The sequence below is a fragment of the Aplidium turbinatum genome, chromosome 3 (assembly GCF_918807975.1).
Source record: "Aplidium turbinatum chromosome 3, kaAplTurb1.1, whole genome shotgun sequence".
Classification (NCBI taxonomy): domain Eukaryota; kingdom Metazoa; phylum Chordata; class Ascidiacea; order Aplousobranchia; family Polyclinidae; genus Aplidium; species Aplidium turbinatum.
This window is the reverse complement of record NC_137474.1, coordinates 43,401,777-43,545,955: the sequence shown is the minus strand read 5'-3', so window position 1 is coordinate 43,545,955 and position 144,179 is coordinate 43,401,777. Positions and strand designations below refer to the sequence as shown.

Genomic DNA, 144,179 nt, shown 5'->3' with positions numbered 1-144,179 from the left:
CCGAGTTTAATTAGACTTGCAAACAGTTGTAGGATTAAACCACACAGTAGTGAAGCCCAATGCAACCGAGTTAGCACACGCACATTTCCAACAATAACGACTCAATAATTGATCACAATAAAACTCTTTTCTTGAACGAATTGGTTGAACGTATCAATCGGGTAATTGTATCAAAATATCTGCCAAATGGCTGATATGATTAACCGATTTCGTCTGTATTAGTGTTATTTGCATACCGGTAGCAGAATTTCATTAGGGATTAGCATTAAAGTAGCAACCAAATGTAAAGGATTTGTTGTATAAATATGCACTTTAGTAATAAACTTGCAATAAACATTTTCATGTTTGTTTCCAAGGTTTTCATTTCTTGTTATCTGATATAGTAAATAGAAAGTGGAATTAAATGAATTTTATACTTAAGTTATTATAGTGCTAATGAAAATTGAGAAACACTATTACTATAATAGATTTTAAATAGCAGTAATTGTTTATTAAGGTGTTGCGTCCGTGCCATATTTTAAATTGCTTGTTCTGCTTTGGTATCACGTTATAACGTCCGCGTTTTATCGCTTCTACCTTTTCTTATACCTCTGATATGTTTGGCATATATTGTCTTTTGTTGTTGTGATGGTCAGAAATAAAAACAAAACGGAAACTGTTTTTTTTTTTAATTAATTGTAATCTATATTTGTCATAACCGAATTAACATATTTTCAGCCAGATTTGAAGGAAGGAAAAGTAATCAATAATGAGCCCAAAGTTTACAAGGATTCAAGCACATTTCTCAAAGGAACACAAAGTTTGAACCCACATAATGATTACTGCCAGAACTATGTTGATACTGGGCAAAGACCTCAGAATTTTATACGGGACGTGGGTGAGCAACTATAAACAGTATAAAAATATATTTTACACTCGACAACTCAGTGTTGTATACTTATGCCACAAGTTTGAGTTAGTATATATATGCACAGTTTTCCGTCCTTTGTTTCTCTCACTGTGAGGGTTAGCCAAGTGTAATTAATGTATCGACCCCAATAGGGTGTTTTGAAATCCAGAAAGAAAATAAGTTTATCACAGTTCAATCCACCCACCCTGGTTGTGCAACATATAATATCAATTTTGATGAATAAACGTTTATCGTTCAATGTTGTACGTTTTATTTTCATGTTTGTGCTGTGCAGGTTTAGCAGAACGCTTTGGTGAGTATCCGAAACTTAAAGATTTGATTCGATTAAAAGATGAGTTAATTAGGAAAACTAATACACCGCCTACCTATTTGAAATGCGACTTGAAGAAATTTGACTTAAGAGAACTTGGGTGAGTTGCTGATTTATTCATCACTAAAACACAAGTTTGATTGATCAAACATAATCATGACAAATACAAGAAAGTAAACAGTTGATCGTCAATTTGAGACTTCACGAAACAATTTAGTTAACAAGTTAATATTTACAGGTTAATAACAGGTTAACCATTGGTTTCAAAAAATCTTGATTGTTTCTGTTGAAATCAGCAACATGTCGAGCACCAAATGTATTTTCCATCCCAATATGACAATTGCTTTGTTTCTCATATTAGATGTAAATTCGATGTATTATTGATCGATCCTCCGCTCGTCGAATACAAAAAGCAAGCTGGCTTGCCTCTAAATGGAAGTGAAAGCACCTGGGAGGATGTGAGTCGTTTGCGTTCTAGTGTCTGCTTTTTAAAATTATGTCATATCATATTCAAAAACAAACTTGAGGAAACATTGAGGAGTGTGAGAGAGAGAGAAACCTAAATCTATTTTGTATGTTTCGAGAATAGTATACGGTACTAATATAAACAATGCGAATAGAAAAGCACCACAACAATCAAGATTCCACAACAGACAGGAAGCAGCGAAAGACTATATTAGTCACCTAGTCAGCTGCTTCTCGAGTGAAGATGTGTACAGAAAAACGTCGAACTTTTTTGCTACTTTGGTACCGTTCTAACTCCTAAGGTCAAAAAGCTACAGTAGAAACCGCCTAACTCGACACCATGAATGGAGAATTGAAAAAGCCGCCGAGTTAAGCATCACGTAAATTTTCCGCCCAAATAAGGCAATCCCTGTGTGTTTTTGCTTATTAGCAGACGCTATCCATCTGCGCAAGATAGAACGAGTTTGGGATGAGAATAAGTTGCTACCATAACAAGAACAGGCATTGCAGAACATCGAGTCTGGAAAGCCGAAAATGATTGCGTAAGGCTTCATTAATGAGCGAATTATCTCCTGTTGTAACAGCTGTTTGGAAGCCGCAAATCTATTCACAGCTTGACGTTCAGTTGGAAACTTCAATTCAATTGCCAGCCTGACGTTCAGTTTGACATCAAATTAGGCGACTTGAACGAAGCTCGTTTTGTGGGGAGCGTAAAAAGGTCTCGAATTTGACGGAAGGTTGAGACATTCGGTGTCGAATTAGCCGGTTTGGCTGTGCACGAAACCAACGGCATTATGCCGGGACGGGGAAAAAAGCGTCGAGTTAGCCGCTGTCGACTTAAGCGTTTGCTACTGTATTTAAGTAACTCGTTTGCTACTGTATTTAAGCGTTTGCTACTTTATTTAAGTAAACTCTACTCGTGTTGCTTAATTTTGTTTGCGCTTGTAATTGTGTCCGTTTTATTTCTTGACGGGTCTACTTGATTTTCAGGAGTTAGTTTTATTCTCTGCTGAAGGTCATAGACTAGCGAAAGTGATCTTTTATGTTTTACGAAGGTGATGTCTTTGGAGATCGATGAAGTCGCAGGGTCACGGTCGTTTGTTTTCTTGTGGTGCGGGTCCTCTGACGGCCTCGACAACGGACGTATGTGCTTGAGTAAATGGGGCTTCCGTCGCTGTGAGGACATTTGCTGGATCAAAACTAATTTCAAGAAAAAGCCTCCTGCTCTTGTAGATGAATCCCTGTTCGTCCGGACGAAGGTGCTTGTCAGCAACATTTTCTAGTGTTTCTAACCATACATAACTGAGCAACACTACAACATTTAACATGATGCAAACACGCACAAAATAGCAAACGTTTTCGGCTATGCATATAGCCCTTTTCAAGTCAAAACAACAACAAAATTATTTGGTAAAAACTCTCTACTCAAGTTGTATTGTCTACTTGCCCATTAACACCAACAATATTCATTCGTGAAAAATTGAACAAAGGTGTTCAGTCTGTTCACCAGCCATTTATTCACATGACACGTTCTTCCGGTGAAAATTAAGTTAAACCATCACAAGATGTTCCTGATGATACTGTGCATTCATTCCGATAGTTTGTTTAAACGACTGACTTCTTTAGGGAACTACATCAGTTAATTACTACCTGTCTAGTAACTCTAGTATGGCAAAACACAGTTCCTTCGTGTACCCACATTCTAGGTCGTATCGGTCGTCATCACCCAACCGGTAAATGTCGTTTTTACATTCTCTCAACGTCGCTTGACGTCAAAACGATAAAAAAATAGTTTGGCATGTTGGATTTCAATTCTTTTCATTTCTGAGACTTTTTTTAATTAAATTGTTTACACTTCAGGAGCACTGCCTTATGGGAATCAAGGGAACGGTCCGCAGAAGTACCGATGGTGATTTCATCCATGCCAATGTTGACATAGGCACGTAAGCCTTCTTGTTTTGTTACCCATACCCAATGAGAAGTGATATATTGTTATTTATATATTTAAGGATCCGCAACTGCTGATGTGGCGTAGCCTGGGTATCTCGAAGTGGATACTCAACTACACACAACTGCATCCACTGGAGTGCTGTCAGTTGTTTCCACATATCTCAATTTTCCGCTTTTTTGGCTTCTCTAATCCTGGAGGAATAGTTCCATTGATTTATGTCGTCATTCAAATCTTATTTATTCTCCCATACCTTCAATGGACATCTCAGTCAAAAAATCAGATCTTTTCTTAACATTTATTTAACGTTTGCAAACATCGTAAAAAAGGCCTGATTTGCTGACTGAGTAGGCTTTCCTGTCGATAAACTTGCTACTTTTAATATTCAGTATACCGTAATACGTCTTTTTTGTATAGACTTAATAATTGATGAAGAAGTGGAGCCAGGCAGTGGTGAAAAGCCAGAGGAGATCTTCCATCTTATTGAACATTTCTGCCTTGGCAGGCGTAGGCTGCATTTGTATGGAAGGTGAGCCAACATACTTACAACCTCTTATAAGTACCGTGGAAATAAAAGGCACAGTCTGTTTTGTAATGGTAATCCCCGATCTTTTTCAACTAAACCTGAATTCTTCACTTTTAACCAGCCTATAACAAAAGCTTCTGTTGCTCAAAACCTTTTATTGTGAAAGTTCCTGTATAATGATTAAAATGTGAGGTTGTAAAGATGTTAAGGTTTTCTGCATATTTAAAATGTTTTTTTTTGTTACTTTTTTGGATGTTTACCGAATATTTGATAGGTTTTTCAAGAATTTAATGCATGTGACATTTCAACGGGAGTGATTGACAATCTTTCTTTCCTAGAGACACGTCCATTCGGCCTGGGTGGCTCACCGTGGGTCCTCAGCTTACCAACAGCAATTTCGATCGGGAAACTTACAGCAACCACTTTAAAGTTACCGACGATAGTCACCTCGGAGTTGTGACAGGTACCTGATTTGAAAACTGTTGTCTAAGAGTTGTTTTCACCAACAGTGGATTATTCACGGATTAAGAAAATCGATCGATTGAGAGGTTTAAGTTGTGGACCTTTTTTTCAATATGCATCAACCGTGATCCGTTGATTAAAATTGCCGATTTACTGATCCGCTGATAAACTTAGCAAAATCTGGTTTTCGATCTACTCATCAAACGATTATCTTAATCGGTTGCTTAAAAGTTCCACTGTTGGCACGTCAATCCGAGAGCCGGCTGCATGGCTGTGCGGGCGAGAGTTTTTACCTTTTCATCTCCAAGATCCGCCACTGCGTTGTCTGTTGTTGTAGCCATGGGCGCTAACAAACGGTAGGCACTTTTACATACCATACTGTCCGAATTCATAACGCAATCATGCGTGACGTATATGACATCACTGATATTTCAGTCACAATTTTCCATATTAACTCCATTGACTGCGGTCATTAAGATTCTTCTTGCACTCAGTTCAGTTGCAGAAGAAAAAATAGTATTAGCAAAAGGTGGGAATCGAACCCACGCAATCGAAATTACTACTCCTTTGCCCTAACCCATTCGGCCACGCAGGTTGTGGGGATGCATTCAGTTAAATTTCTTTGTATCAAAATCTTTCGATAAAGACGACCAGATAATCCCGTGTTGAGTCACATGAATGAAGTCAGTTGATTTGCGTGTACGTTTTTCGAAGAGTGTACTACGTTAAAGTGCCTACCCCAACAAACTTCATTTGGCTATTCAATTATTATCACTGCATGCAACGACAAATATTTGTCTTTGAGAAACAATGAACTGACCTTGTTAGAGTATTTGTCCACATGTTCAGTTTCTTAATAACAAATTATGTAATGATTGAAGGGACTCGATCGAAAATAAACTGATTTGTATTGTAATGTATACTGTAATCTAATTCTCTATTTGATTTGTCACCTGTTTCCATAAAAAACGTTTTAATCGATATTTTACATTCTTGAATGGCTATTGTTTGTGGCCAATACAACCACGTCCATTAGGGAAAATCCTTTTCGAAAGTTCTTTTCTGGAAACAGAATGATATTTTGCTCTGGCATTGTTTTCTTCATAATAATAATAATAACTAGAGCCATTTTTATTTTGACCTAAAAAAAATTTTTTGACTCTATTTTTATCAAATTTGACTTTATTTTGACCTAACGAAATTGCTTATTTGTAGAGGGCACAGTTCTTCCTTGAATTGATACCAGTTACTCAAATATAATATTTTGTCGATTTCAGACCCAAACAAAATATTTTGTTGAAAAGTCGAGATGTTTTATGGATTATAAAAAGTGCGTCGTATTTTTTGACGATAGGAAGATCTCGACAAATCTTTCTAACTTTTGCTGAAGACGATTTAGCTTGCTTAGGCATTTTTGTATTACAAAATGTCATTAGGCTGTTCCTAAAATCCAAACTGTTGATCTTCGAAAAGACCACGTTTGAGAAGAGGAAGTGTTTTATAAAAATTATTTAAATATGTAACAATGAATAAACAAAGGGCAATTTGCGATAAAAGTTACTGCTGATCTAAGTGGGCATTGTGACATATTTCCTTCTTTTATGGGTTAATATGGTTTAATTGTGTCGCAGTTCCTGATTTACAATGCTTCTACGAGGATTTTGACAAAAATTACTCTCAAGAAACACAAAAAGTTTGTCAAAAGCTATAATTTGACGAATTCGACTTTATTGAAAATTTTGACTTTATTTTGACCTATAAACTTCTTAGAAACAGTCCCCCCTAGGGCCTAGGTACTGAAAACAACTTTATTCTTTGATTCGTGGATAAACGAGGTCCTTAAATTTTTTTGACTTTATTGGCTTTTGCGGGCCCTAAATTAATGATTTAGTTGAAGTAAAAGAATTCTGAGAGCAAGGGTTCTAAACTGGGGGTAAACCACTAACCCCCATTGGGGTTAAGGGGTAAACCACGTTTATTTAAGGTACAAATTTACTCATAGTGCGTGAGCATCACCTAACTTCTGTTCTAAAAATATTCAGTGAAGAAAATCTACTTTTGAATATTTTGCAAAGTGGAAACGACAGCGAAAGTTGAGCATTAAACAACCTCTTGTATTAAAACATCGTTCATTCTACGTCACATAAAGCATTGAGACTTAGGTTGTGTGAACCGATAACGAATTTATTTATTCCAGTGTATTTGTAATTGTATTGAGATTGTATTGTGATTCTATTGTAATTTGTAATTGTAATTTATTCTAGGTTGCACTGAGGAGATTGAACGGTTACGACCCAAGACGCCACCTCCAAGAGATAAGAAGCCAGAGCGAGTGGGGAACAGTGGGGCCCCCATTCGAGGAGGGAGAGGAAGGGGTGTTAGTGGCCCCCGCAGAGGAGACCATCAAGCGATTAGGTCTGATAGAAATGCTTCTTCAGGGTCACCAGCACCCGGTCCCACTGTGCGACCAGGAGGGAGAGATAGTGGGACTCTCGGGTCTTCACTGGCGCCCCCTTTTTCACAACTACTTGACGTAAGGAGCAATGAACACTCGTCGCCATCATACAGAAATGACTCCCGCGGCCGCCCTTCCCATAATAGGGACCCGGCTCATGAGTGGCCAAACTGGCGGGAAGGGGGAAGAAGTACCCATCGGCCATCCAGAAACAGCGACCATTCAACCCACACGCCTCGATGATGCTGATGATCAGTGTTGGAGCAACATTATCCACAGTTGGGCACAAATTTTGTTCTCAAGTCCACCTGAGTAGCCCAGTTGTCCAGCTACAAGTCCAACTGAGTAGGCTAATATTTTTTTCTATTATCACTATCTTCAGGTTATACCGTATAGCCTAAGTTATGTTACAATTATTAAAAAAAATATTCATTGGGTACCGTACACTGCATTGACGAGAAGGGACGTAAGACCACTTGGCATGCAACAACTCAGCAAGTAGTCTACATTTCAGCTCCTGTCGAGTGAGAAAATGAGATTTACTTGCTCAGTTCGGACTTGCTTGGTTATCGCTTGCTAAACTGAGTTTGCTGACTTGTGACAAGCCAAGTTTCGGCTGGCTGGCAGTGCAACCAGTGCTGTATTCGTAAAAAAGCACAGGGTGTACTGTCTCAGGTTTAATAAAATGATAAATACACAACTTGATGGATGGAATAATTCCCCAGCAACAACATTTCAACAATCAGAAAACTTCACTGTCAACCTCGGTAACCGGCCCTGCGTCAAAAGGCTCTAGGCTGCAAGTAGCCTATGCTGAACTACCAGAAGTAACTGATCAAAGGCTTTTCAGTCCGAAGACAAAGATCCCAAACCAAGATCAGCCACTGCTGAAATGTCGCTTGCTCAACTGTCATGTTACAATTGCTGACTTGATTTTATGTGTATCTGTGTAAGATAATATTTTTAAACATAAAGTTCATTAATTTTTTTAAATAGGCCTATGCAAACGCGTGGTCAAAAATTGGTAAAATGCAGTGGCTTGTCCTGGTGGGTTAGCCTAAACCGTTGAGGAAGGTGCAGGGGTTCTAAGTTTTATGTTGAATGCAGGGGTTCTAGGTTTTATTTATATTAAATGTTTATAACCCCTTGATGACAGCAGAACCGCTGCTGGCGTAACAAAGCTTCGATGGCGTAGAGATAACACAATGAGTCTCAAGTTCTTTTATTCGTGAGTTCGAGTTCTCTGTTAATTTTCAGTAATATTATGAGTCTCTGTTAAGATTGTGAGTCTCTGTCTGAGTTAAAAATTTTGTTTTGTGCAGAGGTATATATATATATACACCACTTTCAGAAAAAGGGAAAAACAAACAGTTACGTAATTTAAAAATTGGCAAATTTCAACAATGTTTACAAACTGAAGTGAACTCCTGGTGAGATTCCGTCGCAGGGGTGAACTGCGGATACAACGTTTTGTTAAAGCAGAGACGATTGAAAGCGATGACTTGCCATTAAACAGAATCACTTAAGGAAAGCTGCTGGTAAAAGGTTAATTGAGTAAAAAATGATCCATCAATATTATCTCGGTGCACAACAAGTGAGTTTTCTTAAGAAACGCAACTAGCCTAGATTTATTCTCACTTTTGGGTTCAGTGAGTTTTTAAGAAACGTAAATGTTATGTGAGAATTACGTTTTGTAGAGAGCTAAAAACAATGGAAATTCATTCGGGTCCCTACAATCACTCCCTGCAAATTTTAAGACCGTGGGATCGAAGATCACGCGTCTTAAAATTAACAAAAAGGTGAAAGTAAAACTAAAAAATAAACACGATAATTGATGCAATAATGTGGTTTTGCAGGTCATAAAAATCGGATTGAAAAATCCTTTCAAAAAGCATGAAGAAATGGCGTTAAATGATGAGCAAACAAAGGCACAAAAATATAGAAGCGTGTTAAAAATGATCGCAAGTTTCATCGGATGAAAGTCTGGCGCAAGCAAGCCTTGACTTGCTATGTTTTTTTATGTACAGTATATATTTTTTTGTTTTAAAGAGAAATCATGCGAGCATGGCGTGTGTTCGTCTTTTAGTCTCTGGCTTGATTCGGATAATGTCTTTATACTTCAGAGTTCGATATGATTAGGCTTCTCGTTTCTCACTTCATCAGAGTGTTTTGTTGCGTTTCGAGCTTTCCGAATCGAACCAGGCTTTGTGCGTCACTGCCAGTAAATATGCTCTGTTGATTTCTCCTGAAAGTAATAAAAATACAAGGTGCAGAAATAATGTGTTGTAGCTAAAACAGTATATAAAAAACGACATCAAAACAATGCAAAGCGAATTAGTTCACGCAAGAGCAATTAACATAAAAGCAGCACTCACTACAGGACTTCTTATTCCGAAAAAAAAGCAAACAGTCTAATTATTGGTAGAGAATTAGAGATAATTTAGAAATACCGTCTGGGATGTAGAAAAAGGTAAAGAAACATATAAAAGGTCGCAAAATAACGTTGAAAGAATGTAGAGGTAGAGTATTGAAACGAAGAGAGAAAAAAAACACACGCATTTGGCTAACGCGATTGATTGACGAGAACCAAAATATCTGACCAGTGACCACAACTGAACGATGGCACTGTGCTGAAGTTGAACTTCGTTTATGAAGTTGCAAAAAGCTTCGGCAAAAAATACAGCCAGCGATTTAGCTGGAGCTGTAAAAAAACCTGCTATAGTTGCAGTGTATCGCCGTGCGATTGTAAAATGTATTTGAGGGCCTAAACAATGTTGTTTTATAAATGAGAATAGACTGTGCTATTTCTCAGGCTATGTCAAAACATGCCAGGTTGACCTCGATAAAAGTAAAAAATAGCTATGTGGGGACCACATTTAGGTACCATTAGCCACATGCTTTGAAAGGGTACGTGGGGGCCAAGTTTGGGCTCCATTAGCCACGTTGCTCAGACAAGATTGCGTGGGGGCTTAGTTTGCTCCATTAGCCACGCTGCTCAGACAATAAACAAAAAATGTTCAAGCATAGTAGCTTGTAAAAATCAGTGCTATCAAAAAAGCGTTATTACTTCAGAAATTTTGTCTCACGTCAACAAAATGCGCCAACGCAATTTTGTATATATTTAGAAAAAATAGAGATTTATTTATAGTAAGAACTATGCCGAAATTTTGTAGAACAGGGAATAAAGATAAATGAGAGAAAATACGAGAGAATTTAACGCGTACCAATTTGCAATTAATAATGCTTTCGAAAAGGCTGGCGACAAAAAATACTACGCGTTCATTCATTCCAACAAGCCATTTTGCTAGTGCATTGTGATTCGAAAGCTAAGGTCGTCAACAAAAATTATGCGTTCCTTTTGAATTACAGGCATTTGTCTCTCTCGACGATCGACGCGGAATGATGTTGTTTTAGTGAAAGACGCAAATGTGCTTTTTGCTCTACGGTTAAAATACAATATGAAGGAAAGTATGAAAAACATGCGTAAAAGTTAATTATTATCAATATAGTCTCTACGATGGCCAAAGGCATTGTAAATGCGAAAATATTTTGCAACAACAGATAAAACATTAACGCTTCCATATTTTGAAAAGTGGGCGGTTGATAAAAGGCAATAGCTAGATTAAAAAACAAAATGAAAACAAGCACTCGCCGTTAGTTGATTTCTTCAGTTCGGTAGCAGAAAGTCTTCGATTTTCGATCTTTTTCGGCTTGAAGTTGACTATAAACTAATGCTCCTTTTTGGTTGAATTTTCCTGTTCTCTTCTTACTTCTTTCTTGCCAAGGAAACACTCGGAAGGCACCAATGCAGGGGTTTGAAGGTTTATTGTTGATTTATATGAATGTTTCCCTGATGACAGCAGAACCGCTGCTGGCGTAACAAAGCTTCGATGGCGTAGAGATAACACAATGAGTCTCAAGTTCTTTTATTCGTGAGTTCGAGTTCTCTGTCAATTTTCAGTAATATTATGAGTCTCTGTAATATTATGAGTCTCTGTCTGAGTCTGAGTTAAAAATTTTGTTTTGTGCAGAGGTATATATATAAACCACTTTCAGAAAAAGGGAAAAGCAAACAGTTACGTAATTTAAAAATTGGCAAATTTCAACAATGTTTAAGAACCGGAGTGAACTCCTGGTGAGATTCCGTCGCAGGGATGAACTGCGGATACAACGTTTTGTTAAAGCAGAGACGATTGAAAGCGATGACTTGCCATTAAACAGAATCACTTGAGGAAAGCTGCCGGTAAAAGGTTATTTGAGTAAAAATGATCCATCAAAATTATCCCGGTGCACAACAACTGAGTTTTCTTAAGAAACGCAACTAGCCTAGATTTATTCTCACTTTTGGGTTCAGTGAGTTTTTAAGAAACGTAAATGTTATGTGAGAATTACGTTTTGTAGAGAGCTAAAAACAATGGAAATTCATTCAGGTCCCTACAAAGGCAAGCAATAAAACTCGTGTTTTTTTTGCAAAATTACACTCAAATAATCAGGGCCAGATTTAGCTGATGGGGGGCCCTGGGCACTTTTAGATCGGGGGGCCCCCGTGCAAAAAATTTTTTTAAGCCTACGGCGCGAAAAACCATCTCTACGTCTACAGTAGCATCAGTCCAGTACTGCACAGCATTTTGCAGAAACTTTAAAGGCCAAAAGGAAAAAAATAACACAAAATCACATTTTTTTTCACATATGGGGCCCGGGGCAACTGCCCCCCCCCTAAATCCGGGCCTGCAATTAATGCACTATACCGTAGTGCTTTGTGGAAACACTTTTAGGGTACGGTAGCCTAATATTTGTATGAAATTTATTAGCACATAAACAGGTATTAGGCTAACTTATTGAAGGTAGCTAACACACGGACAGGTAAAATTAGAGAACACCAAAAACTCGGCTATAGCCTGTGTTCATTTCAGTCATGTTTACTGTTTAGCCTAGACCTCACATACCCTGTCTTATGCCAAAGTCTATCTAGCCAGGATAACAGTGTAAAACAGCGCATTAGATTTTCTCATTACGGTACGTACCGTTACAATACCCAACAGAAAGCAATTCAGAAATTGCTTCCACAGATTAAAACGTAAATCGCGTAGGCTAACCTTTGCGCTGCTTTTTTCCCTTGTTTCTTCGTAGGCCTATAGCAAAAACGCGAGCAAGGGATGCGGTACGAATCTCTACTTTCGTAAGCTTCCAACTTTTTTAAAATTAAAACCAAGCTGAAATCATACGAGGACATGAGTTAGAAGCTGTTTATTTAGTATTCAGATAAAGAAATTACAAAATCGTTTTACTGAAAAATATCATCTTCTCTTTTTTCAATTTTGTCAGGGGAAGCAATGCTTCTATTGAGCATAACCTACGCCCCAGGCTAAAATGATTTTGTTGTTTTTGCTATAGAAAATGATGTCCGCAACTTGCTTGCAACCTCTCTCTCATTTGACTGCGGACGTTTTTTATGGATAGCTCCTAACTCATTGTTCATATCTGTTTAGCTTTTTCTTTCTTTTTAATTGATTTTCAAATTTTCTGGCCCCTCCCGAAAAAAACTCTTAGATTCGCGCTTGCATGCGGCCCACGAGATATTCCGTGATTTTGCTCATTTTTGCTGAAAAATTTTACAACAACAATCCAACCTTTGTTGCTTGTTTCTGCACAAAGTGCATGGATAAATATTTTCAAAACGTAGTGTCTGGTACCGTAAGTGTCAGAGTAGCCTACATCAGAATTTTACTGTTGGTTGAGTTGTCAGCATTTTGTGAAATAGGCTATACAGTACCCCGTAATCGCGCTATGACTGAAAACAAGAGAAGGAAGATTGAAAATGAGGGCAGAATCTTTAACCCAGAATGGACAAGTAAATATTTATTTACAGTAACAAACTTGAAAATAGGGGAGACCGGGGAGGGTTGTTACAATTTTCAGTAAATCTAAGATTTCTCTTTCAATATTTGCACAAAGTTGCTGAAAATTTTATGTAATCTTGCCACATCACCAGTTGTTATAAATACAAGTTCAAAATTTAAAAAAGTTGTGTTTACAGGAAAATATTGGCATTAATATATCAATGAGTCAATTGTAACAAGTCACCCCAGTATCGGGGTGACTTGTTGCACAGATGGGGTAAAATGTTACAATTTCAAATAGGCTGTTCTATTAACTAATTTTTCTTACTAAAATACTTAAAACTGATGAAATACGTTGACACAGCATTTTTGAATTTATTTAACATCCAAATTTAATAGAAAAAGTCATGAACAAACAAATAACATCATTATTGACAATGCATTGTCACTAGGATTGCAAACACATGATCTCCATTCAACCATTTATGGTATTTGGCCTCAATAAGGCACCCTTTATTAGTTTTTGGCATGTTTAGGTACAGACACAGCAACAACAGATATTAGTAGAACCTAAAAATGTAATCAACTATTCTAAATAATACAAAATTTGTTATTTGAGTACCAAAGTAAGTACTTTTTCCAGTTGGGATGAGCAAGCATTACACTGTGTAACAACTCACCCCAATAGTAGTTGGCTGAATAAGATCAACATATGTCAAACATGTTGTTCTTTCTTTTTGATAACCGCTATGTATGAGCTGCTATCCAACCTGTCTTCTTCCTAACTTTCGACTCAAGTTCCACATGTGTTGTTGAGTGAAGATTGATGGTATATTGTTAACAAGAGACGGGTTCAATTGTGATGTGGAATAGTCACTTCACACTCTTATTACGTCCGTCCGTTAGATTCACACATCGTAAAAGAAAGACGCAACACGTTTGGAAAACACAAGTTAGAAAAATAGAGAAAGAATGACGAGAGATTGTCGCTCAAGCGTGACAGTGCATCGCAATGATGACGTCACGATTGCGCGACAATCTGTCACAATACGGAGACAGATAACTTGGCCATAATTTCGTGAACACATGTGACACTCAGCTTTGAAATATTTATAATGAATCAAAGGTATTGCACTTCAAGTCTGATTTAACTTTGAAGCCAGTTAAATATCACTCATAGTTTTGTAGCAGTAACATTTTCTTTGAAAAAGCAAAAATTTACTTTTCATACCCTTGTTACAGACGGTTGTTCGCCTGGTCAAACGTCATGTAGAAACCGTTCGGGTCTACTGAATATTACGTCATGGAAATTCCTAAAACATGAGCCAAAATTGCACCATCGTCCGTAAGACTCGTGTCAGACCGGTTTAAACCTGTTTGGACATGTTGTTGCGTCGCGCTACTGCTGGCGTGCCTTTGAGTTATCACAAATTTTTCTGATTCATTCTTGAAGTTGTTTGTTGGAAGTCGGTCGCACATTTAACTGGTTTATTTGGTGCTTGCTAGCTGGACAAACTCTCCGTCTTTTATCCAAGTAATCTGTATCGTAGTGACAGTTTTAGAGGTGTAGGCATTGCACCAGTCATTTCGATAGCCGCGGGCTAATTTTACTGGAATACACTTTGAATAGACGTTTCGAAGGTGTGTTTATTTTTCGGTCATTACGTACAGACAAACGGATCCGGGAACTTTATGTTACAATTTTCCCACGAAGAATTATGGTTTACCGCTGTGACCATAAAAAATAAAAGACGAGTTCTTGTCAGTTGGTAGGTCAAGAAGAAATTAAAGCAAGAAAAATAAAAAACGAATTTGTTGGTTGGTAGTCTACACTCTTACAGAAGCAAAGAAAAGTAAAGACATTTCTTCTCAGTTTGGTACTGAAGAAAAATAACTTTGACAATCATTGGCAAGAAAGAAGATTAAAAGACAATCCATCTGTGCTTGTAGATTCAAGTGGAAGAATCCAAGCAAGTTTGTGGACTTTAGGACTTCATACTCGTACAGCTACGGTATCGTGCATTTAAATTCTTTTTTGTATTTTTACTGTCTTTGCAGTTAAGTTTTTTATAACTACTGTAGCCTAATAATTTGTGTGTTTGTGTAACTTAATTTTTTTTTTAATTGTTAAATTTAGCCCCAACATTTAATATGTCTACACTCGGTGGCGACAAGGACTCGACCGCGGTAGACTCGACTGAGTTTAAGCCTGATGATGTTCTTTGCGGTCGGGCAGGCCATTCTGGGGAGGGGCCCATTAACGATGAGGCTAAGTCAGTTCGAGAGGCCCGGCATCTTAGACGGGATATTTTGACTCAAATTGGGAAACTTTCTGTAGCCCTAGGTTCTTTGAGTGATAAGCAGGAACTGTTAATTTTTAGATCTAACTTATCTACTTTAGAAGAGGAATTACGGCATTTCCATGCTCTTTTGACTAAAATCTTTAACTCTGCAATCTTGGCAGAACTTCGTGATAGGGTAGATCCCGAATTTAACTCGTTAAAAAATAACTTTGAACAAAAAGAAAGTGAGTTCTCAGATATGTTGGATGCTGACATACATCCTGAGGATAGCGCCTCAAATGTAAGCACTAGGATGTCTAAGAGTTCGTCTCGGATAGTGGCACAAATTAACCTGCAGCTAAGACGAGAGGAGCTCCAGATACAAGCTGAGGCCGAAGCGAGAGCAGCTGAGGCCGCTGCGAGAGCCGAAGCGAGAGCTGCTGAGTTCGCACTCAAAGACGCTCAGTTGAGGGCTGAACAACGTAAAGAGGTAGTTTTAGCTGAATATCGATCAGAGGCGGGCTCCCGGCGTAGCTCTAAGAAGAGCTCTTCTAGGCATTCCAGAAATGAACATCAATCGCAGTTTAATTTACATAACCTTTTCCAAACGCCCGTTCAACCTGTGAGTAGACCAGGGCAATCCACACGTTTTCCAGCTGTTTCAGGAGGTCTCGGGGCCGCGGCTAAGGGTCTTCCGAATGCTGTAGAGCCAAGGTCTGTGAATTACAACCGAACTTCTCCCCCAGAGCGTACAGGTCACGGGGCCGCCATTAGTAGTAATGCTTTGCCCCCTTCACAGTTCTCTGCGCCGCTAGGTTTTGATCGCCCAGCTACACGTAATTTGGGTGGTTGTGAGAGGCGTATCGCGTCTGATCGGGCTGTGCATGTGACTGAGCCCACTCAGCCCCTTAAGGGATATAGCTTGTCTTCTCCCGCTAAATCGAGTTCTCAACAGCAGGATTGCTTTTTTGAATACCAAAATAGTAGGACGTTTTTCGATAAGGCGGCCTTGATTGGTTACGATGGTAATAATATGCCATTTATCTTCTTTAAAAATCGTGTTACGGCCTTAATGGCAGCTTCGCCCTTTAAGGGGACTTGTTTGACTTTGTTACAAGCAGCTTGTGTTAGAACAGCTGCGCAAACGATTGCTAATTTGGTTTCTGACACCCCTGGCTTGTCAGAGGAAGACAGGATAGAAATGTCGTTAGCTCGCTTGTCCCAGCGTTTTGGGGTTCGTGGAGGTCTTTTTGCAGAACCGGAAATTAGAAAGTATCGCTATGGTAGCAAATTGACTTCGACCTCTTCCAGTGATCTGAAAGAGTTTAAAGATGAATTATCGCAGTGTTTGCTTTACGCGCAAGCTTATGGTCAGCGTGACAAATTGGAAGGACGTTTTGTTTTGGATTTGGCTAAGCGACTCCCGTTTGACGCTAAGCAGCGTTATCTTGACTTTTTAGGTGATCAGTATGGTGGCACTGATGAGCCTCCTTTTCAGAGTTTGTTTGAATTTGTAGTACGGGAGGAAACGCGTAAGTCGAGTGATTTTAGCATTATGCTAATGGGCGATTCTGGTGAGTCGCAGCAATTTAAAAAGTTTGGCAAAGGAAAATTGCCTTCATGTCCGGTTAGGCAGACGTCCGTAAAACCCCATGATGATGTGATGTCAGGGAGTTCGCAGTACTCGACTGTTGTTGGCGCACCGCGCGGTGGTGAAGCCAGACGTAAAAACCTACCGGCATGCATTTGTTGTTCGTCACGTGGTCAAGTTGAATATCATTTTTTGTCTAATTGTAAAGAATTTTTGCGCTTGACACCTAAAGATCGGAGAGATGTCATTGTGAAAGCTGGCAAATGCTTGAATTGTTTGCGCCAGCATATGGTTAGGGATTGCGTTCATGCAAATAACTGTCGTAAGTGTGGGCCTAACAACGATAGGAAACACTATTTTCTTCTGCATGATTTTTATGTGACGTCACGTGATTCTCTGGATTCGGTTGGGAAAGATGATGCTCGTGCCAGAGTTCCTGTGCGTAATGTTAAGATTGGAAATGTTAAAGCAGCCTTTAACCGCGTTACTGCTGCTCGTGTTTTGAATCCAATGACTGGCAAATCGAAGTTGGTGTATTGTCAGCATGATCCTGGTTCGCAGTTGACGTTTGTTTCGAGTGATTTGGTGTGTGAACTTGATCTTAAACCGTACGATAAAGCGTCGTTTAAAATGGATACCCTGGCTGGTCAGAAAGCTACTTGTGCTGACCTTGTCAAACTCAACATCCAGTCGTTAGAGACAGATGAACTGTTTTGTGATATAACTTCGGTGGTTAACCCAGCTTGGGCTGATGATGTTAAAACTTTACCGCATAAACAAGATTTAAATGGTTTCCGTCATTTTCATGACGTGAATATGTTTCATTTGAATGATTGTAGTACTGTAGATGTACTGATTGGCAACGACAACGCTTATTTGATGTGGGCAAAAGAAGAACGTGTTGGTGAAAATCGTAGTGAACCGCATGCTTTACTCACTCCTCTCGGTTGGTTGGCTTGTGGTGGTAAGTCACCCTTAGATGAAAGCGTTGCTAAAGTGTGCAGAGTGCAGACGTCTTCAGAGTCGGATGTCATCTCTGGATTTCAGCGTAAAATTGAGTCTCGTGATATGGAAATAGCAGACCTGAATAAAGTCATTCAGGATTTGACGTTGCAAAATGAAACCTGTGAATTGTCTCGCAATGATAAGTTGGCTAGAGAACTTGTTGAACCGAATATTGAGTTGAAAGATGGTCGATTTGAGATACCTGTTCCGTTGAAGGAAGATATTGATCTACCTAACAATTTTGTGTTGGCGTCAGATAGAGTTGCTGCTTTAAGGAAGAAAGCTTTAAAACAACCTGAACTTCGTGATTTCCTTACTGACACCATGAAAGATCTTAAATCAAATGGCTATATTGAGCGTACTGGTGAAGCAGGAAATGTCAAGGGATTTGAATGGTATTTACCATACTTTGTTACGTCACAATTAAAAAAGCGCATTGTTTACGATGGCAAGTCTGAATTTCGAGGAACTTGTGTTAATGATGTAATGTTTTCGGGTCCTGACTTGTTAAACCCTCTGGTAGATGTCTTGGCTAGATTTCGGCTTGGTAGATTTGGTCTCATGGCTGATGTGACTAAATGCTTCTTTCAAATAAAGTTACCTGAGTCGCAAAGGGATTTGTTTCGTATATTGTGGTTTGAAGATGATGACCTTGAAAATGGTAGGATGGTACCATTTCGTTTTTGTGTACACCCTTGGGGAATAAAGAGTAGCCCGTATATCGCTTGCTTGGCTATAAAGAAAATGATCGAGCAGAATCCCAGCAGTGCTGGTGAATTGACTCTCTGCAATATTGCAAATAATATGTACATGGATGATTTTATATTTTCGGCTGATAGCTTAGAGGAAGCTCAGCAAATCACTCATGAATCAATTGCGTTGTTTGATAGCCGTGGGTTTAAACTTGGTAAGTGGAGTGCTAACAAGGAGGCTATGATTGTCTTGTCAAATTTGGATAATGAGATGCTTTCACCTTTGATTCGTGACATTGACTTTCAGACTGAAAATATGACTTTGCCATCAGCGAAGACATTGGGTTGTGTGTGGCAAACCGAGTCTGACGAGATGCGTACCGCATGTTCCTTAAAGCCCTTAGCTAAACACACGCGCCGAAGTATGCTCAGTCAGCTTGGACAAAATTTTGATCCGCTAGGCTTTGGAGCGCCATTTTTTCTAAAAGCACGCCTTATACTTCAGCAATTGGCGATAGACAAGTTTGATTGGGACACCGAGGTCCCTGATAGCTTTGTTAAAGAGTGGGAGTCGTGGCTTCGCTCTTTGGACCTGCTTAAGGATTTTTCGTTACCGAGATGGTATTTTGCAAACTCTGGTGTGTGCAGTCCGGATGATATTGTTTCATATCAATTGCATGGGTTTAGTGATGCTTCGAATCAAGCTTTCTCTTCTGTTGTTTACTTACGTAGACTGGTTAACGGAGTTCCGAGTGTGTCTTTCGTTCTGGGTAAATCTACCATTGTTGTAAAAAATCAGTTTTCTTGGCCGATAGCTAGGAAAGAGCTTGTTGCCGCTTTGAATACAGCAAGACTCGTGAAGCAGGCCTACGAGGCATTGAAGATGCCCGACTGCCTTAAGTATTTTTGGTGTGATTCTCGTACTGTGTTGCAGTGGGTTAAAAACCCTGATTTACGTTTGAATAAGTTTATTACGCGTCGAGTTGAGCATATTTTATTGTTGTCTGGAGCCCAGGATTGGCGTTTTTGCCCTACCGATATGAACCCAGCTGATGTTGGCACAAGGCCAAATCTTATTACAAAGAAAGAATTTCGTGAGTTGTGGTTAAATGGTTCTAGTCTTCTCTACCAGTGTGAGGAAATTCCATCTGTAGAAAATGCCACTCCAGTACCTGTCCATAGCCTATATCTTCGTGACGAAGAGGAGTCGCTTGACGTTGGACAGGGTGGTCTTCACAGATTGATCGAGGCCGCACCTTCTTTGTATGTTATGAAAAAGAGAATCGCTTATTTGGTTGCTTTTGTTGAATTTTTGTGCTGTAAAACGAGAAAGCGTAGCTTTGTGAAGCCAAAACTGGATGCATCTTATCTTAACAGTGCTTCAGAGTTGGCTGTGAAGTTTGTTCAGAAGAGCGTGTATGGCGATGTGGTACATTTAATGACCAAACGATCGCCGGATGCCCTTGAGGAAGTGATAAAGCGAGGTAGTGTTGGCGCTTCGCAACGTGAGAAGGAACGGTTGAAAGAATTACGTTCACTTAAAAAGTACAGACCTTGTGTAGATGACGCTGGTGTAATCCGCATTGAAGGGCGCTTAAGTAATTCTCCCGAGATCTCTCTTGAAGCAAAGCATCCGATTGTTTTGCCTTCGAAGCACCCCTTCACTAGGCTTGTTGTACTGTCGCATCATAATGGAAATGCGCACTGTGGAGTACAGCACACTTTGTTGTCTACGCGACAGAAGTTTTGGATCGCTAATGGTAATGCCTCCGTGAAGAGGTATCTTAATGACTGTGGTGTATGCGCGATTGAGAAAGCTCGACCTATAAGGCAGCTCATGTCTGATTTACCTTTGTCTCGCACAACTGCGCATAGGAAACCCTTTTTTGATTGCGGCTTAGACTATCTTGGACCTTTAACTTTCGTTGAAGGTAGAAGTCACAAAAAAGCTTGGGGACTCTTGTTCACATGTATGGCATCTCGCGCTATTCATGTTGAGCTGGTTACGTCATTGTCGCTGAGTGATTTTTTACTTGCCTTTACAAGGTTTACAGATTTACGTGGGCAGGTTAATGCTATCTATTCCGACAATGGAAGTACCTTTCAGGCAGCATCTAAGAAGTTACCCGAGTTGATAGAATCAGCTGAATTTCACAACGCCCTGAGACAGAGAGAGATAAACTGGGAATTTATACCTCCGTATGCTCCGGCGCAAGGTGGCGCCTGGGAGGCAATGGTTAAACAATTTAAAATTGCATTTTTTCACATTTTGGACTCTTCAAGTCGTAAGCCCAATTTTATTGAACTGCTTACGTACACAGGCAGTGCCGTTCGGATCGTGAACGAACGCCCTTTGGTACCTTTGAGTGACGACCCTAGGGATTTTACTGTCATCACCCCTGCCTCACTTTTGACCCCATACTTAGACCCATACTGTGCTGTTGGGCAACCACATGATCGTGACCAGTTAAGAAGGGATTATCGGTTCAATTTGTCACTTTCTCATCAGTTTTGGAGTAAATGGATCGATTTTTACTTGCCAGGTCTTCAGGGCCGGAAAAAATGGCAAAAAATGGCCGAGAATTTGGAGCCTGGTCAACTTGTAGTGGTAGGTTCTCTCCAGGACATTGGTAAACGTGGGAAGTATCAACTTGGGAGGGTGCATGAGGTAGTTCCACAAATTAGGAAAGGGAAGCCTGTGGTTCGTAGAGCTAAAGTTGCCGTCTGCAACTATGATGAGAGTACGGGGAAAGTGAAAGTAGACTACGTGTTGAGGGATATTTCGTGCCTCGCCCCCGTAAAGAACACCTAAGTGTTAGGGTTTGAGCCTGGTTTTGTCTGCGGTGGCCGACACTTGTCTGAGCCCAGAACAGTCGGTTATTATCGCAATCATTGTATATAGCGTCATTTTTTGCGTGTACCTACTACCTATGGTACCAATTTCATGTATCGTCGTGTTTATTCTTATTGCTGTTCATTCTTTGCATGCCCTTTGTATTTGCGTATTAACTTAAACGTGAGTGAGTCAAACAATTTGTGTATCATGTGTTTTTATTCATTGGCTCACAATTGTCGTCAATTCTTTTTTAGTTATGCCATGTCAGACTGTCATAACTAGGGGCCGCTATGTTACAGACGGTTGTTCGCCTGGTCAAACGTCATGTAGAAACCGTTCGGGTCTACTGAATATTACGTCATGGAAATTCCTAAAACATGAGCCAAAATTGCACCATCGTCCGTAAGACTCGTGTCAGACCGGTTTAAACCTGTTTGGACATGTTGTTGCGTCGCGCTACTGCTGGCGTGCCTTTGAGTTATCACAAATTTTTCTGATTCATTCTTGAAGTTGTTTGTTGGAAGTCGGTCGCACATTTAACTGGTTTATTTGGTGCTTGCTAGCTGGACAAACTCTCCGTCTTTTATCCAAGTAATCTGTATCGTAGTGACAGTTTTAGAGGTGTAGGCATTGCACCAGTCATTTCGATAGCCGCGGGCTAATTTTACTGGAATACACTTTGAATAGACGTTTCGAAGGTGTGTTTATTTTTCGGTCATTACGTACAGACAAACGGATCCGGGAACTTTATGTTACAATTTTCCCACGAAGAATTATGGTTTACCGCTGTGACCAACCCTAAAACAGTTTTTCATCAATAATTTTTTACTGCAGCCTTCAAAAGGGCTGAAGCTTCGTTTGCACAAGGAAACTAAAAACCTGAAAAAACAAACTTAATTCCAGCGGTTGATGTGAACTAATTTAAAAGTTAAAAGGACTGTAGCAACCCTCCCTTGTAACAAATCTCCCCGGTCTCCCTACTGTGTCTTGTTTGCCGAAATGTGGTTGCAGTCCCAAAAGGAGTATAATCTGAGACGCCATTTTGAATCGAATCACCCGAACCTAGCTAAATTAGCTCTTATGAGAGATAAATAGAACAAAATAGTAATAAACTTTTCTCCACGGTTACAGTTACATAATCAACGAATCCGATGCTTTACCACCGATAAGCGTTAAAAACAACTAGATACTGTAGTGCGAAAGGCAACCGTCTCTTGACAGTAACCATCTTTTCAACGATATCTCTTATTCGACGGTTAATTGGTCACATTAATATATAAAATAGGCTGCACGACGCTAGTTACAACAACGTTAGCACGCGGCCGCGAAAAATATTTTTTTCCTAAAACGGCCCGTGTACTGTTTTGAGTTGTGCATGCCTGCTCTATAGGCAGGGATGGAGGAACTATTTCATAAGTAGGTGGGCCTAGCAACAGGCAAAGTCAATCCAACCAATAAAAATGTTGCATTTCTAAGACATAAAATCGTTTATAAATTGTGTTTTCATGATTGCCTTTCGTGCTAACAAGCAACAATTTTCGAATTTTGGCCCTATTTGGCCAAAATATTTACAAAATTGCTCTGTAGCGCTGTACAAAATATGGCGATGTACACACAAATAAAAGGCAACAATACACACACAGTTATAATACCACATCGAAGTAATAATCTGCAGCATTATACTGTACGTGCATATGTTACGTAATGATATCATTGTTTTAACCATAGAGACCATAAAGAATAATTATAGGCCTATTGATTGATAAATTGCTCCACCAATCGCACGCAACCATACCCACACGTGTTGTCCATCAATACTGGGCTCAACAGAAAAGTTTAAAGATTGGATTTCATCATTGAGCTATCAAAGATAATCAAACTAGTGTGTATCAAATGAGTGAAGACCTTTTTTGGAACTCCCTCTCTGATTTTCCGTTTACGCTACCTTTTCAAAGAAATTTGGCTTTCAAGAAAATAAAGTAGGTGGGCCCATAGGCCCACGTGGTTCCTCCATGCCTGTCTATAGACCTAGGTCAAATTTAAACAACAAAAATTCAAATACCAAAGACAGGCAAGACACAACAATAACACAGGGTTGAGCATTACAACAGTATATTAGCCTACATATTTACAAATAGTTCAACATTCAAACGTTTTCGGCTTAACTTAAGCCTTCATCAGGAATCTGCAAATACAGTAGCCTATTTATAAAATACAATAAATTTCAACTTCTTAAAAGTAACTACCGTAACTAATTAACTAAACAACTAACTAAAAGCATCGAGAAACACGCAACGATTAAAAGCAATAGTGTGGAAAACATACAGACAGACGGAAAACAAATTACATTAGGAAAAGACATGCATTGAATTTGCACCACGGGGTACGTGATACAAATATAGTAAATGTTGAGGAGAATGGAGGCGCCTCCCGCAAATAATTGTTTGTTTAAGTTTGGGTTGTAGCGTTTGTAGTTGTATCACGTACCCCGTGGTGCAAATTCATTTGTAACTTAGTCAATGCATGCCTTTTCCTAATGTAATTTGTTTTCCGTCTGTCTGTATGTTTTCCACGCTATTGCTTTTAATCGTTGCGCGTTTCTCGATGCTTTTAGTTAGCTGTTTAGTTAGTTAGTTACGGTAGTTACTTTCAAGTTGAAATTTATTGTATTTTATAAATATTTGCAGATTCCTGACGAGGGCTTAAGTTAAGCCGAAAACGTTTGAAAGTTGAACTATTAGTAAATATGTAATATAGCCTACTGTTGTAATGCTCAACCCTGTGTTCAGGGGCATAGCCAGAAAAAAAATTGGGGGGGGGGGCAAATATTTGATGAAATGATGAGAACGACAAAGGGTTTGATTAAGCCATGGCCACCTGATGTGCAGTGGCGTATCCTCTTGGGTTGAGCAAGAAAGGCAATAAAAGTGGTGGGGGTTAGAGCGTGCCGAAGGCGTGCGCATTCTAGGGGGGTCCGGGGGCATGCTCCCTCGGAAAATTTTGGCAAATTTACTCTCAAAGAATGGATTATAGTGCTTTCTGGAAACACTTTTAGGGTATATTTGTATGATATTTATTAGCAGATAAACAGCTATTAACTTATGAAAGGTAGCTCTTATACACACAAACGGGCAAAAACTGCGGCTAAAATAGGAGAACACCAAAAACTCAGCTACACAAAAACTCAATAACTACACAAAAACCCAACAGAGTAGGCTAAGCCATTCTGAAATTGCTTTCACAAATTAGTTAAAAGAAACGTAAATCGCATAAATTTTGCGCGATTTACGATTTTCAAAATTTATTGGAGTCTTTCTGTGTGTCTAAAACAAGTCCTTGGGGGTGTTAATAGCCAGATGTCTTGGAAAACATTAATGCTTCCAAAGCATTCGACCGTGTAAATCATTCTGTAGGCTATTGTTCTGTAAACTAATTGCTAGGAATGTGCCTGCAATATTTGTTCGTCTAATAGCGTTTTGGTATAGCCAGCAATCAATGATTGTGAGGTGGGGTTGTGCTTTTTTTGACTCACTTACTGTAGGCTATGTAACGGAGTGAGACAAGGAGGTGTACTCAGTCCATACCTCTTCACTGTGTATATGGATGAACTGAGCAGTAATCTAAACAAATTCGAAATAGGTTGCTATGTTGGCAGTTCATGTCTAAATCATTTAATGTTTGCTGATGACCTGTGCTGCTTTGCACCTAGTTTGAATGGGTTGCAAACATTGGTTAATGAGTGTTATTCATATGCAGATTCACATGATATTTTATTTAATTCTGATAAAACTGTTGGCATGATGTTTGATACTACTTACCTAAAGCTAAACCTGCAGCCCAAAGTCAAATTGGGAACCTCTTATATCAAATTTGTTGACACTGTCAAGTTTAATAATAATATTTTATTTGCTTCAGACAAAGCTGTCCATATCCAAAACAACGAAATAATACACAAACTGCAGATGCACAAATAACGAACAACAACAACGAAATAACAATGTAAAACAACGAAATAATACACAAACTGCAAATGCACGAAATCTCACTAAATAGGCTATCTACTGTTACAAGTTTACAGACAATGGTAGGGTAGTGTTACAAGTTAGAAGAACTGAAAGTATATCAGAACGATAAAAACAATCAGATGACATGGCAGCCATCAAAACTAGATAACAGCATACATAGAATTATTATAATGAATACGGTAATTTGATATACGATGACAATCAGACCTCATCAGGGAGGCAACTATAGAGTTAGACGATACTTCGCATCTTCCAACAAAAGAAAAAACATATTTACGAAGTAATGCATCAAATGTTATGATGTTGCACAAGACTTGATGTTCACGTACGCTATAGTGTTTAGGCAAATTGTTGAAAACAAGTATCTAGGCATTGTTGTAAACAAGTTTTTGTCTGATGACGATGACATTAAGCGCCAAGTTAGAGCTATATGTTGTACAGCGAACATGCTACGTTCACGCTTTTCTAACTGCTCTTCCGCTGTAATGAATGTACTATTTTGCACGTATTGTTTACCTATTGCCTATGTACTCCAGTCAACTGTGGGCCAGATACTTATCCTCAAGTATGAATAAATTGCGTGTGACTTACAATAATGCATTTCGAACATTGCATAAATTACCGAGGCGTGTTAGCATTAAAAGTATTCAGACGTACCATCATATTCCTACGTTTCATGCCCTATTCCGAAATCGTATATTTAATTTTGTCAACCGCTGTCAGGTCTCATCTAACAAGTGGTTAGTTGCAGTTTTTACCTCAGAGTGTTATGCTTTTTCTGACTATGCGTCTCACTATAACGTGACTATGTACGCATAAGTTTTGCTTGTATATGTAACCGTGTGTGTTTTGTGACTTGTGTTGTGTTTATGAATATGGGCCTGTCTCTTTAGTGCCTGATGCAAATAAATAAATAAAATAAAAACTATATTTTCAACAAAGGGCTCAACTTCGGAAACCAAACCTTGAAAATTTTGGGGAGGGGCATGGCCCCTTTCGCCCCCCCCCCCCCCCCCTGGCTACGCCTATGCCTGTGTTATTGTTGTGTCTTGCCTGTCTTTGGTATAAAAAAGCAAACTCTCTCCCGAAACTAAAAATTCAAATATTTCAATAACCTAATGTGCTGAAAATAACACGTGGTTCTCTAATACCCTTTGGCGCGAACCATGCTGCCAGTTTTATTGTTTGCTTGGTGACTTGGAAAAGGTTCGTTATGGCATTGCGAACATGATAAAAAGAAGATTGTGATGCAAGACAATAAGCTGTAATAAAAGTTAAGTTGAAAATCAAGTCACTTGTCATTTTAGTCCATGATAATTAACTGAGGTTTTTACGTAGAGTAGCCTATTAAATTGTCCACTGGCCCTTCTTGTAACAGCATGTTCAAATTTTGCAAAAAAATTACAGGAGAAACGTTAAATTGCATTGTTTGATCATTAAGCACCTTAATGAGTTTAAAATTTCTTCTTGCATAAAAACAGATCTAGGACTGACAAAACAAGATTATGGTTTAAATTGTATTTGTTTTACGATCACTGCAACCACACACAATAGGCTATGTCAGCCCAGGAGAGTGAAAGAAGTCAATTTTAGGAGTTATCCAAATGAATGGAGTCAGTAGGCTACTCCTCTTGTAAAAATGTTAAAACAAGACAATATAAATTTCTTGGTCACGTTGTAAGGTCACCTTTTCTCGGTCAAGTTTGAATAAATAACAAATGCAGGAGCGGTTATTCGCCACTAGTATACAATAGGCTACTTGAGAAAAGGAAACTTCATGTATGTATGAGGACGTCAATGCTTGATTCAGGCGAGGCAATTTAAATACAAGGCATTAAAGGTATGTGCACTTTTTGATGCTTGTATACGTTTTGCCCTGATGTTTTGTAGGTCTTATTGCATAAAAATTTTTTTTTTTAAATAATGCAAATCATGTCGGCGGCAGTGGCCGAGTGGTTAGCGCGTTGGGCTTGCAGTCGAGAGTCTGCATGTTCGACTCCAGCCACCCGCACTTGCTGTTGTTTCTCTGGGCAAGAAACTTTACGATAATTGCCTCTACCCACTAATCGATTTCGAGTAATGGGTAGTACCAAATTAAAGTTATAAGTAGAGTAGACAACCGGAAACAGACATTGCCGTCGGCTGCAGCGTGGGTCAGGTGTACGTCGGAAGGCGTACACTGATGCATAGCGCTCAAGTCCGCTTTCCCGCAATGCAGGATAAAGATAATAAAACAACAACAACAACATAGATTTGAAACTTATTTTGGATTGAAAATATGCAAATATCTGGCAACACTAGGGCGTGGATGGAAATCTTCAATTTTCGATCTTTTATCCTTTTCCTCGTGTCTCATCTTTGCTATTAGAGCTTTGATTTTGTTTTGGATAAATCTTATTCTTCCAGCCTTTGTTTTACTTCCAGTTCAAGCAAACATCATGAGTAAAGTAAAGGTATTTTTTGACATCACTGCAGATGGGAAAGAGTTGGGAAGAATTGAAATGGAAGTAAGTTATTTTTTTATAGTAATTCTATGTATGCTGTTATCTAGTTTTGATGGCTGCCATGTCATCTGATTGTTTTTATCGTTCTGAATACTTTCAGTTTTTCTAACTTGTAACACTACCGTACCATTGTCTGTAAGCTTGTAACAGTAGATAACCTATTTAGTGAGATTTGCAGTTTGTGTATTATTTCGTCATTTTTCATTGTTATTTCGTTGGTGTTGTTCGTTATTTGTGCATTTGCAGTTTGTGTATTATTTCGTTGTTTTGGATATGGACAGCTTTATCTGATGCAAATAAATATTATTATTATTATTATTGCAGTATGATCAGGTGTTTTCCTGCTTGGTTTGGTGTAAGTCCACACACAGCTTTTTTATATTTTTTAAACTTGAATTTTTATCAAAAAAAATCAGTTAAAAACTTCAAGAGGTTTACTGCTGTTCATGTTTAAAAAGTTGCTACAAGATCAAGTCTGAATTGAAATTTAAACTGAAATTAAAAGATAAAAGTTTTTCTGAAAAAAAAAAGGCAGTGGCTATTTGACCGGCTCCGGTCTTTAAATCTGAAACACTATTTGACCGGTCATGACGTCACTATACGTCACTATTTTTTCTTTTTCTCTTAAAGAGCAAAAAGACGAGAAGCGCCTATATAAGTTTTAAATTTGACAGTTTTATAAAACACGTTCTCTGGCGCGTGCGATACGTCTTCTGCTCCCACTCTAGAGGGAATGAGTTCGATACTACGCGGAAGCGTTCTTTTTCTTTTTTTTTTTCTATTAACTAAATTTTGACCCAAAGTGCATTTTTTTAGTCAATTTTTAATTTGAGTTGCCTACAGCGCAATTTTTTATGTCTTTTCAAATGTGAGTAGGCCTAATAAAGTTAGAGTTTTTTTAATTTGAGAATTTCTCTGGGTAATTTTCCGTTCATAAGAGGATGTGACTGTGTTTGCCGAACGACGCATTACATTCACATACCATTACCATTATTAACATCCTCTTATGACGAAAGGAAAATTACCCAGAGAAATTCTCAAATTCAAGAAAATTAAAAAAAGATATGTATTTTAAACCTTTGGGTTTGTCATGTTTCCATTTTGGTGTCAAATTTTTATATTTACTTTTTTGTTTTCTAAATTTTGCGCCAGCAGGCAAAGTAAAATTGAATTGAAGTCGGCCAAAACATAATATTCAAGATAGTGTGAGTGCTTGTACTGATAAAATCTTTCACAGTGAGGTCCACTATCAACATAAATTGTTTGTTAGGCTAGTTTACAAGTGCTATCGTTAAAATATAGTTTAGTTTGCATAATTATTCATCTGAACAATATCTTGTAAAAAATCTACTTTATGATATAATTTGTAATTGCAGCTTAGAGGAGATGTTGTTCCCAAAACTGCCGAAAACTTTAGAGTTCTTTGCACTGGTGATAAAGGATTTGGCTTCAAAGGTTCAAGTTTTCACCGAGTGATTCCAGGTTTCATGTGCCAGGTATAAGAATGTTTTGCATTTGATAATTTTTTTTACGATGTTGTAACTTCTGTTTTGATCAAGTTGTGTAATGTAGTTTTTTTGTTAAGCTTAAACATAAATTGGGTTGCTACCAAGTGTATCTTTCAAATATTAAGACAGTTCTAGTGAAACAGATTGGATTTTTCTTGATTAGAATTCAGGCCTCGAAATTCACGGCGGACATGTCCGCCGTCACAGCATGCGATGTCCGCGGGAAGTACCATCTACATCGGTCGAGAAATAACATAGGAACTGGCAATACAAATCGTCATTGCATAGCACAATTGTTGCAAGAATATAGTTTCCCGCGCATCTAGAAAATGTGAATACTGTATCTCTTAGCTTCCATTAAAGTAGGAAAACTTTCGATTTTTACGTTGTTTCAACGATTGGTGACATTGAATCAGCGTAACAAAGGTGAATTGTTCACTAAAAATCGGTGGGAGTACGATACTTCTACAATCTACACTAATCACGCGCAACTTAGTTCAAGTCTTACGTCACAATATCTGGCTTTGATCTCCGAGTAATAATGATAAGGCAAGGTTGGTTACAAAATTAGATTATGCGAGTAGGCTATTACAGCAAGATGTAGCAAAATTTGTTAAGTTGTGGTAGGCTATTACAGTAAGAAAGAAAAGGCCCAGAGAAATTCATTTTCGGTCACATGACACTCAAAAATACACCTAAAGAAAAAAGCCTAGTGAAACTTTGCACAGCAGAAAATAGTAACGTTAGTGTAGAAGTTTTCCGACTCCTGCCCAGAGCATTGTGACGCAAGAAAGCCACACGACCTCGTTTGGTGGAAGTTAATCACTTATGCGGCGTATTAAGCAACATCACGGCGCTTAGACTCTTCAAGCGCACGTCGTTGGTATAGTGAAAGCGTTTCAGAGAGACTGAAATTTTAAAAAGCCTTCTAAACCCTTTGTATAGCTCTCAAATGGTGAAGAATTAATAAAATAAAGTGATTAAGCATCACGATAGACGCTAAAACTGGTGTGTCCGCCGTGAGACTTAATTTGTCCGCCGTCAACTAAAACGAATTTCGAGGCCTGAGAATTAGTGCTTTTTTTTAGTAGCACTGTATCTGTATGAAAATTCCAATCGGTAACTTTTTACGGGTGCCTAACCAAAGGGGTACAGGTGAAGGTTTTTAGGATCCTGATTCAATCCAACTTTTGCTCTTTGAGTGTACCCCGACGTGCCCGACTCAAGGTTTGGCTCTTAGGGTGTGCACTTGAGCAACCTGTTTCAAGACTGCTCTCCAGCAGAAGCTCGTGGATGGAATAATTTCCTGGCAATAACACTTCAACAATTGGAAGACTTCACTCTGCCAATCTCAGTAAGTGGCCCACTGGTCCTGCATCCAACCCCTCTGCAAGCACTGGTATGTAAAATTATCAGAAATATCCTATCAAGGTTTTGTCAGTCCAAGGATAAAAATCCAAACCGGATCCAACAATTTCTAGATATCTCAAATTTGGATCCGAAACAATTCGGAATTAATTTTACAACTAAAAGTTTATCAAAAAAATACTTCACTATATAACAAATTAATTAAAGAATGTTTCGTATCCAAATGTGGCGTCACAACCCCCAGTTTGGGAATTCCTTATGCATACAACCACAATAGTTTAAGACTTTCTCTGAATTTTGGCATGTTGCCAGTAAGATTTATATTTTTTGTTCAAAAATTTGAAAAAGTCATGCAAATTTTGGATTTCATGCAGATCTGGTTTCCATCAAAATTTCTAGATTCTGGTTTGCTTTCCTTTACATCAGAGGTGACAAACCTGCGCCCCGTCAAAGAATTTTGTGCGGCCCGCAAAACAATTTGACAATCGCTCATGCATTAAAGACAAAAAACATCTCAAAGCTGTTGTATAAGCCTTTGGGGAAATCAGTTGAAAGATAACAATTGCACGCATTTTCCCACATTGAAAAAACACAATCCAACTTCATGTAGGCCTACTCAATACGCTTTGGAATGTTCGAGTCTTTTGGAAAGTTTTAATGTTAGATTTCAGGATATCAAAAGCAAAAAACTGGAGCTTGATGGCTTTTCTATCCCCTTCAATGTTACAACTGCTCCATCTGCACCCTATGAGCTCCAACTTGAACTCATAAAACTACAGACTGATGACATGCTAAAAGCGATGTATGTGAACAAGCCGTTGCTTGAATTTTATCATGTATGTTTAATGTTTATCAAAGAAAGAGTTTTCAAACTTGAGAGCTCACGCTCTCAAATGGTCATTGGTCATCTGTTTTTGGCATCACGTACCTATGCCGCTATGCGAACAGTTCTTTTCCAAAATGCACGTTACAAAAAGTCATTTCAGGTCGAGGCTAACAGATGAAAATCTTAGTATGCAGCTGAGAGTTGCCACATCGTCTGTTTGACCTAATATTGAACGCTTGTCGCTTAGTCCAGCAAAAAACTTTCCTAAAATCCCACTAAGCAAAAAAATTCAATGCATCATTGTTATTTTTTAATATTTTATGCTTCAATGCTGCATTAGATAGCTTCAGCTGTATGATTCGCATGGGCTTTTGTTTGCTGTTTAAAAAAGAAATTTCATTAAGTGATTTGTTGTTTCGGAGCATTATGGTCGAAACATTTAGTCAACTTGAGCAAAAAGGATAGAGCCAAAAAAAGAAGAAATCATACTCATATGTAGGCAAACGCTTCGAAAATTAAACTGTCTTCATTATAAGTGCAAGTACTGTTGCTCTATCCTTTTTGCTCAAGTTGATTTGTTTTTATTTTTTGCGGTTGTATGTTTCGATTCTGCATAAGATAATTTCAACTGTGTGGGTTTTATTACTTTCATCTGCCGTTTGTTACTTTTCATGAATAATATCTTGAGTCGCTTCTAAAAGATTTCATAGTAGGTTACGATTAAAAAGTTGTGTGGCCCGATAACTCATGTGCAATTGACAAAGTGGCCCGCGACCGCAAAAAGGTTCGTCACCCCTGCTTTACATCCAAATTCATTGTAACAATATAGAAAAAAAAAATGCAAAAACTTGAGTCAGCGACATAAGCATTAAGCACTGTTCTGTTTTTTATCTTAGCTTATATCAGGGGACAAAAGAGCACTCATGCACCCTTGACAGACAGGAAAGTTCATTATTTTAAAATTGATTTAACATCTGCAAACGTTGAATTAATGTAAAAATGACGGATTTTTTTGCTGTCTGGGACTGACTGTTCTATGTTGTGCCCCAATAGCTCAGTTGGTTAAGCACCTGTCTGTGTGCATGAAGTAACCTCAAGATCAAGCAGCGCTGGTTTGGTTCTCAGGCTAGGTTTTTTTTTTTCGCTGAGATTTCTCAGTAAATTTTCCGAAATGACTTGAAAAAATTCGGTCACTTTTTCTATTTATTTTGGTCATTTTTTCTAGGGAGAATATTTCCTTTCAAGTAGCTGCTACAAACCAAAATTTGCACTTCCTGACCAGCTACAACATTAAGTTTCGCTGAGAAACGTTTTTTTTTCGGACATTTTGACCAAATTGAATATATATTTTTTCGGACATTTTGATCGAATTGACTACATTTTTTTCAGACATTTTGCTAAAAAAATTGGTCGTTGACCAAAAAAAAAAAAAACAATTCTCAGGGTGTGCTTTAAAGACTTCTTTCCATTCAGTGGCACCTAATAGATGAGATAAGCTCAAACATTTTCCCATTGCATGTTGATCTAATGATATATTTTTGACAATTCTATCTGCAGTTAATAAAATCTTTATTTTGTGCCCTAGGGTGGTGACTTCACCAGAGGCAATGGAACTGGAGGCAAAAGCATTTATGGTGAAAAATTTGCTGATGAGAACTTTACATTGAAGCACACTGGACCAGGTAAAGTCACTTCACATGTTGATGTTGTTCATTGCTTTGTCCCACTGATTCTTAAGATCTGTGACTGCATTGCATCAGCAAATCAATCTAATTTTTAAAGTCGTAAACAATTCCGAGCCGAATGGTTAAAGTTTTTTCAGATGTTGTTGAAATTGAGATGCACAATTGCACAGTTTGAAAACCAATGCAGGTTAATCAAAAATGCATTTGGAAACACATATTCGATGGGTTCTCATCGAGATGAAATAGTCTTTTGATATGCGATTTTGATAATTATAATTTAGGAAATATGAACAAGAAAAATTTGCTGTGGTAGATATTCGTCGGCTCAGGTCTTAGTACACTATGTAGTTTTTTTTTTATTATGATCAAAAAAGTTCTTATGCTTTTCAATAATTTGATTATGTTTCCTAAGGTATTCTTTCCATGGCTAATGCTGGTCCAAACACAAACGGCTCCCAATTCTTTTTGTGCACTGCCAAGACTCAATGGTGAGTGTAAACTAACTTGTAAAAGCAGGCTGTAGATTTGTAGAAGTAATGTCTTGTCTGCTTGGCTTGTAAAATGGGATTTGGTGAAGAGTTCACTTTTCAGTTTCAGTAATCTGCTGCATTTGAGACGAAAGATCGTTGCAATGGCCCAATGGGGTGCCGCAAATACTTTTTCTTAAGTTGGCTGCCGTAAATCTAAAAAAGTTGGGGACCACTGGTCTAAACTGTAGACTAGGTAGCGCTTTGTTCAAAAACTCTAGTCTTCCAACTCATGCGATTATAAACGATCACATGTGTTAGCAAGCAGAGAAACAGTTGGAAATAGCAAGTAGAAGGTGGCACATACCTCAAAGCTGCAGGTTTTCGTCTGACTCTACAGGAGCTATCGTCAGAATAAAATAAGCCTAAATGTGGTAAAGTATTTACAGTAGAAGACGTTTCAACACCTGGAGGAACGAATCAAACAACATGGCCGGAAATAATTAGAGAAGAAAACAATGCAACCAGATCCCAACCAATTCGCGCATGCAAAACTGTAAATGAAAAAATATTTTTAGTGACTCTGTAATTGGACAACAGCTGCTGGATCACGAAGAACGTGCTTTCAACTTTAGACTCAAAATGTCTTCAATTCTTGCTAAAGGCCGTTCCACCTCGCAGCACTATAGGCAGTCTATAAAAACTCTCGATCCAGTCTTAAACCGCTAGAAGGAATTCGTTTATGCTTCAAAGCTTCTTCCTTAATTTGAATTCTTCTGATTAGCCCAATTTACATTAAGTTTTTCTTGTATTATAAATACTTCACCACAATTAGGTTTATTTTTTTCTGACGTTAGCTCCTGAAGAGAGTCAGGCGAAAACCTGCAACTTACAGCGGTATGCAACCTTCTACTAGTGAGTTTCAAGTTTTGTTCTACCAAGCAACACTTAATATAACAATTCTAACTATAATGTCAACTTGGTTTTGTTTGCAGGCTTGATGGCAAACATGTTGTGTTTGGAAGTGTGACAGAAGGGATGGAAATCATTAAGAAGATAGAAAGTTATGGAAGTCAATCTGGCAAGACAAGCAAAAAAATTGTAGTCGCTGATTGCGGCCAATTGTGATCTGTGAAGCGTCGAAATTGTTATCCTTTACGTCGAGATTAACGAGATTTCGTTCAAGAAATCGTTTAGTTGGACACTGACTGGCATCATTTGTGATTGAACTTAGTTGCTACTAGAAACTGCTACTTTTCATAAAAGGAATAAATACACAGTCAATCATAGACCATTCACGTATAGTTTGCTTTCCTTCGTGAGGCAGTGAATACAGGACCCAACCTATTACACCATTGAGTGAGGCAGGCCCGGATTTAGGGAGGGGCAGAGGGGGCAGTTGCCCCGGGCCCCCCGACTTTTGAAGGGCCCCCCTTTGTGGTTAAAATGTGATTTTGTGTTATTTTTTTTCCTTTTGGCCTTTAAAGTTTCTGCAAAATGCTGTGCAGTACTGGACTGATGCTACTGTAGACGTAGAGATGGTTTTTCGCGCCGTAGGCTTGAAAATTTTTTTTGCATGGGGGCCCCCCGATCTAAAAGTGCCCCTGGCCCCCCATCAGCTAAATCCGGCCCTGGAGTGAGGGAATCTTTACTCTCGGACTTGAATAGTCCCTTTGGAACATTAATCCTGGCCGTTTCGCAAACTTATGGCTTTGGAACACCGCCACAGGCCATGTACTTCTAGACTACTTAGTAGACTACTTCTAGACTACATGCGCAGGCCCAGTTACCGAGTTTGACAGGGCGAAGTTATCGTTTGTTAAAATCTCATATGGTAATTTGATTTTTTTACGTAAACGTTGCTTGGAGTCAAATTTAATCCCCACTGTGTTCTTCACTCAAATGACTAGATTTGGCAAAGCGTTATCAATCATGATTTGTGTGAATATTACAGCGAGACTAAATTTGTACAACTTAAAACGGTGGGAAGGCGCTCGCTTTCCAATCATGCAATCCTGGTTCGCGGTGCCGGATTAAAGGTCTGCTGGCCTGTAGGCACATTTTATAAGTGGCCCGAAAATCAGGGTTGCCAACTAAAAAATTATAATTATAAGTGTTGCCAAATCATTGTCACAAAGATCGTTGTTGCAACTATAACAGAGTACCGTACAAAAACTTGGTCATAATGCCTAACTAAATAACACCTTTGCGCGTTTTTGCGATTGAAAACGCGTTGACTAGTTTTTGGAGGTCAATCTTACATAGTAGATCGCTTTCAATACACAAAAGTGCCAGTGTATTAAGACGTTGTTGGCACATTGTTGATCATTTAACGTCTTTAATTCGTTTCAGTTGTAAAAACGAGCGTTCCCCGAACAATTCGTAGCCATTGGAGACAAGTACATTGCAAGTGCAACTTCAGTGTTCGGAAATGCATTATAAACACCAGTGGTGTGCAGCATTTTAAACATCTTCTGGGCACTTCCTGTTGCTGCTGTTTCATCGAGTCTTTACTCTTTATAGTCTATAATCTATATACTTATAAATACTTATTAGTTTAGAAAATAATCATTTTAAAAACAGACTAAATTTTTACTGATTTCTGGCTGGCCTGTAGGCACGTGCCTAATGGCTAATCCGGCACTGCTGGTTCGACTCCCGGCTTAAGCTGGTTGTTGAAAAACACCGCTCACCTCTATCCAGGGTGTAATAAATTGGGTGGGCGTAGTTGCGGAAGGAAAGGCGGCGGAGAACCTTATCTTTTCATTCCCGACACTTGAATCTGGGACTTACCTTTACAACTTAAAAACAACAAAAAGTCCATAGTGATGTTCGGTAACGTTTAGTCATGCATTCAAAGCAATAAACTACTCGAAAATTATAAAGGACAAGGTTGAAACTTCTTACCAACAGAATTAAAGAACTAAAACCTTCATAATACAAGTATTTACCAACTTTCCATAGTGGAGTCAAATTTGACTCTAATTGCAATTTTAGGTTTATTTTTTCTAACTTGTAAAAAAACGTTAAATTAAAAATGTTTCTTATTTTTCTTGAAATTTATTTTCCTTTAATTAAACAATTTCTAAAGCTGCTCAAAATTTTTTAGAATCCGAGGAGTTTTTGATATTCTTGCATCTTTGGTCAATTTGACCCCCAATAAACGCTTGAGAGTTACAGGATTGTCGATAAATAAACTATTTCATCCCCTAACTACCGCAGAATGGAGAGCAGTCTTTATAGCGGGTTGTCTCAGCGCTGCTTGATCATGGCGTTTCTTCGAGCATAACCTGCTGACTAAAACGCGTTTATCAGCAGCCCAGTTGGAAAAAGTAGTTTTACAGATTATCTCTTGCATTGGGCTAATCACATGAATTTATTGATATCAAAGAAATGTTGCTGAACAATTTCTTTAAAAATTAGTGAAAATAAAAGCGGCTGATGTTATGCAGAGATAGGAAAAGAAAAAATAATTATGTCATATGTATCCGCTGTGAGTAGGTAATGCGCCATAACCAGTAGGCTACCGTAGTTGCATTTTTGATTTTTAAATATTGATTTGATAGACTTCAATAAAACAAAGAAATATATCATAATCGACTGGTTTCAAGCGGAATATAGAATGGAAGACGTTTTTTCATCTGCAAACTTCATAAAGGGGTCGACTTCTTGTTCTTATACGAAGGTAGCCGCTTGGTCACAGCGGTAAACCATAATCTCTTCGTGGGAAAATTGTAGCATAAGGTTCCCGGATCCTTTCGTCTGTATGCAATGACCGAAAGAAACACTCTTTTAAAACGTCTATTCAGAAAGTGTATTTCTGTAAAATTAGCCCGCGGCTATCGAAAATGGGGTGCAACGCGATTCACCACTAAAAACTTGTCACTACAATCCAAACTACTTAGGTGAAAGACGGAAATTTTGTCCAGCTGGCAAGCAATAAGCAAAACAGTTAAATATGCGACCAACTTCCAAGTAACAATTTTAAGAATGATCAGAATACATTGCAATATCTCAAACGCACGTAAGCAGTTAATGTGACGCAATAATGAAAGGCATTGTCAAGCAATTCAAACAGGTGTTCAAAGGTGATGATGCAATGTTTCATCAGGTCTTACGAACGATGGTGCAATATTGGCTCATTTTTTAGGAAAAATTCCATGACGTAATACGCTAAGATTCAGTAGACCTGAACGGTTTTATATGACGTTTGATTTTGGTGAACAATTGTCGGGAACACCGCTTTAACACAACAAGTTTTGCAAGAGCCAGTAAAGCTTCGAAGCAATCAGCCAATCGAAAGTAGGCTACAGGTAGGATAGCGTTTAAACCATGGCGATTTATACTACTGGCCATCCCAACGTGGCAACAGCCAAATAATGTGGGGGTCTATACGAAACTTCAATTTACCGACTGAGATAAGTGTTACAACATCAAATCAGCAATTTTTATTGCTCAAGTAATGTTTTTTAGCCTAAAAATTGTAAATACAGTGCCAAAATGTAATTAAGATGCAATATTATTAAATAAGTGGCAAGAAAGCAGGACAATAGCCACATGTTAAGAATACCATGAGAATCAAGATATCAACAGAATCAAGGTACACGAAATCAAGAGTGACCCAACTTTCAAAATACTCAGTATGTTAAAAAATTTGTTTTCTAATCCAGAAGTATTTGTTTTTAGTAATAATTCATGCAAAGACACCCTTTTTACGCCTAATACCTGTTAGTTGCCAAAACTTAATAGGCCCCCACATTGTTTGGCTGTTGCCACGTTGGGAAGGCCAGTAGTATAGATCGCCATGGTTTAAACGCTATCCTACCTGTAGCCTACTTTCGATTGGCTGATTGCTTCGAAGCTTTACTGGCTCTTGCAAAACTTGTTGTGTTAAAGAGGTGTTCCCGACAATGTTTAAACAATGGTTTAAACCAATCAGAAGTTAAAGGTAGAACAGAAAAGAAAACGCAAACAAATCTGATAGAAAGTAAATTAAGTTAACGTTCCGCCGTGGCCAAGAGGGTTAGGGTTGGAAATACATTTCGATGACCTGGTTTTGATTTTCACCCTTGTCATAACTCTTTTTTGTTCTGGAATTCCCAAACAAAGCATGGATCAACTACCTGGCTGAGTGCGAGAAGGGTTACAATTGTTTGTTTTTTTGTTTTTCATGTCTTTATCCTGCCTTGCGGGAAAGCGGACTTGAGCGCTATGCATCAGTGTACGCCTTCCGACGTAAGCTACACCTGACCCACGCTGCAGCCGACGGCAATGTCTGTTTCCGGTTGTCTACTCTACTTATGACTTAAATTTGGTACTACCCATTGCTCGAAATCGATCACTGGGTAGAGGCAATTATCGTAAAGTTTCTTGCCCAGAGAAACAGCAGCAAGTGCGGGTGGCTGGAGTCGAACATGCAGGCTCTCGACTGCGAGCCCAAAGCGCTAACCACTTGGCCACTGCTTGGACGGTACTATAGCCACTTGAACAGGTTGGTTGGTTTTGAATCTTTATCCTCGGACTGACAAAGCCTTGATTGGTTATTCCTGGTATTTCCGCATACTTGTAGAGGCTCATGACACAGGGCTGGTTACCGAGATTGGCAGAGTGAAGTTTTCCGATTGTTGAAGTCTTGTTGCCGGGGAATTATTCCATTCACTAAAGAGGAAGGGGGTGCCCAAAAACAAGATGGCTTGACGCTATCGTAAATGACAGTGGTATTGGAGTGCATGGATTGAAGAAGGCTGCGTGGGATCGAGAGATATGGAGAAAGATGACATATAGAGTGACCGAGAGGGGAGAGCCGTAAACGATTGAACGGATGAAGAAGAAGACTAGGCGCCGCTGAATGGAGAGCAGTCCTGAAATGCGTTGCTCAAGCGCACACCACGAGTTCTGATTGGTTGACGGTGTCATTGGGTCTTCTTGAACAACTGTCCAGGCAACAGCAGCCAGGTTAGTTCAATAGCCTACCAACCGAAAATCGAATTATTTTACTTTAAGAAACCTAGTCAAACAGAAACTTTAATTAGCCCACAAAATTTGTAAAATAAGTTACCGTATGTCTTGATAAACGTATCACGGTGTTGAAAACTTCATGATGGCGTTTCAGTTTCATCTTATCATAAAAATCTTCTATCTCGGCTTCTAGCTGAAACCTTTCTTATAGGCTTTTGTTTTCGTGTGAAAGATTTGTTTGAAAAATTAATTAAAGGAAGGTGACTATAGTTGTATTGTTTTTGATATGATGGTCAGAAGTAAAAACAACTGAACTGAACCGTACAATTTTTAACATTTTAATAAAAAACTGAATCATGAGTGAAGTCAGTAAACAAACGTTATGATGTGGTTAACTGGTTATACACTTATAGTACAAGCATTTACCAACAAAAAGCACTACAAAGATCAAGTTTTGCAAATAAACTGATAGGTGCCTTTGACATTGACATTTGAAAAGACTGTGCGGAGACAAGTAGTCTATCCACGCGTGTACTTAAAGCTTTCAAAACAATTACAATTTTTCAGCTAATCTCTGTTTTTGAACCTGTTTTAAACATGTGGGCTTCGATAACACAAATACTACGTTGAAACATGTGTGTATGACAATGGAGATTTTGAGCACCGGATCACTATAGGCCTAAAGTTTATTTGTTTATTTTCCACCATTTAGCATCCTTTGCATGTGTTATTACGAGCCCAGACGAGGACAACAGACATTGTTTTTCCAGGTAACGCTTAGAACATCACATAACTAAGGCGAAAGAGAAACTTGAATTGAGTCCTGTCTTTGTCATGAGTTAGCCTACCAAGGGGGGTGGGAGGGGGACTTGTATACCTGGGACTGGTAGGCCTACAATTGGCAGTGTACCAAGACGTTGTTGACACATTGTTGATCGTTTAACGTCTTTAATTCGTTTCAGTTGTGAAAACGAGCGTTCCCCCGAGCAATTCGTAGCCATTAGAGACAAGTATTCGGAAATGCATTATAAACACCAGTAGTGTGCAGCATTTTAAACATCTTCTGGGCACTTCCTGTTGCCGTTGTTTCATCGCGTCTTTGCTCTTTATAGTCTTTATACGAGCACATAAACTGACGAAATTCTGATGGGAAGTCGGAAAACAGGTCCTTTGAATACACACCAACCAGACCTGCAACAGCAACATCGATGTCTTTAATAGACATGGAGTCGTACTCAGTTAAAGCCCCAAACCTCTGCAGCACCATGGAATATGCATCGATACGTTTCTGTAGTGCACTCTTCAGTTGGTCGATGATCACATAAAACGTGTTGCTTTTAAATTTTTGCTGGCCCGACATTCCTTCCACATCATCTGTAGCAGGATCTGTAGCAGCTCCATCACTGACATGCTTCTGCCGCTTTGGTGCTAGCCGACTTTCAGATTTATATGCAGTATGCTGCTGCCACTGCGATCACGTGCCTGCTGCTCATAACAGACAAAATTCTCTCTACACTCATCCAAGAAAGTGGCCTGGATTTTGACTGGTCTGTAGGCACGTGCCTACTTTGCCTAATGGTTAATCCGGCACTGGCTATGGCTGAATGCTGAAATGGTCACAATTGACGGACAACGTAACATCTGATTCTGATGGTTCGTGGTTGAATTGGATATCAGCATGTTAAAGTGCCTACCCACCGGCAATAGGAAAAACAAAGTTTGACATCTCTTGTTGTAAGTCTAATTTTTATAGGGGTTAAACAAACTATTAGTTATCATCAGCATCTTGGTTTTTCAGGGGCCATTAAAAGCGTTACCGATTGGCTTCTATTCCTTCAATCCATAATTTCCGAAACCATGCCTTACCAATAGCCTACTAGGCCTACTAGTACCGTAGTGAGGCTAATGACAGGGAGTGGAGCGAGCGAAGCTAACAATAAAATTTTGCGAAAGTGTAAAAAATATACGTATGTTTTAAAATTATTTTTGGGAAGCACGTGACTTATAAGTGCCCCCTGTAGCTTACTCCTTTCTGGATCCATCACTGTTTTGATAAATATAAAACAGGTGATAGGCCTAGATAAGATTCATAAGTATTAAGTGCATGATTGCAATTAGCCTACTTTCATTGTAGGCTAATCAATTTGTTTTTGTGGCCAAGGACATATTTTCAACCAACTCATACTCTTAACCGCCATTTTGATTGAGTGTTCTCGCGACCCGGTGATCGGAGAGCCCTGCTCTCCGATCACCATAAAAATGGCTTATTGTGAATGTCGCTTGCTTATCTTCTTCAGTTGTTGAAATACTGTTCCTATCTGTGTGTTTGCATTCTGCGCTGCATGTTGGAGTGTGCATTTAGATTGTTGTCATGAGGTGGTGGCTGACTTGACGACTGCTCATGATCTTTCGCTATGTGCATAACGTATTGTTTTATTCAGTCTTATATGACGCTATCGAAATGATTGATTTGACTCGGCAAGTGTTTTCTTTTTTTTGGATGTCGGAGGTCAAGTGAAGTCAAGTCAATTTATTTGGTTTTAACAGCGCCATATATTAACAAACAAGCAGAGTAAATGTAATTGTCAAAACAATGCATTGTACAACTGTGGGTTAGAATAGATTATGGCGCAATCAGGATGGTAGCGAAAGACCGTAAGCATTAAGCAGCAGTCATTCTAGTCAGCCACCACCGAAGCAAGATTTTTACTCTCCAGGTCCAAGTTTAAAAACTGGATTTGTGCAAATTTAGGACCTGGAGATAAGCTAAACTCAAGTAAATATAAAGGAAAAATTACAATTTCATCTTCTTCAAAAGTTTGCAAGGGAATTACGAAGCGGAATGTCAGAACAATGTGAAAAAAAAGAGAAGACAAGAAGTAAGCTTTCCAATGGAAATTCGGTCATATCAAAAAAAGTTGCCTGTGTTGCCTGTTGGACTGAGATGTGATTATTTATCCTTAAAATACAACATTAAATTGTGAAAATTAGTTATTTTTGTCATCAAACTGCTCATTAAATTATATGTCGAATGGTAGGGTAGGCACTTTATCGTATATCACTTGTCGAAGAGTGCCTGCTTTTCCATGTGAAACTGCTTTGTGTTTTAGTCACAAATTTTCTCGCAAACTCCATTGATTGCAGTCACTAAGATCCTTCTTGCACTCAGTTCAGTTGCAGAAGAATAAATAGTACTAGCAAAGGCCAAGGGTGAGAATCGAACCATGCAATCGAAATTACTACTTCCTTGCCCTAACCCATTATTATTAGGAAACGCTGGTTGCGGCGATGCATTCAGTTAAATTTCTTTGTATCAAAATCCTGGCGCCAAAAAAATCACGTGATTGCATCGACCAGTGGAAGATGAATCGTAGACTATGTCACGCATGATTGCGTCGACCAGTGGAATACGTAAAGTGCCTACCCTACCGAGTACCGACGTGTTTCATGAAAGTTCAATAGTTCAATCACGAAAAGCCGTCTTCGATTTTCAGTTAGACAAATTTCCAGTTACGAATTTTCGTGTTTCTTCAAGTTGCAACAAACATCATGGCTGGGCCACGAGTGTTTTTTGACATCACTGCAGGTGGATCAAATTGTGGAAGAATTATAATGCAAGTGAGTTAACACTGCAACTATTGCTAAAAAGTACCAGAGGCTATTGTTGCAAGTTTGCATAAACAGAATGGATTTTATTTATGTTTGGTTAACATGATCATCATGATTTTTATAAAATTTTGAAAGATATGCAAAAAATAATTGTGAACTGTTAAATTAGCTTAGCTAAAACCTCCGTTCGCATAGGTTTTGTTACCAATGACACAGCCAAGTGTCAACTAGCAAGCTATATAGCAGTGGTTCTCAAACTTTTTTGAGCGCGACCCAAATCTGAGTTTTATGAACATCTCACGACCCAAGCCTCAAACATCAAAAAATTTATTTTTTTCTGATCTGTATGAAATAAAAAAAGACGGGTGCAACCTAATTCGTACCGTCAGTTTGTAGCCTACCTTGAAAAGATCAAGAGAAAAAATTAAAAAAAGCCGAAGTCGCTGATCGCAGTTTCCGCAAACATTTAAAAAAGGTTAGGGTATCGGAGTATTGGTATCCGCAAACAAACAAACTGAAAAGATCGAGAGAAAAAAATAGAACATTGCTGATCACAGTTTCCTCAAACATTTTAAAATTTCCGGTAATGAATGATCCTAAGAGTTTGCCGAAGTCGCTGATCGCAGTTTCCGCAAATATTTTAAAAGGGCTAGGGTTGATCGGAGTTTCCGCAAACATTTTAAAGGGTTAGGGTTGATCGGAGTTTCCACAAACATTTTAAAATTCCTGGTAATGATCTGAAGAGTTTTTGTTCGTTTGCGGAAAATTTTAAAATGTTTGCAGAAACTGCGATCAGCGACTTCGGCTTTTTTTAAATTTTTTTCTCGATCTTTTCAAGGTACGAACTGACGGTACGAATTGTTCATGGTACGAATTAGGTTGCATCCGAAAAAGACACAGACAACCAGTTGTAGTACACAGTATTTTCAAGGAAGTGGCTACATTTACGGCGCCGTAAATACAGCCGTTCCATGCCTTTTTTTAATCTTTACATTGCTTTTACGGCGCATGCGCGCTGGTGCTTATTTTTTCTTCTTTCTCGAAAGAACAAATGAAAAAAAGTGCATATATAAATTCTAAATTCAACCGCTTTTGCCAAGTGAATCTGTGGCGCGTGCGATTTTTGTCTAGCTCGTACTCCCAAAGATATGAGTTCGATACCACCAAGAGGTGTTTCTTTTTTTAACTAAATTCGAACCCGAAGTGACTCAATCGTTAGGCTACGCATTTTTGTGGCTGTTCAGTTTAGTTTGTTTTTAGTTCTGACCATCACAACAAAAAAACAGTATATGACAAACATAGCAGAGGTCTAGAAAAAGGTAGAAGCGACAAAACGCAGACGTTATAGCGTGCATGATAGCAAAGCTGGACAATCAGTTTAAAATATGGCACGATCGTAACACCTAAAAAGTTTTTGAATTTAGAATTTTTTGTCCTCATATTAATTGTTAAAGAAAAAAACTCACTAGCCTTTTTTTTTCTCTTCTCAATTTATAAAAAATTTATGAAAGGTGTTGCGACCGTGCCATTCTTTGAACTGATTGTCCTGCTTTAGTATCATGCACGCTATAACGTCCGCGTTTTGTCGCTTCTACCTTACTCTGCTATGTTTGTCATATATTGTTTTTTCGTTGTGATGGTCAGAACCAAAAACAATCAATCAATCATTTTATTTTTCGTCATTAACGCATCCAGGACGAAAAAGATCCTAAATACAAAAATCGGTACAAATCTACCAGCACGTTAACGAATGGGAAAAGGTGGCAAAACCTTGCAAGGTTTAAAACGTGACTGAATGAAAAATTATGTAGTAGGCTATATATCAGTAGTTAGCACGGCCACAAAACCCAATCTGAACAAAACCCAAACTGAACGGCCACAAAAATGTGTAGCCTAACGATTGAGTCACTTCGGGTTTGAATTTAGTTTAGTAATTAGTAATACGAATTAGTAATAAAGTTAGAGTTTTTTAATTTGCTGGAATTTGTGATTTTCTCAGGGTACGGTAATTTTCCGTTCGTCATAAGAGGATGTGATCGTGTTTGCCGAACGATGCATTACATTTTTGCTCTCAACAAGTTAGTTATATACAATGCTTCTTTTAAAAAAATGGTAATGGTATGTAATGCGTCGCTCGGCAAACATGGTCACATCCTCTTATGACGAACGGAAAATTACCTTACCCAGAGAAAATCTCAAATTTCAGCAAATTAAAAAAACTCTAACTTTATTACTCTCATTTGAAAAGACATAAAAAATAGGGCTGTAGGCAACTCAAATTAAAAATTGACTAAAAAATGCACTTCGGGTCAAAATTTAGTTTAAAAAAAAGAATAAAAATAAAAAAAGGAACGCTTTCGGGTAGTATCGAACTCATTCCCTCTGGAATAGCAACCGGAGAAATATCATACGCGCCATGGATCGAGTTGAATAAAGTTGTCGAATTTAGAACTTATATAAGCGCTTCTTGTCTTTTGCTTTGAAAAAGAAAAAGAAAAAAGTGCCTTTATAGTGATGTCATGACCGGTTAAATAGTGTTTCAGATTCAAAGAGCCACGCCGGTCAAATAGCCACTGCCTTTTTTTTTCACCTGTTGCGAGTGTACCGGTACATTGTGGCTTGGCAGCACTATGATCATTGATAGAAGTGAATCCCAAATCTAAAAAGTTTTTCTTGTACGAATACTTACTCATCCTTAAACGCTAATTTTTAACAATAGGCTTACTGCCGGCAACGTACGGTAACAACCTAGTTGAAAGGAACAAGCCTATAGCTCGCATCAAAAGGAACGAACTTATAGCTCAAACTTTAAACTTTGAAGCCTTCAAAACTCGAACTTTAAAACTCTCAGAAAACCACTTATGATAGCCTACAATAGCCTACTCCAGATTACTGAGATTAAGCCACATAAAATGCTTATGATGCAATAACTCAGTCATAATGGAATTGAATATACAGTAGAATTCGCCTATAGTGACACCTGAAGGGACCGCGGAAAAAGTGTCACCATAAGCGAAGTGTCACTATAGCCGAATTCTACTCCACTGTTGCGTATGCAAACGGGACTTTGCAACAGGTGTCACTATAGGCGAAGTGTCGCTATAGCCAAAGTCACTATAGACGAATTCTACTGTACTTGAAAAATAAAATGAAAAAAGTTTGTTTGGGCAGAATTGAATCACCATAGCGCAACCCATTTTTTGACCCTGCACGACCCATGTTTGGGTCGCCACCCATACCTTGAGAACCACTGCTATATAGGCTATAATCACAAGGCTATAAAAACAATCTTTTCTTCATTGAAAGATGAAAGTTGACAAACAAAAAATGCGAGCTCAAGCTGGAGTGACCCATAGCCGCAGAGACTTTTGGCTACTATACAGTACATGGTAATCACAGCCGGGCATAGGCGTCAAAATAGGGTGGGCGGCGCCGGCGCCCACCCTGCCGTGAAACGAGGGTGGGCAAAATATGTTTCGCCCACCCTGTTTTCATGACACTTATCAAGTGTTCGTTACAATTATTTCCGTTTTTATTAAGCGCTGAATTATCCAACCAACTGCAGCGTAACTTCTTGTGTTACGCTACATGTCTCTCGCTAGGTATCCGATAGAACGAAGCAATTCCGCAACAACGCTGCATTGAAAAAAAGGCGGTACTCACTGCACTGTTGTTGCTACGGCAACTGCCACATGATGGCAATTCCTGGTGAGAGAAATCCATGTTTGATCTTTTCTCCGAATGGTCTCACTTTCGTTACGTCACAATCAAACTTTAGTTCCAGGTCAGCGTCAGGGAATATGAATATGACATCATAACGAACATGACAATAAAATAACTGATACAAACTAAGGACGTACTGAAACAATCGCTTTTTACAAACCTTTCCTCACAAACTTGTTGCTGGGTATAAATTGGGGCACCGCGCGAAGTTGTCATTTCATTATTGAAAAGTTAAACATGAAGCAAAGTCAAACATCTATTCGCGCATTCTTAAAACCAGCTTCCAAAAGGCGTCGAGATGATAACGCTTAAGAAGCCACGTCCAGCACAAATGAACGTAGAGATGACATTGATGAAGAAATGTTGTCTTTCTGTATTATTAGTGCTTTCGGGTATGTACGCCTATTTCCAACAGGTTACATTTCTTTCCGTCTTAATTGCGTTTGCTTTTTTGTATAATGCCACGCTGCATCTTGTTTCCATTTCGGAAGTTCTGAATACATTTTCGTCAAACGTACAGTAGGCTAAGTAGCGTGATCAATTGAAAAATTATTTTGAATCTGAAAAAGGTGGTCGAATAAACCTTTGTCTGTTCAGGACTACTTTACAACTGAACTCGTGCTGAATGACCACGTGGCCTACGTAAGCTTGGCGCGGTACAAAACCGCAATATCCGCACAGTCAGCAGTCATCTGTCCGAACATTTTGCGGCAAATCCGAAGGCGCCACTTTAAAGATAACAGGGCACACGCTTCTAAGGTCGCAAAGGAAAATATAAAAGAAGTTTGTTTAGTTTAGCTGTGCTCATAAGATTGCAAGGCGCAAGAAAGCAATCATCAAACCTATTAAAGCTTAATTGCTGCAGCGATGCTAAACGCAGTCTTTGTGAGAAAGACTAACCATTGCGAATATGCAAACACACACAATTACACATTCAATGAAATCTGTTTGAAAAATCTCGCCCACCTTGAATTTCTCTCTTCTAAGAAAAAATTGACGCCTCTGCAGCCGGGTGCAACCTAATTTGTACCATGAACAATTTGTACCGTCAGTTCGTACCTTGAAAAGATCGAGAGAAAAAAATAGAACATCGCAGTTTCCGTTTTTCCGCAGTTTCCGCAAACATTTTAAAATTTCCGGTTTAAATGATCCTAAGAGTTTGCCGAAGTCGCTGATCACAGTTTCCACAAACATTTTAAAAGGGTTAGGGTTGATCGGAGTTTCCGCAAACATTTAAAAAGGGTTAGGGTTGATCGGAGTTTCCGCAAACATTTTAAAAGGGTTAAGGTGTTTACGCAAACAAACAAACTGAAAAGATCGAGAGAAAAAAATAGAACATCGCTGATCGCAGTATCCGCAAACATTTTAAAATTTCCTGTAATGATCCTAAGAGTTTGCAAAGTCGCTGATCGCAGATTTGCAGTTTCCGCAAACATTTTAAAAAGGTTAGGGTTAGGATTGATCGGAGTTTCCACAAACATTTTAAAATTTCTGGTAATGATCATAAGAGTTTTTGTTTGTTTGCAGAAAATTTTAAAATGTTTGCGGAAACTGCGATCAGCGACTTCGGCTTGTTTTAGTTTTTTCTCTCGATCTTTTCAAGGTACGAACTGACGGTACAAATTGTTCATGGTACGAATTAGGTTGCATCCATCACAGCCACTGCATAAAAGTAAGGAAGTGGCTACATTTACGGCGCTGTAGATATAGCCGTTCCATGCCTTTTTTAATCTTAACGTCACTTTTACTGCGCATGCGCGCTGTTGCTGCGTTTGCGCGCTTGCAACATATTTTTTCTTTCACCTCTTTCAAAGCAAATAATGAAAGAACAAATGAAAAAAGTGCATATATCAGGCCTCGAAATTTGTACTTTTTTCAGGCGGTCAAGCATGTCCTACCGGACTGGCCCTTTCAGCGGACATTTAATATCTCAATCGGACATATTTTTTGCATGTAGATTTTGCACAAAATCACACTACAGTATTGTGTAGTCGTGTTTGTAGAAGAAGATTTTCTACAACAGAATAACTCTGCAATAGTTGATGGCTTAATTAACCGATCCTGAAGTATACTGGAGCAGATTGCTTGCAAATAAACCAGTGCGTTAATGACAGTCGTGTAATGACGCAATAAACATAATTGAAAACAACAATCCAAATTTCCTTATTAAAAAAGCAACTACGATCACTAATTCCATGGTTTTTGCGTTATAGAATCGCTGTGCCAAGCGATAACTGCCGGCACGGGGTCGTAAATCTCCAGCTCAGGACCGTCCAGACAAATGCGCATTAGTGACTCAATTGTGTTAGCCCTCAAGGATGTACGCCAATCACCAATATTCTTTTCAGCAAAGAAAAACACCTCTCAACAATTGTGAAGAAGACGATGGCAGTGTTAGTAAAATCTCAATAATTTTAATATGGACCCACGATAGTTTTCAAATATAATTGGCCACACACAATGAACAGTTTTTGACATGCTCACTCCTTTGATAAAAACTTTTAACTTCGTCCATTCTATTTCTAATTCTATTTTTATCTAATGTGTCCAGGCCTCGAAGTTTGTACTTTTTTCCGGCAGTCAAGCATGTCCTACCGGACTGGTCCTTTCAGCGGACATTTAATATCTCAACCGGACATATTTTTTGCATGTACGTAGATTTTGCACAAAATTACACTACAGTATTGTGTAGTCGTGTTTGTAGAAGATTTTCTACAACAGAATAACTCTGCAATGGTTGATGGCTTAATTAACCGACCCTGAAGTAGGCTATACTGGAGCAGATTGCTTGCAAATAAATCAGTGCGTTAATGACAGTCGTGTAATGACGCAATAAACACAATTGAAAACAACAATCTAAATTTCCTTATTACAAAAGCAACTACGATCACTTATTCCGTGGTTTTTGCGTTATAGAATCGTTGTGCCAAGCGATTACTGCCGGCGCGGGATCGTAAATCTCCAGCTCAGGACCGTCCAGACAAATGCGCATTAGTGACTCAATAGTGTTAGCCCTCAATAGTGTTAGTGTTAACTAATTAACACAATAGTGTTAGTCTAACACCCTCCCTTCTGTGCAGAAATTCTATTTCTATCAGTATCAGCGTGAATAAGGTCGCCACATTCGCCTGAGCACGTGCGGAACCCAGCTGAGACTTGCTTCTCTGTGACGTTTCTTTTTAACAAACGATCAATGTAACGCAATAATCCTCATTGTTAAAATTAGAATACATATCCTGCCAAAAAGTTCAGACAACTTTATTTCAAGGCAACATTGCAAGGCGTTGAAATGATGTAAAAATGGCTACTATTGCCATCAGCTCGTTAACCACGCCACTCTAATGTGATCTTTAAAGCAATTGCCTGTACTATTAATTGTTTCAGCTCCGTATTTGTTCGCGTTAAACAAACAATTGTAACAATTCAAATTTAAAATATATTTTTGCTGCATTAGCTCTATTTTTGTAAAGAATTTTGGTCGGTCATTTATGACCGACCAATGAGTCGGCTTCGGCAGACATTCGAGGTCATTCCGGAAGTCATGACCGCCGGAATTTCGAGGCCTGGTGTCTAACAACCTGATAAATGTGTCTAACACCCTCCCTTCTGCGCAGAAATTCTATTTCTATTTCTATCAGTATCAGCGTGAATAAGGTCGCCACATTCGCCTAAGTACATGGGGAACCCAGCTGAGACTTGCTTAGCTGTGACGTTTCTTTTTAACAAACGATCAATGTAACGCAATAATCCTCATTGTTAAAATTAGAATACATATCCTGCCGAAAAGTTCAGACAACTTTATTTCAAGGCAACATTGCAAGGCGTTGAAATGATGTAAAAATGGCTATACTTTTGCCATCAGCTCATTAACCACGCCACTCTAATGTGATCTTTAAAGCAATTGCCTGTACTATTATTATTGTTTCAGCTCCGCATTTGTTCGCGTTAAACAAACAATTGTAACAATTCTAATTTAAAATATATTTTTGCTGCATTAGCTCTATTTTTGTAAAGAATTTTGGTCGGTCATTTATGACCGACCAATGAATCGGCTTCGGCAGACATTTGAGGTCATTCCGGAGGTCATGTCCGCCATGACCACCGGATATCTTGAGGCCTGATATATATGATACTGGTAACTTCTAAATTCAACTGTTTTTGACAAGTGAATCAGTGGCGCGTACGTCCCATACGATCTTTCTCTGTCTCGTACTCCCAAGGATATGAGTTCAATACCACCAGTAGACCTCCCCAATCCTCGGACTTTCTTTTGCTTTCATCTATATTGGGACTTTTCTGCATGGGTTTTCAATGCTGATTTCAAAAATATGCATAAAAATTTTTTTTTCGATCAATGTCTGGTAAGTTATTTGCTGTTGCTTAGCAACAACTTTTCATAAAAATTACAAAAATCCCTTTTAAAACCCCTTTACTTTTAACCTAGTATGCTGATATCTAGATAATCTGAAAGCATTTCTTCTGCTGAAGAATTAAAAAAAAATTATTAAAATTGGACAATCGGTACCAGAGTTATGACCGTTAAGTACCCAGATTACGCAGTCACGTATGACTGATTTTTGTTAATTTATTGCCAAATGATACTAGAAAAATGGTGAAAGTTGCTGTCAAGGATTTTTGGGGGTAAGGAGTTCAAAAAATATAAAAGTGTCTCAGAGCAACAGAAAAAAGTTATTAAAAAATTGATACGAACAGTTATGCATGAATGATTTTGTCGCAGTCGCTTCATTCCTACAACGAGATGTATTCCTTAGGCACCACAAACGTTAAATGCCTGGAGTCATATATACTATGACATGGAACCGATCATCTCAATGTAGCTAACATCTGGGCACTGTAGCTAACATCTGGGCACTTGATGTTAAAATACATGCTTCATTGCTCGGAAAGAGCTCTGATCAAGTGCAAGATGGTCACGGTCTGCCACAATTTCAATAGCATCTCTCACCCAGCGTAATGTAGTCTATGTATCTAAATCATGTGGCAAAAAATGGATTAAGTCAGCTGAACTTAACGATAACCTTCTGTAATGCATTTCAGGTTTCACTATTGATCAGTTAGCATTTTCTACTTGTATCTTGTATTATTATATAACGTATTGTATACACTTCTACTGTCTAATATTCCGTGTGTATTCATGTGTCCATCATGGAGCTGAGGATGAGTAAAATGAACAATGGTGGTTTGCTTGGTAATTTGCAGCCTTTAAAAAATTTAAAGAAGGACAATTTAGACCAACTACTGGAGATGTTTTTCAGAAATACATATATCATCTTCAATTAAATCCTCGTAACCACCAGAGTAGGAAGCTCGCAGCTTGGGATACAGCAGTATGTCTAGCAAAAGTTTGGCAGCCTGCTTGCATTCCACTGATGACAAAACAAAATATCCAAAACAAAATTATTCGTTTGGGTGATGAATATAAGAAATACAGACGAAATCGGTTAATCGAATCACCTATTTGCCAGACATTTTGATACGATTATACGATTGATTCGTTTAACCAATTTACTAAATAAAGGTTTATTGTGAATGGGCGTAATGTTGAGAAGATGTCTGTGCTGACTAGGCTGCAACGCACATTACAACTGATACTTCCTACAACTGTTTACAATTCTGGTTAAACTTCAAAGAGTTTCCTAGTTCTGTGTTAACATACCACTACGCTGTAGAGTATGTACCATCAAAGCATTTTTCTGCAAACTGCAGCAATCGGACTGCAAATCGGCAATTTTTCATATCACCGATCTCTGTGACGTCACAACGCGAACTTTGACGTTGAAGATTTTGATTCAAGCGGGCTATTTTTAGCTCTGTACCAGCTGTGTAGTTTTGAGTATGGAAAAGGGCCTACAAAAATAGTGGTATGGTGGAAAAACACAGCTCACACACATTGTTTGTTTTGAAATCGCAAAGGTTTTTTTTTTCAAGTGTTTTGCGCTGTCTGGTAAAATAATTAATTTGCAATGTTCTTCAACTGAACAAAACTGCACAAATGAAATTACGCACTGCATTTCACAACAATAGGCTACTTTTTTTCAGCAATTTAAAAAAAAATTCTCCACAGTTTTCTGGTTTAAACTTTTAGACATTCTTTTCAACACTTCCCTCTCAAGCTGAAATAATTTGTATGTGTCCTTTCCTTGCAAGGCCAGTCGGCGACGGATGACATCAAAAGCATTTAAACTTCTTTATTAGGAAGTGCGATTATTCCTTTTGTGTGCTCTTCTGTTTTAATGAAGCCCAGCTGTGCGAAAATTGGTTCTTTGCAGTGCGATGTCTAGCACATAAGATTATGGCCTGGGATTACAGACACTTGTCATTGTTTTGATCGCTTGTGTCTGTCACACCTTTGCATCATTTCGCCTTTGAACATTGCAGACAATTATGCGAAGCAAAAAAGAGACATTCTCTTTTCGCTAACGGGTACAATTATACGATTAAATGAATGAAGTAGGCAAACTAGAAGCAAATTCTGATACTTTTATCCGACTTATTCTTTTAAGCGGTATACGCTTAACCGATGTTTTTACTTAACATTAGATTGGATTTGGTTTGGGATTTCAGGTTTTAATTCAAATAAACGATTGATACGTTTAAGCAGTATGCTATTAACCGATTTCGTCCTGTACAAACATGCCAAAAAGGAATCTGCTGCCTTAATTAAATTTCGAGAAAGACTGACAACACGATTTATGATATCTGCTAAGAATGCCGAAAATCTTATTAACAAAAACACAACATTGCCACCAGAAGATAAGGCAGAAGATATACAGTTTCTTAAATTACTTGAAACAAACCAACCAGCATCTCTTGGACCCCTTGATAGAAAGAGGTTGAAACGCTTCAAGATTTATGCATTGAAGAATTGAATAAAGTATGATGTATGTTTTTTATTCCCAGTATGCTTAACAGCCTAATGATTTTTAAAGTAACATACCCAGGTTTTTTTTTAAGGTTTGGTTTGGGTGACCGCTAAGTAGTTTTAAGAGACCGCAAGTGTTTCATTTAAATACCAAAAATAGCCATATTTGCTTAAGACATAGCGAGAAACAACCATTGCTTTTCTACTGTAGTTGCAAGTCCAAATTTTGGGAAACCGCTGGAACGGTCCCCCAAAACACCTTATAAAAAACACTGAACATACCTATTAATTTTTGATACGGATGCATAAACAAGACATTTTTTACAGATAAATGCAGATTCTCAGTGCAGATTCGACTTAATTTATTGGGAAGATGACGAGGAGAGTAAATTAAGTCCTGAGATAGATGGCTGAGAATCTGCATTTATGTGTAAAAAATGTCTTGTTTATGCATCCGTATCAAAAATTAATAGGTATGTTACTTTAAAAATCATTAGGCTGTTAAGCATACTGGGAACAAACATATATCATACTTTATTACCTTTAGTCGATTCTTCAATGCATAATTCTTTAAGCGTTTCAACCTCTTTCTGTCAAGGGGTCCAAGAGATGCTGGTTGGTTTGTTTCAAGTAATTTAAGAAACTGTATATCTTCTGCCTTATCTTCTGGTGGCAATGTTGTGTTTTTGTTAGTAAGATTTTTGGCATTCTTAGCAGATATCATAAATCGTGTTGTCAGTCTTTCTCGAAATTTAATTAAGGCAGCAGATTCCTTTTTGGCATGTTTGTATTTCTTGTATTCATCACCCAAACGAATAATTTTGTTTTGGATATTTTGTTTTGTCATCAGTGGAATGCAAGCAGGCTGCCATACTTTTGCTAGAAATACTGCTGTATCCCAAGCTACGAGCTTCCCACTCTGGTGGTTACGAGGATTTAATTGAAGATGATATATGTATTTCTGAAGAACATCTCCAGTAGTTGGTCTAAATTGTCCTTCCTTAAAATGTTATAAAGGCTGCAAATTACTGAGCAAACCACCATTGTTCATTTTACTCTTCCTCAGCTCCATGATGGATACATGCATACACACGGAATATTAGACAGTAGAAGTGTATACAATACGTTATATAATCATACAAGACACAAGTAGAAAATGCTAACTGATCAATAGTGAAACCTGAAATGCATTACAGAAGGTTATCGTTAAGTTCAGTCAGCTGACTTAATCCATTTTTTGCCACATGATTTAGATACATAGACTACATTATGCTGGGTGAGAGATGCTATTGAAATTGTTGCAGACCGTGACCATCTTGCACTTGATCAGAGCTCTTTTCGAGCAATGAAGCGTGTATTCTAACATCAAGTGCGATGGGTACCCAGATGTTAGCTACATTGAGATGATCGGTTCCATGCTATACTATATTATGACTCCAGGCATTTAACGTTTGTGGTGCCTAAGGAATACATCTCGTTGTAGGAATGAAGCGACTGCCACAAAATCATTCATGCATGACTGTTCGTATCAATTTTTTAATAACTTTTTTTTCTGTTGCTCTGAGACACTTTTTAATATATTTTTTGAACTCCTTACCCCCAAAAAACCCTTGACAGCAACTTTCACCATTTTTCTAGTATCATTTGGCAATAAATTAACAAAAATCAGTTATTCGTGACTGCGTAATCTGGGTACTTAAACGGTCATAACTCTGGTACCGATTGTCCAATTTTAATAATTTTTTTTTAAATTCTTCAGCAGAAGAAATGCTTTCAGATAATCTAGATATCAGCATACTAGGTTAAAAGTAAAAAGATTTTTAAAGAGGATTTTTGTAATTTTTATGAAAAGTTGTTGCTAAGCAACAGCGAATAACTTCCCAGACGTTGATCGAAAAAAATTTTTATGCCTATTTTTGAAATCAGCATTGAAAACCCATGCAGAAAAGTCCCAATATAGATGAAAACAAAAGAAAGTCCCGGGATTGGGGAGGTCTAACCACCAGGAGGTGATGTTTTTTCATATTAAATTCTAACCCGAAGTGACTCAATCGTTAGGCTACGCATTTTTGTGACCGTTCAGTTTAGTTTGTTTTTAGTTCTACTTCAAAACGCGGACGTTTTAGCGTGCATGATAGCAATTTTTTTACTCATATTAATTGTTAAAGAAAAAAAACTCACTAGCCTTTTTTTTCTGTTTGTTCTAAATTTATAAAAATTTTATTAAGGTGTTATGACCGTGCCATATTTTAAACTGATTGTCCTGCTTTGCTATCATGCTCGCTATAACGTCCGTGTTTTGTCGCTTCTACCTTTTTCTAGACCTCTACTTTGTTTGTCATATACTATTTTTTCGTTGTGATGGTCAGAACTAAAAACAAACTAAACTGAACAGCCACAAAAATGCGTAGCCTAACGATTGTCACTTCTGGTTAGAATTTAGTTTAAAAAAAATCACCTCCTGATTGAACTCATATCCTTGGGAGTACGAGCCAGACAAAGATCGCACGCGCCATTGATCCACTTGGCAAAAACAGTTGTATTTAGAAGTTATTTTATGCACTTTTTTTCATTTGTTCTTTTGTTTTTTGCTTTGAAAGAGAAGGTGAAAGAAAAAATACGCTGCAAGCGCACAAACGCAGCAACAGCGCACTGCGCAGTAAAAGCGACGTAAAGATAAAAAAAAAGGCATGGAACGGCTATATCTACTGCGCCGTAAATGTAGCCACTTTCCAAAAGTAAAGCTTGGCAATGTTGCAAGTTATAGGTATGATTACTGATTTATACAATGTTTTAAAAATTATTACAAAGTTTGCTATAAATGTGTTCCAGCTTAGAAGTGATGTCGTTCCCAAAACTGCCGAAAACTTCCGAGCTCTTTGCACTGGTGAAAAAGGATTCGGCTTCAAAGGTTCAAGTTTTCACCGAGTGATTCCAGGTTTCATGTGCCAGGTATAATGGTATATATAAACAAAAATGGGTATTGTGTATTTTAACCGTTTGTAAAGCTATTTGTAATTGCCTACTACTGTATAAATTAGAGAGAAAATAGGCTATCCTGAAATGAAATGTACAAAATTGTTCCATTATCTGTCTTTGGTTAATAGTTTAATACGACGGTGCCCAAAGTGCCCAAACAGTGCCTGTGGCCCCACCTGAGCTTTAGACTGTATGTGTATAATCTTACAGCTTAGGACGAATTTCAAGGTAAAAATGAGTGAAAATTTTATTGTAGCCTTCTAAAACTTGCAGCATGTAGCACAAAACTTTGGCCACTCCTGCTGGTATTAGTGATCGCACACAAAATAGACATTTTATGATAACATCATAGTTTGATCTAGTGTGATACCATCATACAACTGCAGTGAATAAAATCTTTATTTTGTGCCCTAGGGTGGTGACTTCACCAGAGGCAATGGAACTGGAGGCAAAAGCATTTATGGTGAAAAGTTTGCGGATGAGAACTTTGCATTGAAGCACACTGAACCAGGTAAAGTCACTTCACATGTTGATGTTGTTCATTGCTTCGTTCCAGTGATTCTTAAGATTTTTCATTGTGGCACATCAGCAACAATTTTTTAGATCTGAAACTACATTGCACCAGCAAATCAAGCTAAAGTCGTAAAAATGGCCGAGGTTTTATTTACCATACAGTCAGTCAAGCATGATGTTTGACCTCAATATGCGCTCTGGTGTGCTGTAAAGTCTTGCATCTTTTTGCAAAACGTCAAGTCGCACATGCACTAATAAACATACGAAGGCGGCAGTAACTAATAAAACAAACTGCAAACTAAAACTCTCGCATTATACATTAGGTGTTGCAACCGTGCCATATATTTAAACCTGATTGTCCTGTTTGGTATCAAGCGTTGCGACAGTCACAAATAAACACAAACTGAACTGGACATTGATGAAACTTTGTTTTTTAGCGAATGTCGTTACTTTTTCCATTAACCAAACTAACTTGCAGAAAAATTATAATTCCAGCAAATTTGAAAAAAAACTTTAACTGTATTACTTTTGACAAGACATAAAAAATTGAGCTCTAGGCTACTCAAATTAAAAATTCACCACAAAAAGGGAGTAAGAATTAGAGTTTAGTTTAAAAAAAGCACTTCTAAACCGTATATATCGAACTGATATCTTTCGGAATCCTAACCGAAAAAACAGACAACGAGCCATTGATTCAATTGCAAGAAACTGTTGAATTTAGAAGTTATGTACGCACTTTTTTATCGTTGTTCTTTTCTCGTTGTTTATTTTAAAAGAGGTAAAATGAAGAACATGTCATGCCCGAGTGGACATGTACATATAGCCTCAGAGGCTATATTCACAATATATGGTAAGAATATGCACAATTGCACAGTTTGAAAACCACTGCAGGTCAATCAAAAATGCATTTGGAAACACATTTGATGTGTTTAATTATCATTGATATGAATTTCAATAATGGATTTTGATAAATGTAATTTAATAAGTAATGAATAAAAAGAATTCGCTCTGGTAGATATGGGTCGGTTCTGGTCCCAGTGCAGTATGTATTTTTTGTATAAAGGTCAAAAAAGTTCTTACGCTGTTCAATAATTTGATTATGTTTCCTAAGGTATTCTTTCCATGGCTAATGCTGGTCCAAACACAAACGGTTCCCAATTCTTTTTGTGCACTGCCAAGACTCAATGGTGAGTGTAAACTTGTTTGTAAGTTTTCAAAAAAGAACAGGCTGCAGAAAGTAGCAAAACTAATGTTTTGTCTGCTTGGTTTGTAGGAAGAGCTGTCTACCACAGTTAGATCAATTACATAGTTTCATATTCATTTAGGGCTGTCCAAGTGTCCATAAGAGACGTCCACAGTTAAGTGGATGGGGGGGGGGGGGGGTTGCAAGTTGCGGACTTTTATTGGCACAGTGCGGACATGGAAGGAAGGTATTTTTTTCAATGAGGACGTCTTTTTTGGACGGCCCCCTTAAATTATAATTAAACCTGTGACCATCAAAATTTCCAACTACAATTACATTGCTCTGAAATTTCAGATTACTATTACTTCCTAATGTAATCAATTACACACTTATTATATTACAAAGAAATAATGTTTCAGTATTAGGGTGGGTCGAAATTTGGACTTTTTCTCCGATTTCATTGCTACAAACTTTTTTTCTTGCGAATAGCCATAAAACGACATTCCTGAAAATTTGAGCTTGATCGGACATCGTCTTCATTTCTAAAAATCGCGATTTATAAAGGTACCTGAAGCGATTTTTTCGAGGCTTGAAAATGCATTGTTTTTAATAGAAAGTTGTTTTCACGAGATTTGAAAACGTCATAACATACTTAATTCTTATTGTAAAAAGATGATTTATGCGTCAACAGATTCAATATAATTAGGAGAATCCAATTCATTGTGTACTGACTCCGAAAAATGATGACGTCATCAATGACGTCATTAAACAGTAATTTGAAAATAGCGATAAAACTGATAATCTTACATGCTTCATCTCTTAAGTTATTTGATAATGAATTGATGTACTTTCCAAACATAAACAGCATGCTGGTGCTTGATGACGTCATATACATTATTAAATTACATTTCACTATGATGGCTTCTGGAAAATATTGCGTGTTTCTGATAGATAATGGATCGTTATCAATTAGTTATGATTCGCTTGATTTTAAATAACAATATTGCTCTTCAAAGATTTGTTCCACACTGCCTTTCCGGGTGTGCAAAATAGGCATTCTTTTTAACATATTTCAACGCAATGTCTCGAATTTTATCAGGCAAAAGTGAACAGCACTGCAATGATTTAAGGATATGCTTTGGTCCGTCTTTGTACAATGGTTCACATTTTATATTGAACCAACATGAGGCATATTGAATGACTATATGCGCAACAATTATTTTCAAGTTTTCTGCAATGTCACTTGGCAATTTGTGATCACTGATGTATAGTTTGTAGCAACGTGAAGCGAAAGTTAGCCACCATGAATGATTTAACGGACCAATCTTTGCGTACATCAGTTTAGATGAAACATAGCCATTCCTAATGGCATTGGTAATCTCGTACAGATACATTTGATCAGTCGATAGATCTTTTACTATGTGCTCCGGTAGCAAACGATTTCCTGGCCCCATATTCACAGGCACAAATAAAGGGTTGACTTCTTCAAATTCAACTCTACTTAGAAGCTTCCCTATTGGCCCTTTAAATGGTGTGTCACCAGCAGTGCCGGTCTTAGGGTATTTCGGGCCCTGTGCGGAATATGCTTTGCGGGCCCCAAACCCAATGACAATGTTCCAATTCAGTAGCGTAGCTTGGTATTTTGAAAGGGGAGGGGGTGGTTTGACAGTCGGTGGGCAAAGTCTGACGGCGTGATCGCCAAAGGCGACACCCAGCAACGGGGGGTCTGGGAGGCCTCCCCTAGAAAATTTTGAAAAATTACTTTGAATTTGGGGCATTCTGAGAGCATGTTCAACAAAAATTTGGGTATAAATATTAGGCCTACTGTAAAATGGTGCTGTCCAGTGGCATAGCAAAAGGATAAGGTCATGCTTTTTTTGACATTTTTCGGAAATAAAGCTATGTCTCTATGCTGAGTATAGATGCAACCTATTTCGTCCCCTGAAAAATTCGTAGGCTACCCCGATTTCGTACCCTGAAGTCATGTAATAAAAAAAAATTTCGACCTATTTCGTTCCCTGAAAAGATCGAGAAATTTTGAAATGTTTGCGGCAACTCCGATCAGCAACTTCGGCTCTGTTGTTTTTTTTTCTCGATCTTTTCAGGGTACGAAATAGGTTGCACCCGTTTAGTCTCTATGTTTTTATGTTGCTAATTCCTTATTTGTTGAACTCACTTGTTGAATTTTTCCATTGGAAATGACAAAATTACTGCAATTTCTGAGTAAATTGCGGGCCCCCTAATTTGCGGGCCCTGTGCGATCGCACGGTTTGCACATCCCAAAGACCGGCACTGGTCACCAGTCACCACTGGTAGGTCCATCTAATGTAGCGAAGACGTGTCGAAGGGGTAACTTATTGGATGCAACTGTGCAACATGCATATAAACCAACTCACTGGATGACCAAGGCGTTGTTCCAGTCCAGTTATCACACCTGATTTAAATCCAGTGTTTACATTCACGGAATCACACCCAACTACTTTGACACAATGCACCATATTATATTTTTTGATACAGTCCATGAGAGCAGGCCTGGAAATTTGTACTTTTTTTCGGCGGTCAAGCATGTCCTACCGGACTGGCCCTTTCAGCGGACATTTAATATCTCAACCGAACATATTTTTTGCATGTAGATTTTGCACAAAATCACACTACAGTATTGTGTAGTCGTGTTTGTAGAAAATCTTTTTCTACAACAGAATTACTCTGCAATGGTTGATGGCTTAATTAACCGACCCTGAAGTGTACTGGAGCAGATTGCTTGCAAATAAATCAGTGCGTTAATGACAGTCGTGTAATGTATCAGCATGTATCAATGTATCATCTATCAGTATCAGCGTGAATAAGGTCGCCACATTCGCCTAAGCACGTGCGGAACCCAGCTGAGACTTGCTTCTCTGTGACGTTTCTTTTTAACAAACGATCAATGTAACGCAATAATCCTCATTGTTAAAATTAGAATACATATCCTGCGGAAAAGTTCAGACAACTTTATTTCAAGGCAACATTGCAAGGCGTTGAAATTATGTAAAAATGGCTACTTTTGCCATCAGCTCGTTAACCACGCCACTCTAATGTGATCTTTAAAGCAATTGCCTGTACTATTATTGTTTCAGCTCCGTATTTGTTCACGTTAAACAAACAATTGTAACAATTCAAATTTAAAATATATTTTTGCTGCATTTGCTCTATTTTTGTCAAGAATTTTGCGGCGGTCATTTATGACCGACCAATGAGTCGGCTTCGGCAGACATTCGAGGTCATACCGGAGGTCATGTCCGCCATGACCGCCGGATATTTCGAGGCCTGCATGAGAGCATTTGTAATATCTTCAGCTGTTCCTGATATTGGACTGACAATCAGTTAAATACTGATTTCCAGGTTTCTGAACAACACTAGTGTTTTTCGCGAACAAAAATCTTTCCACCTGTTCTTGATGCTATCTTAACAGTTTCATTTTAATAAAGTGGGTGACGTCATCAATTACGTCATCAAGGACCAGCATGATGTTTATGTTTGGAAAGTACATCAATTCATTATCAAATAACTTAGAGATGAAGCATGTAGAATTATCAGTTTTATCGCTATTTCCAAATTACTGTTTAATGACGTCATTGATGACGTCATCATTTTTCGGAGTCAGTACACAATGAATTGGATTCTCCTAATTATATTGAATCTGTTGACGCATAAATCATCTTTTTACAATAAGAATTAAGTAAGTTATGACGTTTTCAAATCTCGTGAAAACAACTTCCTATTAAAAACAATGCATTTTCAAGCTTCCAAAAAATCGCTTCAGGTACCTTTATAAATCGCAATTTTTAAAAATGAAGACGATGTCCGATCAAGCTCAAATTTTCAGGAATGTCGTTTTATGGCTATTCGCAAGAAAAAAAGTATGTAGCAATGAAATCGGAGAAAAAGTCCAAATTTCGACCCACCCTATTCAGTATTTATGCTCATCGATGATTTTTATAGTTTGGAAATATCAAAGACAATAGAATTTCATTTGATAAAAATAAGGTTGTGAAAGTTGCCAGCTGTTGCAAAAAGTTTTTCTGCTGGGGCTGATGTTGCTGTTAGACCGACATGTTATTGCACTTGTAATTTGGACCAAAAGTTCTTGCAATTACACAAAAAGTATTAATTACAATTAATCAACTCTGGTGTCTACTGTCTAAACTTACAAGGCGTGTTTTGCTCCAATTATTCGTTTTTCAAACTTTCATGTCACTCATACAATAAACATTTATTAGCAAGCAGAGAATAACAGTTGGAACTATAATGTGAACTTACAGATTTTGTTTGCAGGCTTGATGGCAAACATGTTGTGTTTGGAAGTGTGATAGAAGGGATGGAGGTCGTTAAGAAGATAGAAAGTTATGGGAGCGACTCCGGCAAGACAAGCAAAAAAATTGTAGTCGCTGACTGCGGCCAATTGTAATCTGTGAAGCTTCTTTATGGTATCTTGAGATTAATAAGGTTTCTTTTAAGAAATCATTGAATTGGATTCTTGTTTGTATCGTTGTTGATTGAACGTACTTGCCACAAGAAACTGCCAATTTTCATAAAAGGAATACTGTAAATGCATAGTCGATCATGTAATATTTGCGCCGTGATAGTTATGTCCGTCTGAGACTTAATTCAGGATCTAGTACGAACAGAAGCACGTATTTATTCCAGCTATTTCTTAAAGCTTAGGTCTACTCTAGTTAGTGATCACCAACCTGTATTTTACTCAGACCATTTTTGTTCACACAGTAAAGTTTTTTTTTTTTTTGTAAAACAATCATCGCAGAATGAATTTAATAATATTCATTTATCAGACGTGTTACTGAACATTGTCCAGAAATTTAAAACCTTGTTGAACATTCTTACAAGAAATACAGTTACTCGACAAAAGAGCTTGCTCTGAAAGTTTCTGCTTCGTCCGAACTATAACGCTGAAAGATAGTGGAACTTTGAACCATTCATCACCGATAGAAACACACATCCTTGACTAAACCTAGCCAATTGATGGAGTGTCACAATTTTTTTCTTGTTTTGAAAACGGCTTTCTTACACCAGCTCCAAATCAACTTCTGTTGTTTCGGAAAATGTTTCTTATTAACTGGTATGCGGTACACTTAAAATGTGCTCAGCTGACATACTGTCCGCCTCGATAGCTCAGTTGGTTAGCGCGTGACTTCGTGAATGAAGAAGCTTCAAGATCAAGCGGCGCTGGTTCGACTCTCGGGGTGTGCGCTTGAGCAACGCACGTTATGGCCTGCTTTCCGTTTATTGACATCTAATGGATGGAATAGTTCCCCGGCAACAAGACTTCAACAATCGGAAACTTCACTCTGTCAATCTCGGTGACTGGGCCTGCGTCAGTGATTCAAAGCCTCTGCTACTACAAGTATGCGAAACTGCCAGGATTAAGCTCTACAAGAAGCTTTCCCAGTCCGAGAATAAAGATTCAATCAAAGTGATCAATTGAAAATGGATCTTTGATGTCATTTCATATGCAATGGTTTCTAAAATCAGCATGGTACAAGTGATATAAATTAGCAAAACAAAAGATTTTTGTTTAAAAGATATCATCAAATTAACAAGACTTTGGGGCAAGTGCGCCATGGAATGATGTTGATTTGGGAAGCTTTATAAAAGGATTAATCAAATTGAATCATTTTCAAATGTTGTGGCTGCCCGAATCAGCAGCCATGTCCCAGTTGCATGAATAATAAAAATTGTTAGTTTTGGGGCAAATGGATATGTCAATTGGGGCAGTTTTATGATTCAAATATTTTCATACTTTGTGACTGCCAAAATGAACATGTAACAGTTTCATAAATAAACCAAATTAATTTTGGAAATGTTGATATGGATAGTTTATACAAGGGTCAATTAGATTGAAATAATTTTATCGTTGGTGGCTGCCCAAATCAACCGGTTGCATGAATGAACAGAAATATTTCGCCAATGTCCATACTTCGTCACAACATGTCAATATCAGTGGGCAAATGAAACTTTTACAGTAGGCTATATAGCTCATTTTAGTTTTGATTTTTCTAATTAAGACAGTTTACGGCTTTTTATTTAGCATAGTTTGCCCAAATGTTTGTATATTTTTGCCCGAATTCGAGACGTTTTTTGACGACAGGGCTATGCAATAGTATTCACTTTCAGTTTTGTCAGCGCGATATCTGGGCCTATTTGGATGAGCACAAAGTTGATATGCGGCAGGAATTGCATTAAGGCAAACACGAAGCTCTTGTGATTTTAACTTTTCACTGGTGTTCCATGGAGCACGAGTTAAACTGATAAATTTCTTGTGGAACACCTGACAATCTTTGACGAAACACCGGTTGAAATCATCAGTTAAACCGAATGCAAGCAATATCAAACAAAATCAAAGTGCGAAGGAATTAAAATGTTAAATTCCTGCTGGCCTACATTAAAAAATTGATGGACATGTCCAACAATTAAAAATGAAATGAAAATTTTCTGGCCAAGGTCTATTATAAAATGCAGCCTTCAAGCATAACCCTAAATCATCACTACAGTGCCGGTCTTTGGGATGTGCAAACCGTGCGATCGCACACTACAGGGCCCGCAAATTAGGGGGCCCGCAATTTACTTAGAAAATGCAGTAATTTTGTCATTTTCAAAGGAAAAATTCAACAAGTGAATTCAGCAAAGGAATTCGCAACAAGAAAACATAGAGACTCAACGAATTCAACCTATTTCGTCGCCTGAATATTTCGTACCCTGAAAAGATCGAGAAAAAAAAACGACATAGCCGAAATCGCTGATCGGAGTTGCCGCAAACATTTCAAAATTTCTCGATCTTTTCAAGGGACAAAAGAAGTCGAAATTTAATTTTGTTACACGATTTCAGGGGACGAAATAGGTTGCATCCAGACTCAACATACTGTAGAGACATAGCTTTATTTCCGAAAAATGCCAAAGAAAGCATGATCTTATCCTTATGCTATGCCACCGGACAGCACCATTTCACAGTAATATTCATACCTAAATTTTTGTTGAACATGCTCTCAGAATGTCCCAAATTCAAAGCAATTTTTCAAAATTTTCTGGGGGAGGCCCCCCAGCCGCTGGTTGTCGTCTTTGGCGATCACGCCGTCACCGCCGCCCCTCCCCTTTTAAAGTACCTAGCTACGCCACTGAATTGGATTATTGTCATTGGGGCCCGCAAAAGCATATTCCGCACAGGGCCCGAAAAACCCTAAGACCGGCACTGACTGATATAGGCCTACCATATTTTCATAGCCCAAAAAGAGGACACGTTTCAACAACAAGTAGAATTTTTTGTTTGGATTATCTTTTGGATAATTTTAAGCTTATGCAGTAAAAAAACAAGATAGGTAGGCTATTTATATGCCAGATTTGACCTATGAATCTTTTGCAGTCCCCTTATAGCCTATGGCCTGATTTGTTAGCCTACATTCTGCTACACGTTCCAGATTTTTCGAACTTTTGGGGTAGGGACTGTCTGAGTGAAATTTTTAAAAATTATATTTTAACATCTTTTGCTTTCTTTCTCAAGTGAAGTGACACAATCAGTTTCAACATCACAAGGATTGGAAAAATGAAGACAATTTAACCTATAAGATTTCGGTCAGACTGGTAACAGGACTAACTTACAAGGACTTTTTAACAGTCTGCTTGAACGTTTTTTAATATAGGCTACAGTAGAATTCGCTTATAACGGCACTTCTAGGGGATTGCAAAAACTGACGCTATAGCCGAATTGACGTTATAGACAAACTATTCCAAAACTGTGTTTTGATTAAAGAAAGAGGTGTATAAGCCTACTGCAGTCAGGTTTACTGTGTACCACCAAACTGACAAAAGTCACGAGGAAAATACCGTAAACAAAGAAATTGTTTAAAAAAAATAGCCTACTGTTGCACGTAGGCTACAACTGTTGCTTTGAGTTGTTTAAAGGTCAGCTGTTTTTTGCTTTTTACACTTGATAGTGCTGCTTTTTACGCTTGATAGTTTTTCACGCGGGAAAAAAGTTAATTCACGTAGCAAAATAATGGGAAAACATTTTGCAAGCAGCAGCGCAAACTGGATTAAAAGAATGACCGTTCGTGGTGAATGTGATGGTTAAAGTGACGACATAAACGAACAAAAGACGTCTGGGGACCAATAAAGGGTGCTGTTACATGCGAATTGACGTTATAGGCGATGCTGTTGTAGCCGAACTACAATGTACGCAAAAGATAGGAATTCTGCCGGGACCGAGCGAAATGTGACGTAATAGGCGAATTCTACTGTAGTTTTTCTCATTTTTGACTGCTCCCTCAAGGCAACAAAAAGCTTTCATAAGTTATAACGAGTCAGCAAAAAGTGAAAATATCTGATTTTTAGAAAATTTAAGTCAGACAGCAACGATCGCAAAAATTTGCAAAATGTGACAAATCAGGCACCACCTCCAGGTAGCAATGCCTTAACTTTTTCAGTGAGAAAGGATCAGCTTTAACAAAACTACAAAATTGTTGGCACGAAATATGATTGAAATTGTATGCTATTCAATCGTTATCCGTTAAGATTCTGAAAACGGACTGAGATAACTAGAAGGCTGTTTGTTTCCATTGAAAACTGAAACGAGAATCGTTCATAAAATGCGTTCTATTTGCATCTGCATAAACTGAAAGTATCTATGCCACGATTTCTTTTTGCAGCGGTGCAATTTTGGACATTCTTTCCTATCTGCTTCACTTGACCAACGAGCCAAACTCTTAACTTGGTAATCATAACGTCTACAAGCGTTGAATCAATTGAATAAAATCTGAGTAAAAGACTATTTTTTTGTAAAAGTATGCAGAGTCGTAAATTATAAATACGATAAACTTTTTTGCATTTTTCTGTTTTTAGGTCATATTTTTTAATGTATTTCCTCGTGATTTTGCCTATAGCTCACTCATTTATTTAATTACTCAAATTTTTTATTTCATCACAAATTTCCTCATGAAATTCATAATTCAAAGTCACAAATTTCTGACGACTGTGAAACAATGGTGTTTGATATGTTACAATAGACGTCTATGATTGTTCACAACGCATCAACAAGATAGGCTCCACCAATTTTTTGAATTATATTTTAATCAGGATATTAGCCTACATTGGTGCAGAAAATTGTTTTGGAAAACACATACAAGCCATCGCCGAATATACGCACAACAATAAACTCCTGTTGAAAATACAAGCAAGAAAACTCAAAATGCCTAAAAAAAGGACATTTGAGCATTTCTGAGTGTTCTTGGAGGACTATTCATTTTTCTTGCAAAAAGAGAACAAATCCTCTAAAAAGAGGACATATGGTAGCCCTAACTGATACCAACTGGGTAGGATTGAATTTCATAATTCAAAAACAATAATTTCATAAAATAAAAAAGATAACTACATAAATTCGAACGTTTTTGGCAAAACTTTCCGCCCTCGTCAGGAAAATAACTTAATTCATCCAAACAAAGCAACAGATATTCGTAAAATCTTAATAATAAATGACTGAAATTAACTACAATCTGCACTGAGTTACTGTACGAACAAACACAACTGAAAAACAAACACAAAAGGTGTTAACATTCTGTTATAAACTACGCTGTTATAAATTTGTTTTCGTGTTGGTCAAGACGTCGAGCAAATCAGTGGATGGTTGTAGCCTACTGTAAAGGTGACATCAAAGCAGTGTACTAGTTTAGGTCTGGTTTTCAAAATGTAATCGAGGAAACTTGAAATAGTGTTGTAATGATGCTTTTGAGCAGTTTTTTTTACATTGTTCAGTTGCCTGTCCATCTTTTTGAAAAAAAATTGATGGTTTGGCCAACGTTTGCTCCTTAGGCCTACATTATGCGTATATGCTAAAGTTTTTGCAGTTGAAATTTTGTCTTTTTACTTTAGTGGTACCATTTTTCCTGATTTGGTGACGACATCATTTGTAGCTGTGATCACACTACCGTAAGTCACTGGCCAGGATTGCCATAGTTAGAGCATTTACCGTAAAATTAAGTTTGTGTTAAGTGAGTTGTAAACATCTGGGTAAGTGTGATAAGTATTTTATATGCAATCCCGGAAGTGGAGTTAAAATTTACGTTCTTCATCAGTGAGCAGTAGTTTTTTTAGGGAAAATCGGGGCCCCATACGATGTGTCGTTGAATACATTGTGAGGTTCTTCTATAATTGATTTGGGGCAAGTCGCTCAGTCCAATTGCTGATTGAAATATTTTGATCGTCATACTTTTATGAGATCCTGAATTAATGTATTTTTCTTCCAATTTATCCAATCCATTTCATGCAACCGTTGATTTTTATTGGCCTACGTAGTCTTGTTGCTTCTCCAAATGCGACATTTTTGTAAATTGATGGGGGTTGATGAGAAGTTTCATTAATAAAATTTCTTTCAAAGCAATGTTTTTTTTGATATATTAGTGATGGAATGAAATAATATGGCTACGTCAACGTCTAAAAATTCTATTACCATGCGTGCTTGGAAAGTATCTTTCTATGAAACGTTAGTTCATGGCCAGCTTAATTTCAAGTTGTTCTGTTCAAATGCTGATAAGCGCCAATTCAATTTGATCTGTGTTTTGATTGCCGAATGAAAAAAGATGATATCACCAATAAAACGTTTGCAAATTTCAGCTCTGTGTAGCGTTTCACTTCACCAATGGACAATAAGATAGTGTTAAGTGATGTTTGCCAAAGAAACTGAGGTGGATTTGGTCGCATAGCATTAACTGTTATTTCATAATGTGGTTATAGTCTTCCCATCCCAATAAAATGTAATAATTTTTCCATCTTTGTCTGATTGACAAGCCGTTTATTCCCTACAAGATTTTGTAACGTTTTTAAGCTTTCTTATTGAATCAATTTGAGATTGTTTCGTTTAAAAAATGTTACATATATTTAAATGTTACATCTCGAAGATTCCTTATATCCTTATTCAGCATTTCTTTTCCCAGTCAGTTGTTTTTTGAAATTTTAAACGCAGGACTTTTGGCCATCGTTTTTAAATACATACTGCGGGCTCATTCCGTTCTTGTTAAATGCTGTTGCAAATTGAGTTGTTCATTTGTATTATTAATGAAAATTACACTGAAAACACGAGATAAAAAATATGATCACAAGATGCTGGTTAATACACATACCACCATTGGAATAAAACAATTGAATACAAATTAAAACATAATAGTGCAAGATTGACTGAACAAAATCTGTGAATAGAGTAAATTTGATGGCACCAAACACACAAGAATAAGTGGAAAGTTATTGGCGTCCTTGAATAGAATGATACATTTGATGAAGTCAGACTGAGTAGTTGAATCTATGCGCAACTTATGTGGATTTTGCCGGCTTGGGAGTCAGTCAATGAACTTATTGCAATGCTCCCAGACAAGAACAACAAATGAAGTTATACATTGACGATTAAACTGTCAAAAAGCGAATAAAGCAATTATCAAAGAATAATGAAACCATTATGAACGAATAACCTTGAACTACGATGGGCAGGGAACGATGGAGTTTAGTTGTCAGTCTACAAGTACAAAGGTTCTAAACGATTGCACAATTATTTCATATTTATTTCAGCTAAGGTTCCTTCACTGCTTTGTGCAAGAAAAAATACAATTGATATCGTTTCAAAATTGTGTAGTGTGACCTGACTTTAAATCGAATCAGGCCCTACCAGCGCCACAGCCACTCCGTCGCATAGATGTAGCATATAGAAACATAATGCTGAAAAAGCTACAGCCGAAAAGACATAAGCAGCTGCAAAGTAGTAATGAACAAACCATCGGCCTATCATTGGTTTTACTGCATTATATTTTTACAGTCGAAGCTTACATTTGAAATCAGACAACGCAGAACTTTAAACACAAATCTCCAAAATTAACAAAACTTGCTGTTTTTTTAACTAAGGGAGCAAAATCATCAACTTTTAGTATTTCCACCACACCAATGAGCTTGGGTTCTAAAGCATACACCAAGTCAGAAAATCAACGTTTATTTACATTGATTCAGCGTCTGCAGACTGGGTCCACAAAGATGCGCACATGCCCAGACAACAAAATCTGTAATATTTACATTAACGTCAAGATCTGCAGACGTTGAATCAATGTAAAAAAACGACGGATTTTGCAGTCTGGGTAGATAAAAGGTTGGTTCATATGAAGTTAAACCATTTTAATCCGAAGTACACGCCAGTGCCAACGATGACAACAAGAGTCGAACCCACAACCATCGCTTCCCTCTTCATACGAACCATGATGTCATCTGACTGAAACAACTCGTCAAATATTGAGCCTCCTTTGTTCTTGTGGGGGAAAGCCCCTTGTGGTACTTCGATATCAAGAAACTTACAAAGTGGTTCCCAGCCTTCCTTGCAGTTGTACACCAACAGTTTATCTGCCGGTGCATTCTGAAACATTTAAAACATAACAAATGAAAAAAAATCAAAGTGGCCTGAAATGTTGTTGTAAAAATGTACTTAATTGATAAACTAATGGAAACACATTTTTTTAATCTAAAACTTGTTGAAAATAAGCTGTAGCCTACCATGGCAGGTTTGTTCTATAACTAGAGATATTAATCGTCGTCGTTGTGGTGTGAGCCTCTGGGGCCGAGGGTCTATCCTTTTACCACCCCAGATTCACAATGCTCCCGGACTACACTGGGAGGCTACTAGAGAGCAGCCAGTCTTTGGTTTCATCATCCATGACGCGTAGACCTTCCACTCCGTTAGGTGGCTTGAAGATGGTAGAGTCATTGATGATGTAGTCTGCGGTCTGTTCCTCGGCACCACATTCACAGGAGGAGGAAGAAGCCATTCCCCATTGGTGCATGGTTGAGCGGAAAAGCCCGACGCCCGTACGAAGACGGTTGAGGCGCAGTGACGCACCCATGCCAGCCTTTGTAGTGTCAGGCCGAATGGAGGTATTATTAGTACTGTAGTTTAGAGCATGACTGTCAATTATTTTGCAAAATGTTAACCAATTGTTTCATATCTTCCATTGATTTGCAAACATACTTGCAGCTGTAATAAAAATGTTAAATATGCGTAATTTCAACTAGACATTTTGTGGGTGATATATGTCACTCCAAAAAATTTAGGATCCAATTCAAAATTCCAACAAACTGTAGAAGTTGCAAAAAAAATCATTCAAATACAATTATGTGGAAATAAACTAATAGAACAAAAACAAATCATAAAATGATGTTAGTGTTGCATTAGCACCACTGAAAATGAAAACAGCTTAGTGTTTAAAACATGCATTAAACCATGCGCTTAGTTTCGAAAATGACGACTATGTCTGTAGTTTGCTTTGTATCATAATAATTAAAAAAACTTAAGACAGATACATTAAAATTCTAATGAAATATTGTAAACATTTAACGGTAACTTTAACGGCAAATTTAATACATCTTTATATCATTTGCTGTTTCAAATTGCAAGCAGTGTCTGTGACCTAAAGTTTGCTTCAACTACCTGGCAACAGTGTGTTCATGCAATGGCATTCTTACCTTTAGGACATGCGCATTGTGCCTTCTATAGCAAAGTTTTAGATACATTTCATTAATCGTCGCCATTCTCGGACCACTGAAGTTAATTCCATATGCCATGCGTGCTATAAAACAAGATAAAACATGCTTTCTATTCTTTTACATTACAATAGAATTTCCTTTTTTTGGAGTATGGATGTGTAAGATTTTGTTTTGAGCTTGCAGTTTTATTTTGGTTGTTAATGTTCAGTTGTTGACAGCCATCTTATTCTCTTCTGACCCAACCATGAATACTTTGAATAGCATTCACTTTCTCTTCTGGCTGTGGTAGAAACAAAGTGTCAACAATTATTGTTGTATATCAAATGAAAATGAAAAAAAAAAAAAGTCAATTAAACTTTGATAAAGATAATTATAGCAAAGTGAAAAAACAACTAAACATTCTTCTCTCGTGTTGTCTTGTCGCTATATATATATCAGGGCACCCATCAGTTAGCCACTGCCTGGTGTAATCGTCAATGGAGAGTAGACTAGACCTTCCAATTCCATACCGTGAGGTGGTTTGTACAGCAGGCAATCCTTGTTAATTATGTGGGCTGTCGTCTGAATTTTGCTGCACTTGCAGGTAGCACTCTCTGCCAAGCCCCAACACAACATGTCTGCCCCATAACGTCTAATACCAGTGAGTAAACGATTACGCCTTGATAAGGCAAGTCTAGAGACCATGACCCAACTAGTTTCCAGATGTAGACCCAAATACTTGACAAAGTCTTCGAGTCTTCTAAAGTTTGTTGGTACACCACATATTAACACATTCTTCCGCAACTGAGTTATACACTGACAGGTCCCACCTACTGCACCGGGTGGTAAGCCGAGGGCAAACAAGAAGGTGGTCCGCTGTTTGGAGCTTGGTGCCACAGATACATGCAACTGGGCCCATGAAAGCGTAAGTAATTCCACGTTGCTTATGGGTAATTCGACGCGAGTCGAATTACCCATAAGTCGCGTCGAATTACCCATAAGCAACGTGGAATTACTTACGCCTTCATGTCAGCGTATATGTAATCTGCAGGTTGCTGTTGCGACTGTGTCATTTTAAACTGATTGTCCTGCTTTGGTATCATGCACGTTATAACGTCCGCGTTTTGTCGCTTCTACCTTTTTAGATCTCTGCTAAGTTTGACGTATATTGTTTTTTTGTTGTGATGGTCAGAAATAAAAACAAACTAGACTGATAATATTGTGAGCGTTCTCGAAACTTTACCGATATAAACCAAATTAAGCGAAGATTTCACGAGCGCTTGCGTGGCGGAGTGGTTTAGCCAAAGGGCTATGGAATTTGGTGACATGGGTTTGATTCCCACCCTTGCCATTATTCCTTTTTTTCTTTAATTATCAAGTTCAAAGCAAGAATTAAGTCTCTAGCTGAGTGCGAGAACGATTGCTATGCTGCAGTCACCTGGTTCATAGGGAAAATTGTCTAATGTTAAAGTGTTTTATCGGACAAAACACTCCATCTGCTGCAGCAAACTGCAGATTATACATAAGCGGACGGGAAGGCAAGGAAGCCAATCTTCGTGTCCACTTTTAGGCATGCCTTCAAGTGTCCTGCTCTTGAGCGGTGTCGAACTATATTTTGGAACGCCCAGCCAGTGCTCCTCACCACTCGGCTATGCAGCCGACTACTAGGCTTTTAGACGGCTGTAGACTACACTCTACACTACAGGCTTATGGGTAATTCGATGCTACTTATGGTGCCTATGGGTAATTCGACGCGACTTATGGGGCTTATGGGTAATTCGACGCGACTTATGAATATTCGACGCGACTTATGGTGCTTATGGGTAATTCGACACGACTTATGGGGCTTATGGGTAATTCGATGCGACTTATGGGGCTTATGGGTAATTTGTGGGACCGGTTCAAAAGGCACTTCTACATTACAACCTCACCTACATCAAATGCAATTCTATGTAAACCAAGGTGAAAAAAATCATGAATGACCAAAAAAATTAAAACATTCAATTTTTGTAATTGAATTGTGGCATTAATTACATTTGAAAGCAATTGTAATTTGAAAATGTCAAAACAATATATATAAAATTGTAATGTAATTGAAAATTTGATGAAACTGAACACTATGTAATTGATCCTACTCTGATGAGCATATGTGTCAACCCTAACAAGTTGTGCTCCGCCAAAAGTTACTCCAACAAAAATAGACTAAATCATAATTAGTAGAAAAACTATATTATACCTGCTTGAAGTCCAGGTGTAACAAATCTTCTCATACATGTGGGGGAGAGAAAAAATACTAGATTTAAAAGAATGTTTCCATCATTGGAGTTTATCTGTCGCAATAAACTTTCATACCATTCAGTATCATTTTCTCGCATAGTGAGAATGATCTAATAATGGACAAGACATACATTAAAACACGAAACACTTCTTAGTTTTTGCATTGGGATGCATAAATACATGCTTTATAACAAAACTGTGTTCCATAAAAAAATGACATACAGTAAGTTAGTACAAATGCAAAAAAGTAAAAAATGGCACAAAGCTATTTTCTTGCTAAACCTCTGTAAACGACCCTGTGTCATTGCACCCTACTAGAATATCTGCCAAAATGGCAAGATTACAGTACGGTATATCGCTATCAAAAGAAAATTATACAGGTTTTGTTGTAATTTAGTTCGCTTGCTGCTTAATCCCTTTTCTTGATTTAATTAAAGTCACAAAACACTGAGGTGTCTTCTTGCACTCTAAATTCAGCAAGACAATGTCATTGTGCTACTTTTTCTTAAAATTCAAAACTATATGATGCCTGATAGCTTACCAATCAATCAATCAATCAGTGGTTTATTTTTTTCTCAAATTATCACGACAAATACACTGGTACATTACATAGAAGAGAGAGAGGATAGAAGCGAAACCCCTTATGAGGTCACCAAGTCAGCTTCCACCCCGGCGGCAGTATTTTACAAAAAAATATTACCAATGAAAATTATACTGAAAACACTTAAAAAAAATAATGAAACGTTGAATAAGGTTACAACCGCAATGTGGCGGTTAGTAAATGCAAGACAGAACATGAGAAGATTGTATATAAACATGACTTAAAAAACAAAAACAGAGAAATCAAACAAAACACAAATTAGATCCCAAAAGCTGTCAGACATGTCACAACAATTCCACTGAAAAATACACAATAGAGTTGCATTTAGCAAGAGTAACAACCGACACACTTAGAGAAAATAATGAAACGTTGAATAAGGTTACAATCGCAATGTGGCCGGTTAGTAAATGCTTGTAAAGTAAATACTCACAGTTAATGTAAAAAAAAACAGATTTTAAAGTAGTAGGATATGCCATACCTTTGCATCCGGAAAAGCCTGATGTATTTCTTCCCAAAATAGTAAACTAGGCAAATCACAAACAGCATCTACATCTTGATACATCTGTTGAAACAACTCTGTACTTCCACCAGTGGTTAATATCTGCTTCCATTCTTTTGATAAGTAGTAATAATTTTCTACAAAATCATAAACTTTGTAGCCAAGCAGCTTCAAAGCAGAATTTAATGTTTTTGTTCCAGTTTTTTGGTGGCCAGCAACTATTATCTTCATCATAAAGTTGGCATTCAATTTCAAACAGTTCTACCAGTTTTGCTTCTTTTTCATCTGCCAAAATTTCTGCATTATGAGAGTTGCCAGACAGCGCCAAAATTTTTTTCCGCGGCTACTTTGGAAAATGGTTCAATGATTGCATTTTGGTTTGGTTTTAAAGCTTTATCATTGGACTGACAAACCTTTTCGTTGAATACAGGGAGATAAGTTATTCCTGGTAATTTTGCATACTTTTGGAGGTTTTACTTTGCTGCTTTTTATTGCAAAACATCTCCAAACAAGTTTTCACTGGTGATGTTGCGAGCAGGAGCTCCGATTTAGGGGGGGGGGGGGGGGCAGTCGTGCAAGCAAAACCTATCAAAACAAGGTAGGCAAGGAAATCCTACCACGAGAAACGCCATTTTAAAACAAAACGCACCACGCCTTGCAAGACTAACAAAAACGGTACCGGTACCCTACAGTGGACGGTGCACGGTCGTTTGGTCGACAGGACGTTTGGTCGACAGAACGATTCATTTTTGGGTTAGGGTTAAGATTTTACTTTTTACTTTTACAATACTGGCTGAAGATTTTAATTTCTTTTCTTTGTCTGAAAGCGTCAAAATGTTCGTAAAAGAGGAAGCCCAAATGATTCTTTTTTTGTCTGCGTTGGTTTTCTTCTCCGGTGCAAGTCTAGATTTCCAAGTTTTTGTCCAAGTTTTTTCCAAGTTTTTGCCAAGTTTTTGCCTCTTTTACGAACATTTTGACGCTTTCAGACAAAGAAAAGAAATTAAAATCTTCAGCCAGTATTGTCTTCAAAAGACCACCAACTATTGCATCTTATGTCACGACTTACAAGGATTTGGCTTTTTCAAATAAAAAAATTAAAAACATTGGATCTTCAAAAAGGTGCGGAAATTGTGCATTGTGTGGCGGTAGAAAAAACTTTTCTTGTATGGTCAGTGACACACACAGTCTTACATCGCAATCAGGAAAACTTTTTCGTCTTAAACAGAATTTGACATGTAAGAACTTTGGAATTTACGTAGCTACCTGCAAAATTTGCAAAGAGCAGTACGTTGGACAAACAAAAAATTCATTTTCTGCACGTTGGAACAAACATCGCTCCATTTGGAATTCGGGTAACTGCGGCAACTCCTCCGACAAAACCGACAGAACGGCACTGTTACAACATTACCAAAAAATACATACTGATGCTTCACTGGGAAATCTTCAATTATCAGACTGCTTTGAAGTCACGTTTGTAGAAGAACCAAACCCAATCAAACTTGACCACAAAGAAGAATTGTGGTATCAATTGTTAGATGCCAAAATAAATGTTCAAAAAATGTTTTTGCCTAAATTTAAATGAAAAACACTTGTGGGCCTACTATAGCACATTTGTTTGCTGTGCACTTCATGCAATTGCTCTGGTTAAGTTTTTTAGCAAAATCTCAATAATATCACTATGCATAGACAGTCATTACTTTTGATTTCATTGATTAGTTAATTGTTTTATTGTTATTTGCCTGCGTAATTGTTTTAGAACATCCATTAATTTTGTCAATTTCTTGATTATCGAATCGACAGTGTAGAAACTTATTAATTATCTTTTACTTCATTTGATAAAACTTGTAGACTCTTTTGGTTTTCATGCTATTTAATTTTACTTGTTACGTTTTCTTCATTAGTAATTACGTAGTAATAGATCATATAATTTGTTTCATTGTTTCCATGGTGGCGCAACATGCATTGTTACGTCATAATATCTAAACTTTTAACCTTTGAAGAATTTTTTATTATTATTTTTCTCTTGACAATATCAAACTGAAGATGCTTTAAAAGCGAAATCGATTTTTGATTAAAAAAATGAGGCTGGTACACTGTTTGTTGTGTTGAGCAACAGGACTATAGTCTTTTGTAAGTGTGCCGAGTGCGTTTTATATTTTTTCTAATGTGCCACAAGCTGAAAAAGTTTGAGAACCACTGCCCCTAGTTTAATTTTTTTATCTCACACATATGCTGTAAAATTACGACATTATTTAAGTTGTCTCACTTTTTACCAATTGTTTTTTTGGTCCCTTTTGAATGTAAAAAGTTATCAGCAGTTATTTAAACCGCTTCTGTTTTCTGATTGGTTCAAAATCATCATTGGGAGGTTTGTGATTTGCTGATGCTCAACAGCGCTCACTTATGAAAGAAAATTTGATTCTCTTGTTCAACTTCAATATTTGCACTTTGATTAAGCAAGCCATTACGATTTTTTATTTTGTGGTTACGTCCAAAACAGTTTATTTCAATATGTTAAGTTAGCACAGATAAGGCTATTTTTGTAAAAAGTAACTTTGATGAACTGTTTTATTAGCATCGCTAACGCACAGTGTGTAAGAACTGACAGCAAGAAGAGCATGTAATAAACATAGGCATAGCCAGGTCAGACTCAGAGATGTCAAAGAATCGGCCCGCCACAGCAGCGTGATTTTAGGGTAGTGACAGCGATGCTCCCTTGGCGGAGAGGTCTACCAACTTAGGTCGTGGGCCCAGGTTGGGGAGTCGTATCTGTGGAAGGGGGTGTGGATTGAAAACTCTACAGGACTCGTCCGGTTGTCCGCATTTTGCTTTTCGGTTTGCTATGTTGTGAACCTGCAGATTGTGATAGTTAGAAAAATGTAAACTACCTGAAAAATTGAACTGAAATGTATGACCAGCGAATTTGAAAAAAAATTATATCATACTTAATCTTACTGACTTTCATTTTGTTAGTTCAAAAATATAGAAGGACTGGTCTATGCAAGTTTTGAAATGGCATTGTTTGTGGCTTGACGACACCTTTGAGGCAAATACAACTAATCAATTTGTATCTATCTTACCCTTTATATCTTAAATTTTTCTGAAGGTGTTGCGACCGTGCCAAATTTCTCAACTCAATAACTTATTGGCAGTGGCTATTTGACCGGCGCCGGTCTTTGAATCTGAAACATTATTTGACCGGTCATGACGTCACTCCATAGGCACTTTTTTCTTTTTCTCTTTCAAAGCGAAAGACGAGAAGAGTGCGTATATAACTTGTAAATTCGACGATTATCTTCAACTGATTGGATGGCGCGTGGGTTACGTCTCTAATTGGTGTTCCACAGGGAATGAGTTCGATACTTCGCGGAAGCGTTTTTTTTTAATTTTTAACTAAATTTTGACCCGAAGTGACTCAATCGTTAGGCTGCTGCATTTTTGTAGTCAATTTTTATTTTCGGAAGCCTACAGCCCAATTTTTTATGTCTTTTCAACTATGAGTAATAAAGTCAAGAGTTTTTTAATTTTCCTGAATTTGAGAATTTCTGTGGATAATTTTCCGTTCGTCATAAGAGGATGTGACCGTGTTTGCCGAACGACGCAAAAATGTAATGCGTCGTTCGGCAAACACGGTCACATTGCAAAAATGTAATGCGTCGTTCGGCAAACACGGTCACATCCTCTTATGACGAACGGAAAATTATCCAGAGAAATTCTCAAATTCAAGAAAATTAAAAAACTCTGACTTTATTACTCATAGTTGAAAAGACATAAAAAATTGGGCTGTAGGCTTCCGAAAGTAAAAATTGACTACAAAAATGCAGCAGCCTAACGATTGAGTCACTTCGGGTCAAAATTTAGTTAAAAATTAAAAAAAAAATGCTTCCGCGAAGTATCGAACTCATTCCCACTGGAACATCAACCAGAGACGTAACCCACGCGCCATCCAATCAGTTGAAGATAATCGTCGAATTTACAAGTTATATACGCACTCTTCTCGTCTTTTGCTTTGAAAGAGAAAAAGAAAGAAGTGCCTATAGAGTGACGTCATGACCGGTCAAATAGTGTTTCAGATTCAAAGACCGGCGCCGGTCAAATAGCCACTGCCTAACTTATTTCGGTCGCACGTTTTAACGTTCGCGTTTTGTCGCTTCCACCTTTTTCTCGACTTTTGCTATGTTGACGTGTATTGTTTTTGATATGATGGTCAGAAATAAAAAACAACTGAACTGAATATACCAATTTGTTGCTTAAAAGTCATCTTTTTGTCATATCTAGGCTTGTGTGTTCATATAAAGCAGAAAAATTTGGAGCTAATTTTTTGTTAAATAGTGGAGTCTGCGGAGGCCAGTTGTTTCACTGAAAGGGTAATATGTACAATAGGGTGCATCATCTCCCCTTTATTTTTTAAATCAAAGTTGTGCCATTGAGAAATGGTGTCCATTTTAGGTCAGATTCAGCTAAAAAAATTATGGGAGTTGTGGGACCCCCCTTACCACCACCTCCGCAACCCCCCAAATCCGCTTCACTAAAATCGCAATAACTCAAAAACCAAACAAGATAGACAAATGGTGTTTGGTATCAACATCATCGCAACTACTTGATTTAATTCAAATCTGCCAAAAAATTTGCAATTTTATGTGAATTTTTGATTTTGTGACAGGGTTTGTATGTTCATGTGTAATACGAAAAATATGAAAATCAATCTTCATGTTGACTTTTCCAGTCGCTTGTAGATATCTGGCTGGTTAAATTTAAGACTGCTCAAAAGTATTCCAGTCATTCTCAATAAATTTCGAGTTTGAAATGGTCCCATCAGAGAATATTCCATGCTCATCATCATCAACTGATGGTGCAAGCTCTGAGGACGATGCGCCCAGCTGTAGCACAGCACCAGAGGTTCACAGGAGAAAGTTAAAAACTGGTGCACTGCTTGAGGTGCCTTATGATATCCTGTCAAGAAATTCAGTTGTTGAAACTATGACAAGGTGCGGTATTTCTTCAGCATCTGCTTCAGCTTTTCTACAGAGCATCATAATGGAATCAACATACACTGGGAAAGAAGAATTGACTGGCACACAGTTACTATCAAAATTTACACTGTCATATGCTTCTTGTGATCGATACAAATGTTAACATAGCGGAAACCATCAAGGAAAATTGGACACCACCCTTGTTGTATAACATACATTGGGATTCTAAACTCATTCCAGAATTTAACAACAAATACAAAAAGGTTGAAGTTAAGCCTATTTTAGTATCAGAAGGTCATTAAACAAAACTTCTTGGTGTGCCATCCTTCAGCCCCAAAGTTGGGCAGTACGCTGGTAGCATTATCAGTGACTTCGCTTGTGACTTGTTACGTGAATGGAAGTGCTCTATAGATGGGACCATAAGTATGGTGTTTGACACTACATCTACAAACACTGGTCTGTGGTCAGGAGGTTGTGTGGAACTGCAAGACCGGTTAAGCAAACCACTGTTATGGTGTGCCTGCAGAAAGCACATTGGCGAACTTATTGCTGGCAGTGTTTTTGATGCACTGCAAATTGAAACATCCAAGTCTCCAGAGATCACAATATTTAAAAACTTTCTAAGTTTCTTTAGCCATGTTTCTCAAGATAATTTATCTTTTCCTCCTTATTTCAGTGAAGCCGAGTACATTTCAACCAGTGGAATAGATTTCCTAAATAAACAAAGAAAAGATGCTACAAACCTTGCTACTCAACTGCTGACAAAAAATGATAGCAGTGATATCCCTAGGGCGGACTATGAAAAGCTTTTACAACTACTTCTTTTTAGTTTTCAAGCACCCCTCCCACACAAGCCATTCAATTTAAAAGAACCATGTGCAATTCATAAAGCTCGATGGATGGCTAAAGTGATTTATGCAATAAAGCTTTCATTGCTATCTATGGAGGCGGAAAAAGTGATGGATCCAAATAATGCCAGAAAATGCTTGATTTTACAACCCAAGGACACCAAAAAGGTGAAAAGATATGCAATGTTTCTTTTGTATGTGTACATTCCTTGGTGGTTTCGTTGTGGTTCTGCAATATCTGCTCCACAGGCTGACCTAGCAATGATAAAAACATTGCATCAACACAAACAGATTGATGCAATAGCAGCGTCAAGTGCATTAAAAAAGCTCCATTTACATTTGTGGTACTTGACTGAAGAAATGGTCCCACTTTCCCTGTTTGATGACCACGTTAAGGATGAAGAGAAATGGGAAATTGCTCAAGCTCTGTTAAAAGTTAAGGAATCAGCTCCATCAGTCCCTCAAAAGAGACAAGGTAATGGAAAGCCAACATTTCCAATGCTGGTTGATGAAAAATCTTCCCTGGCAGACTTGATAGGAGAAGATTCATGGTACTTTTTAAACTGTTAAAGTTGGAAACAGATTTTTTTAAAAGAGATGTTAAAGAGTGGCCAAAAGATAAACAATATTTAACTGGAAGAAAAAAATCAGCATTAATTACTGTTGTTAATGACTGCTCAGAGAGAGGAGTTAAGTTGGCCACAGACTTCCAACCATCAGCTAAAATACCAAAACACTTTGAGAATACACTTCAAGTGGTGGAGAAAAGCAGACCCAATAGGCCAAACTTAAGGAAAAAGCCGCTCACATAAGATATGGTAGATTTATCAATTGTCTTACCAAGTGAGCAATACGTCATTATTCATTACATTATATGGTATCTACCATTCATTTTTGTACACTTTTTTATTCCAAGAGAATCTCCTGATAAGCAAGCACGCACATGTATTCCTCACATTGTACTAAGACAGAAACGTGTTTTTGATGTGTTGATATATTTCACTCTATCAGTGTGTGTTGTGTATGTGTATCTGTTCAATTGGAAACTGGGTATGGCAGCAAATAACAGCAGGCTTGCTTTACACCAAGATGGAAATAATGCAAAAACTTGTATGACAACATTAAAATAATACAAATTGGCTATGAACTAACTTTATTAGGCCAGTTATCACAAAATCAGATATTTTATAGCAAATGATATTTCAAAAATTGATTGATTTTCAAAATATTTTTGTATTATGCATGAACATACAAACCCTGTCACAAAATCAAAAATTAAAATTCACATCAAACTGCAAATTTTTTGGCAGATTTGAATTAAATCAAGTAGTTGCGATGATGTTGATACCAAACACCATTTGTCTATCTTGTTTGGTTTTTGAGTTATTGCGATTTTAGTGAAGCGGATTTGGGGGGTTGCGGAGGTGGTGGTAGGGGAGGTCCCACAACCCCCATAATTTTTTTGGCTGAATCTGACCTAAAATAAACACCCTTTCTCAATGGCACAACTTTGATTTAAAAAATAAAGGGGAGATGATGCACCCTAATGTACAATTATGCGTCAATTCAAAGCCGGCAATTCAAAGTGGTAAATTCAAAGCGGTCAATTCAAAGCCGATAATTTACTTACGGTAATGGCAATAACACTAACTCTAACCCTAACCCATGGTGATTGGTGACCTCTAGTACCCTAACTCTAACCTTAACCTTGAGTCTTTGAATCATCGGCTTTGAATTGTCGTGCTACCCATATGTACTGTAGTGACACCCAAAAAGGAAGCTTGGCTACACTTACAGCGCCGTAAATACAGCTGCTCCATGCCTTTTTTTTAATCTTTACGTCGCTATTATTGCGCACGCGCTGTTGCTGTGTATTTTTTCTTCTTTCACCTTCTCTTTCTCAGCGAAAGACGAAAGAACAAATGAAAAAAAGTGCATATATAGCTTATAAATTCAACTGTTTTTGCCAAGTGAATCTGTGGCGCGTGCGATCTTTGTCTGGCTCGTACTCACAAGGATATGAGTTCGATACCACCAAAGATGATTTTCTTTTTAAACTAAATCAATCGTTAGGCTACGTATTTTTGTGGCCGTTCAGTTTGTTTTTGGTCTTGACTCTTGACCATCACAACAAAAAACAGTATATATATAACAAACATAGCAGAGGTCTAGAAAAAGATTTAAAAAAGGCATGGAACAGTTGTATTTACGGCATCGTAAATGTGGGTCTGCTACTATTTGGTGAGAGCCTTTTTCAGAGAGTTCCCTATTCGGTGATTTTTTGAAATTTTTTTTGAAAATTATTGGGTACCATAGTCTAATTATCATTGCCGCTTTTACATCGTTTTAACGTCGCTAAACGTTAAAATAAGACCCTAACTCCTAACCCTAAAACGGCAATGATAATTAGGCTACGGTACCAAATAATTTTAAAAAAAAATTCAAAAAATCACCAAATAGGGAACTTTCCAAAAAAGGCTCTCACCGAATAAGGAACTCACCAAATCGGACACACCGAAACGGGCCATTCCACGTAAATGTAGCCACTTCCACCCAAAAATGATGTGGTTGGTTGTTTGCTTCATCACACCAATCTAGCATGCAGCAGAAGCTCTCATGACCCAACACTTCAAGCAAGCATTAAACGTCCGATTCTCAATCTGTTCAGTATTACCCAATCCTGTTACAACTGAAACTCAGAACGAAATGGGAATGTTGAGGCAGGAGATATATCTGAGCTAATAAATTGTGATCGAAAACATACAAGTATTTGTTCTCTTTATCTGTAGCATGTAGATCTTTTACCAAATTTAGTGCACAGAGTCTTGCTAAAACACATTTTGGTGTCTTAGATGGGCTAGGTATAAAACTGATCTTTTAATTTTTCTTTACATGTTTATCATCTTACCTCTTGGTCACACAGCGACGTTAAATCTACCAAGACCAAAATAATTAGTCAAAAATAAAAATTGTTTTTGTTAATCTAGTTATTGATCAAGAACTTTGTTGTCACTTACCTGCATTATATAACATTACCGGATTTGTCTCACCATATTTTTTATTAAATTAGGCAAGCTTGTATTTTTGTCTAACTTTTAAAAGCTAGTTTACAACTGTGATTTTTTAAATAAATACACAGAAAATGGCTCTTCATGATGATTATGTGAAGATTGAAAAAATTGGTGAAGGTATGTGCATTGTGCAATATGTTATAAACTCTAAAGTACATGGCCTACATGCGTTATACTTTTGTTGCCATTAAACTGTTTCAGATAAATCTTTGTTTGCCAGGTGCCCGCTTTCCAAAAATTTACCAGAAACAATTTAACAACAAGGCAGAAACAGTCATTCATACCACATAGTATAGAAACACTTCATCTAATCATTTGTCCGAGGCCGTCGATGCCTGGTTCAGGCAAAGCAATTGAAGAAGATACCTTTGTTTATTAAAGTCAAACATAAGGCGAAGTTACCAGAAGATTTACAAAGAACTGATAATGAGCTAGCTCTACACCAGGCCTCGAAATTCACGGCGGATACGGCGGTCATGTCCGCCGTCACAGCATGTGATGTCCGCGGGAAGTACCATTTAGATCGGTCATATTTGTCCACGGAGAAATAACACAGGAACTAGCGATACAAATCGTCATTGCACAGCACGAACAACTGTTGCAAGAATATAATTTCCCGCGCATTTAGAAAATGTGAATACTGTATCGTATTTATTTTCCATTCCATTATTTTCCATTTATCTTTAGTTTCCATTCAAGCAGGAAAACTTCCAATTTTTACGTTGTTTCAACGATTGATGACATTGAATCAGCGTAGCAAAGGTGAATTCTTCGCCAAGAATCGATGGGAGTACCAGTCCAGTAGCCTAGCCTACTTCTACACTGATCACGCGCAACTTATTTCAAGTCTTACGTCACAACGTCTAGCTTTGATCTCCGAGTAGTATTGATAAGGCAAGGTTGGTTACAAAATTTGTTAAGCTTTGGTATTACAGTAAAAAAGAAAAGACCCAGGGAAAATTCACTTTCGCTCACATGACACGCAAAAATAAACCTAAAGAAAAAAGCCCAGTGAAACTTTGCACAGCAGAAAATAGTAGCGTTAGTGTAGAAGTTTTCCGACTCGTGCCCAGACTCCCAGAGCATTGTGACGTAAGAAGCCACACGACCTCGTTCGGTGCAAGTTCAGTTATGCGGCGTATTAAGCAGCTACACGGCGCTTTGACTCTTCAAGCGCACGTCGTTGATCTGATGAAAGCCTTTCAGAGTGACTTCACTGAAATTTTAAAAAGCCTTCTAAACCTTAGCTAATCAGCTATAGTTCTCAAATGGTAAAGAATTATCAAGATAAAGTGATTAAGCTTGACGATCGACGCTAAAGCTGGTGTGTCCGCCGTGAGACTTAATTTGTCCGCCGAGATAGCTGCTCAGACCGGACACGTTTGTCCGCCGTCAACAAAAACGAATTTCGAGGCCTACTACACTGTTAAATTCAACATGATTTGATTTTTATTATATAGTTTATTTTTTACATCATATTTTACCTATTTGTTTTAAATTTGAAATCAGCTATCAGAATTAAAATTATGCAAATTACTTTTTATGTGAGCCTAATAGTTTTATCTAGGGATGGGCAATTCAGAATAATTCACTATTCCAGAATTATTCCGGAATACTAAACCGAATCCAGAATCGAATCCAGAATACCGAATCCTATTAACTTCCAGGCTCCAGCAACGCAAAAAGTAAAAAATTTCAGACACAAAAGCTACACAATCAAAGTACTGTAAATGTTTGTTGAAATGCAACACATTATATTAAGGCATTCTAAATGACTGCCAGCCAAACGGGAGCAGTGTTGCCAGATGATGGAAGCTGCTTGGCACCAAAAGTAACTAAAGTTTTACCAGATATTTAAAACATCCGAAATAAAGCAATTTTGCCTAAAATACAAATAGTTTTTAAGACATAAGACACTGCCATCACCGATACGCAAACCTCTTGCAAAACGTTTTCTATACGAGCAGGGATTATTTGCTAAAAAGTTTAAAAAAATTGAAAAAACTTTCTTGAAAAAAATTGAGTGGGAAAAATTTCACCAAAAAGTTATCTGGTTCCAAGGTCAAAAAGCTTGGCAATAAAGACCTTTAAATTTCACCAGAATCTTTTAAGTTGATACCGTATTCTATTTCCCCATCTGGCAACGCTGAACGGGAGCGCAGCTTAGTTGCCGTCAAGCCAGCACCGGAAAAGCATCGCTCGGAAGATGCTGAGTGGCAGGTATGCTGAGATATTTCAGAGCCAACTCCTTTAGCAGGGGCATCTGCTCAAAGTTGTTACGCCCACCAGTCAAACTGTCGCAGAGTCGCATACGCATGTGGATTGAAAAACAGTATTGCACGATTGTGCATGTGTACAAAGCGTGAAGAAAATTGCGCGCTTAGTTTGTTTGCTCATGCGAGCGAGTGACGTAGGGTTGCATGCGTCGTGCACGCACAACGCGTGCAAAATGTTTTTGAAAGTGCGGAACTGCGGATGGTGTCAGTGCAAAGAAAAAAGTGAGTAAACCACACTTTTTTTCAGTTAGTTGTCTCAAGCTGACAGCTTGCACAATAAGGCTTATGCATATCTTTAAAACCGAATCTTATTACCCGGTTTTATTGCCGTTTTGGATTCGAATAGTTTAGGATCCGAATCCTTCTGGATTCGGTATTCTGAATTGCCCATCCCTAGTTTTATCCTTTGTAAATGAGTCTCAACACTCTCTATTATACATTACAAATGGTGTCGTAAATTTAATGTTTTTAAGTTGAAGAGTAATAACTTACTTGGTATGTGCTACTTGCACATACTGAATGAATATCATATTTGTGTTATGCCGCAAACCAGTCACGTTTTCAATGTATATAATGATATATTTAATTTATGTCTTTCTGTTGTGATATTACTACAACTCTGTCATTTTTTTATCATTTAAATCCAGGGCTCCCAAAGTATTTTTAGCCACATGCATCATGCGCTTTATGTGAGTCTTGGCTGGCTGCATTAAAATTTTTACGCATTTTTTTCCTTGAATTTGGCCTATGCTTTAAGATTGCATATTCTGGAACCCAAATGGAGTCACAGATAGTGTTCCCACAGGCTGCACTTTGGGCGCCACTGGCTTTATTTATATATACAATGCAGGCCTCGACATTCGTTTTTGTTGACGGCGGACAAATGTGTCCGGTCTGAGCAGCTATCTCGGCGGACAAATTAAGTCTCATGGCAGACACACCAGTTTTAATGTCGATCGTCATGCTTAATCACTTTATCTTGATATTTCTTCGCCATTTGAGAAGTATAGCTAATAGCTATACGGCAGCGTTTCTCAAACTTTTTTAGTCCATCGCCCCTTTTCGTTATTGAAATAAAATTTCGCCCCCCTAATTCTGTCAAGTAAAATAAACATTTATATATATATAATAGAGTGATATAGAAATTTAGTTTTGGGAATTTAATCAACGAAATTGACAGTAACATGATAATGTTCAATGGGATGGATGAGCTTGGCGTAGGGATGGGCAATTCAGAATATCGAATCCAGAAGGATTCGGATCCTAAACTATCCGAATCCAAAATGGCAATAAAACCGGGTAATAAGATTCGGTTTAAAGATATGCATAAGTCTTGTGCAAGCTGTCAGCTTAAGACAGTGAACTGAAAAAAAGTGTGGTTTGCTCACTTTTTCTTTGCGCTGACACCATCCGCACTTTCAAAAACATTTTGCACCCGTTGTGCGCGTACGACGCATGCATCCCTACATCACTCGCTCACGTGAGCAATCAAAGAAACAAAGCGCGCAACTTTCTTCACGCTCTGTACACATGCCAATCGTGCAATGCTTTTTTTTCAATCCACGTGCGTATGCGACTCCGCGATAGTTTGACTGGTGGCGTAACAACATTAAGCAGATGCCCCTGCTAAAGGAGTTGGCTCTGAAATATCTCAGCATACCTGCCACATCAGCATCTTCCGAGCGATGCTTTTCCAGTGCGGGCTTGACGGCAACTAAGCTGCGCTCCTGTTCAGCGTTGCCAGATGGGGAAATATAATACCAAATTTAAATTTTCTGGCGAAATTTAGAGGTTTTTGGTGCCAAGCTTTTTGACCTTGGAAACAGACAACTTTTTGGTGAAATTTTCCACACTCAATTTTTTTCAAGAAAGTTTTTTGAATTTTTCAAAACTTTTTAGCAAATAATCCCTGCTCGTATAGAAAACCTTTTGCAAGAAGTTTGCGTATGAGTGATGGCAGTGTCTTTTGTCTTAAAAACTGTATATATATTTGTATTTTAGGCGAAATTGCTTTATTTAGGGTGTTTTAAATATCTGGTAAAATTTTAGTTACTTTTGGTGCCAAGCAGCTTCCATCATCTGGCAACACTGCTCCCGTTTGACTGGCAGTTATTTAGAATGCCTTCATGTGTTGCACTGCAACAAACATTTACTTTAATTGTGTAGCTTTTGTGTCTAAAATTGCAAATAAACATTGCATGAAATTTTTATACTATTTGCGTTGCTGGAGCCTGGAAGTTAATAAGATTCAGTATTCTGGATTCGATTTAGTATTTCGGAATAATTCTGGAATAGTGAATTATTCTGAATTGCCCATCCCTAGCTTGGCGACTTTTACAAAGTTTTGAAATGTTTGGCGATATCTTCGTAAGATAGAGTCGAAGATCATCTCGCTTATGAACTAACAAGCGATTTCTTTGCTTTGAAAGCATCAATGTCATAGCCGAAAAGCCCTTTTCAACCATATATGAAGTAGGAAACGACAAAATCCACATTCTAGCTTCTTTTCAGAGAAGCTCATATTTGCCAGTAACCTGGCACCAAAACAAATCGTATCAACCATTTCTGAATTTCACTCTTGACTCATCATCTGTTTGCATATCAATGAACTGCTCTTGAAGTTCCACTTCTACGGTAGGCTATGTCTGTAGATTCGGTAGAAAATGGTTTTACCACCCAGTTTGGAACATGTAGGACATGTCCACGAGATCTGCAAAGCGAAGTTTGCATTGCACAATTGCATTGCAATAAGTCCAGGATTTGCTCTTTTCATCAGTGCAATGAACCCTCGATGCTTTCCAACCATTGCCGGAGCACAATCAGTTGGGCATTGTAGAATATTCTTCAGTGTAATCCCCTTCTCTTCGTAGAAGTTTTTCACTGCATTAAAGATGCTTGATGCCCGAATGTCTGTAAGAAGACTTAGCGCAAAAATCATTTCTTCTTGTTTTCACATTATGAACAAAACGCACATATCCATTATCCAAGCAACAGCAGCAATACATTGTCGGCCAAGTTGGATTCATCTATTTGCAGTAAATGGTTTGTGCGTTGGACTGTTATTGGTGGTTTGCTAAACTCGCCCCCTTCAAGTGTTTTCACCCCCCAATTGCCCCCTTTGATTTTTTCGCCCCCCTGGCTCTCGAAATCGCCCCCAGGGGGCGATTTCGTCCACTTTGAGAAACGCTGCTGTACGGTTTAGAAGGCTTTAAATTTCAGCAAAGTCACTCTGAAAGGCTTTCATCAGACCAACGACATGCGCTTGAAGAGTCAAAGCGCCGTGTAGCTGCTTTACGCCGCATAACTGGTTGACTTCTACTGGACGAGGTCGTGTGGCTTCTTGCGTCACAATGCTCTGGGCACGAGTCGGAAAACTTCTGCACTAACGCTACTATTTTCTGCTGTTCATGTATATCACTAGGCTTTTTTAGGTTTATTTTTGCGTGTCATGTGAGCGATAGTGAATTTTCCCTGGGCTTTTTCTTACTGTAATACCAAAACTTAACAAATTTTGCTGCATCTTGCTGTAATAGCCTACTCGTATTTCTAATTTTGTAACCAACCTTTTCTTATCAATATAACTCGGAGATCAAAGCCAGACATTGTGACATAAAGACATCAACTAAGTTGCGCGTAATTAGTGTAGAAGTACTGGTACTCCCTTCGATTCTTAGCGAAGAATTCACCTTTGTTATGATGATTCAATGTCATCAATCGTTGTAGCAACGTAAAAATCAAAAGTTTTCCTGCTTGAGGATACAGGACGGTATTCACATTTTCTAGATGCGCAGGAAATTGTATTCTTGCAACAATTGTTTGAATGTTCGTGCTATGCAATAACGATTTGTATCGCTAGTTTTTGTGTTATTTCTGGCAAACAAATATGACCGATCTAGAGGGTACTTCCCGCGGACATCACATGCTGTGACGGCGGACATGACCGCGGTGTCCGCCCTGAATTTCGAGGCCTGCAAAAGCAATGAGCAAATTGTGTTTTTAGTTATGAATGTTTGCTAGTAATTAACTCAGCTTTATTAAATAAAAAGATGTTGACTTGCTTCACATCAGTCATTATAATCTAACTTTCCTGAGCAATCTCCTACATCTGCCATGTTTATGTTTACCATAAACATGGTGTAAGTAAAAGAAAATTCCCAAGTTTCCAAAGTGCAGTGTTATTATAGATCAAATAAATGTAGTTGCAATAATGCAAACTGTAATGATGATTAAAGCAATGTTTGACACAACAATTTGACCAAGTTAATTTCATACACTTTGTGTGGGTACTAAATAACTATAATTATGCTTTATTATATGTTACAAGATAAATGTTGTTAATTATTGTACAGTATTTAATGTAAATTTCTATAAAATGTAGAAATTGATGCAAACATGACCTTTTCCAGGCACATATGGAGTTGTGTACAAAGGGCGAAATAAGAAAACAAATCAAATAGTTGCACTCAAAAAGATTCGTTTGGAAAGTGAAGAAGAAGGGGTGCCAAGCACAGCCATACGAGAAATATCTATTCTTAAAGAACTGCAGCATCCCAATATTGTTTCGTGAGTCTTGCTGGGCTATGCAAACATCTTTAATAAAATATGTTACATGTGAAAGATACATAAACAGTTCAACACTAAGCTTAGAAGTTATAGAGTGACATTTGAAAGTGGACTTCGCATGACTGTATGATCACTGATCAGGTTATAAGTAGCATACAATTGCAATGTAATAAATTAAAATTTTGAATTGCAATGTAATAAATTAAAATTTTGAAGATAAATGGTGTTTTCGGAACAACAACAACAGCAGGAACACCATGAAAGCAACTTTCCCAAGGCGCTTGCAATGTGTTTCACTTTGAAATAACCTTTTCCTTTCTATGCTCAATTCCAGACTTCAAGATGTTGTGCTTCAGGAATCGAACCTTTTTCTTGTTTTTGAATTCTTGCAAATGGACCTAAAGAGATACATGGATACCATTCCGTCTGGTAAATACATGGACAAAGAACTAGTCAAGGTACCGTACTCATAATGTGCAATGATTGTTGTAAATTTATTTGATTAACCTCTATTATAAGCTAATTCCTTTGAATAAACAGATGCCACTGAGATTTTAGAAATTTCCGAAAAAGGCTGTCTCCGAAGTAGATTCTCCGAATCGGATTCTCGGGATAGTGCTAGTAGCAAACTGTAGAAATGCTAATGACGTTGCCGTATTTTGTTTGTTTTTATTCAATTAATGCATGCTTTATATGAAATATTGTGATAGTTATATTCAGTGAATACCAAAATAACTTGACTTTGAATGCATCTTTACATTTTTGTTGATTTCAATTTATTATTTATACCCCCATGAAAATATGATAGACAGATCCAAGTCCAACACAGACTGTTCTCAACAAAGCCCAAATTTCAATTATGAAATGCTCCACAAGCACCGCTATTTAACTGATAAAATGCAACTTCATTTCAGTCGTACACTTTCCAAATCTTGCAAGGAGTAACCTACTGCCACTCAAGACGTGTGCTGCACAGGGATATGAAGCCACAAAACTTGCTCATTGATAGGAATGGAATCATCAAACTGGCTGACTTTGGCTTGGCCCGCGCATTCGGCATTCCTGTTCGTGTCTATACTCATGAGGTAGATGCAATTTTTAACACCAAAAATTATTAGTTTTGTATTGTTTTAATTGGTCGTTAGTTCAAAATAGTTCTGCAAAACCGAGTGATCTCCATCAAGGAAAATTACTGCAATATTTTTAGGTTGTTTTTTTACAAACTTTGTTATTGTAGGCACTGGCGCCGACTTACGGGGTGGCCACGCCACCCCGTAACCGCTGTGACGGGGTGGCAGCCACCCCGTTTAGGTTACATTACTTGCTGCAAATAAATGTAATTTGAACGGACGTTTAAATCTTTTTTTGATCATTGGTTTTCGCTTCAAGTCAACGTAAAGCAAGAGGTGAACCAATACAGTATTGCGAAGAAAATGATTGTTTTTGTCACAACTCACAAGCATGATACTCGCGTAACATCAAGCAAGCTACGTGAAGATTTCGCAACACGTGGCTACGAGTTTTTTCCTTGTTGTTGTTGCGATCGTTTTATTTGTTACTTGTCATAAGTCAGTGTTACATTTGTTAGGTTTACAATGGGATTTATTAATCAACAAAATACGATCTTTCCATTGCCTCCCTCAAAAATCTTTTTTGAAATTTTTTAAACTGCTCATGATATCGCTATAAATTATGCCAGCTATAAAATACTTGGAAATAAAATTATCTCGATGATTGATAGCTCCACCCCCTAAATAAATAAATGAATATCTATTTTCAAATTTCATTAAAAAAAATGCAATTTTCGAAACTTTTTGAGTTTTATTTAAAAAGTGCACTTAGTAAAGTAGCAGTTTTAATGTTCTGCAAGTTTACACGTTTACATGATTCTATTCGAGGAAAGCTACACCCCAATTCCCAATAATAAAAGCAACCTTTTTCAATTACTCAAGATTTTGCATTTTGAATTATTTTCCGATTTTAATTGGAGTGTACTGTTATCTACTTCTACTTCATGCTTTAATTTCTACTTTGTTATCTACTTCATGCAGTAATATTGCGTGTCAATGCATGACAAACTGTGAGGCGAGAATTTATTGGTCTAACATAGGAGTTGCTTGTTACATCATAGAAAAAATCACGAAAAGTCGTCCTGTAAAAGTCTGAGGCGGGAATTTATTGGTCTGACATAGGAGTTGCTTGTTACATCATACAAAAAATTACGAAAAGCCGTCCAGTAAAAGTTTTCACCGACATTCCAGTTTTATTCAGCTTAAAGATGCCACCGAAAAAGCGTTCAAAATTGCAGGTTATTTTTGTTGCGTCTAGTCAGGATTTCAGCCAGCATGAAAGTGACCAAACGCCTGAACGAAAGTGTGCCACTGCCAAAAGGCGTTAGCACGATCAGGGAGGTGGAAGAACCAAGCACGAGCAGTATAATCGCTGTTAAAGGGAGAAGCTTTCAAAAATCGTGGGAGAGCGAATTCCCGTGGCTAGAATACGATAGATGCAAAGATAGAGCATTCTGTCCGATTTGCAACTATGTCGCAACTGCTTGATCTATTTGCAAGCAATGAAACAATTTCATTAATGCTTCCAACGTGGTCTGCAGTGTGAAAATATACTTATCGTTGCCTTCCACCACCTGCGGGGCGGAGCGATCGTTTAGTGCACTCAGGCGCATAAAAACCTACTTGCGATCTACCATGACGCAACAGCGATTGAACCACGTCCTAATTTTAAATGTTTATCAAGCAGAAACTGCACGGTTACAACTTGACCAGTTGATTAACAGTTGGATTGACAGAGCTGCTGTTCGCATAAATACTTTTGCCAAATGTTAAGTGTCAGAGCAGCAATGTAACAATAAAATTTACGACGTACCTCCTGTGCTTTGTTTTAAAGTTGCTTTGTAAATTATCGAGCTACAAATCAGGTGTGAAAAGACGATTGCATCTACGAAACACGCTTAGTAAAAATCAAACAAAAACATGCAGTTTGAAAGTTTTTAGGTTGCCATATTGTGCTATCCGCCACCCCGTGCAAAAATAAAAGTCGCCGCCTATGATTGTAGGTTATTAGTTTCATCCAAGAAAACAATCAACGTAATATTTTTTCTTTAGGTGGTCACGCTGTGGTACAGGGCTCCAGAGGTCCTCCTTGGTTCATCGCGTTATTCCACTCCAGTCGATGTATGGAGTATTGGCACCATATTTGCAGAGATGGCCACCAAACGTCCTCTCTTCCATGGAGACTCCGAAATTGATCAGCTCTTCCGAATCTTCAGGTACATCTGTTCTTCTCCTTTGTCAATTTTACTTTATTAAACATCTTTTTGAAACTTTTGTTTTTGAAATGAAATCTTATCTATGTGTTTTTGGATGTTTTACTTTTGTTGTCGCTTGATGAACACAACTAAGTCACATATTGACTAAGTACTCGATGCTATTGAAAAAAGATCAAAACATATCACCTCCTTAAACAATTCTTACAAACTTGTAATATCATTTCCACCTTTCAAATGTTTGATGCTCACTACCCGGTACTCATCATGCAACTCTACCCGGAATGGCCCGTTTCGGCGAGTCCGATTCGGCTAATCCGATTCGGCTAGTTCGATTCGGCAAGTTTTTGAAATTTTATTTTTGAAAGGGAATTATCGGGTACCGTAGCCTAACTGTTTTCACATCGTTTTAACGTCGCTGAACGTGCAGAAAGGAATAAAAATAAAATGTTTGAACTATTAAATTAAAATTCGTCATGTCAGTTCAGTTGAGTTGTTTTTATTTCTGACCATCATATCAAAAACAATACACGTCAACATAGAAAAGGTAGAAGCGACAAAACGCGAACGCTAAAACGTGCTTGAATTCGTCATGTCCGTTCAGTTGTTTTTAAGGTAGAAGCGACAAAACGCGCACGTTGAAACGTGCTTGTGACCGAAGTAAGTTATTGAGTTGAAAGAAATTTGGCACGGTTGCAACACCTTCAGAAAAATTTAAGATGTGAAGGGAAAATAAAAAAAAGAAAATGTTCCAAAAAAAAATCATGTTTATATCTAACTTATAAGTTAGTACTTTTGAATAGTTAAAATGATTAGTTTGGATCAACAAATGTGCGGTACACGACAACTGGGCGAGACAAAGTGGGCGATGCCACCTTGGGCGAGACCAGGTGGGCGACGAGCCAAGTGGGCGACGGGCAAACTGGGCGACGGGCAAACTGGGCGACGGCCAAAGTGGGCGACGTGCCAAGTGGACGACGGCCAAAGTGGGCGACGGTAACGAAAGTTTAGCCGGTCGGAACGGTGGTGACATGTATAATTTATGTAGTTGCTTTGCGGCGTCACGGTTTATCGTGAAGCGAGAATAAAGTCATATTTTCTGTTTTAGATCATAAAATATGACTTTTTATTTTTACTTTAAAATGCAATGATTGAACCCTAGTAACTTCCTAAATGCAGTTCAAACAGCTCCTGTAGACATTGAAATTTGATAATTTGTGGAAGAGAGGCGATGGGAGTTTCACGAAGCATGCTGTAATAGCGCTTGCTGTTTGATGTTAATTTGCATTGTGACATCATCTTGACACATTATTTTGCAACACACAAACCAGTTTCTGAATATTTTAAACGCTTGCGTTAGGTCACTAGGTCAGCCAGTGCTGAGATCATAACTACTAAGTAGTTGGAAAGATGTAAGTGAAAGTCTTTTATAATTTATTTAGTTGCTTTGCGGCGTCACGGTTTATCGTGAAGCTTAAGAAAATAAAGTCATATTTTCTGTTTTAGATCATAAAATATGACATTTTATTTTTACTTTAAAATGCAATGATTGAACCCTAGTAACTTCCTAAATGCAGTTCAAACAGCTCCTGTAGACATTGAAATTTGATAATTTGTGGAAGAGAGGCGATGGGAGTTTCACGAAGCATGCTGTAATAGCGCTTGCTGTTTGATGTTAATTTGCATTGTGACATCAGAGAGGCGATGGGAGTTTCACCAAGCATGCTGTAATAGCGCTTGCTGTTTGATGTTAGTTTGCATTGTGACATCATCTCGACACATTATTTTGCAACACACAAACCAGTCTCTGAATATTATAAACACTTGCGTTAGGTCACTAGGTCAGCCAGTGCTGAGATCTTTACTCCTAAGTAGCTGGTTTGGTAGCTACATGCATTAGACCAGTGCTATTCAACCGGGTATACTGTATACCCAAGTGTATACCAGATCAAAACTAGGGTATACGGCTGGAGAAGGGTATACGAAAGGTATACAACTTAGATCTGTGATAGTGTAAACTTTTTACTTTTTTTTGTAAACTTTTTACCGGACCTACTGGTGTGCGGTTATTACTCGCCAACCTGCTTTGTGCTTTTGTCAATACATGAAAGAGTCTAGCTGGGAGTTTGAGTTTCTACTGAAGATAACTTGTCTGCCCTTATTATTGGTCACCTGAAATTACTTGCCGACAATTTGACTACGTATTTTCCTGAAGATAACCACCAATGTCTGGAAGCAAACTCGTGGATTATCCAACCATTTAATGACGAACCAACTGAGGATGAGGAATTATTGAAACTACGGGCTGATTGAAATCAAAAATACTCATTCCGAGAAGTGGATTACACAGAATGTTGGGTTTCTCTTCTTGAATTTCTCGAATACTAAAATCTCGCGCAAAAAGCCATTGATGTCTTGGTGCAAGTGCCTACCACTTATTTGTGTGAAGAAAGATTTTCCAGTCTTGTTGAGATCAAGTCAAAGAAACGAAACTCGATAGTTGACATTGATTCTTTGCGGGGAGGAATAGAGAAAGAGCTAACACCACGTTATGTCCAACTTGCCGAAACAATGCAACAACAAGCTAGCCATTAAATCAACTTCAATTTTGACGTTTTTTGCACTTTTGCATGAGTAGTTTCTTGTGCCCAGTTCAAAACTACTATAATCACTTTAACCAACAACTAATTAATTTATTAGTTTTTTTACTTCCTGTGCACAATTAAACATTGCTATTTTTGAGGTATACGAATTTATTAAAAATTGAAAAAAGGTGTACCACGGACAAAAAAGTTGAAGAGCACTGCATTAGACATTTGAAGTTTGTAGTAATTTTCCAGCGAAACTGAAGTTTTTTGTTAGTTGTTCGAGTGTGTTATTGTTCACAATACTCCCTAACCGTTATCGAAAGATGTAAGTAAAAGTCTTTTATAATTCATTTAGTTGCTTTGCGGCGCCACGGTTTATCGTGAAGCTTAAGAAAATAAAGTCATATTTTCTGTTTTAGATCATAAAATATGACATTTCATTTTTACTTTAAAATACAATGATTGAACCCTAGTAACTTCCTAAATGCAATTCAAACAGCTCCTGTAGACATTGAAATTTGATAATTTGTGGGAGGCAATGAGAGTTCTCACGCTGAAGCTGAGTTTCACGAAGCATTGGAAGCAACATTTTCATTATTTTTTGTAGCGTAGTAATAGCGCTTGCTGTTTGATGTTAATTTGCATTGTGACATCATCTTGACAAATTATTTTGCAACACACAAACCAGTCTCTGAATATTATAAACGCTTGCGTTAGATCACTAGGTCGGCCAGTGGTGAGATCTTAACTACTAAGTAGCTGGTTTGGTAGCTACGTGCAATAGACATTTGAATTTTCATAGTGATTTTCAAGCGAAACAGAAGTTTTTTGTTAGTTGTTCGAGTGTGTTATTGTTCAAAATACATGTAAAAACTTACATACAAGTTATTAATTACCTTGGTCTAAGTCTGCGTGTGGTTAGTACAAGCTGTGTCTTCTGCTACTGAACATCAACTGATATTTTTTAATCCTTGTTGAACATCAGGAATTTAAGTCTTAGACCTTTAGACCAAGGTATCATCAAGAATTTCAAATCATTATCGACGGAGTATGTTGCAAAAACTTCCGGTCACCATCAATGCTGATGAAAACGCTACAGCTACCAACATAGCACGCGCAATTAGTGTTTCTAGACACTATAAATCGTGCGCGGAAAATCCAATGTCTCACTGAGACTTGCTATTAACTTACGTTTACAATGTTGTATGTGAAAGTAACAATAAAACTTTAATAGACAGGATCCACCACAGACTATGTGGGACTTCTCAAGAGGCAGAAGTCATAACTTTAACTTGGGCACTTAAAGTCAACGTATATTTTTAATCCGAATGCTCTAGTCTAGACGCTGCGTAGCCGCATCAGCAGTTTACAGAACACATTGTGACTGACAGTCATTACTAGGGGCATTTTTTACGACCTAAAAATTGGAAAATATGACTTTATTTTTAGAGCATCAAATTTATGCTCATCTCCGTAGTTAATAATTCGTATGTAAGTTTTACATGTATTTTGAACAATAACACACTCGAACAACTAACAAAAAACTTCTGTTTCGCTGGAAAATCACTACAAACTTCAAATGTCTAATGCATGTAGCTACCAAACCAGCTACTTAGGAATAAAGATCTCAGCACTGGCTGACCTAGTGACCTAACGCAAGTGTTTATAATATTCAGAGACTGGTTTGTGTGTTGCAAAATAATGTGTCGAGATGATGTCACAATGCAAACTAACATCAAACAGCAAGCGCTATTACAGCATGCTTGGTGAAACTCCCTATCGCCTCTCTGATGTCACAATGCAAATTAACATCAAACAGCAAGCGCCATTACAGCATGCTTCGTGAAACTCCCATCGCCTCTCTTCCACAAATTATCAAATTTCAATGTCTACAGGAGCTGTTTGAACTGCATTTAGGAAGTTACTAGGGTTCAATCATTGCATTTTAAAGTAAAAATAAAAAGTCATATTTTATGATCTAAAACAGAAAATATGACTTTATTCTCGCTTGACGCCGCAAAGCAACTACATAAATTATATATGTCACCACCGTTCCGACCGGCTAAACTTTCGCTACCGTCGCCCACTTTGGCCGTCGTCCACTTGGCACGTCGCCCACTTTGGCCGTCGCCCAGTTTGCCCGTCGCCCAGTTTGCCCGTCGCCCACTTGACTCGTCGCCCACCTGGTCTCGCCCAAGGTGGCATCGCCCACTTTGTCTCGCCCAGTTGTCGTGTACCGCAAATGTGTGGCCTACAGCTTGGATTGAAAGGAAATTATCGGGTACCGTAGCCTAGTTATCTCTACCAGCAAAAATTTGTTCCAAGAATCCAGTTAGCCTCACAGTTCATTTTTACATTGTAGTAACAGAATGAAAAGACTAACCAAATATGTGGCCTATCGTTTTAACGTCGTTAAACGTTGAAATCGTGTAGAAAAGAGAACATTGATGACTAGGATACGTTCAAGTTGAAACTGAGAAACATTCACAGAAGCCCTTCGATACGTTGCATTTTTGAGATAATGTATTCAGACGTTAAATCAATGTACAAATGAACTGTTAGGCTAAATGGGTTCTTGAAACAAATCGAAGGGCTTCTGTGAATGTTTCCCAGTTTCAACGTATCCTAGTCAGCAAAGTTCTCTTTTCTACAGGATTTCAACGTTTAACGACGTTAAAACGATGTAAAAACGGCAATTTCTACTGGTCGGGATAACTAGGCTACGGTACCCGATAATTTCCTTTCAATCCAAGCTGTAGGCCACACATTTGTTGATCCAAACTAATCATTTTAACTATTCAAAATTACTAACTTATAGACATTAAACATGATTTTTTTTTGTAACATTTTCTTTTTTTTATTTTCCCTTCATTTTTTAAATTTTTCTGAAGGTGTTGCGACCGTGCCAAATTTCTTTCAACTCAATAACTTACTTCGGTCACAAGCACGTTTTAACGTTCGCGTTTTGTCGCTTCTACCTTTGCTATGTTGACGTGTATTGTTTTTGATATGATGGTCAGAAATAAAAACAACTCAACTGAACTGATATAACGAATTTTAATTTAATAGTTTAAACATTTTATTTTTATTTCTTCCTGCACGATTTTAACGTTTAACGATGTAAAAACGGCAATTATAATTAGGCTACGGTACCCGATAATTCCCTTTCAAACATAAAATTTTTTAAAAATTTGCCGAATAGGGCACTCGCCGAATAGGGAACTCGCCGAATCGGATTAGCTGAATCGGACTCGCCAAATAGTAGCAGACTTAACTCTACCAGTACCTGGTCAACAATCTTATGCTTGGTTGGAAACATTGTTTCAGGGTTAATAGTGTTCTGAACAATTAGATCCATTTTGTTCATCTTCATTTGCCTCCAAAGAGTTAGAAAAATTATGATTACTCGACCACATCACCAATGTTATGCTTTGTTGCTAAAGTCGTTTTGAAGTCAGTGATATTGTGAATAATTTCTATTTGTCACCAAGGCGCTGGAAAATTTATAATTGATGACAATTTTGTGGGTTGTCCAGTTATTTTGCAGCGACGATTCCATGTTTTTCTGTCATTGTCATCATCGATAGTTAAATTTGTTTGTACGATTCATATAGTCTTTTTCATTAGTGATTTCGTCGGCTCCATAGCCGAGTGGTGAGAGCCCTGGAACGGCAGTCGAAAGGGCGCCGGTTCGACACCGCTCAAGAGCATGCGGCTGTGTCTTTGGCAGGACACTTAAAGCCATGCCTGAAGGTAGACACGAAGATTGGCTTCCTCGCCTTCCCGTCCATTTAATCTAAATCTTCAACCACCGGGTGTAAGCCTGGATGCGACAAACAAAAAAACATATAGTCTTTTGAAGTTCATCCCTCATTCTTTTAGACTTTCCTCTTCTATTTCCAACCACTGCTTTTTTTCCAAACCTTTCTTACCACACATTGGCCCCATTTACATGAATCAAATCTCTTTCAGGGTTTTGGGAACACCAACTGACGACATATGGCCTGGAGTAACTCAGCTCAAAGACTACAAGCAAACGTTTCCAAAGTGGAAGAAAGGAAATCTCCAAGACTCTCTCAAGAACCTCGACGACGATGGTTTGGATTTGCTCGCGGTAACTAACTTCAACCTTTTTGAGCTTCCTGAAGTTGAGCCGTATAATGACGTCACAAAATGTGGTCAGCTATAGACTAAACACGGCAGCGAAGGCCGTTGAAGTTTTACAACCGATCTTTTTGTTCTAATACGAAATATCAACTAGTCGCTTGGGAAAAAAAGTGCGTAAAAAACTATTATCTATTATAAATTTAAGTGTGCTTTTGCGGTTTCATGATGTTCCAGACCAACCATCATAATAATATAATTCATTCAATCAAATTCATCATTTGTTTTCAGAAATGTCTTCTTTACAACCCGGCTAAACGGATATCTGCTAAAGTTTCCCTGCGCCATCCGTACTTCGATAGCTTGGACAAGAAAGCTCTTCCGGGCACGCACGTACCTCTGGTGCCCCGCATACCCTCATAATGGCAACTCTTCCTAGTTATTTCCTGTTCTTCCTTCCAAGTCTATTGACAAAACTTTATAAACATTGCAACACTGATGCTGCTGCATCCACAAATTTGTCCATTCCGCTGTCAAGCTAGAACGGAGTGGGTTGTGAAGTTTCGTGATGTTTTTTCTCTCTGAGCTAGTATTCCAAAATCAGTTGTTTTTTTCAGTCCAGAAGAACAGCTCATACGACGAAGAAGTTTTTTTTTTTTTGATTTAATTGTTACACTATTTGTGACGTCGTTTGGTTACTTTCAACAGAAGAAGTAGAAATTTAAAAAGAATTTCTTCAGATCTTCACGTATCTCCAAGATGGCTTTTTGTATTGAAGCGTCTTTTGTTCTTGATGTTTTCTTTTGCGATATTTCCACTCGTCCAGTTTTTTTTTATTTGTGCTGTGCAAAAACTGCCCCTCCCCTTCGGTGGTACAGAGACAACTGGCCTCTCCCCCGTTTCAAAATACTCACCAAAAATCCAACGAGCTTTTTGCCTTCCATCTCTGGCACAAAGCGATTGTATATTTATGAGAAGAGTTTTTGTGGGTAAGTCAACTGAAGAATCAGAAATTGACTTTGTCATAACCAAGGGGCTATTGGAATATCATCTGATGCCATTTTCTTACTTTTCATCCTCCTTAAAAATATTACATTGTTTCCAACCTATACGACGATTCTGCCCCCCTGATGACGTCTTATGACATTCCTCCAGCCCCTAATCAGACGTTGCGGACCCACACGCCGGTAGGTTGTGACGTGGTGCCAAGAAAAGTAGAAATGCGCAGTTTCCAGTCGGCAAACAAGTATTTATATGTTGATTCAACGTAAAATCGATGTAAAAAGGGACTATTTGTTAAGTGGATTGGTTTCTAAGTTATACGAGGCGACATTCAATTGCGTTCGAAGATATTGTTGAAAGGGATCTTACATTTGAGTGGTTGAACTATGTAAAGCTTCAGCAACTTTAAATACAAATATTGTGGAACAGTAGCAAAGGAAGAACGTATTCTATTTTCTGTACGTTAGTTCTAAAACACTACGAGCCTTTGTTGTCTACTGTTGTCGTCATTTAAAAGTACCCTAGAAAAGCAGTGTCAACCTTGCATACATTTTCGTGACATTATCACTCAGTACCACTGTTGGACTGTAACTGTCGACTGGAGATTGTTGACTATCCTAATGTCACCCGAGCGTTAGCTTTTCCTAAGTATTTTGAGCACAATACTTTGCTTTATTCCATTTAGCTCTTCATCAATAAATTCACTAACAGTGTCATTCGAGTCCCAGCACACAGCCACTCAGGTGTTTGTGAACGAGCATCTGGTGACTTTCTAACACGCTCCGTGGAAAACTTCTCGGCCGCATGGTGTTGGTTTTTGTATGATATATATCGCCGCGTGGTTGCCGCCGAACCATCTGCAGTTTGGCAGCGCGTCACTTTTAACTTGGAACAACGGTCGGCTCGAATTGAGAAAAAAAATTTGAGAGTTTAATTCTGACAGTTTCGTACTTTAAACTTTTGACGCAAGACCGGTTGACAAGAGTGAAGTTTCCGATTGTTGAAGTGTTTTTGTCTGTGAATTATTGTCCTTGGAATGTGTTGCTCAAGCCCACACCGCGAGAGTCAAACCAGCGCCGTTTGATCTTGAATTTTTTTTAAGTCAGAAAAATACAACTTGGCAACTAACATGGCATTTAACACAAGGGGCTGTTCGTAAAAGAGGTCCTCATAAAAATGCAAAAAAATGACCTCCTGCGACTGCGGACGTCTTTTAACGGCAGCCCCTGAACGTTTTCGGCCATACCCAGAAGTCAGGCGCTTAACCAACTGAGCCATCGGGCGTATAGTTGCGGTGGCCCTGGCGCGACGCTAAAACAAACGCCTCTTAAGAGCATGCAGTTAAGGAAACTGCATGCCCCCATCTGTAATTGGCCATGGGACATCTAATAGCATGCACGAAAATTGTTCTCATACCTGTTTGTTTAATTTACAGTACAGCATAGACGACAAATTATTCTAATTGAATAACGTTGTTCAAGCATTCCTGTCCAGCTCCAGCAGAAGAATACCACCACTGGCTTTAATGAAATATTTTGACAATATTAAGCAAACTACGAGGCTGAAACACCTGCCGGGATCACACATAAAACTATAAACAAAACAAAATGGAGGAAGGCCACAGCTGATCAATCTGTTGAAGATTCAAACTCGTCTTCGTTTTAATAAGTTTGGTGGTGTTCGTTGTTCACATTTTTTCGGCAGCTGATTGTAGCAAGAACTAGGCATAACAGTGATAGACATTGGTGCTTTATCAATACTCTGCAGCTAATTAATAGCATAGCGGTCACAATTAAACTTTTCACATATCCTCTTCATCTATCCGTTATGTGGCGCCATTAAGTAAGTCTTTGAAGCCGAAATTAATTCTTAAAAAATATGGATCCAGTCGCAGATAAACTGTTCCCGGCTTGTTCATCAACGAAGCACCGGTTCGAATCTCTATCTTGCCACGTTTTATTCAATCACAGTTACCATCAATTATTATAGCTTATCCAGCGCTGTGGAGTCGGGCGAAAAATGTAGGCCTCCGACTCCTCGGTGTATAATTGGCCGACTCCGACTTCAGTATTGCTAGAGTTTAGATTTTAGAAAGTTGCAGGATTTTTTTTAAATTTTGCCTTTTTTCATTTTTTTAATATTTAATTTCACTTTAAGTTGTTGTCGAAATTGAAGCAGCGACTTTCATAATAGCCTAACTAAGAAGAAAAAAACACTTCTGTTGTTCGATGAAGTTATTGGACTCAATACGGAAAACAAGAAATAAGTTACTATTTTGAAAAAAGATTATCCAGTTAAAGTCATCCTTTTTTTAACGACTCCAAACTTACCAAAATTCTTCCGACTCCACGACTCCACAGCCCTGATTATATCGTATTTAGAGATCAAGAATTTTACTAGGAAATTCAGAACTTTTAAGCCAGAACTTAAAGTAAAGAGAAGTGGAGAAATAGTCGTAGCCTACTAAAGATTAGGCCTAACTGATAAACTTTTTTTTCAACCGAATTATTTTTGTGGCTGTAACAAAATTCACCTTTTTTTGACAAAGTAAGTTATTGCAAACCACATAAAATTGCTTTACTTTGACAATGAAAAATCAACTACTGTCAAACTTATCTCAAAGTTTAGGGACATTTTGCATGTTGTTGTTTGCTACTAGGTTTTCAGGGTATTTTAAGATGGAGAGCAACGAACTCATATTATGCCGGCAGAAATGAAATTCAGTCTGCGGTTTAAAACTCAAATTAAACTTACTTAAATGTTACGAGCATGGAATTTCACACACGCTTATTTAACGACGAAATCTAGCACGTAATCTGCAATGATTTTATCCCTGGTTCCAGGGGCTCTATCCACTTTTAGAATTCGGGGGGGTGATTTTTGGACAGTGGGCTAAAATCGTCATAGTCATTTCAACTTCTGGGGGGCTGCGCCCCCCAGACCCCCCATTGCAGCATCAGCTTCTTTCTGATCGAAGCATAGGGTTTCCAAGTCGTTTCACAAAGTATGTTTCGGAAAGGGCATTTTTGGGTAAGCAAACTGGTAGTCACTTAACAAGAAATATTTCTGGCACTGCAAATGAAAACTCGAACCAATCATAAACTACGTTTTCCGTGACGTGAAAAAGGGCGAAAAGAAGATGATACAAAGCAAATCAAGTGCTGGATTTTCTATCAGCTGTTTGTTTGTTTGTTTGTTTATTTGTTTTTCATATTTTTACCCTGCATTGCGAGAAAGCGGACTTGAACGCTATGCATCGGTGTACGCCTTCTGACGTACACCTGACCCACGGTGCAGCCGACGACAATGTCTGTTTCCGGTTGTCTACTCTACTTATGACTTAAATTTGGTACTACCCATTACTCGAAATCGATCACTGAGTAGAGGCAATTATACTCATAGTAAAGTTTCTTCCCCAGAGAAACAACAGCAAGTGCGGGGGGGTGGAGTCGAACATGCAGGCTCTCGACTGCGAGCCCAACGCGCTAACCACTCGACCACTGCTGCCGACTAAGTTGGCAGCTGGTTGGCTGCTTAGGGGTTAGGGTTAGAAAGTAGTCATTTCATTGACGTGGGTTCGATTCTCACAACTGCTATTGCTCTTTTTTCTTCTGTAATTACCAAATAAAGTTCAAAACAAAGATTAACTCTCAGGCTAAGTGCGATAAAGGTCACAATTGGACGGTAGCCTCTTATAACATGTTCTGATTGGTTGGCGGTGTCATTCTAGTCATTTGCAGTGGCCGAATTTTTTCTTGTTAAAGTGGCTACCAAGCAAACTAAGAACACAGTGTAAACGCCTGGCTCGTAGTTCAGGGTTGCCAAACCAAAAAATCATATTGAAATGAAATATATATTCATATTAATAAAAAATTCAAAATGTGCTAACAGCGAAAATATATTTTTCAAAATTTGATCAATAAAATATCACAAAACCTTTTCAAAGCCAAATGAGTGGGGGGGTGATTTTGCATTGATCACCCCCCCACTCCAATTAGTGGGGGGTGATCACCCCCCTCACCCCCCCTTGGATAGAGCCCATGCCTGGTTCCAACTATGATAGATACAATTTTACGTGTCTGAAAAAAAATTTCAAACGTTTCTTCCCAAAAGCGAGTAACTTGCATCCGCGCCTAAACATAATAGTCGCCAAAGTTTACACAAAAGCGAACAAACATGTACAAAGATGACTTTAAAGGTTTGGAAATCTTACCAGATTGAAATAGCTGGTAACTAAAATGTGGTTTACTTTTACCGTTTATTAAACTAGAAAGATTTTTGACCATGATTTAAGTTTTAGAGCTAAACGGCCTACATTCAGCTCAAAGAAGAAACGGGTCAGAAACATGACTATATTTCGTCAATACGTCAAGAGTGGATAGAAAACAGACCCTATCATTTAAAGTTGTTGTAAAATTTCAGTCTTTTGCTTGAATATAAACTAATCCGAGACCAGATGTTTATTGCTTGCTGTATGGTTTGCCCAGTTGGAAAATACTGACTTAGTGAGCTTGAAAGAGGTCTTATAATGTTTTGCTTCGGAAATAGTAACCTAATGGTGTGTGAAAGTAGCTAGATGGGTGATTACGTAAATCCACTGATAGGTTTGATAACCGTTATAAAGAATGGATTTAAATAAGCACAAAATTTTAATTTTTGTTGCCTATCCAGTTATGGTTGTTAGCTGTAAGTTTACAATTGTCATCTGAATCGAGGATTTTCAATAATATTGGTCATCGTGGTGTCAAAGTCATTTGTGAATCATGTGAGCGATGCACATTTGATGTAGAATAGACCGATAGTCGCAATTTGTCAATTAAATTGTGACTCGGCGTAGTTTGTAAGGATAAATTGACCAAACAATAGGAATATGTTTCTCGGCAGCTGATTGTAGCATCATTGATAACGATAGACAATGTCTTTCGCCCATGAGACTGGGCTCGTTAGCATCGCACCACCAATTCTGCCACAAACTATCAGCCACCCCTTTACTAGTCAGTTGAGCTCTTATTTTTGTAAAATTAAGAGCCAATAAAACCAGCAAGCGCGAGAAACATATTGTTGATTGGATGGTCTAAATGTCTAGCGTGGAAGCTACACGGTTATGATTAGCGAATCGCAACTGCTCGCTGTGCCAGTGAGTACTTAGCCATGTGCTGATAGCCAGGAAGAACACTTCCTTCTTCACAATAGGAATAAAAAGAACCTAAGCTTTGGTAACTACGATCCGGACACTGTGTGTTTCATAATATTGTGCTGCAACTTGTTCTTTCTTTTTTCATATGGACTTTTTAAAACTCAAGGCTCTTGGTGGAAAGCAGTGACGTAGGTAGAAAGAAAATTTTAAGGGGGAAAACAACTGTTGGGGGGGAGTGGTAAATGTCATTGAGCATGAATTACAATTGTGTTAAAAAACTTTGTCATAACATTAAAGCATTTTTTAGGATCAAGATAAAATTTTGGAGGAGTGATTGCCCCCAAGCCCCTCTTCGTGGTTACGTCATTAATGGAAGCATGGGCAATAAGTTTCATCTTGCTTAATGTTCTATAAATGAGGCCCTCAAGCGTGACGTGGTCTCCAGGCTTTCGAGGGAGCCAAGCCGTGGTTGTGCATATTGGAATAGAATCGGCTAGCTTGTGTTTATAATCTTTATACTTACTGGCTCATACAAAATAATCAACAAGGAGGCTCAGTGGTCAAGGTGCGCTCTTCTGAAACAGCACGTGTGGGTTTGACACCATGTTGGGTCGTAACTAAGGGTTAGGGTTAGTTGTTAAAATGGCACAATTAAATGTCAATTAAGTTAAATGTAAGAAGTTAGTGTTTCATGGAAAGGTTTTAACTCGGCTATAATAATTTGTCATTACTGGTTATTCATAATATGATATCCCATAATAATTTGCTTGTCTGTGCTTGTGTGGAACTGACTGCATTGGAACTATCTGTCTTGTGAGTGAGCACCTTGGACAATGAGGCAAAAAATAATTCTCTGGTAATTTTTCGGTACAATCCAAGAAAACCTCTGAAGTGATAATGCAATCAACTTTCACCTAAAAATGCTATAAAAAAAAAACTCGAAAAAAATTACTTTAATGTTTCAATAGGAGGTGTAAAGATTACAAACCTTTAGCAACAAAAAGAAAACTAGTTTAAAAGTGACATGAAATGACATTAATTTTACTCAAACGGAATTGCCAAATAGGCAACCTGAAAATATTAATAATGGTGTTGAATAAATATTTTTTTGCTTTTACTATTTCTCATAGTGCAACGTAGTGAGAGACTGAATTCAGTTGTAACAAGCACCAAAGTAAACTTTTGCATTCAGATTCTACGAACTTTGTCAGGTGTCGGAATCTTCCACAAAGTCTTTGTGCTTATTCTGCTTCCGTTGTAAAATAAAACTATGGAATTTTTTTGTGAAGAAAAAAAAATCTTTTTTTTATCTTGCACTGAGCAAGTCGATGTTTCAACAGCACTTTTTCTCAAATTGCACACAGATAGTTCCTTCGGCGGTGCTGATGCAAACTTGTCAATACTTGAAACGTTGTTCTTGGCTAATCAGGCGTTACTGGAACCAAGCGTGGGAATTGAGTCTTCTTTCGGCGATATTTTTCAGTTTCACAGAAGAATCGTCTTTTAAACCCGGCGAGTTATGTTTTTATTTACGTTGTAGCTCAGTCACGCGTGATCTCATTTGATGAAGGGCAAATCGGCTGAAGACAGTCCATCATGCTAGTCATCTGAACCAGAATATATCTAAATTACCTTTTATGAAAAAAGTGTAGTTAAGACAATTCAGGAAAAAATACTCTTTTAAATTTTGCTTGAAGGGTATTAAACTTAAGACTACCTGAAATTTGGTTAGAAAAGAGCATTCTTGTCCTTAAGAAATCCTAAAAGTGTCATTATTCGCTGGGGCTGTATCTTTAGCTTACTGAGCTTTCGTAGAGTAATCCATGGCAACGGTTAGGAAACTATTTCTTGTCAAGATAACCTGACAAGCCGCATACTATTCTATTCATCAGTCTATTTTTCATTTCTTCATACGTACGTACATGTGTTAAGGTGGGAATCGAACCCACAACCTTTCGATTCCAAGCTGAGCAGTTTGTCTGCCGAAAGGCATCTCGATCTGTATTGAACACAATGTCACTAAACAACAAGTTGAAAAGAAATTATAGTCTTTATGACGGAGAAAAGACAGATCTTTATGTGGTTTGGCATTGTTACCTCAGATGTCGATGAATGAAGCCGCTGTATAAGGTTTCCGTGAATAGACTTAGCTATAGACTGGTGTGATAAGCCATAGAAAAATGAAACATGATCTGAAGTAGTAGGTAGTTTTGCCATTTGTTTGATGGTGACTCACTGAATCTTTTTCAGGTAGGCTATAACAAGCAAGAAGAAAATAAATTGACAGCTAGTTTTCTGAGATATAAGTTCCACGATTTTAGAAAATGTTTCATAGTCACGTAAATAAGTCTTCCTTGAACCTTGGTAGGAAAAATCACAAGTAATTAATAATGAGATGAAATGGACTAGTGTAAATTGAGAACTTTTTCAAATATTTATAAATGCTACAACAGTTTTGAAAAAAAAAAAAAAAAAACTAAATACAAGTAACAAGAAGTTTTTAATACGTTGAAACTTCATAACAAACTGTTTTAAATTGATTCAATTTAAATTTTTTAATTTAAGGCAATTCAAAAACCAAAATATAAAGACAAAATACAATGAAACAATGCACCTCAAAAGTACACACGCTGTAGGCTACTGCAACAACATACAAAGTGATCCGCATTTACATGCAGCTGGTGATTGAACTAAAAGGTATATATTAGGTAAAAGACAAAGAATCCAATCTTCTTATTCACTTTCAACTCTCTGGGTTTCAAGCACACCATTTTAAGGCTAGATGCACATTAGCAGTAATAATAATCGTGTTTTTATTTGCGCCCATTGCGATAACATACAGTACACTGCAATCACAGATGCGATACAACAGACGACAGGAAGCAGCGAAGTGACATATGGTCTTCAAGTCAGCTGCTCCCCTTATTTTGGCTTGTCTTTAAGTGTCTTTGCCGAGACACAGCCGCGTGCTCTGGAGCGGTGTCGAACCCACGTTCTTTCGAACGTCCCTTTCGAATGCACATTAGCAGTAGCGTTGGCAGGATGTCAGGGGGTACTTTTGGTCCAGGGCCCAGAAAATGTTTTGGCTCTCTAACCTTTTCAAGGGACCCGGGACTTGAAAAAAACCGCCGCATATTGTTTAGAAATAATAAGTGTTTTATAGAAGCGTCTTAATTTAGGACCGAAAGATTTCATTTGTATCGGGGCCAAATTATCCTTTCAACGGCTCTGAGCATCCGCCAGAATCCTGTGAAATGGTATGCGGCCTGTAAACATGTTGTACGAAAAAGTTGTTTCCCTTTTCTTTTTATTTTTCCATTCATACTGAAATATAATTTTGTGTTTTGTTGGTAAACCGAAACAATCGTAGCTTATGTGTTTGATTGGATGGGAGAATTTTTGTAGCGTGTTTGCTTGCTGTACGTGGTTTCGCACTCTTAATAGCCTATGAATCTATGTCTTGTCAAGATCTTGTTGTTATATCAAAACTTATGGCAATCGAGCTTTATCAATAATGCATTTCTAGTTATAATATTTTTCTTCAAATCGTGTGAACATTCTCGTACTTGCATCTGTGCAATTGAGTATCGATATGTTTTGTTATATTGCTTCTGCAAGGTTTTGGAACTTCACAATGTAGATTTTAACGACCTGTTTTAGCTTGATGCTGCGAGTTCGCTGTGGTAATAGCGAATTGCACTAGCTTTCGGAACATAGGTCCCTGGTCATGTGCTATGACGAATACTTTTGAAACTCATGGTTTTGGAACTTCTGCAACCACAAAACCATTGCTTCAACGTGTTTTCACAAAAATTTACATTTTTGTCGATGCAAAAAGCAGTTTGCCAGAATCTCATATCGGAAAGTGAAATATTGCATGAGAGTTTAACTTTGTTTGTTTTTTACTGGAAAGCACTTTTTAATGTATTTTATTTGTCAAATATTTTTCATTGAAGTATTTTGACTCAAGCATTCTCCATGTCCGAACTTCTAACATTGCAGTTTATTAACCTTCTACTAGAATTCACATTTAAGCAAAACTCAACGCATTTCATTATTTTAGGCGATTTGTAATTGTTGGTTAGCTGTAAAGCAAATTTCAAATTCTATAGGTTATATTACGTAATTGCATAGCAAATACGTCATGATTGCGTCATCGGCACCAGTCATATCGTCATCTTCGCTGATTGCGTCATCGTATCACGTTGGTGCAGCGTCTATATCTCCAGGAGCATCATCTAACACAGGATCGTCGTTATCTCCTGGTGGGGCCCATGAACACTCCCCAAATTCAATTGCCGCCCCTTCAGGAACAGCTACGAATCTGTCTTCCGCCCCCAATAACAACGTCTACAAAACAGAGAAACTTCATGTGAGTTTCTGTGTTTCATGGTTGCCAACTAGAAAATAAGCAAAATCTCAGGCCAATGTTGTTTCTTGTCGCATCCAGACTAACGCCCGATGGTTGAAGATTTAAATTAAGTGGATAAATGCGTCTAAACAAAAGGCTATCCAAACAATGAGATGAGCGAACGTTCCAGTATTAGATCGATATGTTTTATAACTTTTCTGAAATAAATGCTGCAAACAATAAAAAGTCATGTTGTTTAAATTTTGGAAACAGCTTTGAAAATATTTTTAGTTTTTCAAACACTTGACGAAAAGTTTATCTTTAGAACGACGTTGACATGGCAACAGCCTTGGCCGCCAATTCTATTCTCACGCTGGTTCATTCTCAGCACCAAGAATTAGTTTCTCCTCCTGCTCCCACATCCAGCTATCTCCCTCCCTACCGTGACGTCGAGATGCAAGAAGACGTGAAGCCTCCCGCAATAATTCCGGAGCACATCCCATCCCAGCAGCCAAGCATCTCTTACGAATCTCTTCATGACGTCACCTCTGACACCCTGCTCGGTCACCATGGCAACGGACGTCATCACGCTCCGTCGCACTTGATCAACGTCAATTGCAATCCCGACCTGACTGTGCCGTACACTCCGGCTATGACGTCACAATCGCTGCAGTTTGCCAATCCAACGCCAAACAATAGAAACGTCACGCTCAACGGCCTCCCCTCTTTCACGCAAAATGGTGTGCCACAAACTTTTTACGTGCAAATGGAAAATGGAACACATCAGGTTAGTTTGAGAAAAATGTTTTTGGTGTAGGCTACCCATTTGGTATAATGCTCGTACCACGTATTATGAAAAGAAAAGCTGTTACGGAAAATTATGACGACAAATTCTGTGTCAAAACGTCTCAAAATCTTTCAAAGTGTTTTTGTTTCTATTTTTATTTCCCGTGACGTGATCCTGAACAATTAAAAAATCTTTTTGTTTGAATTTGGAAAGAAATTAGCCTACATTTCATATTTGTGGAAGTTTACCAAGAAACAATAGTGTTGACAGGAGAGTCTACTTTTGAACCCAGCCTCGGGATGACCTTTTCTAGGGGCCGGTAACCTTTCCAAAGGGAACGAAAACTTCAAAAACACACCTTGTATTCTTTACATATAATGTATAGCTTTTCTTTGAAGTTTCTTGGCTTGGAGCCTGAGGATCTCATTGGCACCGGCCCAACTTAAAAATACCCTACAAAAAAGATCAGGGAGTCCGGGGCATGATTTTAAGGGGCCATAAACTTTTCAAGGTGCCCTGAAATTTGAAAACACCACCGCGTATTTGGGCTGAGAATGATAGGATCTCATTGGTACAAGGCCTAAAGTATCTCCTTATCGGCCCTGAAGGTGCGTCTTGATGAACTGTTTGCACTAAATTTTGCTTCGTTGCAGATGCTCCCGTTTCATCATGGAGCAAGTGATGCTGCTGCGGCTGCTGCGCAAATCGCTAACATTGCAACCGTCTCTCAGGTTTATATTAAAATCATTAGAAATTGTCTAAGAACTTTTCATTCTAAAAGTAAAGTTAAAAAAATACTCAATATGAAGAAAACTTAGAAAAATTTTCAAAGGCTTTTGAAAACATTTTTTATTAGTTTTCACTTGTGGTCACTGCTTACTTTGATGATGCTCATCTTTTTTTGCTTTATAATCATCATTATCACCTTTCCCTACATTTTATCTAAGGAGAAAAAAACCATCACTGTATATACATTCCTGTAGATAACTGCAATTAACTTCAATTGCAATGCGGATAACTTCTTTATTCATTACTTTTTCCATCATTCAATCTTCTTCCACTTTCTTCAGCCCGTACCGAGCTACGCTCCTACCAACACCACAGGTCACGTGACAGTCATGGGCATGAACGGGATCCCTGGAAACAGAGATGGAAACAAAGAAAAACCAAAAACAGGACCATACAGATCAAGTAAGTCCAAGTTGAAAAATATAAAAAGCAACGAGTTGGAAGGATACAAATGTTGTAGCTATCCAGGGGGAGGGGAAAAGTCTCCTACCCCTTCTGCCTGAATTGCAAAACGATAATTCAGGCAAACATCGACTCCCTGGTGGATGAAGGCAATGCATCTTCTGTTCTAAAGACAAATGGTGACTGGGAAAAATATTTTCCAAGAAAAACAGATTAGCCCCTTTGCCATGACGCTCTGTCCTGGATGAGTAACAAAGATCATTGTGATGTTTCTTGGCTTCAGTTCTGGTTAAAAGCCCGATATCGCTGAAAAGCATGGGATAGATAGCAGAAACGCATAAAAAATAAATAAACAAAATAAATGCTTTGCTAATGTTTACTTTATCTGCCCTTACGTCAAGGGATGGCTACAAGTAATTTACAAGTCAATCGCGAGCGCTTATTGTTAAATCTAGACACAAGATTTTTCGGAAAAGTTGTTGTGTCGTCAATAAACGTTGAAACGACTAAAATTTTTTTTTTTATAAAACTGGGTTGTATTCAAGCTTTTCGACATCCTTTCAAAGCTTTCTCTCGTCCAGGCTCTTGTACAATTCAGGCAGGTGCATGTTTCTTTGGTTCAAAAATTCTTTTTAAACGTTGTTTAGATTTTTTTAAGCGCTGAATTTGCGAAAAAATATTTTGTTTGCGACGCAAAAGGATTTAAAATATTCTGATTTTTGTTGTTGCTCAAACAGGGTTATCGGGCCCATTTAAATCCATACCCCCATTATTTACGCCAAGCCAAGTCAACCGTAAACGAAGAGTTAACGTTTGGCGCCACGCAATTTTCATAACACCTATCGACGCTATTCCAACAAAGCATTATGTGTCTAAGTTTTACGATTGAAAACGTTGAGTTGCTGTAAAACTAAAGAACGTGACTATGACATATGTGACAGGTTTATAATGAATGGGTGGTTCCATGTAGCCTACTGCTGCAAGAAACAAACGAAAACTTCACATTAAATTTGAGGCAGAGAAGATAAAAATATTATATTTACAAAAAATTTCATATGTAAAAGCAATATTATTATAGTGATGTAGTAGTTAAATTGTACAAAGTAAAGGTAATTTACTTTTATAAATTTTCCATTTGTGTCAAAGTGCTTTTAAAATGCCATTGCAATTCTTATACATTTAAAAAATAAAATTACATATGTTTTACCACCTGGCAAAATAAAAAAAGCTCACAGATTGCCTTCCCCTATTCCTTACTCGGGCTATTAGAAACAGCAGCGGACCCATAGGGAGGAGGGGGGGGGGGGGGAGGGTGGTCACATTCTCTTTTAGAATTTTTGGCTTGTCAGAACTGTGATTCCACCCCAATTTTTTTTTAGATCCTCTCCCAATTAGAAATGTACTTTTTGGACAAAATGAAAAGAAACTCTTCATGGGAGAGAAGAGAGAGAAGTTCGAAACGAAATATGCCAAAGAATTTGGGGTCCAAGTGAAACATTTCGAAATATTTGTCTTGAACATCTATGCCCGACTTTTCTTTCAAGGACATTGCTCAATGCCACTCACTTGACCTTTAGAGTGCTTTTTATATTTCGAGATCTTTTTAATTTTTTTGTTGTTGTCCAGCTTGCTACAAAACTAAATTGCTTATTTTCAAAATGACAATTTTACCAAAGAATATTATTCAAAACAAAACCAAAATAAGCATTTTGCGTCAAAACGAAACACAATGTTTCGAAATGCTCTTGAAATTTTGGTGTTTCAAATTTCACTTCCTTTTACCGACTGAGAGCCTCATGATTCAAGAGCAACATACAAATTTTACACTCGGAATGACACAATTTCACAACCTACCCACCTAAGTCCACTAAAAGCAATAGGAAATCCTTGGGCGTTATTTCAGGCTATTTGGCCTACGACGATACAAAAATGGGGCGATAAGTTTGGTTATCCAACCTCTCATATCAATTGAACCTAGTAGCCTACCCCAGGCAGCCAATTAGTTTTTTTGTACATCGATTCAACGTTTTCAGGTCGCTCGGTCGTAGCAGTTCAGCGCTCACAATACTTTTAGGAAAAAGTAGTTTCTTACATCCAAGTCAACAAAATGTTGGAGCAGATTTGAAATTAGAAGCTTAGCGACTTTTATTATTCAGTTTTATCTGGCAGTTCTAAGTTTACGTTTCATTGTTGCCAGATTTTACAATTTGTTAGTGAATCCATGACTGGCTTCTCAGTCAATGAAATGTACGCTACGCTGGCAGTCCGTATCAAAGCATCACATGTCATAGTGCTATGTCTTTGGTCATAGAAGGCCGCCAGTGCGATACAAAAGTGAAAACTTACCCAATAATATGTTCCCACGCTTTCGAAATAATTCATTCAAGAAAGCTACACTTGAAAAAGTTGTTTCTTTCTATGGCCACGTTGATTATGCAATCCCACCAGGGCAGAGATATACACGGATTTCCCTGTTTCAATTCTAAGAATTATACCAATTCTGCAGGCTACTAAAATTCTAAGACTGACTGTAAAGGAATAATTAGTTGGGAAATTACCAAAATAATACTGATGTGTTTTTAAATAGCGTACGTTGTAAGCTTACTTACTTGTACGGTAAGTTCACAGGTATGTTTGCTTTTGCTTTTAGCGATTACAAAACAGGCAGTTAAAAATATTTTAATTTTTATGCTTTTTCCTGGGATCCAAGCATTCATGGATCCTCTTTAAACTTTTTACGAACTCTTTAAGCATGTTTGAACTCCAGGTTGAAAACCAGAGCAAAATACTGTTTTGGAAGTTTCATTATTTTGAGCGGAAGAACAGTGGGTAAGCTGTGGGTTAGCTAATAGTTTGGTCCAGGCATTTATGGCGTAGCATTTAGATCTGCTTACCCACAAGCAAAACAAAGACAGTTTACACTTTTTCAACATTAGAAGGTATGGTTTAAGGCTTCATAGAAGTTAGTTTAAACTAGCAAAGAAAAACGGTTCATTGAAAAAAGTATTTGCAACAAAGCTGAATAAATTACAAAAAATTAAAAGAATTTTAAATATATGACATATTTTTGCATAGTCATTTGTTAAGGTTTCTTCACTGAAGCGTGACGGCAAATGCTTTCAGTGATCCGTGACGAGTCACGTGAAGCCAAAGAAGATCAGACCGGAGCCTTGCGCTCAAATCTAGTTAAGTCCGCGGTGGGCTCTCTTTTATATCACCTGGTTTGGGATTACTTGTTATGCCTGGTTGCCTAGCAACAACAAACGCAAAGTGGTGTTTATGGATGAATGATTGTGATGAAAGGACAGGCAGTGTTTGGGCCAAAAACGCAAAATATTTTGGCTTGAACATAATTTAACTCAAAAACACGCCAAAGAGCTATTAATGCATTTGCGAAAAAATTCCAGGCTATCTGTCAGGCTTACTTTGTAGAATTTCAGTATTTTACTTGGTACAAAAATAAACGGCAATATGTAAAAACTGGTTAAAAACAATATGCAATCCTTTCCAACTTTTGTTTTGGTCTTTTCTTAAACTACTTTTCATACCCTTTTTTGTGCAATTATTTTTGTGCATTTTTTGATACAATTTACAAACCAATAAAAAATTGTCTTTTTCATATTTGGTATTTTCTGACTGCAATTTGAAAAACATCTTTTACTCATATTTGTACTCATATTTATAAACACTAAAAAGTTTTTTTCTTAATTTGATTATTTTGAACCACTCAAGTGTTTTTGGTTTAATTTGTGTGATTCCAAAACACCTTGATTTGTTACCAGAAATAAGAACTGAGGTAGAAAGATCAAATTAATTGTTGCAGCACTTCCAAAATGTTATCCAATCTCCTTTTATTGTTTTTCTAATTAAATCTGAATCCCTTTTTGCACGTGATTTCAAAGATTTAATGTCACAAACTGCAGGCCTGTAAACCTGGGAGACAATAAATTTTAAAGGTTCGCGATATTTTAAACCGTTTGTGAGGTCATAGTTAGGTTCATTTGCGTCACCAGACTTGCGTGTCAAGACAACTCAACGCATGACTGCACATGTCAAGTATCTAGTCTTGTGTTACTATGGGAACGCCCAGGCAAAGAGGTGTTTTTCCGCCACCTGTGTCGATACTCATGAGCGAACAAAGCCTTCTTGTGTGACTCAAGAGCCCAGAATGCATGAGAGAACTTTAGGGTCAACTTCTTAATTTCTAAATCATGCGTTCTATTCAGCAAAGACCATGCAGACTTTTGCAAAATCCTTCGTCAGTGAGCAATGCAGAAAATATTTTGTTGTAAGGTATTTTAGAAAACATCCTGCAAAAAAAATCAAAGTGCTCCCGTACAAACAAGCTTATTGTGGAAAAAAGGGAAACTTAAAAGTTTCTACGAAAAATGATATTAACTAAAGAAGAAAGAAATACTTTTCGGTTCTTTAAACATGCTTTTTCAAGGTAATTGGACCAAACGCAATGAATTAAATTATCTTGCTTTGTTTTTTTTTATCTTTGTAGTAATCATAAAAACTTTTTCAGTGGCCTACTGACCATTGTAGCCTTTTGATCACTTTTGCTTTTGCCACAAGTCCACACAGAACATCGTAATCCATAAGTGGCTCTCTGTGACCTTTGTGCATTGGCAGGTTGTGTATTATTTCGTTGTTTTGTTTTGGATATGGACAGCTTTGTCTGACGCAAATAAATAATAATGAAGAAATTTACTTTAATTTTCAAACACTAAAGTGAAGATATTCTATATTTGATATGAACACATGGTGATTGAGATTGCGCTATTACTAACTGAAGGGAGATAATATTTCGGTTTTTATGCATAATATTATTTACGATTGTTATTGATCTAAATCTTGTGGCGCCACTCATCTCAAATGGAGAAGTTGTGACTCTATACAAGCCATTTTTGGCTCTCAGCATTAAAGTCAAGCTAGCTGGGAAACTGAGTGGTGGATGCACATGTAGGCCTACGCACGCACGCACGGCTGTTGCGAGGGAAAATTTTGAGTCCGGAATCAATAAACCGATGGTTCGAACCCCCAACCAGACTTTTCTAAAAAAACACTTAAAGAGAAAACTATTAGTTGTTTGTTGAAAAATTATTAGTAGCCTATTAAAAAAAATAGTTGGGTACCGTAATAAAAAGAATCTTGATTAAACTGTTTTTTTTAGAAAAGAAACTGTATTCCGGAATGGTTGTAAAGTATCACAATAACACTTCAAAGAATACGCGGTGTTTTTGTACGTTCCATAGCCTCCTATAAAAATTTCAGGTCCCAAAAATTATCTTTTACAAAAATTTCAGGTCTCAAATCCAAAAGTCTCCCGGGGCACCTTTCTAACGCCACTGCTTGTAAGATGTAAGAAAGTTCAACATCTAGGCCGATTTATAATAGGAAATTTTGTTTACTTCAGTTTATTTTTAATTTTTACCTTAACAGCGATACGTGTCAACATAGCGGAGGTCTAGAAAAAGTCGAAGCAATGAAACACGAAGTTTAAGACGTGCTTGAAACTGAAAAATTGAAATAAAAGAAGTTTTTTAATCAGCAACATTTACCTATAGGCTATCGTTGTAGGTTTTTGTCCACAATTTTAACTTTTTTTAACTGCCCTCCTTTCCCCTGACTCTCATGCTTATAAAGAATAATAAGATATGGGATAATTTCAAGTATTTGTATTCACGGCACAGCATACAGTACTTCAAATATATTTATATAATCGCTAGAGGGCACTAATGAACCTATTACTCTTAACTCACCTTTAATAAAAAAAAAACAACAAAGACCTTGACTCTGCTTGACTATAGCCGGGACTGTAGGCTACCTATTTATTTAACATTTCATCTTAAACAATGCTATTGAAGCATCACGAAAGCTTGCATATGAGGTATAAAGGACTCAGCGAATACAATAAATAAATCAACGAAGAGCTTAATATTCTCGCAATAAGCCTTTCTCAAAGACAGCCTTTTCTTAGTCTAACTGCTTGAAGAGGCTTTGAACTAAAGAAAGTAGCCCAGTCACAGAAGTACAAAGTCGTCACTTGCCCTGAAAAGGTAGTTGTTTGTAAAGTTTAATAGGCCTACATTGAAGAAAGATGTGGATTCGCGGCATGGTGTTTGCGGGCATTGTTTGAAAAGCTTACATGAAATCTTAACATGTTAATATTTGTCAATAATCTTGTAAAATAAAACAAAAATAAATGCTGTAGTAATGATACAATTACATCAACGTTTAGCGTAATACTTAGTTTACTGAGTTTCTTTATCAACCAAATATTATAATTAAAAAAATTTTACAAAGCATATTTTTAACATTTGTGCGGGGACTGAAGCAAATGCACCAAATATCAACATTTACGTCGCATCAAAATTTTAAGTAGACATAAAAATAAAAAATAAAATATTTATTCAGTAAAAGTATTTTTTTTTGTCTAGTTTATCCGCAATGTTTTTATTGTTTTTATACCATTTAAGATTGGAGTGAATCATTGCGCTTATTAAATAGACTCAACGCAGACAGTGTCGCTAGTAAGCCATTTCAAATCCTCTGTTCTCCATTTTGCTTGAAAATGTGCTCACCGTTCGAATCAATTTGATATATTTTTGTTGGGCATCTTTGAAATAGTGAGAAGGAAGATAGACTTTTTCTTTATGTGGCGATGTGTTTGTTATCATAGGTGCTTGTTCTTCGGTTGATTGCTTATTAAAGTGGAGTTGTCGCTTGATTGCACAAAATGCAGCAGAGCGAATTATGGATATGGTTAAATGAGTTTACGCAATGCTTTTTTATAAACATAATTGTAACAAAATCATTTGTTATGCACTCACGATTGTTATGAACTTGTGGCAACGTTTAAAAACAGGATTCAACAATGTGATGTGTTGTTTAGAACCGATAACTTTCCAGAAAGCTCATCATTTGTAAGTGTTTTTTTAGTCACATGCTATCACAGCAAGTTCATCTTTTTAGTGAGATGAAGAAAGCAAAGCTAGAGCAACTTCAAATCATTGCAATCTTAAAACTTGATGTTCTGCTTGATGTGTAAGTTTAGAAAACTTTTACATCAATGGCAACAAGTAGCTTAAGGCAGTGGGTAGATGAAGGTTATTCCACTGGATTAGAGCTTAGTCCTGACAACTAATTTTAATTTTCAGCTTATCTATTTCAGAACTAGTAATTTTTGTGTCGTAGGTTCACCAGTACAACAACTTGTAATTGCATTCTGATCAGAATTGTATTGAATAAAAACAGGCCAAATTTCAAACTTGTACGTGACATAGGACCAATTACCTTTGGACGTGGTACATTAAGTTAAAATAGGCTTCGTGATAAAATGACCAAAAATACTGCCATTCAAAAACAAGATATACAAACCCAAGAATCTAAAGACTCAGATGCATCACATCGTTCTATTAAAAATGAAGATGTTGGTAAATGCCTTAAAAGGAGTGCTGACAATGAAGGTTTGCTTCTTGGTGCTAAGTTAGCAAAAACATCTCAAGAAATTACAACCAGTGAATCACCTATTCAAAATTCAGAGGCTGATATTGTAATTGAAACAGAATTGATGTATGATGGAGTGGATGACGCAGAAAAAGAAATCCTTAAACTTGCAGATGAAGCAGCCATTGCACCCAACCCTGTCACTGAAGAAGTTATTTCTCAAAATGAAGTCATTGGCTCCAAAATTGCACAAGATGCAACAGGTGCTCTGTTGGGAAGCTTGGCAAACATCAGTGGTTCAAATCCCTCTGGACAAGTTGAAATTGTTGTTGAACAAGACATTCCCACTAAGTCCGAACAAGAGGAATATTTGGCTCAGGATAACTCTTCATATAAGTCATCTGCTGATGGTGCACCAGAAACTCAGCAAACAAATACTGCCACTGTTGCCGCCCCACAGGGCGTCAACCCAGCTATGATGAGCAATTTGTTACACACTGCTGCTGCAGTGGCTGCAGCACAAAATGCTGCTGCTGCCACGGTACAAGTTGTTCCGGGGCAAGCCGCTGGCACCATACAAATTGTACCATCATCTGAAATAGAAAAAACACAGCAATTGATGGCTGCTGGCTTACCACCCCAGAATGCTAACCAAACACCTGAGGAATTGGCTAAAAATACTCAACCTACCTTTTCTTACCTTGTAACTAGCCAAGGGACACTGATTGCTGCTCATGCCAGTGATGGTAGTGAACTTATATCAGGTTCAACTGGCAATGCTAATCATAAAATATTTAAAGGAAAATTGGGAAAAGATAAAGTGTTAAAAAGAAACTCTAAAAAAACAACTGCTAAAACAGAGTCTATGTTGCCTGATGACGATAGTAAGTTGAATTTTTTAATCTCTGGTTTTAACAGTGGTGTGTTCCATTTGAATGAAGGGCAATCAGTTGCGTATAGTGATCATTTTTTTGGGTTTTCATGTTTTTCAAAATGTTGAAAATACATGCTTGATTCGCACAGTGACTTTATATCATATATATATCTATTTATTTTGATATTATCTGAACAGCTATTGAGCAAACTGCAAACCTAGGGTATGTTTAAAGCTTGCTAAAAGTAGTGAACAACCTAAAAATTGGCTATCGTACGCCATTGTGGGCAATTTAGAATGGCTGCAAAATTTATGTGCATTGGAATATTAATGTGTGACGGTACAGAAGAAGATGTATTAATATGAAACATAGCTTGTTGATGCAGCTATATTTCAATTTTACATTTAAATATGTGTGAGATTGCAACATTAAAATAACCTTTACTTGTTAAAAATGTAATGATTGACTGAAGTAATTTGTTGTTATATGGAAACAGTGTAGAACGTCAAATTAAATATTATTGGGAAACATTTACCGGTAATATTTCAAATGTGTCTAGAACTCTTAACAAAGCAGTTGGTTTTCTTTTAGGCAATTTTTTGTGTTGAGGGTCATGGATTGTAATGAAAACAGAATTTGGTTGGCAGTCAATTCAGTGTTGAAATAATTTTAATACCAAGTACGGCATCGTTAAACGTTTGATTTTAAATTAATTGCCAAATTTCATTGGTACCAGGTACATTAAAATGAATAATATCCCAAACCACTTTCTGCATTAATAACCCAACAAAAATACACCCAGGTCATGGGAGTGGTGTGAATCAACTCGGCGGAATGTATGTGAATGGCCGGCCTCTTCCCGAACCAATTAGACAAAGGATTGTAGATCTGTCCCACCAAGGAGTGCGTCCATGTGACATATCTCGACAGTTGAGAGTATCTCATGGTTGTGTCAGCAAAATTCTTGCAAGGTACACAATGCTTGTTTTTGCATATAATCAGAACCTAGTGCTAGAATATGTAAACAGTTTAAAAAGACTAAATGTATCACAGTTGGCCCAACAGCTCGTGGGTGGTTTTCACTTCTAAAGTTATGATGGCAAATTGGCGATTTTTGTAATAGTGAAAAATGCATACTCAGTTACACAAAAAACAAACTTATTGCACATCTAGTTTTGTACTGATATAATGACTTAAAAAGGAAAAGCTGTTTTTTTGTTCTAATTTTTCCACTGTTCACAACATTTTCAGGTTTTATGAAACTGGGAGCATACGTCCTGGCATCATTGGGGGAAGCAAACCAAAAGTTGCCACAACCGATGTGGTTGTTAGAATAACTAATTATAAGCGGGAGAATCCCACAATGTTTGCATGGGAAATCCGTGATCGCTTGCTCGCTGATGGAGTTTGTGCACCAGAGACAGTGCCCAGTGTGTCATCTATTAATAGGTCAGCAATTGAAACGTTTCTTAACCAATGTAGAAAAGGAGCTTGTAGATTGTTGTGTTTAACATTATATGTGTTTAAAGCTTTGAATAAGTAATGTTTTTTTAAGAACAGGGCTTGATATATTTAGTGACATATAAATATGATAATGAATATTATTTTTTAGAATTGTCCGAAGTCGAACACATGAGTTCATGAAGGATAATCGAAGGCTTGCAGAACAAGCAAGTCTACCTTCAATGCTACCGCAAACTGCTTTAGTTAAATGTAAGTAAATTAAAGTACAGTATTCTATTTATGTTGCATAGCTGCACGAATGTTTTCTTAGATTATAGTTTACAAGGCCGATCTTTTCCAGCCAACTTAAAGATAATGAATGATTTTGTATATATATGTGTGTTACTGTTCCCTATAGCATTGGTAGAGTGTGTGTCGTGTGACTATGTGTTACCTGTAGCATAAAGAGCATTGCTTTGCTTCATTGTACTATAGACAATAGACATGCAAAGCCAACTAACAGCAATAGTTTTAACATAATGATATTCATGCAATGAATATACATCAATAAATGAGTAAAAAACGTTCAAGAAACTTTTTACTTCCTTGTTCATTCATGTATATTTTTATTCTAAACAAGCTATGTTGAAAGCTTTCACGTTACTACGTTAATTGTATGTCTATCGAATAGAATGTTGTAGTCTCTATCGTTTAATGTGATGTATTTTTAAGCAGCTGAAAGGAAGCGCACCAGTACTGCCCCTGGCAATCACTTTTCGGTGGCTAACCAACAAGCCAATGGTACATCATTACAAAATGTTGACCTGTCATCCATGCAGCTACTGGGAACAGCTGCTGACAACAATGCAGTGTCATTGACTCAGTATGTGACTCTGGATGGCTCAAGTGAGTTAACTGACATTCAAAGTGGCATACTAAACTACAGTACAGTAAACGTTTTTAAAAGAAAGTGGGTACCGGAAAAATCTTTCAAAACAACTAAACACTAAGTATTTCACATGAAATTTCCGTATTTTACAACAAGTACATGCACATGCTTAGTGTTTAGTTGTTTTGAAAGAATTTTTCTGTACTCACTTTCTTTTAAAACTGGAGACTGTAGAACATTTAGCACACCACAACCTGGACCTGGGTAGTAACAGGATAAACTCTTGATTACAGAGATTCAAACGATGACCACACTTAGCTTATAACAATCAACTACCTAGCCTACTGTCGATCAGTTTGTTGGGCTACTGTTTCTTATAATATTAATAAGCCTAAATTGCTTCTTTGTGTACCTGAAAGTTTTTATTTCAACTACACCCACCACACATTTGAATGAAATATGATCTTACACAGATGTGTCCCAAGTTGCCAAGAACGAGGTGGTGGCGACATCCAGCACAGAAGATCAGACCAGAATTCAAAACTTGTGCAATTTGCTTGGAATCACACCAAGTCAAGCTGCTGTGTTGGCTACCAACCCAGCAGGTTTGTATCATTCGTGCGATGGCAGAAAAATAGGCAATTGTGCATGTCATCTTTTTGTTTTTAAACAAACACTGTTTTTTATGGGTCTGCTACTATTCGGTGAGTCCGATTCGGTGAGAGCCCTATTCGGTGATTTTTTTGAATTTTTTTTTGAAAATTATCGGGTACCGTAGCTTAATTAAAACCCAAAACCCCCAAACCCAAAAACCCAAACCCCCAAAAAAACCCAAAACTCCCAAAAAACCTTACCCCCAAAACCCCAAAAAACCCCAAATCCAAAAACCCCCAAACCCCCAAAAACCCAAACCCCACAAACCCCTATCCCCTAACCCTATAACGGCAATGATAATTAGGCTACGGCGCGCAATAATTTAAAAAAAAAACTCACCGAATAGGGCTCTCACCGAAAAAGGCTCTCACCGAATAGGGAACTCACCGAATCGGGCCATTCCGGTTTTTTATAGTATATTTAGCTTTTGCGTTTATGTCATGCAATTGTAAGACTGGAACATTTACTTGGGCGACTATGAAGAGTGAACACCATAATAACTACAAAAAACACTTGCATTTTTGTTTGAATTAACTTTCGTTAAAGCAGTGTTTTACCTAGAATTGAAGGTAGAAGTTTGTAATCTGTCTCTTACAAAGTACCTTGAAATTATTAGTTAAAACTAGTAACAACTATTTGCCTAATTGGAATGTGTATGCGCTAATTAGGTTACATGTTACTTGTGAGTCTTAGCATGACAAGTGGCCCAATCAAAAGTACGCACAACGTAGAGAGTAGCAACATTTTATATATTGTCGTTACTACAGCTTTAACACAAGCTGCTAGCTTGGCCAGTGGAACAACAACTTCATCGTCCATGACATCCGATCATCCTAAATCCCAACCCGCCTCCGTGTCGTCATTGCCTGCTGTGCTGGCTTCTCTTCCTCTTGGACAGCAGTACGAGCTCCTCAAGACAGCTGGTGGAGATCTTCTGACCGTCAATTCAGCAGAAGAAAAGATCCAAGAAGTAGGAAAAAGTTATATCAAATTGGATGTTAATTTCGGGTTTACTTAGCATCAGCTAGAAACTTGTTAATGGGAAGTTTTTACTGTACTCTGATCACGCTAACCTTAGTGAGATAACAATTTATTTCTGATACGTTTGACGTGATGTCGCTTTGGAAAACATTTGTTTTCAATTTTTCTTTTTCTATGTTTGTTTAGTCACAACATTGTCCGAACTTCAGTTTATGTTTTCGTTCTGCTTTTAGTAACTTACAACCACACGATCTTGGTTCAATACCCGACTAAGTTGGATGTTCAAAACATGACTTATGTCTATAACTAAACGAACAACAATGTCTCATTCGAAGTTTCTTCATCTAATACACATCAAGATTGCGCCGAGTTGGTCAAATTGAGGAATTGTGATTTGTTTGGCTAAAGCAGTGATTAATATTTTTAAGCATCCAGCGTGATCGGGTGTCGAACCAGGATCGTTTAATTGTAAACTAATCAATCTCTTTGTTTCACTAAAATCCGTGTCGGTCATCTACTTCTTCGGCAGATACGTAAACTGCGACACATGTTTTGCAGCCGCGTATTGTGTCCATCAATTCATTGGGACAAGGCAAGGGGCAGTCCCCCACGGGTCACATCGTGGTCAACCCTCTGGGTCAAATTGTATCCCAGTCTGGGGACATTGTCATAACAACCAGTCAAGTAAGATAATACGAATATTGCAAAACACTTTGGAATTTTATCTTGTTGGTGGGAAGATTCTCCTACTGTCCACAATACAATTCCAATGCCCCAAAACAGTTTACAGACCATCTTATATTGGAATGCCAAGTTCTCCAACTTCAAGGAGGATATCACGCGGCCCACCAATGCAACAACGTCCTCATGGACATTGGTTGGCTAAATGAAAACTGCTAGGACTTGTAATAAAATAGCGTCGTACGATACAACAATTTTTCCTGCTCTCTACAAGAAGTATTGATGAACACTGTGCTGCCTCATTATGACAATACAAAACCTCTTGCCGCTTATTTCAGACTCAACTTTCGAATCAACAGGCGCTACCCTCACAAAACAACCTCCTTATGACGTCATCAGGCCAGATCATCACCTGCAGCCCCGGGCAAGGATCGGTGGCTTCATCAGTGGTGCAGGCACACGCTGATCAGCAGGTATAAAGGGGAAGTAACTCCATTTTAAGTTTCACTGAAACCTGACGTTGTGTCTTATGTTTTTGAAGCGTACATTGCGGAAAACCTTAAGTTGGTTGTTGGAAAAGTTGGTATGCAGCTTTGCTGATGATATTATCTAAAACCAATCTCTATGCCCACCTTCAAACATGTCTCTCGCGTTTTGCCAATACACTACCAAATGCTTTAGATATGAGTCGAACTGGTAACCTTTGGAAATTGATTGAGACGCTGCCATCACTCTGCCATGCTTTACTTAGTAGACCCTCCTAGCTTTCATGTTGATATTCCAGGTGATGGACACTTCGACCAATCTATCGGGCCTAGCAGGACGCCCTTCCATGGTCGTGACCTCCCTCGGGGGTGGGAAGACAACTAAGCCAGCCATTGTCTCTGGTGGAACGAGTAAGTTAGTAGCTCGATCGGATACTATGCTTGTCTTGTTTGAAGTGAATCAGATATGAAAGTGAACAAGATGGTATTTCATATGCATATACAAGTAACTACTGCGCCGGGCCTCTGTCTTTGTTATTGGAATTTTAAGGAAAAGTTTTTTTCAATCTGTTTCGTTTTCAATTCATTTTCTTAGTTTCTAGAAATAGGAAAAAGGCAAAAAAGCAAATCTTGTTGTTGCACTCTATGAACACGAATATTTTGTCAATCATTCACTTGTTTTCAGCACAAGGTGGTCTGGTCACACTCACCCAGCAGCAAGTCCAGCAATTGGCAGCGCAGGGCATTGTCATCCAACCCTCTCCGAACACAGTTTCCTATCAGTACGCTGAAGCTCAGCCTGCACAGGTGCCTTTAAGTTGTTGAGAGTTTGCAGCATGCCGCCAATCTTTTAACTTAACCACCGTAGATTGCTTGTTTGGCGAAAGTATAATTTTTCTTGGGAAGTGTTTAATTTCTTGTGCATTTCAACTCCTGCACACAAAAGCTTAGACTTTCAGGCTTGACTTTATGTAAAACTTTGTTGAAGCTTCGATATAATTCCTCTCTACTTCCTTCCACTATGTGACCAACTATTGTGCCATGAACAAGGGGAAGCCCCACTTAGAAAATCCTTTTTTTTCCACTTATTTAAAAAGTCAACAATGTGAAAAGGAAGGAATTTGTTCCTGGGCAGAATTTTCTTGCAGCTTCTCACTGAAGAAGAATCGACACAATCCACACATGCGCGTCACACTCTGAAGCTTTATTAACGTTTCAATACGTTTACGTTGAATTTACATCTAAAAATGTTAAATCAACTTAAAAGCTGCCAAGTCTTGCTATGAGCTTGTATGCCTTCTAGCTTGTTGCATGACCTTTCCACTCTAACCTTTGACCTCTTCGATATTAACCTTTAAACTTTGTACCTGCGACCAGCAGAAGGCGGACACTGAAGCAACGACGCGACAAGATCGCAATGACTCGCCGGAGAATGACAAGGCCACGAAAGAGGATGACGTCACAGAGGTGGCATGTGCTAACCATTGTTGCATGATATCGCGGCTTGAATGCTTTTGCTTCGACAATTATTTCTTTCTTGATAAAGTGACTAGCTTTTCCACATGCTTAAGTCCCCGACCAACTTCGCGAATATATCTTTAACGTTGGAATATCAACCAAATTTCCAAAGTGTTTAATTATTATGGTTGTATGATAATCTTTGAAGCTAAGTTTTTCCATACCACCACATTTTGCTCCAATGTACTTCTTGTCACTGAATTCAGATAAGCAACATCGACAAATCATTTATTCCTTTGTGTTGTGTTACTTGTGTTCACTGTTCCGCCATGTCAGCTGCTATTATTTTTATTATTGAAAAAAAAAACACAGCGAGACTAATAAAACAACTATCTTGTAGAAGCCGAGGCTGGATCAGAATTCCACTGCACCCGAGACGACACAGACCATTGAAGGCACAGCTACAACTGAACAACAACTCATCAAGTTGATACAGAATGGTGAGCATAGTGGTATGTTTGTTCTCTGTCCAATTATGCAATCCTGGTTCGACTCCCGACTTCAGCGGGTTGTTGAAACACACCGCTCACCTCTGCCCAGGGTGAAATAAATTTGGTGGGCGTAATTGCTGAAGTTAAGGCGGCCGAGATAAGGAACTGGCCACCCTACTTTCATGACTACCGATGGCTTAGTATAATGAGAACTTTATCTTCTTCATCCCCCGATACTTGGATCAAGTCTGGGACTCACCTTTAGTGGCATGGCTTCTTGTCAAGCCTACTGTACGCTGTATTGTTAAGATCAATTTACCAATCAAATGGGCTATTTCTACGGCACTGTTATATTGCAGTATGTTTGTACATTTAGTCATGGATGACGTTGCAACGTTGGCAGCGTTTGGTAAACTTCCCCATGACATTTACGACTTGTTGAAGTATGTGACTGTAGTTTATATTTCTGTAACAGTTCTAATTAGTTTAGTCTGCAGACGTTGAATCAATGCAAAACTGACGAATTTTAACTTTGTTGGTTCTTGCATTGAAGGCAATGGTACGTTGCGTGCGCGTTTTTACCGTTACAATTCCAGTTACCTTTGCCTTACGTTTTTGTGAATCGTGATATGAACAGGTCAGTTTGAAACCAATATCTTCCAGTTGCAGCTCAACAACCCACCCAACCTGGAGCCGCCCAGCTTCTATCAGCAGCCGCAGCCCTGAGTGCGATCCATCCATCTCAGGGAGGAGGTGAGTTTGCAAGGAAGGGCAACAGAAGGCTGTTCTCATACTTTTTTGTATGTTTTTTTTTACTAATAAATTGATATACTTGATATTGGCTTCAATCCATCCAAACCTATTTGGAATCTTGGCTAAGGTCGAAATACGCCGCACATCTCTACCCAGGGTGCAAAACGTTGCGTAGCCGTAGGTGCTGAAGGAAAGGTGGTCGAGAGAAAGGAAGTGGCTACCCTACTCTCGTTAGTGCCGAAGGCTTAGTACAATGAGATCCTTTTTAATCTCAAGGCTTTTTACTGCTGGTTTATATTATATATGTCTCATCTGCAGATTAGTATCACTAAGCGGTATATCTAGCATCACCTAGCGGTGTCACCAATCACTGGTATATCCCTCACTAGCGTTGATAGGGAACGGATACGTACGCAGGTTGGCTTATGTAAGACTGTGAGTGCTACGCATTCCTCAGTGAAGAGTAGGGATGCCCAAAGTAGAATAATTGTCTATTCTAGAATTTATTTTCAGATCTAGAATTTATTTTCAGATCTAGAATTTCGAATCTTATTCTAGAATCCTCGGCGTAAATTTTTAACTTTTTTTTTTATTGAGAAAATATACATAACAGCATAAAAAAGAAGCTTTACAAAGCCTTCATTTTAACAAGTTCTCAATCGTTCACAACAGTGATGAATTGCGATGTAGAACGTTTATCTCCTCCAGATGACACACGCGCGCACACACACGTAAGGGACCTCTGTTAATCACATACGGATTGGCATGCACGACGCACGTGACTTGCAGGTGTTTTGCGGATCGGCGGAGCATTTTTTCAAAAAAAATTTTTTTTTCTAATTTTTTTCCTTTCTCCGTATTATTTCCGAATCCAATTACCCGATAAAAAGCGGTTTTTAGATTCGATTCTGGATAGATTCGAATCTTAAGGATTCGAAATTCTACTTTGAGCATCCTTAGTGAAGAGCACCGCTCCTAACGAATATATTTCAATTTGTGATCTAGAGACGAACAACAGCTCCAACAATAACAACCAGCAACTGCCAAACAATCCAACGGTTCTCACTCCTGTGCAGTTACAACAACTCACCAATAACTTGCAACAGACTCAACAACAGGGAATCGTTCAGGTAAGTTGCCTGTAATGAGTAATCACTGAACCAGTAATCACCCTTTGTTCTTGATTGAAGTGAAAACTGTGATATCAAAAGCAGCCAGTGTAGGTAGGCATGGGTTCGACACCATGTTGGGTTACTTACAACTTACGTCAAAGGTTTAGCATCCCCGATGGTGTCATGTGATATTTGCACTGTTCCAAAGCTGTTTTCAAGTGTCACGTTTTTCAAATGTCATTTCAAGCTCATCAAATGATGACGTGTTATGTAGTTAGCTGATAGATTTTACGATCGAAAGGTGAAGTTGTTAAGTAAAATAAAAATCTTGTGTATTTTCTTCATTTGTGCATTAAAACTTCACAAAAAATGACATGGGAGTATAAAGTTAAACAATTTTCCACCTCCAATGCTTATATTGCATAGACCCCTAATGCTTATATTGCATAGCTTAAAACAAGATTTGCATTCAGATTCTCTCGGCGGCTGCCCAGCTTCAATCCCAGCCCCAGAATGCTAACACGAACAGCAACAACAACACCCTCCATCAGCAACTAGCTGGTTCTCAGATGCTGGTGAGCGGTGGCAACCACACCACAGCCATGACAAGGTTGGTCTTTGCATTGGTGTAAGCTGTCTGGCCGAGTGTTGCTAGACCCTGGGACGTCAGTTCGACACCGACCCAAAGCATGCAGTTGTGTGTTGACAAGCAGTTGCAGTAAAATATCTTGGTTTCCAGTCGATTTAATCCAAATCTTCAACGACCGAATCTGGTTAAGCTTGGGCATGACTAATGCAGACCTGTATTTTCAATATTTTATCAGTACTTTCCGCCCCCTATAACGCCTTTTTTATGCTATGTTGCTTGTTATACGGTTATGATGTTGAATAATTCATTTTAAAGATCTCATAGAATTCAATAACAAGGATGTGTGTTTAAAAATAGCTTTGGTTAGAACGCCAGCAAGCATTAGTGCAACCAATGGTGCATTAGTTTCGCCACAGCCGAGTACATTATTGCACGCTATCGAAGGGCAATTGTACAAGTCCGTTTGGGTTGACAACGGTTCAAATGTAATTGAATAACTTGATCTTCACAGGCCTGCCACTCAGCTACAATTGAACCCTGGAACACTGACTGAGCTCCAACCAGTTAGCACCTTACTAAGTCAGCTCCGACCTCAGCAACAACAACAACTCGCAGCCTACTCAGTAACCTCTTCAGGTGGGTTCAGTAATAAGGCTGACCGGCGTTGGCGACCACGGCTTCATCTGCTGTGAGCTCACAAATCAAGCGCTGGCGTTTATGACGTCTTGGTGTACTAATATTGCAGCGGAACAAACTGTAGTAAATTGCAATTACACGATTTTCGAAGAATTTATACGTTTAGCCAAATATTTCCCACACTTAACAAGTAATTGTAATGGTTTGAGATTCACAATCCTTAGCTTGCCGGTGTGCTGTATCATCATAAAATTAGCGAAACGAAAACCCCGCTCTAAAACCTTCATCATTGTGAAGCTGTTTTCTCTTACTCTGTTAATAGAAAATGAAGTTTGATTCCATTGTTTTGTGCAGCGGCTGCTGTATCCCTCGACCAGACATCAGCCCCCTCATCGCTGCCTTCCCTAGCTTTGCCCCCTGCTGCCGGAACCACCACTTCCGTTGCGCAAACGTCCCTTGCGCAGCCGTTCAACACAATCTACAGCGAGGCGTGGAAGATGGCCACTAATGGGCAGACTGGTAGAGGTAAGTTGGTTCACCACCGTCTCCAATTCTTTGTTGGTTCTTCTTGTTTATGAGGGTGGTAGTGGTAGCAATCACGTTATTTCATCAAGGCGCTTCAGCCATTAGACTGTGTTGCTATCAACAGCTGCGAGAAGCATTTCCATCTTGAGGTTTATTGACGATTTTGAATTCCCTATAGACAGGGCTACTATACTCTCCTTATTTGAAGAACTCTGTCTGTCAAAAGTTTTTTTTGCGTAATGTTTAAATGTATTTTTGATCTTATGACGCCACATGTACTATGGAAGCCTTCCTAAAAGCGCAGCTAAATCTGTGATGCAAGTTAAAGTAAACTTCAGCTGCCTTGAAATGCACAGAGTAATCTCTAAGAACAAGGAATTGCTGGAAAATATTGTTTCTGTTAAAATAGATGTTAGTAAATGACTTCACGCATGTGCTGACGTTTGCACCTAAAACTGCTGTTTTTTTGTTTTCCTTACTTTTTAATGTAAATGTATGGCAGCCCTGCCTATAAACGAGTCGCTTGTGTGATTGGGTTACTTTAGGTTTGTATCTCGAAACACGTACATTGTACAAGTCAGACAACTTTTAAAGAACAGCCCTGTCCAGAGTTTACTTTTATGTGAGCGCGCGTTCAAGGGTAGTCCAATTATCATATTGCCTTGTGCAAGATGACGACACACCTTGCATGGTGAAAGGAGAAATACAAACGAAACCATCGTGCTATTCAACATATCGTTGATCATTATATCTGGCTAGTGATCAAAACATTTTTATGTGTTCAGGAGCTTCCTCTGGTCAAGGTGCTGGCGACTCTGCAACATCATCTAGCGGTGAAGCTCTGACGAAGAGTTGAGCAGCGGCTGACAAACCTGCCGATTACGACCCCTGCGCTCCCTCAAAAGGCTGCTTAATAACGACAGACTTTATGTTTTGAGAAATTGTCGCTGTGTTTCGAGTGCCGTATTCCACTGCCTGTGTGATTGCCGATGGAAGAAAACTGAAGATGTATATTTTTCACAGCCTTCACCAGCAGTCCGCTTTGTATTTGCAAGATTCAGGGAAGCTCTTGCGACTGGAATCAAACCATTGATACTTTTACTCGTGCTTAGTTGTAATCTTGTTGAAACTGTCGTGTCAATGTGGCACCATCACAAGCCAAGTCGCTTCTTAAGTTTTGTTGGGATGATGAGCGATGTTGCTCAGCCCCAGGGAAGAAGGCTTTCACAGCTGGATTAAACGTGGTACAATTATATACCACTTTTTATTGGCATACGTGGCTCTTTGAAAAGTTTTCGTTTTTCTTAAAACCGTATTGTAAACTTTTGTGCTCTTTCCTGAAGCATGTCTGAGGTAATCAACACGTCATCTTTGATGATATCACAGTTGCGAAAAAGGCAAGACAAATTTTGGACAAAAAAGGTTAAACAGAAAAAAAACATTTGCGCAAATGATGCGTCGACTCGTCCATGGCGATTTGCACTAACACTATATTTGCTTTTACTTTTTATCAATAAAGAATCTTATGCGCATCGGGATGGGATGTGGTCATGTCACCAACCCATATGCAACAAGACATTTAGAGAGCCAGAGATTTCCCCGGCATCATTTGCAATGCAGCTTGAAAAAAACATTAGTTAACGTGGAGTTAACTTGGCCATATATTTTTAATAGGCTTCTCTTGAATGTAACTGCACTACTATATCGCCAGTGAGAGGTGAATCAGAAAGCGACATTTGTAGTTTTGCAAATCTTGAAGTGTCGTTTTTTTATTTTAAATTCGCCTTTTTTTGACGGTACAGTAGTTGAAGTTTGTAATGTAAATATATGGCCAGAGCATCGCCTCCAATAATGCTTCTGGTGCTGGAATATACAACTTACCATTGCGACGATTTTGCCGTGTAGCCTACCTTGTTATAGCTCGATGCCAATGAAGCACTTTCGTTGTAATCCACCCAGTGATAATAACCATGCTGATTTTCACAACAATCTTTCATTGTAAACGACATGTAGGCAAGCGACAGTGGAGGCGATAGCAAAGCGTATTGCCGCAACTTGCATTATTGCGATGTCTAACAGAAAACCAGTGAAGACAACTTATGCAACATTCATCTTTTCTGCTAGAAGTCTATGCTCCGGTTACGAATTGGGAACAGCTTTCAACCGTGCACCTGATTTCATATCATGATCTCAAGTACCGTATTTTAAAGTGCTTGAGATCACGTGACCGCACTAACGTTGACAGCTGGGGTTTTTTTTCAGTCATTATGACTAAAAATGACCGAAATAAATAAAAAATTGACGAATTTTTTCAAGTTATTTTGGACAAATGACCGAAAAGTCTCAGCGAAAAAAACAACCCAGGTTGACAGGGTGGGGACTGAGAATTCATTGGTACCGGGCCCAAGTTATTGTAACAGTCCTGCGTGGCCTAACTCGGGAAGTGAATTTACGAACCGTAAAAACCAAATTGGATTAGAGCGAAACTTCCATCACCATCGCGTCATCTACCATGTTTGGTTACGTCATAGTATTCAGATCTTCTAGCAAAGAAGTTGTTATGTAAGTTCATAAGTTAACTTTCTGTCTTCAAAATTAGCTGGAAATTCAATTTGTATCAGACTAAGATCAGAAAGACAAAGCATGTTAAAATACCACTTAACAAACTGGCCGGAAAATTTGTTGCATAATTAATCACAAGAATTTCTACACCGCATAATGCTGCTACAGTTTCTCTTAATGTGTATAAATTTCTTTAACAGAAAAACTACTTGCCAGTCAAGTTGAAACTGTGCTATGGAAAAAGCCGAGCACCCAGTTCAGTTTAGTCCAGCATTATGTTCATTATTTTATATCATAGGCCTACACACTGGTAGACTCCCTGATACCAACTTCAACTACACTTGATGGAAGTTTCACCTCCACCACTCAGTGGTAATATGGATCAGCTGTGCCGGTCAAAGATATAAATTATTTATACAAACTTGGGTGTATTGATTACACTTGCCCTCATTTTGTAACGCGTCGTTGCTGATTCTGAGAGGTGCTTTACTTTAAGAATACGCAAAAACTTATAACAAGCACAGCTTGCGTCTAAAAAAAAAAATGCACAAGATACTGGAATACAAGATAGCCTTGACTTTCAACAATAACAGAAACTTGTGACAAAATTATCCAATACAAATAGCCTAACATAAATGCTCGCCACTGGTCCAAAAACTACATACACCCCAAACAAACACGCGAGGTGAAAAGGTGTGCAAGTAATCACTGTAAACTACGATATTAATATTTTTAACTTGTGGTTTTCACAACTTGGGTAGCAAATGCAACATCAAAATTAATGCTTCATTACACACATAATGCAGCCGACAAGTTCAGCCATCAAATCTCATCAAAACGCACTAGAAGGAGTAGATTGGTGAAGAAATAAACTTTAAAGGATGACATGTAAGTTACATCGGTTCTTATCTACTGAAGAAATCAATTCAAAGCTAACCAACCTAACAACGAGTACAATATTGTGCATACACATGCAAAGTCCAAATGGATCAACCAAGTCTAATACTATTTCTGCATTTCTAAAGAATGTCTGCGTATAAGAATGGATCAAACAAATGACTTATATGAAACTTAGAGAGAGCAACTCCAAAATCAGATGTTTTATGTTGATTCGTTTGTACACCACAGGTAGAGAAGCTATCTTGCTGGGTGACAAAATATGGCGGCGCAGCCGGTAACGCTCTATTCACAATGGAAACCAAGTGGCGTTTGCTGTTTTCCGCTTTCTGAATTGTACCACGTTCAGTCTGAAGACGAGTGAGACCTGACACGAACCAATCAGGCTCTCGTGTAAGTTGCGTCAATCTGCTTCAGTTGAGGCAACAGCGCCATCAAGCGCCGCCTATATTGGGTTGACGCGCTTGCCTGTATAGGGTTGCGTTCCAGGTACACGGTTGTCAACTTAGCGCACTTTTCCAATTCTTTCACATCGTTCCATTCACACAACTCGTTGTCGTTTGCCTGCAGACAAAACATTCGTCGACGGGCTAGACCTCCAGCAACAAACGATAGAAATTTAACGGATAAAAAGTTTAATAAAGTTTATCAGCGAAGTCTCACCGTGGGATACAAACGCTAGAACAATGAAGCCGCAAGGGCTTTTTCCATATCTCGGCCTCATTTTCCTTCAGTGTCTGCGCCAACCAATTTATTACACACTTGGTAAATGTGAAACTTTACTTGAGCGGTGATGACATTTCACTTACGTTCTATGTTATTGGACTTGTACAGTATATACATCTTACAACGTTAAACCAACGCATATAGTGTATTTCCAAGCAGTCGGTAGGAGGTAAACCTGATTGAGAATCTCACGCAACCATTCAACCAAAACTTAATTCAACAAATTTTTTTTTGTAGGTTAAAAACTTCAACTAGCGCTCGTATCGCTGAAGCAAACCTGCCAAGGCTGCTTGGAGTGCTTGCTATACACACGAAGCAACTCACCCAAAACTCTTCCAAGTCTTTTAAATGAGCAACATTTTCCAACCGTTTGATTTTGTTCCCAGCAACATCCAATGTTTGGAGTTTCAACTGCAAATACGAGCAGCGTGGATTGATTGATGCGCCGACTAATGATTTTGCAATGATATGCACATGCAGCTATGCATTGTGGTTATGTAGTGGTCAAAAGGTCGGTGTCAAAACAGAAGGTTTAGGTGCAAGTTCTTGCCATGACTCAAAATGCGTTTAGTTAAACGTTCTCTAGAAACAGTGTCATATTCATCTGATAAATGATTAATGACATTTTTTAACGTTAATTTCAAATCATTGTCAAAATGAGCGAAATGTTGGTGAAGCAATGGAAAAATTTGCATGCTTCTGCTTTTACTTTCTCATTCAACAGATGGTTGTGACACAACTATTGCGAGAAAAATAATTAACAGTCCTGATAAATATCCAAACCTTTCTCTATTTAGTTAAAAGCTAATATGCAGTCGCAGAGCTTCTACACGTCGTACATGGTTCAGACTCGCTTGCACGAGCCGCTGAGAAAGTAGGTAAACCATTACACTAATTGACTATACAATTAACAAGGAAGAAAGAGAAGCATGAGTTGCAAAGAAAAAGTGTGGGTTTCGAAAACAAGAGATTAAAATATATTTCTTGTTAATTCTACGGTCGTGTGTAGCGGTTTAACGAGAACTACTCACATTTTTGTCCAGGCCTTCAATTTTTTCGATTCCATTGTGACTCACGTAAAGTTCTTCCAGATTGCGCAACTCTTCCAAGCCCTCTATCTTTGTGATTCTGTTGCTCATGACTGCTAATATCTTTAAGTTGACCAGGGCACTTAAATTTTCTAACTTTGTAATTTTATTCTTCCCAAGATACAACTCTTCTAAATTGACTAGAGTTGAAACATTCTCAATTACCTACAAAATGTAATAGTTGATAGCGTATTAACCAAGAAACAGGGTAATTGTTTATAATATGTAATTGTTTATGATATGACCATACTTCCGTTAGGTAATTTCTCAAAGACGTTGCAAGTATGGGCAAATTTTTGATAAATAAGTTACAACAAATAAAACGAGATAGCAATTATTGGTCTCACAGTAATTTGAAAATGAGTGATAATTGTTTTTTCATAAAGTGGTTTCTTCCAAACGTTGCCATGCACAACTTTCCGGTAGAAAGGGAAACAAACAAAATGAGAACAAGCGTTAATTTAACGTTAAAGTGATGTGATGTTGTCAATAAAGTGATGTTGGAGCTTGCGCGTTCCATTCTATCTCATTCATTAAAAGAAAAGCGATATCTTTAACTGAAAATTACAAAAATGGAAAACTTATCAAAAAAGATCCGAGACTTTCAGTGTTTCAGAACAACTCCACACACCCGTATACGATTGTCGCCAAGTTCCAACATTTTCAAATTCGTCAAATGGTCAACGCCTTGAATCTTAGTAAACTTGTTAGTTAAAAGATAAATCTTCTTCAGCTTCAAAAGAGTCTCCAAACCTTCAATTCTTCGAAACAAATTAAAAGACAAATCGAGGCACCTGAAAGTAGAATGAAAGATTGACTATTACGTCATTGTTTTAGTCGTTTTTATTTTGACATAAAACACCCTTCGAAAATTGCCTAATTTGGTGTCTGATTACAACTTGCTGTTAACCAGTGTTATGAATAAACTGTCAAGACAACATTCTACATTTAACATTATACTACTTTTACTAACATTGTAAAATAAAACAAAAACGAATGCTTAGCCTACTCCAACAACGTTAATGCTTCAAGGTTTTCTATCTTCTTCAATCTATTATCATAGAAGTCCAAGTTGTTAAGAGTGGGAGCAAGACATTCCAATCCTTCAATCTTTTTAATTAAATTATTCCGCAAACAAAGTTCTTCCACATTTTCAAGACGTTCAAAACCAGTTATCTCTCCTATCCGGCAGTGCTCCAGATCAACTACCTGAGAAATCATCACAATGTCAACTCTGCATGGTGCAGGCCAGAGAGGGCAAGATTATCAAACCTGCTAACAAAAACTTCCTTATACAATACATGACAGCGCAGCAGGCCAAAACTAGTTGGGCCATGATACTAAACAAGCGTTTCATCAATATTGCTAATGAGAATACTCCATTGCTACTATCCTTCTCAAGATACTAAGGGAAAAGAACAATAAACATCATAAATTACCTTTGAAAACAAAGTACATAAAATCAATCATGTAAAAAAGTACTACTGTATTTTCAATTTTATATAATTATTAGGGGTCAGGTAAAAGAAACTTTACCAACTTAATTTACTACACACAGTAGAGCAAACGGCTTAGTAAGTTGTTGAACCAAGATGTTATGCTAGCCAATAAACCATTCGACAATTCACTTGAAATTAAATAGTGAAATAAATATCCCATCATACTGTGGCTTCAGGATCAAGCATCTTGTCATGGTTGAACGATTCATCGACCTTTTCATCAGGTTTAGAAGGAAATGTAGAGGAATCATCATCCGATCCTACATCTTCAACCTGGTGTATTAAAAAACTAGCGTTAAATAGGCCAACTAATAAATAATAAAATAAACTTTACGGAAAAAGTGATGTTGTTCAAACATTATAAAGCTATGAATAAATGAATTAAAGAAATATATTATGATGTCTCTTAACCTTTGTTCCGGTTCCTCGATATTATTGAGGATAAAAAATTTCAAAAGCATCCTTCATTAAAAATGCAACCAAACGATTAAACATAATAAGGAAACAACCTGACTGATTTTGTGTACTTATGAATTTATGATGTGCAAACATTAACTTGTTTTACCAGTCTTTTTCTTGCTTGTCTTTTCTCAAACTCTCCATGATGTGTTAATGAGACCGAACTAGATTGAAGTAAGCTGTTCTGCTTTATATAATTTAAGTTTGTTGCCAAATAGCAAAATTATTGACCAATGAGATCAAATAAACAAAACTGTTTATCTGAAACCATAATTTGCCAAAGCAAGTTCTGTGAAAAACTGCCATGCCGTGGATTGAGTGTTTTTTACGGCACTTATTTTTATAGGAAACAGCACTTGAATAATCCATACAATTAATTTTTAATTGTATTTTGCATCACAACTTTTAATACACTGAAATTAGTGATTTAATTTGAAATCAATTATGTTGTGTGATTGTTAACCAGTTGGAACTAACAAGCCTGAAAGTCCAAGATAAATTTATAATTACCAAAATATTATTTTTGTAAAAGAAAAAACTGTTAGTTTGTAAGGGAGTAAATGTTGATTGTTGAGTGATAGCAATATACTCAGTGATGTACGCGCATACAAAAAATATTGACGCCGTCAGCGCAAACGCAAAAGTTCGAAAAACTATACGCCGCATGCGTCAACGCAACTTGTAAAAAAAGTTGGTGGCGTCAGCGCATACTCTAGCGCAAACTCATTTTGTTTGCTAGGTGCCAAACATTCACACGGTATAAACCACTCGAAACAACACACTTTTCAAGCCACTTCGCGATTTCTCGTTACAAGAAATTATCTTTTTGGCCTGAAGGCACATCTGGCATTGAAAATATAAGTTTTTGCCTTTCGAAGAAGAGAGCTTAAAATACTTTTCCATGTAGGGCCATGGATTTGTATTATCATGCTCCATTTCACTTGGAGATTAGTATTACTGTAAGTCATTCCCTGAATACAATAGTGTAGTGTAAGAAACTGTACCATATGCCTATCAAGAAAATTCTAGTATTATACTAACTGTCGCTCCTAGTAATATACTAACTGTCGCTCCCTAAAAATCCATTATAAAAAACACTATTTTTAAAATGATTCCGTTTGAATAAGACTAATGTTGCTTGTAATGCCATAATTCTCTCAGTAAGCTCTATGCTTTTTTTGATAAGTTTTTTAAAAAGTGGGTTAATGGAAGACAAAACTGCCAGACACAACCAAGTTTAGATTCTGAACTGCACAACTCTTTGTTATTAGCATTCAGGGATAGTTAGCATTACTAGTGTTATTAGCAGTAGGCTACTCAAAAGCCTCTCACAATTGGCCCCTGGATGCATGTTTTGCTAAACTGCTCATCAAGTTACAAAACATATATAATTACATACTTATGCAACAGAATGTATAAATTGTCAAGTAAAAATTACCTTAGCTTGATAGCCTACTGTATGTAGGCCTACACATTACTACGCTACATAGCCTACAACAAGAATGACCGGCAAAGGCAAAGTAATGTACTACATATAACATACAGAGTACAACATCATGCAAGCAATCACGGTCGGAGACCAAATATTTGAGTTTGTTTAGATACATAGGCTGCACTGCTCATTGCCTGAGAAGTTTCTGATTTGCCCCAAAATGCAAGACTTAACTAATATAAATTAAAGTGCTCACACTTGCTTACAAACGCCTTCAACACTGCTTGACTAAAAAAACTTCACACTACGAAGCCAAGTCATTGTTTACACTTTACATGGAGCGACATTACCAACCTACCTACTTGCTTGCTTACACTACATTCCTGTTCTGACCCGTAATTTACTAAGTAATTTCGCAGTAGGCCTAAGTTGTTTTAACTAATTCTTTCTTTTTTTCTGCAAGACTTCAGTCTCCACGTGGGACTCTAGCGTCAAAGGCAGTAGTGCGATATACAAACAAACTCCAGCTGACTGAACAATAGATGACACTGTGACACAACACTAGAACAATGAGCAATTGCAAGACGTCAACATTTCGCAGTTTGACAAAAAAAATTGCAAACAACAACTAAGACATTAAAAAGTATGCGTTGACGCTATGCGCTAAAAAACCACGAAAACTTTACGGCGCATCCTCAAGCGCAAACTATCCAAAAAAATGTGGCCGCAAGCGTTAGCGCAAACAAAAAGTCTACGCCGCATGTATGTGGCGTAGAATTTGCGGCGCATACGTACATCTCTGAATATACTACATAATTGACATGTTGAAAACAAAAATTGTTGCTTAATATCAGAGAATTGCTAAAATTGCCCAGCTGACAGGTTATTATCCCCAGAATCATTTTTCTTTGGAAATATTTCTATCACCAACCTTGACATTGCTTTCTTTCTAAAATACTTTCACGAGATAACGTGTGCATTGTGCAAGGGATAAATTTGCTGTCACCATTTATGAAAGACAATAGTGTGACACTAATCTGTCCACCTAGCCTATACAATTCTAAATAAATCTAGTCATTGTCCACATAGAGAATAATACCAGATCAAGATTCATGGTAATCTACTTGTGACAGCCTACCATGTATGATGTTGTATTGTTGATAGGGAAGTTAGGGTTTAGCAAACCTTTGCTAAAGAGAATACCGTATTCTCTCTAGGACTGAGCACAGCATAACAAATTAATTTATTACTTATTTGCATCAAACATCCATATTCAAATCACACCAATTAATAAACAGGCAACTGCGGCACAAAATTATTTGAAATCACGAGATAAAATTAGACAACACACAAAACATATTAATCACAACTCCTTACATTATCTGTTGGAGTATTATCCATCTTCTTAAAAGGTTCACTTTACCCAATGGCTACCAATTACAAAAAATACAATGCTGTATTGGCCTAATTAAGTTATAAAAGCTGTATAAAAATATTAACAGGCTAGTATAGTCAGTGTTGACAACTTTACCTTTTTATTGGGTATGATATTTCTAAATAGCCTATCTATTGTTGGGTTGGCGTAGCGGATAAGGCACTCGCTTTCCAATCATGCAATCCTGGTTCGACTCCCAGCTTAAGCTGGTTGTTGAAAAACACCACTCACCTCTACCCAGGGTGTAATAAATTGGGTGGGCGTAGTTGCTGAAGGAAAGGCGGCCGAGAGAAAGGAACTGGCCACCCTACTCTTGTTAGTGCCGAAGGCTTAAAAATGTTAGTATAATGAGAACCTTATCTTCTCATCCCCCGATGCTTGGATCAAGTATGGGGCTCACCTTTATTGTTGGGTTAGAGTTTAAAAGTTAGGTTTTAACAAATTTTGAAAATGCCTGCCAGTCTCTAAAAATATCGGAAATTTTTGGGTAGTTGCTCAATTTTGAGGTCGTCCTAACATCTAAGTTGCTAACCAGTAACCTACTGTTAACTGTACTGTATTCCTGAAAAGTGAATAAAATATCGAAATGTTACGCTTCAGCAGTTTCAGTTGGCCAAGGATGCGGAAAAGGATACAATCCTTTTATTTCGTTCTTCTTAAACTTGAGGGATATCTTCTGAAGACTGATTGCGGAAATCTTTATTTCAATACAGGTTATAGGCCTACCGCCAGTGATGTACGCGAATGCAAAAAACGCAAACCAAACGCAAACGTTCGAAAAACCATACGCCGTATGCGTCAACGTAACTTGTAAAAAAAAGTTGGCGGCGTCAACGCACAGGCTACACTAGCGTAAACTCATTTTGTTTGCTAGGTGCCAAACATTCACACGGTGGTATAAACCACTCGAAACAAACAAGTTTTATTTTGAATTTCCACGATGAAACACAAGCATCTGAAAGTGTTCATCTGACATTTTGCTGTGTTTTGGTTTCAATAGCCTATGTCTTTGCCCATTGAAAACATTCTTTCAACTGAACATTCTTTCAACTGAAAACATTCTTTAAACTTTACGCGTAGCCTCAAACGACAACTATCCAAAAAATGTGACCGTAAGCGTTAGCGTAAACAAAAAGTCTACGCCATAAGTCTACGGTGTAGAATTTGCGGCGTATACGTACATCTCTGTCTACCGCTACCACCCTACCCTGTCGGGTCATACCAAAGACTTTTTAAAAATGGTACGGTACTAAATCTAATTCCTGCTTGGCACTGAGCAATGGAATGGGTTCGGGTGACTAATTAAGTAATCAGTTGCGCCTCTATACGGATGCATTCTATTTAAGTTATACGGATGCTCTCTAGTAGCATTCCAGTGGAGTCCGGGAACATCGTGAATCTGGGGTGGTAAAAGGATAGA

At 38.0% G+C, this 144,179-nt stretch overlaps 7 protein-coding genes across 10 annotated transcripts in view; 5 read left to right on the top strand and 2 right to left on the bottom strand.

Annotated features, from left to right (window-relative positions):
* Positions 1 to 7,513, top strand: part of LOC145766297 (N(6)-adenosine-methyltransferase non-catalytic subunit METTL14-like) — a 17,278-nt gene extending 9,765 nt beyond the window's left edge. The window contains exons 3-10 of the mRNA XM_082577975.1: positions 718 to 877; positions 1,185 to 1,320; positions 1,582 to 1,678; positions 2,741 to 2,944; positions 3,546 to 3,624; positions 4,051 to 4,162; positions 4,498 to 4,622; positions 6,886 to 7,513. Coding sequence (XP_082434101.1) covers positions 718 to 877; positions 1,185 to 1,320; positions 1,582 to 1,678; positions 2,741 to 2,944; positions 3,546 to 3,624; positions 4,051 to 4,162; positions 4,498 to 4,622; positions 6,886 to 7,319 — 1,347 coding nt within the window. The 3' untranslated portion in view covers positions 7,320 to 7,513. The remainder of the gene's footprint in view (positions 1 to 717; positions 878 to 1,184; positions 1,321 to 1,581; positions 1,679 to 2,740; positions 2,945 to 3,545; positions 3,625 to 4,050; positions 4,163 to 4,497; positions 4,623 to 6,885) is intronic.
* Positions 7,514 to 27,671: 20,158 nt separating this feature from the next.
* On the top strand, positions 27,672 to 35,001 carry LOC145766424 (peptidyl-prolyl cis-trans isomerase-like). Its single transcript, XM_082578130.1, has 5 exons — positions 27,672 to 27,854; positions 29,228 to 29,347; positions 33,139 to 33,235; positions 33,651 to 33,726; positions 34,701 to 35,001. Exons 1-5 carry the CDS (start codon positions 27,786 to 27,788, stop codon positions 34,831 to 34,833), a joined length of 495 nt encoding a protein of 164 aa, XP_082434256.1. The 5' UTR covers positions 27,672 to 27,785; the 3' UTR covers positions 34,834 to 35,001.
* An 8,083-nt stretch (positions 35,002 to 43,084) lies between these two features.
* On the top strand, positions 43,085 to 63,161 carry LOC145766422 (peptidyl-prolyl cis-trans isomerase). Its single transcript, XM_082578129.1, has 5 exons — positions 43,085 to 43,281; positions 56,711 to 56,830; positions 57,272 to 57,368; positions 58,482 to 58,557; positions 62,868 to 63,161. The coding sequence occupies exons 1-5, from the start codon at positions 43,213 to 43,215 to the stop codon at positions 62,998 to 63,000; spliced, it is 495 nt and encodes a 164-aa protein (XP_082434255.1). The 5' UTR covers positions 43,085 to 43,212; the 3' UTR covers positions 63,001 to 63,161.
* Positions 63,162 to 67,554: 4,393 nt separating this feature from the next.
* Positions 67,555 to 75,712, bottom strand: LOC145766172 (uncharacterized). The gene is made up of 4 exons (XM_082577825.1): positions 75,443 to 75,712; positions 74,323 to 74,473; positions 72,087 to 72,190; positions 67,555 to 70,983 (listed from the first exon to the last, which is right to left on the bottom strand). Exons 1-4 carry the CDS (start codon positions 75,695 to 75,697, stop codon positions 70,729 to 70,731), a joined length of 765 nt encoding a protein of 254 aa, XP_082433951.1. The 5' UTR covers positions 75,698 to 75,712; the 3' UTR covers positions 67,555 to 70,728.
* Positions 75,713 to 84,349: 8,637 nt separating this feature from the next.
* On the top strand, positions 84,350 to 102,887 carry LOC145767504 (cyclin-dependent kinase 1-like). Its single transcript, XM_082579337.1, has 7 exons — positions 84,350 to 84,472; positions 91,038 to 91,194; positions 91,529 to 91,652; positions 92,109 to 92,279; positions 94,317 to 94,480; positions 101,038 to 101,179; positions 101,461 to 102,887. The coding sequence occupies exons 1-7, from the start codon at positions 84,427 to 84,429 to the stop codon at positions 101,590 to 101,592; spliced, it is 936 nt and encodes a 311-aa protein (XP_082435463.1). The 5' UTR covers positions 84,350 to 84,426; the 3' UTR covers positions 101,593 to 102,887.
* Positions 102,888 to 111,389: 8,502 nt separating this feature from the next.
* On the top strand, positions 111,390 to 134,197 carry LOC145767568 (uncharacterized). 3 transcript variants are annotated; one of them, XM_082579416.1, is made up of 22 exons: positions 111,390 to 111,680; positions 111,985 to 112,446; positions 113,100 to 113,177; positions 113,517 to 113,637; positions 122,767 to 122,935; positions 123,216 to 123,413; positions 123,577 to 123,677; positions 124,140 to 124,313; positions 124,770 to 124,901; positions 125,718 to 125,920; positions 126,490 to 126,615; positions 126,951 to 127,085; positions 127,397 to 127,508; positions 127,783 to 127,904; positions 128,475 to 128,564; positions 128,956 to 129,055; positions 129,710 to 129,799; positions 130,805 to 130,929; positions 131,385 to 131,521; positions 132,012 to 132,136; positions 132,491 to 132,661; positions 133,447 to 134,197. In XM_082579416.1, exons 1-22 carry the CDS (start codon positions 111,453 to 111,455, stop codon positions 133,515 to 133,517), a joined length of 3,270 nt encoding a protein of 1,089 aa, XP_082435542.1. In that variant the 5' UTR covers positions 111,390 to 111,452; the 3' UTR covers positions 133,518 to 134,197. The 3 variants fall into 3 exon arrangements, with proteins under 3 accessions (XP_082435542.1, XP_082435541.1, XP_082435540.1); XM_082579415.1 differs by lacking the exons at positions 111,390 to 111,680; positions 111,985 to 112,446; positions 113,100 to 113,177; positions 113,517 to 113,637 and adding an exon at positions 120,835 to 121,973 and having other exon boundaries at positions 124,143 to 124,313; XM_082579414.1 differs by lacking the exons at positions 111,390 to 111,680; positions 111,985 to 112,446; positions 113,100 to 113,177; positions 113,517 to 113,637 and adding an exon at positions 120,835 to 121,973.
* Positions 134,198 to 134,680: 483 nt separating this feature from the next.
* On the bottom strand, positions 134,681 to 142,808 carry LOC145767570 (uncharacterized). Of its 2 annotated transcripts, XR_014288808.1 has the most exons (8): positions 142,702 to 142,808; positions 139,599 to 139,706; positions 138,944 to 139,143; positions 138,566 to 138,728; positions 137,878 to 138,099; positions 137,171 to 137,257; positions 135,022 to 136,684; positions 134,681 to 134,832 (listed from the first exon to the last, which is right to left on the bottom strand). XR_014288808.1 is itself a non-coding variant. In XM_082579417.1 (7 exons), the coding sequence occupies exons 1-7, from the start codon at positions 142,723 to 142,725 to the stop codon at positions 136,502 to 136,504; spliced, it is 987 nt and encodes a 328-aa protein (XP_082435543.1). In that variant the 5' UTR covers positions 142,726 to 142,808; the 3' UTR covers positions 134,681 to 136,501. The 2 variants fall into 2 exon arrangements, 1 of the variants encoding a protein (XP_082435543.1); XM_082579417.1 differs by having other exon boundaries at positions 134,681 to 136,684.
* Positions 142,809 to 144,179: the final 1,371 nt, after the last annotated feature.

Excerpts from the sequence above, each read along its gene's own strand:
- LOC145766424 (XM_082578130.1), top strand. The coding sequence starts at position 27,786 with ATGAGTAAAGTAAAGGTATTTTTTGACATCACTGCAGATGGGAAAGAG. Across the intron at positions 27,855-29,227 it reads TGGGAAGAATTGAAATGGAA|CTTAGAGGAGATGTTGTTCC; the intron begins GTAAGTTATTTT and ends TTGTAATTGCAG. Across the intron at positions 29,348-33,138 it reads TTCCAGGTTTCATGTGCCAG|GGTGGTGACTTCACCAGAGG; the intron begins GTATAAGAATGT and ends TTTGTGCCCTAG.
- LOC145766422 (XM_082578129.1), top strand. The coding sequence starts at position 43,213 with ATGGCTGGGCCACGAGTGTTTTTTGACATCACTGCAGGTGGATCAAAT. Across the intron at positions 56,831-57,271 it reads TTCCAGGTTTCATGTGCCAG|GGTGGTGACTTCACCAGAGG; the intron begins GTATAATGGTAT and ends TTTGTGCCCTAG. Across the intron at positions 58,558-62,867 it reads TGCACTGCCAAGACTCAATG|GCTTGATGGCAAACATGTTG; the intron begins GTGAGTGTAAAC and ends TTTTGTTTGCAG.
- LOC145766172 (XM_082577825.1), bottom strand. The coding sequence starts at position 75,697 with ATGATGAAGATAATAGTTGCTGGCCACCAAAAAACTGGAACAAAAACA. Across the intron at positions 74,474-75,442 it reads AGGCTTTTCCGGATGCAAAG|ATCATTCTCACTATGCGAGA; the intron begins GTATGGCATATC and ends GTCCATTATTAG. Across the intron at positions 72,191-74,322 it reads TACACCTGGACTTCAAGCAG|CACGCATGGCATATGGAATT; the intron begins GTATAATATAGT and ends CTTGTTTTATAG.
- LOC145767504 (XM_082579337.1), top strand. The coding sequence starts at position 84,427 with ATGGCTCTTCATGATGATTATGTGAAGATTGAAAAAATTGGTGAAG. Across the intron at positions 84,473-91,037 it reads GATTGAAAAAATTGGTGAAG|GCACATATGGAGTTGTGTAC; the intron begins GTATGTGCATTG and ends GACCTTTTCCAG. Across the intron at positions 92,280-94,316 it reads TTCGTGTCTATACTCATGAG|GTGGTCACGCTGTGGTACAG; the intron begins GTAGATGCAATT and ends TTTTTTCTTTAG.
- LOC145767568 (XM_082579414.1), top strand. The coding sequence starts at position 120,980 with ATGACCAAAAATACTGCCATTCAAAAACAAGATATACAAACCCAAGAA. Across the intron at positions 122,936-123,215 it reads GTCAGCAAAATTCTTGCAAG|GTTTTATGAAACTGGGAGCA; the intron begins GTACACAATGCT and ends CAACATTTTCAG. Across the intron at positions 129,056-129,709 it reads CATCAAGTTGATACAGAATG|TTGCAGCTCAACAACCCACC; the intron begins GTGAGCATAGTG and ends AATATCTTCCAG.
- LOC145767570 (XM_082579417.1), bottom strand. The coding sequence starts at position 142,725 with ATGGATAATACTCCAACAGATAAT. Across the intron at positions 139,707-142,701 it reads ATAATACTCCAACAGATAAT|GTTGAAGATGTAGGATCGGA; the intron begins GTAAGGAGTTGT and ends TTAATACACCAG. Across the intron at positions 136,685-137,170 it reads AAGACTTGGAAGAGTTTTGG|GCAAACGACAACGAGTTGTG; the intron begins GTGAGTTGCTTC and ends TTTTGTCTGCAG.